The sequence below is a fragment of the Daphnia pulicaria genome, chromosome 6 (genome assembly GCF_021234035.1).
Source record: "Daphnia pulicaria isolate SC F1-1A chromosome 6, SC_F0-13Bv2, whole genome shotgun sequence".
Lineage (NCBI taxonomy): Eukaryota > Metazoa > Arthropoda > Branchiopoda > Diplostraca > Daphniidae > Daphnia > Daphnia pulicaria.
Window position 1 is genome coordinate 11184211 of NC_060918.1, and position 133383 is coordinate 11317593.

Here is a 133383-nt window from a genome sequence, read left to right on the forward strand (position 1 = left end):
TTGCCAAAGATCCTGGTAGACGCTGCGTATAGTTTGAAAAAAAAGAAAAGAATACTTGAGTGCGCGTTCGTCTACATTATTACATATTACATCTTACATTATTATGAAGAAAAACACACACACCTATATGTGTCGACTGTATGCACACATTTCGAGTTAACCATGTTTGATGTTACAAAGACTTCCTGCTCATCGTCTCTTCATGCGTTGAAACGTAATAAAACGTTTTACACGTGTTACCAGCCGTATATACTAGTACACAACACAGCTCTAGAGTAGGGGGCTCTTGTCATGTCATCTTTTAATTACAATCCTTTCCATATGTTACCACTTGCGTTTCACTTCCCACCCCGTTCAAATAGAGAAGAAAGCCAAACACATAAAACGAAAATGCTGAGGGAGGTGAGACGATTCGGGGTAAAAAACAACAACAACAACATCATTACTAATATAATATACTGTCTGTAGATGAAAAGAAAATGTTCATGAATTCTGTCAGAATGATGTATATCCTTTTTGTAACTGAAATGAGTGGCGGTGCTTTAATAAAAAATGGCATTTCCAAAAGCGGACGGGAAAGACTGGATTTTTTTTTTTTTTTTTTGTAATGACATGGATAAAAGACAAATTCAAGGGGGGGGGGGGAGAAAGAGGTAAAAATGAAATTCAAATTCACACGCAGGTCAAAAAGTAAATAAACAGCCGAAAAAGGGAGAAAAAATAAATAAATGAGGGATACATAGAAACAAGAAGAAGATGGTGTATACGGCGTGTATAGGAAGAAAAGACTGATGTGCGTGATCGCAGATTCGGAAGAGGGAGGGAAGGAAAGTGGTCATTGACGCCTAAATGACGTCACGATGTTTTGTATTTGTATTTTTTTGTTGAGGTGGACAACAGTGACCGTTTCGCTCCGGCAAGAAAGAAAAGCGCAGGGCCTTTTGCTGCCCTAGAAAAAAAAATAAGGGGAGATAAAAGAACAAGATTAATGTTGTTTTTGTGGATGAACGTGCGGGTTTCCGTCACACGAGGTTCCGTGTCGCTGTCACTACACTGCGGCTACTGTATGTAGTTATGTTCCATCCAACAGAAATGTCGTGTCGACTCGACCACTCAAAAATCTAAAAAGAAGAAAACGAAAAAGAAGAAAAAAAAACTATTAAGACGGTAATAATAGTTATATTTTCGGGCCTCTTTGAAGCTCACCTTTTCCGTGTTTTTAACTGTTTCTCTCATACCTTTTACTGCGTGTTAATGAGCCACGCGAAGATTGGTCATCTTGGGCTGCCTGAGAGAGCTATATACAAGCGAAAATTCAATTTCCAAGGGAAAAAGAGACTTCAAAAGAAAATCATCTCGGAATAACGAAATAATAAAAAGAGCAGTAAACCGGTCGCTCGTAAAATGAGCAACTACGCAGATGACGGATAAAATTCGAACGGGCGACACTCCCCGACAGTCGTTAATCGACGAGCGTAGGGCCTGAATGGCTCCAAGAAACAAACGGCAATGACTGGCTGGCGCCTTATTTTTCCTCCTTCTCCGCTCGCTCTCTGAAGAAAAAAGAAAAATTAAATAAGAGGCGAAATAAAGAGAGAATATAAGTCTAGAAAGAAACGGAAACGGCTCTCACGGCCAATTCCACGAATAATCAATGAGCATTCATTCAACGCAAACGGGCCTCGAAAGCAATTTTCTTTCAGACGAAATTGGGCTTCGCGTATAATTCCAGCTTGTTGTACGTGCTGTACAATGGTATACTATACTACAGTATGTGTCCGCACACTGGCGCTCGAGCAGGTTGCCCCCTCTAACGTGAATAACATATCCTTGTGGATAGCTAGTGCGCGACCGCAGAGGGAAAAATGTAAGAGAACCCAACAGCAACTATTTTTTCTTTTTTGATAGTGTTCAACATGTCTCAGTACACCGCACGGCTATTGTGTTGAAAAAGAATAAGGCGAGCGTGTTGCGTCATTTCATTTTCACCCTCCTTTTTGACGAGATTAAAAAGTAATACCTCGTCGACCAAAGTCCTGCCAGGATTTTGTCCTTAATAACCCACTACAGTTTCCTGTTTGCCGGCGAAGGGAAAATTGGCTGACATAAGCTCATCGGATCAAATAAATGTAGATATGAGGCAGTGCAAGAGCTACACAGACGGTGAGACAGCCAACAACCCTCCTTGTCCCATGCAGTCGATCTCTATTCAACGCAAACTTGATTGGCTTCTCAATGTCTGGCGTGTATAGCTACCGGCTGGCTCTCCATCGATTCTCTCTGCTCTTTCTCTCTGTATGCTGTATTAGCAGAGCCTTTCATCGATACATTCCTTTGATAAATGCCAACATATAAAGCTTGTTATCGCATTCGCCCAATCTACTCGCTCACTGGTAGGGACTCTGTTGTCGGCCATTGCCAATCTGAAGGGGGGGGGGGCTGGCTTTCTCTTTTTCTTGACTGCTGCCTTTGAATGACCGATTTGATTTCCAGCGGTACCGCAATTTACCACCGCTCGAACGTCGACTGCGCCCTGGTTATTAGTACAGGCTTTGACAAAAGGCTTATAATCCGTGAGCTCCTTATTCGTGGACGGAAGAGTCGCTGGCTTCAAGGTGCAGTACTATATACACAAGACACCTGCCCAAATCTGAGAGAGACATGGAGGAGGAAAGCACCTGGAAAGAGGGAGGAAAAAAAAGGCAAAAGAATATATAATAATAACAAGTCAGTAGACTCTGGGGGGAAAAAAGTCGTGAGTAGCCAATGCGTGAACCATCATTTTTTGTTTTTTTTTCTTGGCATGAGTTCAGGCAAATCACAGCCAATTAGATAGAGACCGCCCTCACTGGTATGGCTGCCCGGTTGGTACTTTGCAGCTGCAGCTGCCTTTTGTTTTTGTTCGCCGCTGCTGCTCATATTTTATTTTACATTTTTCGCTAGATGTGTAGCAAGAGGGGGAAGGCAAAAGATTACCAAAAAATAAAATAAATAACAAATGAAAAGAAAAGAGAAATGACAGGCAAGACAAGGACACCCGTATAAAGATATGGGTTCCCTCCCGTGAATAAACTATTCGTCAGATACGCTGCTGAATTTTATAAATACGTTACAAGCTATATGCGGGGACCCTGCAACGGGAAACCGCACATCACGAAAGGGGCGAAACAAGACACAAAATGGACGTGATTGAAGCGATCGTGTCGTGACGGAAAGCAAGAAAGTTACGTTAAGTTGACAACTTCTCGTTTTCTTTTTCCTCTTTGCCGACAGTTTTTATCTTTCAATCATGTTCCTATTATAAGTTATGTCGGGATATACAATATCTGCATCGATACCGGCTCAGGGTTTTTTTTTACGAAATCAGAAGTTTATAAAAAAAAAATGCAGCTGTCATTATCAGCGGTCTCGTCATATATATACTGTGGGCAGGTCACTCGCCTTGTAGTGATTCACCAGGTCGCGCATCTACATATACATTATAGATCAACAATGAAATATACGAGAGTATATACACAGGTATTAACATACATAATATCCAAAATGAATCGCTTCTCTCCTTTCTACGTGTCTCATGAGTCATGAGAGAAGCATTATATCCTTAGCTCTACACCACCACCAATTGCCGCTTAATTAATTTTCGGTGCCGTTTCTTCTCTCTTTCTTCTCTCTCTCTCTCTCTCTCCCGCTGCCTTTTTCTTGTTATTCCTCCTCAGTTTTTCCCCTTGGCCTGGTTCAGCCAATCCTATTATCATTACTATGACCATTAATATGATTTACTGCCGACTATTATCAGTTGTTTATTCATTTCCACGTCACCGCTTTTTTTTCTCTTTTCTTTTCAAGGGCCTCCTCCCCTTCTTCTTTTTTTTTTCGTTTCGTTTCTCATTCGCTCTTTGGGGCTAATTGTTTCTGGCTGTGCTTGTCTTTTTTTTTTTCCCTTTTCCTGCTCTCTCTCTCTCTCTGGATATCTCTTCTCTGTTTTATTTTTTTTCTCGTTCTTTAGACATCGGTGATTTTCACCGCGGCAAACACAACCACACCAACGCAAGCACTTCAAGCGCGATGCTAATTTACGGTTACGATTATGACCATTGATTGTTAGTAGACAGCGTACGACCGGGAAAAAAGGGGGCGCAAGTTTTTTTTTAAGAAAAGAAAAAAAAAAGATGATGGTGAGGTGACGTAGCAAAGACACCGGAGAAGGCGCGTTCTCAAGCAACACAACTGTTGTTGTTGTGACACACTCAGGCAACTAATTACACCTGGGCCATTACCAACCGAACGCAGCGTGATGTCGCTCGCTCTCGTTGTTTTCTCTTGGTGTTTTCTTGGATTGCATGATTGCATCCCCTCGTTCGTTTTGTTTTTTTGTTCTTTTTTTCCGGTGTTTTTCGCCGGTTTTGTTTTTTCGCCTCCCAGCAACGGCAGCCGAACGCGTTCTGGGAGCTCTTGTTTGGTTAGATTTTCCTTTTGAAAAGGTGCCATCTATCCGTTTTTCCGCCCGTTTTCCCAACCACTTTTATTTAAACACAAAATGTGTTGCCTTTTGTGTGTGTTACTTTGACCAAACGCCGATGACAAACAAAATTGTAGATCAAAAATTTTGTTTAAAAAACAAACAAAAAGAAAACAGACAAATTGGATTTTGTATTTTGACCGACCCATTAATAAGACCGCGACGGAGAGGCAAAGAAGACACACAAAGTGTCCTTGGGAGTTAAGTGCTCTTGAATGTTCGTCATCGGGCGTGGGGAAGAACGAAGGTGAGGCGCATGTTCGCCATTTTTGATTAGATGGAACGAGAGAAGCCGGGCGTCGGGACGAACATAGCGGTGAGATGGATAAGTCCCTTACATGTTAAAACTTTGCAAGAAATGAACCCTTTCCTCATTTGCACCGGCTCTGTTGCAATGGACGCGGTCAAACACCTCCTTTCTCAGTCCCTCAATCATGATTTGCCATTGGCGAAGACATATCCAAACTTACGTCACTTATCCTATCGGTCAAACACGAAAAACCTCTTGAGCCCAGTCGACGTTATCGCACGAGTACTTCCATATCATCTAGACTGTCAACACAAATCCGCTTCTTTGTCATTTATAATTTGTATCAAAGATTTATTCCTTTTACGACCTATTTTTTTCCTGTCTGGGCCGACAATCGTTTCGCTCTCACTCTATAACTGTTGTGCGCATTACCTGTCCGTCTGTCCATTTTTACAATTCTTTCCTTGTTTCCTTCATTTTTCTTTTTGTTTTGTTTTGTTTCGACCCACCTCAAAGAGGAAATCAAATGCAAGGAGTCAAGGACCATGTCGTTTCCTTTCAAATTCGGCTGCAATGCAATTCCCAGCCGTCTGGCCTTGTCTGGCCCGTCTGCCCGTCTGGGCTCGAATCACAGCCCCGTGCTGGCAACGACAAATGCAGTGAACGCATGCTCGCACAGAGACGAGACGTCGTGCATAGAGAACACATTCAAACGTGCAGACAAATAAGACAAGCGCACACGCAAATTCAGACAAGAAGAAAGAAAAGGAAAGAGGAACGCAAGAGAAGAAAAAAAAAGAGACAAAAAGAAGAGAGAGAAAGAGCAAATAATTCACTTGAAATTGTCGTCATGACTGTTGCCATAATCCCGTTGTGTGCCATTCAAATGTGACAATATAATCACGCTCATACGCAAAAGTTGCATGTAATGCTGGATATCGATTATAAAAAAAACCCGCCCTCTTCTCCGCTTACTCAGTATACCGATGTTAGTTACCGCTCGTTCGTGGCAGTTCCTATTTCAACGCGCAAAAGAGCTATTTAGGCGAGAGGATGGGGCGTCATTATGTAATTCCACCTCACTTCCTCTCTCTCTCTCTCTCTCTCTCTCGTTCCATTGTATATTTATTCCTACATGGATACTGCTAATACTTATTCTACGCTACATACTATACATCGAGAAGAAAAAAAAGAGAGGAAGACGAGGCACCGCTCCGGTGGTCCGTCACCTCATCACCAGCTGGGCTATTCATTTCACAATTTTCCCATTTTTTTCTCTCTGTAAAAAAAAGAGGGGGTTACTCTTTAGTCTTTTGTCGAAACCATAAGCTTTGAACATGTGATGGAGCTCCCCCATCTTTCCACCCTTTTCCTTCCTTTTAAAAAATAACCCCAGTGTTTTGTGTGTATGTATACAATGCACACACAGAGCATATAATGTACATATACATAATGACTCAAAACGGGAGCCTCGAGGCCTCTACTTTTACTGCACGATTCTTCAGCGAGCGAACGTACGTACGAAAAAAGTAGGTGCGCCCCTGGTAGCAGCGAACACATTCGCCTGACAAATAGCAATTCAATTCCAGGAAAAATAATGTCGTACACACACGCTGAACGAATAATAAAAAAAAAGGAAAGGGCCGACCGGGAGAGAAGGGTGGGGATGGAAAAAGCTAATATAATGGAATGGATTTTCCATCATCAGGCTATAAGAATAGTAAAACAGAAAAACATAGTGTATGCTGCGGAAGAATAAGTATATGGCGGTTGGTGATGGCGGTGGTATGGTACATATATAGTGCGGCGAGGTACGTCTATAGGTACAGAACCATCTCTGTCTGGTAACCGGATAGCCCGGAGCGCGTGTATTGAATGGCAATATTGATGTGGATGGAAAGGGAATCTAGCGTAAAACCAATTGATCTTTAACAATCCAAATAGTTGGATGTTTGATCCGTTTTCAGCGCCTCAGAGCTTCACAATAACGACGCCGGTTGCTGTCATGACAACAAACAATACAACCGCAACTCCAGAACGCCGGACCAGAACAGAACCAGCGGACCCATGCACGCCCCCCTTCCCCCCCAGATCTGACCAATCCACGGGCTTCATTATTCATTCTTTTGGGTTTGAATGATTTCGTATTGATCGAGTTGGGTTGGCGGACGTGAATCGCGCTATAGATAGATTTTAACCCCCCAAGCCAGAGGGGGCCCGGGAAAATACACGTGGCTGGTCCGCCTCTATGCACGTCTGGAGAGTAGCAGCCTATACAACACGTCGGTAAAAGAGAGACTCTTGTTGGCAGGACGGTCGATACTTGCAGTCAGGCGCTCTCTTATACCCTTTATACCAAATTGCTTCCGTCGACGAAGCTGCCGAGCTACGCAGAATCGTCAAGACAGCAGCAACGGGGAATCAAACGGGATGTGAAAATGTCTGACACAATAGGCCGTTCAAGAGCGTAAGAGCAAACGAGAACTAGACGCCAAAGTTCCCCATCAAAATAACAAGACTCAAACAAAACCATCATCAGTAAATAAATACACACTCCAGTTGCAGTTGCTGCGGCAGCAGCAGCTACTACACGGATAAACCCAATGCAGCAATTTCCGCGCTATAAAGTACCGCGCCGGGTCCCGCCGTTGCAACCTCATTATCTGATAGAAATCAGTTTAGGTTCTCCTCGTTATTATCAGCGTGAAGAGAGAGAGAGGGGGGGGGAGAGAGAATGGAGGGAGGTAGCGTGAGGGAGGAGTTGGAAGGCGGGTTGGAAGGCGCGTCGTGCATGGCCAACTCAACAAAGTTCTGTCCACCTTTATCGATGTAACCTTTCACTATATGGGAGCTATCCACCTCTCCACCCCATTTCTCTACACCGTATTACCCAGGAGCAGCAGCACTGTAATTCCAAGTCAGGCATGCTGCCGGCCCGGACAGGCGGACACCGGCTACGACGTCCATATTTCTTTGCCTTCACTGTGTCGATTCTCGTCGCGTCGCTCCCCTTTCCACTGACGGAAGGAAAAAAGCCCGTACTAACTATAACATCGAGTTTTATCTCTCGCTACAATGCACTGTAATATCACAAGACAATGCTGTTACGACGGCCTTACGGATGCGAGCTGTTTGTTACAGCCTCAGATATATATACTTATATACTCGCAGATACATGTAGACGCGCGTCCTCTGTATATCCCCCCCCCCGTTCACCTCTCCGTTTCAATGTTTGCTTATTACGTGTCCGTTTTATCTCTTCTGTTATGTTTTTCCTGTCGTAAATCCTTTCAATAAAATTCCTCGTATGCACTTATGAAAAAAGAAAAGCCCTCGCCATATTCACTGTAGACACAAAAACTGCCTGGAAATAATCCACGCATAGCCTACAAAGAAATAAGAAAGATATAAGCAAGCAATAAGAAGTATAGCGGAATAAGAAAAAAAAAAAACGAATAAGGTAAATAATAAGCTATACAGTCGCCCCCCCCCCCCTCTTTTTTTCTATAAAGCAGGTTATTGCTATTGCCTCGACTACCGACAAAAACTTGGCGCGCGAGAATATTAGATAAAGTCCCGACGTGTGACAATAATGCGCATTGCGTGCCGCACGATACGCGCACCCTGCTGCCTACACAGAATTGGCCATGAGCGCAACGTGTTGTGCGATTCCATCGGAAACACTGTCACGGCACAGCCCTCCTCACCTCCCAACCCCAGAAACAACAACAACAAGCATCAGAGGGGGGGGGGGGGGACGAGCGAAGCGGACATCAATAAAGATAAAAACAAATCAAACAAACCAAACCCCCCCTCAAAAAAAAAAAACCAGGCGGCAATGAAATGAGTTGGAAATAAGGAGGGAAACCCAAAGGAGAGAGACGAAGAGAGAAGAAAAAGAAATAACTTTTGAAAAGGCGAAACGACGTCTATACGAAAGGAAACGAGAGAAAACGGTGGAAATCGTCAACTGGAACGTTTTGTGTGTACCAACTCGCTGGTTGAACCGCTCATCTATGATGGCACGATACGCCAGGCATTGCCATCTGTCTCGCACGGACAATTTAGAACCGGCATCTTTTTGCCAATGGTGTCCAAAACAGCCATTTATCCTGTGCGTTGTAGGCCTTTTTATGTGTTTTTCTTGCCCCTTCACTAATTTTTCATGTTCCCTTTCTTGCCGTCTCACCCCCGTTGTTGTCCGACTCGGTTCGGTCTTCGCGGCGTGGACGGAAAAGGAAACGAGCGCTTATTCGTCTTCTCCGCCGTTCTCCGTCTATCGTTTTCTCTCACTTTTGCGTCTTGCGTGCCACGTGATGCCCAAGAATATACCCCAGTAGTCCCCGACACGTACGTATCATTCGACATACTGCTCCGGTTAAGAGAAACAGACATAAATCCATTTAAAGCGACAGTATGAAACACGTTGCGCTGGGAGGTTAAAGGACGGTGCCTTTGATCTCGAGTGTCGTGGTCTCCCCCCGCGTCTATCCATCTGTTTCCTTTCGGAATGATGAAATCATCCCTCCTCAAGTTTCCTCGCTTAACTCTCACATCGCTCTCTGATCCTTCTTTTTTTTCTTCCTCCGTCTTATTCTCTCGTGTACGTTTACCTATGAGATTCCGTACGATGTATTTTACAACCCGGCATTTCACGCCACATAGAGTCGGGCAGCTTTCATTCAGGAGATGAAAAGAGACAAGCTAAGCGAAGAAAAATCTGTCCTCCTTTCACATTCCACTTCAAGTTGTCTTCTCTTGGTTGGTTTGTTCTTCTTTGGCTGCTAACTTGATTGTGATGTGTATATACGTAACAGTATACATCTGAGTGGGATGTATTACCGCTCCTGTCGCACGTCTCTCAAGCCAGGCATACAGAAGCATGCCATCTATTATATAGATATATAACAGAGATTCAATTCCAGCTTATTTCAACTAAATTGTGTAATCTATTCCATATCGTGGTCCATGTCACACATGAAAGAGAAAAGGTGGGCGATCTGTTATTGTCTGCCAAAATGTTTCTTCCGCATTAAAATTAACAGATGAATTTCAATTTTTTTTAAAATCAGACTCAGATCGACCATCTTTTCTTTCGACTGTGCAATCCTGTTGATAGTAAAATAGCCATTTGAATTGCTTCGAAGGGGAGAGTTGCTCCCAAAATGAATGCAATTTCACAAGTGCTAATTCCCTGTCGGGACCGAGAAATAACCAGGGCTCTGTCACCAAACTTCAGTCTGGATGAACCCAAGAGTGTTATATAATCAATCTACTTCCCCCGCCCCTTTTAACAGAACCATTCCAGCCATCACCGCCACCTCTGAGCTATGTAAAATGGCAGGGGTCTGATCAATAAAGCCAGCTGAATTGATTTTTCCCCCCTTCTTCTGGATCCTTCAAATTTTGACGAGAGCTTGTCAAACCAGAAGCCCCAATTCTCACAACTGTCCATATAGACTCGGTCCTCTGTATGTCCAGTTCAACCTCGAAACTGACTATTATGGAACGGTTGTTATTTCACATTTTTGAAGGGATAAAAAAAATCTTTGTTCCTTTATTGATTTTGCTCGGCAAGCAAATGAAAACAGAATATGCGGTAGGGTCGAAGATGGGTACTACAGAAAAAAAAGAGAAGGTTGGTGTGAAGTAGATGTTTGCTCAGCAGATTGGTGTGAGAAGAATGCGCCCTACCCAAAGCACACAAAAGGGAGGAGGTTAGAGGAGTCCGTTCACACAACTCACGCGCTACACACACAATCAAAGATGTGGGTCTCGACGGGTGGACAGGTCTCCATTGTCCGCCGTCCTTGTAGCTCAGAAATAGTCATTCTCTGCGCTTTCAAAGTGAAAGAAGAAAAAAAAAGTAGAGAGTCGTCGTACGAGTAAAGGGGTTAAGGGCGACAACGACGGCAGAGTGTAAGATATACGAGACTCACACAGCAAGTTCCTACAATGCGAATGAAACCATCGAATGAAATCCAAAGTGATTGGCTTCTTCTATTCCAATTGAAGTGCGCGGGGCAGGGCGCGGCTTGACAATCGGAGAGCAGGGTTCGTACAAAACCGAAAGGGGCGCTTTCTCATTTGTATCGCTCTACACCCTTGACTACCTTCCAATAAAGAATACACACAAGTATTTGGCTCTTATTTTCCACTAATAGTAACAAGGCGAGGGGGCTGTTATTTTGAAAACAAGGACCACTGAACTGTCAAGAGAGAAAAAGATATAGAACTGCTATAGTAAAAGGAAGAGCATTCATTTGACGAACCCAAAAAATCCCTACACACATACAGGCATACAACCTTTTCCTATGTGTTTGTGTCCTCCAGGTCCGCGAAGACTCTCCGCAACTGACAGGGGAGTGACAAGCAATCCAGGAGGGGTCTCCATGTATACTAGTCCCAACCACACAGTTGCAAGGGTCAACGTTTGGGGGTCAAAAAGTGTCAACGACTGTCACTCGGCTTGACACCCATCGTTGGCCCTTCTCTTCCAATCGCTCTGCTCCATCGTCAAACACGACCCGTGAACCCCAGCAATGGAAGAAGAAGAAAAAGAAAGTGTGCTCGTGAGCAAGATATATAGAGACTGTCTGTATACATATAAATGGCTTTATGTATGAGTCTGCTGGCTGAACGCACGGGGAGAGGGAAGCAGCCAGAAATGAGAAGAGAAGACACTGTCAATATTCTTCTTCGCGTTTCTTCTTAACCCTCCCTATATCTTCTCTACTTTTTTTTTCCTGTGGGGCGTGTCCATCAATGTCGTCTGGGGCCCTTTTTCTTTTGACCTTCCACCTCTGCCACGTTCACGGCCATCCTTTTCCGAAGAAGCAACCAAGCGGGGAAGGAGGTAGCCTACATAAAAGCCGTTTCTCACCAGCATAGGACTGCCGTCAAACAGGAGCACGCACACATTCGCTCCAAACTTGTATGTCTTGCTACCGCGTCCGTCACCACCGACAATCACGGTCTGACAAATAAGGAGACTTGACACTGCCAAGTGCCGACCTGTCACAATTCCTAAACAAAACTTTCGTTTTGTATTATAACTTGTTGTCCCTCGAAGGCCTCATTAACGACTAATCAAACACGGAGGAACGCATGGCAAGTAGTGTTAACATCACTGGCTGCCGATTTCGCGGCTTAAAATACGGCGCAAGGAAGCCGCGAGACGCAACACCGAATCCAGTCGAATCATTGTCCTGACAGTCGCACAAGTGTGTTTGTCATGTAGGGTAGCACGTGCCGCATATAGTACAGTGGCTCTTTTTTAAGGGGGGGGGTGGGGTGGGAGGGAGGGAGAAGAATAGAAATGGCATTGCGTCTTCCGAGCGCACTCATCGGCCCGGTGGCTTAATTATCCTATGAGCGCGCGTGTAATCCTGATACACTGAAACTGTCAAGGACCTGGTAAAGACAAAGAGAAGAGCCTCTCTCATTCTGTTGTCGTCTTGCTGCTGTGCAATTCTCCGGTCAGTTGCATGGGCTAAGCTCAACAATATTGTGAGAGAGAGAGAAGAGCTGCCGCACAGCTAATTAGTATCTGATATTTCAACAGAGGGAAAACCTTCGATTGTGGAAAAGACGAAGAGCAGAGAGAAAGAGAGATAGGAAGAAAGAGCTCTTTGTGTACGCAAGAGATCCAGTCGTGTAACGATGTCCTCGCGGCGACGACTAATCAAGTCCTGTTAAAATCCTCTTTCCCTTCTTTGTTTTCTGATAATTTCACCGAATTTAGAATTCACAACCACCATAGACAGCGTTCGATTTTTCTTCTTCTGCCATCTCCAATTCTTCATCGAACTGCTCACAAATCCCCTCGACCCTTATCTGCGCTTCTTTGAAATGTTGGAAAATGTTCCAGCACGTCAAAGCTCAAAGGGAGCATACTCGACCGTATACCATACAGATCTAGTGGTGATGGTTGCGGTGATGGTGGAGATGGAAAAGAGTGAGGAATCGATAATGCACAGTAAGTCGACAGAGCTCTGAACGGTGCCAAACAAACACAGAAGGCTCTGTTCACAAAAGCGCTTGTGAAGATGACTTGTCTGTTGCTGTGCTGCTGCGCCTTTTCGCTCGCTTCTCTCTCGCACTGGCTCAGTGACTTTATCGACGTCACACGGGCTGCACACTCATTTAAATTTAGACAAGAAGGGCTATGGAAAAAGGGAGGAGACTTCTGCACTTCACCAACAGCAGCAGCAGCAGTATAGCAGTCAGCCGACACAACAAGAGACAAAGATCAGACCGAGCTTTTTTTTCTGTTATTGTTCTATTCTCTTTCTATTTCCTTCATTTCTCTTTCTTCTCCAGTACAATCTTCTTTTGCCTATTCCTTCGTCGTCGTCATTGACGACGCCGTCTCCTTCGCAGCTTATTTTTCACGATGTCTTGCTGGTCTCTATGCGCTTCTTGGTTCTTGCCTTCTGCTTGTTGTTAGTGAATCGTATTTCCATGGGAAATGAGCACATTGATTCCTTTTGTGCGGGTGTGTTCTGAATGGCCTCTTCCCTGCGTCTTTCGTCTTCGCCTCGTCTCTCTCTCTTTCTCTATAACAGCGCTTTTATAGACTCGCTCTATTTCAAAATGTCTAAGCTGCCTCAAATGAGAGGCCGACAACTGACTGGCAGCTGGATGGAATCGGAGACCAATCAATGCCACTACTGATTTACGGTGACTGCTTCTAACCAGAAAAGAAGAAGTAGCAAAAAATTGGGGCAAAAAAAAAAAAAAAAAAAACTCGCCCCACACAAAAATTAACCAGTCAGAAAATAGTCCTCATCCGGAACCAAAATCGGTAAAAAGTGCGAAAGTCAAAACGCATTGACGACAACTAATGCAACTCGAGTCGCTTGAAAGTTGTTTGGAAAAGCCATTTCATTTACGACTTACAGTCGCCAAAATGAGATACGGATATATAGCAACAACTGCTGCAGTAGGAACAGGATTTAACTGAAGGGAAACTCAGCTAATGATGAATGCGTCTACAGTCCTAACTTTGATTCCTTGCTTTGCAGCTAGGCAACTATTCATACGGGACACGAATCGATTATCTGCGCTTCTCTCTTGACAGCTCAGTATAGAGAACGAGGCTGTACTATGGATGCAGTCATTGTCACTTCGTGATTCTCATTTCGATTCAGCCTCAGATTCAGAATTCCTTGCAGCTCTTTCCTATTGCTTCCTTACTGGCCTTTTCTTCTCTCCTCTTCAGTTCTCCCCCTGTCTCTTTCCATCCATACATCTATCTATCTATCGTCTAGAAACTCTCCAGTATAGACCCTCTAGACCACGCTTTAGATTGTGTCGAGTGTCCATCATCTAACTTCATCTGCAATTCCGCATTTCTTCTACGTCGTGGAACGGCAGCAAACTGGAATCCTTCGCCGTAGTCGCCGTCGAGTGGCATTAAGCAAACAGGCATGCCGTATACCAGTCACCATGCCTTTACTGCAAGGGCTTTGTTGTGCGGAAGCGCAAGTTCCAATTGGTCTTATATTCTCCCTTATCCTCAACGTAGGTCTTTCATGTTGAGTAGTAGGGAAGCGATGGCAAGTATACAGCAAGGATTTTCAAGGTAGGCCTATATCTAGTATATAGGAACAACTCACGAAAAAGAAAGACATGGACGATTTAAAACACCCCGCACTTCACCGATGTATAGAAGCTAAGGCAAATTTTGTTTTTTATATTTATGTTGCCGATTATATGTTGCGGAATACGGGATGCTGCAGCGGATCTCCATGTTTTTTTTTCTGGGGAATATTAGCACGTTGGTCTTAACGGGAGTAGTAAGGGAATTATTCTGACTCGATCAGATTCACATCGAGATGTGCACTCAACGATCAACGGTCATCATCTCCGCATCACACCACGAAGACCCGTGTTCGAATCCTTGTGTCTCCCAATTGTATCCCACACTGTGTTATATAACCTGTATGTATTGCTCGTCTGCTTCGTCTGTATATGCTGCTTCCAACCTAACCTCAATATCTAGCTAGTAGATCTCTCGACTGGCAAGGTGCCTTGCTCTGACCGGCAACGTGATATAAGTCACCCTGAACTGTCATGGCAGTCACGGCAATGCATTCACACCGCTTTAGGAGCCTGTATCACCGGGTCGTAGCAAGTTCTCACTCCAAATTCCTTCCCTTTTATTGAAAAATTTACCCAAGTCCTAATACCAAATATACTAATAGTAATGTCTTTGGCAGAAAATTCAAGTCACTCAAATATTAATTTACAAAATCATTCATTTCTCTAAGTTCTTCATTTCTTCGGAGTTTTCTCAAACCTGAATAAATCATCATCAAAATTTCGGTTGAGTCGTTAAATGGGCTTGAATTGTAAAAGGTCGGCTAGATGGTGCAGAATGTTACGGCTCAACCGAACACAGCCCAATGAGATCGTATAACAAAAAACGGCCTAGCTGAATATAGCTAGCGAAAAAAAAACGAGATAAGGAATAAAAAGCAATGGAGAAGAGAACGCTGGGCTTCATTTTGGCAGAAGATCATCAAGGCGAGAGCCTCTTTTCCAATCGCAAAACCCCGATATTTTTCTGGAAGCCATGCTGTCGATGATAAGAAAAGAGTTAAATTAAGATGGCGAACAGCGGAGATGAAGAGTGCATGCGTGGGACGGAGGTTTAGGGGTTCTGCGCGCGTGCATGGAAGACTTAACTGAACTTGTGTGTATAGCATGTAGGCAGAGTAGGCTACTGCCGGTTGACTACGATACTATATAGTATGGGCCAATGAAACTTCCTGGTTGATGGGGCGATCCGACGAAAAGCTCTCCGTTTTCCTTCCGGAGGCTTCCGCGGTATAGATCTGTGCGTTCTCTAGGCAATGATACAGAGACCGTAAACCTGTCTCGAAACGGAATCTTCCTATTTCTTCTTTTTTTTTTTTTTTACTTTCATTCGTTTTTTTTTTTTTTAGTTTGGTTTTTATTCTGTTGATGTGTTGTTTTTATGAACATTGTATGTTCGACAGAGAACTCGCCGGATGTGTCGGGCACGGATGCTGCATATCTCTGTGTGACGCATTTCGACCGTCTATGACCGACACTGCAGTATAGAGGCCAGAGATCCAGCAGGAAAAAAATACAAGGGTCGATAAGAGAGAAGGCGAACAAAAGGAAAGTATAGAATACATAAAGGAAAAGAAGCAGAGGAGAGAAAACAATCGCCTCGACGCCAATCGAGATGATGGTGTTATTTACAATCGAGGCAAGCCCCAAGGCCCTGTCATGCCAATCAATTAGGATCCCCTCTTTTCTCGTTCTGTGCCTTTCTCTTCATTTCAAATCCCTCGCATAAGTTAGTTTGGTCTTCGACACTGTAGTCTGTATAGCGAGCCTGAGGAGGCCTCTTCAGAATCGCCTCGTCTTTCCCCGAGTTCCAGTTTTTATCCTGTCCAAGTCTCTCGCGCTCTCTCTCTCTCTCTGCTCTCTCTTTGCTCCATCTACTTTCCCAGCTCCTCTTTCGTCGTCGACTGTCGTTGCCGCCTATTGTATCTATACCCCTCTTCCGTCCGTCTGTCCGCTCATCCGTCTATATCCATACCACTCGATTGGAGCTAGGTCCTTGTACGACGAGCAACTATATATAAGAGGGGCCTCAAACAAATTGGATTGTGTGGCGATGGCAGAGAGGCAGACGACATAGAGACAGAGAAAGAGACAGCTAGAGAGTGAGCGAAGAAGAAGAAGTCGAGGAGATAAGCTTCAAAGACAACGACGCAGCCTATGGCAACGTGTAGACGAGTGGAAAAAGAAACTTGACTACAAAAAAGACGACTTGGAACTATACAAGGCCAAGATTGATCAAGTTGCTGTAATATGTCAGACGCGCACCAGGATCTTGAAGGATTGCACAGTAGGCAGTAGGGAGCGATCCGTTTTCTTCGATGACATCAAAGACTAGTAGTCCTATCTCAAGATGAGGGGAGAAATCAAATACAAGCGACGACATCACCATCATATCGCCACCACTAACGCCCGCCACTAACGCCACCAGGCCCAGAACTCAATATCGCCCCTCTGTATTGTAACTCAAGTCCAACATATAGATGGTGATAATAAAGAGAGAAAGAAGAATAAGAAGAAAAAGAAACGAATAAAAGGGACTCGCGCGGCTGAAGTGGATGGCGAAAGAGGGAATGAACGTCGTTGGGAAGACCGACCGAGAGCAGAAAAGCCATTCTCTGAAATATTTATTAACTAGAAGTAATCCTTCTTTGCCAAAGTTACAAAGACGCAAAAAAAAAATGCCATCATCGTCTAGCGTTAGGGATCTTAAATCGGCCTGTCTTCGTGTTCGTCCAAAACCCCACGACATCGAGATAACGGCCGAATACTTCGTTGGTTTCTTGTTTTTCCTTTCCTACCACATCACACACACACACACACAAATATATTCGCCGCCATCCCTCGACTCTTAATAATGGGCAACCAAGTCTTGAGCGGCTTTTACCTAAACCCTGTAATTCACTTGCCTCCAATCCTGCATCAAATGGATCTCGATGCCGTCGTTTCCAACTGCATCTCAAGCTTCCGACTCTTCTTTCCCCCATTTATTTATCATTCCGGGCTTCTGGCTCGTCATCGATTCACTGCGATCCCTTCACTTTCCTTTCATTGCCCTTTAGCACTCTGCTTGCGCGTGTTATTGTTGTCTTGACGTGATGTCATCGTCATCAGTGTTGACCGCTCCCCCTTCTAGAGCGGCTCTGGATCCTGTTTACCCTCAGTGATAGCACGTAGCAGCAAGGGCGCACAGTGCTGAGCGAGAAAAACACTTGAACCAGACACACTGAATGACTAAGATAGTGAGGAACAAAGAAGAGGCAAATAAAAACAATTTCCCCCGATGCGTTCCACGAAACAGCAACCTAAGTTTAGGATCCTTGGCCAAACGAATGGAGAACCAATCGACTATAAGTCTCCCCAACTATACACACTATACTTCTTCTCCGATTCCTTGCTCGTCCTGTTTCTTCAGTCCTTTTGCTTTTCGCCTTCGCATTCTCAGACGACTCCTCTTGTAATCAAATCAACGATGCATTGTGAGGCCACGTAATTTTAGGATGCTGTGTGCACGCGCGCGCACGGTAGACATTGACTCACGTAGGACAACAGACGGCGGGATATATAAAAGAAGAGAAAGAAGAGAGGCTAAGCAAAGAGCCAACTGGACATGGCAAGAAGAAGAAGGCTTTGGTACTGTACATAATTAGAGTTGTTTCTTATAATCTCCGCCGCTTAATTTTGACATTCACAAAATCAAACACGAATTCTTATCTCTTTTATTATAAATCCAGTGACATACCCCTAAGACATCACGACATCAAGCAGAGCCAATTTATGGCCTTAAAAAAATTCCCAAGGTTTTTTTTTTCTTAACTTCTTTTTTCTTTTTTTGATTTAGAGGAGAAATGAATAAACTAACAAACACAACCTCATAGCAGCAAGTCAGCAGCAACAACAAACATGACTGGCATCAACGAAACGCAGCCGGCAGAGCACATCGTTAAGCACTAGAGACTTGCTATGAGAGAGAATCATGACGAAGGGAAACTCTTTTGGGAAAACAAGGAAACATAGAGGAGGAGAGTCAGCAGTGTCTATGGAATAAGAATCCAACAAATAAAGACGAAGAGATGGAGAAATGCCATATAGACGGTACAACAGAATCGGCAAAGAGGATCAAGAAGATCGGGAAACAGTAGCAAGATGAACAGAGCACAGAATGGGGAATACAGAATACGGACTAAGAAGACTGAGAAGACTCCCAAAACTTAGCGTCGAGACGTAGAAAAATTGGATCTAAGCTTCTTACGGCGCGGCCTGGGCGCGGCATCCGTTCGTTCGGCCACCGGACGAGTCAACCCCCAACCCGCCTATACCAAAGTCAAACCACCGCAGACAATTCTTTGAGCGCTCACAAAAGTAAAAGTAGTAGAAACAACTTCCCAAAATAAAGCAATGAAAAACGACAAAAAAGAAAAGAATTATGAAGAAAAGAAGCTTTAATGTGATATCAGCACGAAGGCCAGAACAAATAAGCATGCGACCGAGTGCCCGCCGTTTCCCATCGTTCATCACTTCCACCCAATGGAACACATTCAGTTCAGCCCGAAATATTGTCATTATCTGACTAAAATATCCACAGCCCAAAGCACCCCGCCCACTCATTCGAGCAAACTATTCTACAGTTCTCAATTGCTGGTTTCAAGACTCAAGAACAAAAGAATCAAAATCAAGAAGTAGGGAACAAAGAGCGGATAAAGCGTCGTCGTTGTCGTTGGAGCTACTCGCCCATGATCGGCGCACGTTTCTTGGTCCCAACCTTCCTCCCCCAACCGACCGAACGAATGAAAGAACAACCAAGGGAAGAGCATCAAATCAAGTCCCGTTTTTTTTTTTCGTAAGCCCAATCTCGCGTGAGTCCTTATTTCTTTGTCGTGTTGATTCTTACCCAATTTCTCCGACTACACACCAGGCAATGCAAACAGAAAACGGAATAACACCCAAATCGGATTTCTGGCCCACAAACTTGTTTTTTTCATCATCGCTTTCGATGCGTTTCTGAACCATAGACCAAAGTCGATGGCGAGAAATAATTGAACTGTGATAGTATATGGTCGATAGTTATCTCGTGCCATCGTCATAAATCTCGCAGAACATCACGGAACCCCCTCCCCCCGTCCTTTGTATAAAAATCTGTGTCTCCCCCATCCTTGTCGAGAAAGGGATGTGTACATGATAACCATCGCAATGCTCACTGCGGCAGCAGCGGGCGGTAGCGGCCGAGGCGGCGGTAACGGCGGCACTATACCAGAAACTGAAATGAATCAAGATTATCTTAAAAAGCTTTATTTACTGGAAATCAAACCATCTGATTGTATAGATGAACTGGCCGCGTTTGTATAGTTGCACACATGAGCATCTAATTTATGTCTTCCAGGTAGTGCGTGTGTACACAGAAAACTTTATACTGATAGTTGCTGTGCGTCGCCCTCTATTCTCCGTAAACGATTGCCACCTTTATCTCTCGAGTTTCGATCTTACGCAACGACCCGCGACCGCTCACTGTGCCAGGAAAACTAACAGCGTCAATAGACGCTTGATTAACCAGAAGCGAATCCTTAAAAAAGAACATTCGGTTCTACATTCAAAGAGATTTATGTTCTTCACTGCCACCGGGAGATCCGCTGCCGGTGAACCAAAAAGGCTCACAAAGTCCCGAACATCCTCGTTTTCTTCCCCTATTTTCTTCCTCGATATTTCACTCACAGCTCAAACTTCAAAACCGGAATTTTACGATTTTCGTTTTTTATCCTCAATTAAGAAGAAGAGATCAAGAGAACTTTGTATTTGCCTAGATCTTTATCTCTAGGCAATATATCTCTCGCGTGTAATATGCATCAAGTCTGTTAGATTTTTCTTTTGCTTTGCTATGTCTTCAATTTTACGATGTACCCGGCATCTCTTGCCAAATCACAAGATCCAAAAGAAATCTAGAGAAAACTTGGGTCTTCTCTTTCGCATGTTTATATTCATCTGCAGTCTGCACACCTACCACGCGAAAGCTACGATTTATGCATCTTGTTTTTTTCAGAGAAATGACCGAAAGAGAAGAAAAATAAAAAAAGAATCGGTAATGATCAGCAGCAACTCGAAGCGCGCTTGTACAGACTCGCAAAAAGCGGCCGAAAAATAACCCACCAAAAATAAAATATTATACGTTAAAAAAAAACTCCTCCTGCTATACATGCTATACGTATATAAATATATGTAGAGAATCAATCGCAATAAATTTCGAGCTCGTAGCCGAGGATCTAGGCGCTAATAGAAGGGAGCTCGAGTCACAAGGTGCCATTAAACGAATAGGACCATTGAGGCCATAAAAGACATCCTCGCTTTGCAGTAAACGTCCAAAACTACTTTAGCTACTCTACTCACTATACTATACACGCCGCCGGTCTCCCTCTTGTGTAACCTCCTCTCCTACTCTCGCCTTTAGGGGCCTCCCTCCTGCTGCTGCTACTGCTGCCGCTACTGCTGCGTGAGCTTCTGCTTCTGTCGGTCCCGCGGCTGATTTTTACAGCCATCAAGCAGCTTCCTAAAGCGGGAGGTTTTGGTAGTCATCTGAAAAGCTCGGCCCGACTTCCACGAGCTTTTCTCGTAGATTTTCTCGGAACAATATAATTGGCACGTTTTTACTTCTTGTGCGAGCGACACGAGCGGGAAGACAAGGAAAATCTCCGGGCAACCATCACCATCCATCAATTGGGAGGGGGACGCTCGCTCGCTAATTCTTCTTCTTCCAATCAAACGGGCGTCAGCACTTTTCAGTCTACTCGTGTTTTGTTGTTGAATTAGTTGCCCTCATTGTTACGTATTGGGTAGCCGGGGTAATCGCCGTGCCCTGCTCCACGTCTCCGTCTCCGTGCGCGAGAGATTCTTTATTCTCGTCTTCTTCTATCTCCGCAAATTGCCGTTACGGCACTCTTGATGCGTCAGGACAGGAAGTCTCCCCCCCTCTTTTATTACGCCGGGCATTAAAAGGAGAGAAAAGAAGAAGAAGAAGAAGATAAGAACAAGAAGAAGGAAACGTACAAAAGATACGAATGAGCCGACTGTGCCGTCGCGTATCCTGCATTTGAATCCGCTGGCACTCACTGGTCCTCTTTAAGTAAGCCTTTCATTCGCAAAGATGATAAGGAAACGGTCGTAAATGAACCAGTTCGGACGTGTCGGCTGCTCGGGAGCGCGTGAAAAGAGAAGTGGGCAATGGAGAAAAAAAAGGGGGACATGTATGCGGCGCAGTGCTGTATATGGTCCCGTATAATATATAGAAAAGAAAAGAAAAAGAAAATTCAAGCGCCCTCATTGATAATTCCATTTCAGCCCACACTCTCGCCCCAGCACACCACCTAAAGGCCAGTGTTTGATGATAGGCAGCCCCGTGGTTTTTATGATCTTATTTTTTATTTTATTTCCCTGGGAGTTGGGGCGGCGGCGGCCGGATCGGGGGCTGTTCCAAGGAAGGTGTACTCAAAGGAATCGCACCGATGCCTGCTGTTACAAGTCCATAGAAGCGAAGGAAATGAGGGAAGAAAAAAAAGAGATGCGCATTTCACAGCTTGCCGTCATCAAACGAGGCAGGAGGAGCAAAAGGAAGAAAAAAAGGGCAAAAAGAAAAGGGCAAAAAAGAAAATCGTCTTTTACTTTATAGCTTCCATTGCCTACCCCACCGCATACTCGGTTGGTTCTCCATTTCCACCCTACCCCAACGCACACACCACCAGCAGACGGACACTCTCTTTACCGCTCGGCTGAAACATGCATACATATTTATGACTATCCTGTTTACCGCTCCAAATCGCACGGCGAGTTGCGTCACTTGGAATTGGCTGGCTCTTTTGGCTGTTGCTTTTTTATTTTTTTTATTTTTTTCTCCTTTTGTAGCTTTCCTTTCCGCTTCCCTATTTCGGCGACAGCCCCACTTGCCCCGTCAAACAACCCGCATTTCACCTCGTCGCTCTCTCGCTCCCCCTTTTATAATGTGTATGGCACCTCGGTTTCGAGTGCGTCGACTATTGGGTCTTTTCCACGTGTATCGTTCCTGTCTATACACTCGCCATCGCTCCTGCTGACTGTAGCAATTTGCACATCAAAGTAGGTCGATAACTCAATTCCTCGACCGCAATCAATATGGAGGAGCACAAACGAGAACCAAGGCGCCAGTCAATCTACTCAACGTCCCTTTTCTCTCTCTCTCTCTCTCTCTCTCTCTCTCTCACTGATGCCCTGTCAGCCTCTTGTCATCGGAACACGTTATCCCTTTCATCGGTTGAGTATGGCGCATCGACCGTCGGTCTTAATACCTCCTCTTTATGGCGCTATACCTTGTACGTGTATCATATACTTCACAGTATGCCACTATTATATAGCGCGCTGCCGGGGCCCAACTTTGGGCGGCGAAACCTTATATACCAGTTTCGCTCTGGCACTTTCGCCTAGTTACGTATATTTTTTCTTGTGGACTCATTTCGGCCTGTCAGTCGATTGTCATTCGACGACGAGAGCATATAGTGCTGCGGGGAGAGAGCCAGCCAACGCCGAATAAACACAGGCGAAAAAGGAGAGAGGCCTCACGTGGGCACGAAAAAGAGAGAAGTGCAAGAAAATCGGACAGAAAGAGAAGCACAAAGTCAACATACTTGATAGTCATAACTCCCGAGGCCGCAGATAGGCTACCATATCGAATGTGTATCTATTCCCGGCAAACTCGCAAATAGGAAAAGCGCTCCGAGATCAAAGAAACCATTGCAGCGTCCTAGTCGTCGTCGTCAAAGAATCACGTCGTCCTAAATCAGAAGCTAGCATCTATTGAAGTCGCGCCAATAGCGGAAAATCCGGAGGAAAAAAAGAAGGAGAAGAAGAAAAAGAGTAGGAGAGATATATAGAACGACTTCTATGTCGAGAAGAGTTTCTCCCTCCTCTCCCGTGATCAATACTCCGCCTCATAAAGCCCGGATCCTATCAAACTGCGGCGGCCGACGTCAACTGGCCCGTCCATTTCTTATACAACGAGAGAAGAAGAGGGACAAAAAAAAATATAAAAAGAGCTGGGCGGTTTTGCACGTCAAATAAGTCTATAGACATAGTGCGGCCTATAGTGGGTTGGAGAGACTCGTACGAATTATTGCCATCGAAACGGCCCATTTCATCACGTTGGAAAGGGGGGAATGTCCACACACTCCAAGTCATTCTTCATGTTTGTATATCTCTCTTCTTCTTCTTCTTCTCCTATATTTCCAAGGAGACGAAGGGAAAAAAATACACGCCTGTCCGCTCCATAATAGACTTTTTGTTGTTGTTGGAATTGCTTTGAGATAATTGAAGGAGGAGGCGGCGGCAGAGGCGGAAAAGAGGAGGTCAGAAGAAGTGAAAGAAACAAAAAAATTGAAGAAAAACGATGGGGGTAAAATTGTTTGGTTTTTGGTTTTTTGTTTTTTGTTTTTTGTTTTGTTTCTCGGGTCTTTCTAGGCACCTGGTGAAGTAGTTGATGTAAGCGCAACGACCGACGACGTCTAGCCGAACGATTAGGTCTCTCTGTGTTTTTTTTTTTTTTTCTGTGTGGCGGTATAGAAGGCGACGCGGTTTCCCGCTCGTAAATCAGTCTGTCAAGAAAGTCTCGGCACTCGGGCACCAAAATGGTATCATTGCCGAATTGAAAACAGAAAGAAAGTAGGGAAGAAGTTAGGAGTAGAAGAGAGAGACCGAAGGGAAAAAGAAATTATAGAGGCATTTATATTTATATAGAGTCGTCGTCGTCGTCTTCCAAGTCGACGTGTAGAGAGTAGAGTAGGCACTATATTCCCATCTATGATTACAGGGTCTCTGTATCAGCAACTACCGCCTTGGGAACATTTCAGTCAAGCCAGGCCGTCAGAGCCGTCAGATGGTTATATACTGCTTCGCAATAGACTAGACGAGGGGAAATATTTTCCGAGATGTATTTGACACGAGCATTACACGCACACACCCAAAGTCTCTGGAAACTTTTTGGCAAACCAATTGGGGCGAGAGAAAAAAGGATATAGTCAAAGCACAGTCAAGTACAGAGCTAGACACACAGTGCAAGTAAACAAAATCAAAGGAAAACACAACAACAAAGATGATGCGAGGGAGGATCGAATTTTTAAGGACTCCACATGTGAGATACAGTGTTGATGGCATGTACACGTAGTCAAACGGAAAGACCCGGCTAATCGAAAGAAGCCGACCAAGAAAAGGGAGAAAAAAAGGGGGAAAAAAAATAAAACGTAACGTTTCGAAAGTCACTTTCAAGTCCTCCCGATAATCCCGAGCCGTCAAACCAAATCAATGCATGAAGAAGTAAGTCTTTCACACACTTGACTCGGTCCTTTGCGCACATCTAACATTGTGGCCAGGTGAGTCAAACACAAATAAAGTGAGTCAACCTTTTTTTTAAGAAATCCTCTTTATACAGCTCTACTCTGGTTCGTTTGGCTGGCTATTTCATTAAATCTATAGATAACCTGTTCAGTGATCGATTTCTTTCAACGTCAGCGGCTCGTTATGGACCGCAGCAAAGACGGTGGGGGCGAGGAATACAAGAATAAGAGAAAAAAGATGGTGGACACGAGTCCAAAGGTGATTCCTCCTTAGCTCAAGCGACCCATGTCGGCAATCCCATTCGAGAGGAAGAAATCAATACGTACAGGCTCCCCGTTATTGAGCTGAGCAACTCTTTCAACAAAAAGAAAGAAAATAAGGAGGACGAAAATGATGATCTTCAGCTTTATTTCGCTTCGTCGCAGCATGTCTCTAATACACAGCACAGCAGCGCAGGGAAGAAAGAGGGAAACGAGCCGAACCCCCCCCCCCCCCCCCACCAGATAAACACAAGTAATGGAAGAAAATGTCGCATCGAGAGAGAGATAAAGACCTACTTTTCATCCCTTTTTCTATGCAGCAGCTACTCGTCGTTCCTTTTTATTAACTTCCCGCAGTCACCGGGTCCGACGTCATCGATTGAGCTCCACAATGCAGCAGGGGGGGGGGGGATACACTACCGCGGACCAAATTTTCAAAAAGTATATGAGAAATATAACGAAATAAAAAAAAGAGAGAGAGAGAGAGAGAGAGACGACCTTTTTCCAAGGAGACGGCAGCAGACGCAGAAAAGTAAAGGAAAAAAAAATAGTTTGATATTTCTACGGATATTGTAGAATCACTATGGAAACGGGAGAGGCGAATTCGCTTTCAATCAGCAGATAGTTCCGCAGTGACAAACATACACCGCTGTCTAACTCTCTCTTTTCGGATCGTTACATATCGCAATAGACGAATAATATACGGGCTATCCGGTACAAGTGAATGAAGAGCGTCTACAGAAAAAAAGGGGCGAGAGAATAAGAAAGAACAAGCCCGAAAGAATTTCTGACAAAAGGTGAACCATCAAAGGCGAGCGATGATGGATGCTCTTATTCTCCAGACTTTTTTTTTAGTTTTTATTATTTTTCTGCAGCGTCTCAATTGTTGTATATTTGGAGCAGCGATCTTTGATCGAGGAGAGGAGTCTATACTCATCGGAAAACATAAAAGAGAAGGGCCTGGCCCCCAAGTGATTGGGTCGGACGGGAACATTATACATACACAATACACACGCGGGCAAAAACGGCCGTTCCCAGTGTAGACCTTGGGTGACGGCACCGTCGGTAACCAATGGTTGCCAAGGGGTTTCGGAGTCATCAAAGCTGATTCGATCTCGACCGAAAACGCCAACAAGAAATCTTTTGATGAGTGTATTCATTCCAAGCCTTCAAGTTTTCTAAACTTTTCGTGACATTCTCCCGCGACGCTCTACACACACACCAACCCCCCGGCCGCCTCACTCGGCCTCCGTTTCCTTGAACGACTTTGGCAGGCGACATCAAACAACTATTTGAGAGCTATTTACGCTCCAGCTGGTCGTGTGCTGACACACAAGACTTTCACTCACGGTCGACTGATTCTCCATTCCCCCCCCCCTTTTTTTTCTTCTTATATAATCACACAGACGGAGATGGATAAGAGAGAGAGAGAGTGAGAGGGAAAGATACTTACAATCACACACGGCTCCAATATATACAATCAAGAGATTGACCTACTCGAGTGGCAGAGTCGGGGGAAAGGAGGGGGTGCAGTCCAAACGCCTACGAGACTTGCCAAGGCACAGCAGTTGACGAATAGGATCGGGGGGCGCGCGATGGCACCGCTGCTGCTGCTGTGCTGTTTCGTTTTGTGCTTATTGGCATAAGCTAACGGCCGAAGGGATCACACAGGCTGCGTCGACAACAAACGCTGGCGGAAACTAGGGCGTTGCTGCTGTGTATAGGCAGAGAGAGAGAGAGAGAGAGTCAAGAAGGAGGGTAGCAGGAGCGAGAGAGAAGGGTGGAACGACAAGGACAATGAATTAGACGAGAGAGAAGCTAAGTCAATAGTGGATGAGACGGTTGCCCGCTGTGTACTGTTATATAGACGGATATCTTTATAACATCGCACACACTCTCTTTTCTGCAGTCTTTGCCGAGACAGTTTCCTTCAGCCTCGTCTCGCTCTTTCTCTTTCTTTTAAGGATTTTCCTTCTCTGCGCTGATGGGATATGATTACGTCTGAGCGCTGGAGAAGAAGAAAACAGGGCAAACTCGGTTCGGCCAGGGTTGTGAGAACGAGTCAGTCCTCGGCAGGAGAGAATGAAACGGTCGGGACCATACAGGATCATTCACGTTCAGTGCTTCATAACACGAAGCCATCGTCACACAACATAGAGAAAAAAACAAATAGAAAGAGAAGGAAGGATGGATGGATATATCCAAGGTCTACAAAATGAGAGGGGGGTGAAAGAGGGAGAAATAAGTCGAATAAAAGATCGTTAGTACAAAGTAGAGCAGTATACACCACACAGCAGCAGAAGCCAAAAGGGAGGTGAAGGGAAAATAGTCTAAAAGCTGAAAAGTCTTTTTCCGTACAGTTGAATATGTAGCGCATACGTCTCGCGTGTGTAGAGCACGGCCGTTGATGTAACGAGCCGGAAAAGGGGAACTTCTAGACTGGTATACGTTTTTCATTGTCACACACACACACACACACACACACAGAGACATAAGACGGGAAAGAATGAGGGCCTTGCATCACGATCTAGTGACTAACGTCTATTCAAGACTATATATATACTACAGGGATAAGCACTCTCTCGGAGTCACTCGTCAGTATCAAGTTGGTGGGTTAGAGAAACATTTCTCCCCGACGACCCCCGACGACTTCTCTCGTTCCCTTTCACCCCGGACAGAAAGCCCAAACAGACAAAACTACAACCCAGGAGAATGTAAAGTAGAAATGATATGCCAACCCTGTCCGCTTTTACTTGGATTTACAGGGACGGACTATATCTATACGAATTCGAGCATTTGTCTCTTTTGGACGGCGAAAAACGAAGCCAAGTAGCTAAAAACAAATAACAGGAGTTGTTTCGTTCCGCTCAACTTGCTGTGAGATGCTCCGGCGCCACCTTTTAGGGAGAAAATCTCGATGGAGAGTTGCTAGGGGAGGAATGTGTCGGAGGAGAAACAGGAGAGACCACTTTGGTAGCTAGACAAAAGTAATTTTATTACATGAAGCGACGGGAGCGGGCATCAGTGGCCCGTCTCGTGAAAGAGAAAAATGAAGTTGATCAGGAGCAGCAGAAGGAGCCCCCTTTTTCTATCAAGAGTCTCACATGTAAAGTGTTGGATTCAGCAGGGGGTGAAATGAGGCGAGTTCAACACACTTGAGCTCGCACAGGCCACAGCAGAGTCTGTTTTGTTTTTTCGAGTGTGTTTTTTGTTTTCCACTAGACAAAAATGAAGTCACATAGAAACAAGAAGGAGAGACACTCCCGGATAAAAAAGAATAGTGAAAACGAGCAAAGCCCGTGACGCCAACCGGGCGCGCCCAGCGACTCTCAATTCACTCGGGGGATATCACTAAATCGAAAATGGAAGTCTTCCGTCTCTTCTTCTTCTTCCCCCCTCTTTTCCAGGGTAATACTTCCAAGAGAGAGCTCTGCTGCTGCTCTCTTTGGCGAATAAAGAGCTTCCACCCAAAAGTGGAATCCATCCATTGTCAACTTTCGGGACCCCCCTTTTTTTATTATTATTTTTAAGACTCTCGTCCTTCTATTCCGCACTCGAGGCACTTTGGCCATCTCAGAAAAGAATAAGGAAGAAAGATCAGTTTCGTTCCACCAACCGATCTCGAGTCGTCTCTCAGCCGCTCAGCCGGCGTTCATTTCCATGTTGTGCGCCATCTTATAATATGCCAGCCATAGTCTACTATACCGCCATAAAAGCTAAACGCAGTTTTCTCTTGCTGCACTTTACCTTGAAGACGTTTTTCCGGCCGTATAGTGAAAAGCAGCAGCATCCAACAGCCCTTCCAGTTCCGTCGTCCTCGCGCAATGACGTTCAATAGTCAGGGGTGGATGCCATCGATTTCCGCACCGTTTCCTCGCCGCCGTCGCCACTTGCCCTTCGCTCTGCTCCCCCTCGTCTCTTTTCCTTGCTCCAATCCAACCCGAGTAAATGATGTTGACGACGGCAATACAATCTCGCCCGGCCATTTTCATCTCTTATTTTTTGGGGGGTTGGCGGGGGATTTTGTCGGTACTGAGCTGTCGGTGCTGGTTCCAGTGTCACCAGACACCATCGAGAGACACTGAATACACAGGGCCACTGCGTTGCATTTCTCTGAAACTTAATCATTTGTCTTGGTTCCCTCTTTTCTGTTTAGAAAATCTGTGAATTGTTTTGGTTTTCTCACCGAGTCAACGACATTCTCGACTTTTTTCGTTTAGGTTCGTTCGATTATTCACTTCATATGTTTTCTATCTCTCAAAAGGGATAAATTCCTGCTCAAAATGAATTCAAATGTCTTCTGGCGCACGTACGCCGCCACCGCCCCCCACTAATAACTTTAGACGGGAGAGCATTTTGGGTTTCGACCGGGCGAGAAACGACCCGAATGACGGGGCGACACGTGTGGATGGATGATGATGATGGACTCTGTGCCGGGGCGCGTTGCGTCGCTCTCGCCGGAAGTCGCAACCTCCGCCGGTTCAAGCTTTCGTGACAATTAATCACCGATGAATAGACGATCGACTGACAAGGCAAAAGTGAGAAAATAAGTATGAAACACACCAACGGCTCGGCCTTCTACCCCCTCCCCTCCTCTCTCTCTCTCCTAGTGTATAACGGTAGCTCATCAAAAAGATTAATTTTCTTTTGCCCAAATTATTATTATAATGGATGAAAAGAAGATTCCCGAGGATGGAGATGGCGATACGCAACGAATGTAAACGAGGAGAACTATATTTCTGTGAAATTTCGGAATTTGGTTGCTGCTTATCTTCAAAGCGTCGTGGAACTATTTATAAGGACTATCTCTCGGTATAGCTCGGTAGATAGAGCAACTTATGCAAATGTCATAACGCGGCGTGAATATAAGGAAAGAAGAGAGAGAGAGAGAGAGAGAGACGGGGGGAACTCAATCTCTTGACGCATCAACAAGAACCGCAGCGCCACAACCTCATTTCAAGGGAACAAGAGAGAGAGAGAAGAAAATTGAGGCAAACATTGTGAGGTCCTCGTGTTAGTTAACCATTTCAACGAGCGAAAAAAAACAAAACAAAACAAAACAAAAGAGAATCATTCCCTGTGTGTGCTGTGCGCGTTGTGTGTTTATACGTAGAGAGACTTGAGTTGTTTGGGTGCTCTGCGTGTCTGCGATGCACTGAGCGTGTGTTTTGATGGCTTTTCGGCGGGAAAAATAAATAAAAAAACAAGGGGAAGAAGGGGAAGAAGGGGGTTCCGTCGGTGGATGAATTCCGTGTTGGCTCGGGAAAACGACGAGCCTGGGAACGGCGCCTGGCAGTTAAGCTGACGATGCGTTAGCGGTGACGGCGAGAATGAACAAACCGAGTCGTTAGATTTCTCCATCATTGTCGACGGTATAATATACACATAGAGTGTGCAATAGAGAGAGACAGAGTCAGTCAGTTCTTTTCTCTTTGGCGATGATGGGGCCCCCGGTCAACCGCCGGTCCTCGTCAGCGCCATTTCGTGACGTCATTATAATTTCTGAATAAGAAAACACAACAAAAGAGGGAGGGGGGGATGAGAACCCGAAGATGAATCATCATCGCAGGGAACAAGAGAATGAAGACAAATTGTTAGATATTGTTTAAAATTGGGCCTTCCAAAGAAAAAAAGTGGGTCAAATACATTTTGTTTTCCCCGATAAAAAAACAACAACAACACAGAAAGCGAGAGAAAAGAAATGAGTCCGCGCCATTCCAATCCATTTGGACGTGCACGTCATCATTATTATATTACGTACTACTGTTGCTAGCAATAGAGTACCGTACTGATTGCTCATACATCCAGTGCCACTATACTATATACTCATACTACACACACATATAGAGAGCTATAGCATTAGCAGTACCACTTGTAAGTAGTATGATGTTGTTGCAATCACATAGTAACATCACGCGGCTTTCCCCAATGTGTGCGGTTGCAGCCGTGCCAAAAGTGTTGTGAATGTTGTTGAGCCCCGGTGTAAAGTCATTTGCCGCATCCGTCATGTCAATCAAACCACAACTCACGAAAGAGGGGTGGGGGGAGGGAGAGAGGGAAGACAAGGCTAACGGTGGTGGAGGTTCAGACGGGTATAGACTATAGAGCCGCGCCGCGCCGCGCGGTAGCATGCGCAAGCAAAATAGTAGCCGAGCTGTGGAGCATCACGACTGCACACAACAGGACACACACAACACCCCGCTCCAGCGCTCCCCTGCTGGAGGCCCCGGCCGGCGTTCGTCCCTCTCTATAGCACCCAAGATATACTTGGCATCGAAGCTCATCCATCACCTTGGACGCTCGGCGTGGAGATTCAGGCCAATTCGTCACGTCAACCACGGCTCGATTGGCAGCACTCTTCTCCTCGCCCAACCAATTGATAAATCTATTATATAGCCACCGCCACCACAGCGCAACCCCCAACTGTCTGACTGCGTTCTCTCCCGTCCATCATATCTCTTTTTGTGTATATGTATATACGTCGTCGGCTTTCGAGTTGGTTCAATCGGCCGCCATTTCCATTTTGACTCTCACTCGCTCTTTTTTTTTTTTTTTTGATCTCGGAAATGAAGGAGAATCAGAAAGAAGAAAAACACCCGGAGAAAGTGATAAACATAAGTGTTATCGATCCATTTCGATGACATCCCAAAGTTTCTTCCATTTATTCTCCGCTGGCTGCTGGCGCAGATTCTATTGAATCCTTTCAGACGCACAGTCAGCGTATATATATATATGGATTGAAAGCGGAATTGGAAACGGTGCGGCAGCATAAGGCCATATAGATGTGCTGCTGCTGCTCCTATCTATCTATAGGGCTACTGCTACTAGTATAGACTACTACTAGTTTCAATACGTTTTATGGTTAGACTATGACCCGGCCATCTTTCAACTAGCGGAGACTTGTCCGTGTGTGTATGGGCTGGCAGGCGCTGCGCTGCTATCTTATATATAGTGTCTTGCCGATTCGATTCTTCTCTTTCATTTTCTCTCGTCTCTTATTTGGTCCGTTTTTATCGTCTATAGAGTCGTGAAGGTCCATTACGTGAGCACATCGACTTGCAGGTCGTTTCTCTTTTATTCTTGCGCCACATCTATATCAAGTTCACCAGATCATAGACGATAGATCAAATAGATTTATAGTTAGCCATAAAACATCTATCGGCTTCTATAGGCTCGCACCCTTGCACTCCATGCATGGCCCGGTCAGGTCCCTGAGCGATCGTGCAAAACGAGAGACAGAATCACATACAAGAGAAGGAGAAAAAAAAAACACATTCCATATAGTATACAAAAGAATCATGATAATAATACCAAGGAAAAGAAAAAGAAGTTGTGCGTGTGGACTGATGGTGTTGGAGAGAGGGGGCTGATTCCAGCGCCGCGCGAGGAATGATAGCGTCGAATGAAACGAGCAGTCAGCCGGTGACTACATGTACATCTATATATCCTCCATGGCTCCATCCATTCCATTCTTTTCTCTCTCTTCCAATGTTGAATGTTACTATACTGCTATACCACTGTGTTGGCCCCCGCTCCTTAGACTATAAGGTTTTCCCGCACGACAGGCCCGGATATACTGGGCACCATTCCAAACACACTGACAGAACACTGCCACCCACCCCCCGTACCGGGAGCAAAGTATTGGGTTTGCTCTGTGTGAAATGCCGGGCAAAAAAAAAGAAATGTTTTATACTCCCTTTTTTCCCGGGCGAATAGACGGAACGGAAAGCAAAATGGCAATAAATAAAACGAGATAAGTAACAAAAACGAGTCATCGAAACGAGTCGAAACCGATCCAATCAGCAGCTATTCATCGCCAAAGCCATATACAGCGTACACACTCTACTAGATACTAAACTAGACGTGTGTGAAAGCCTATATCTGACTGGCTCCGATTGAATGCGCGGCTAATGGAATGATTTCCAACAGCCGTGCAGTCGTCACCCCCCCCCCCCCCCCCCCCGAAGGAATGAACAGCCAGAAGAGGACGAAAGAGTGTGAATAAAACTACATCATCGACTTTCTAGTTCAATTGCTGTAACGGCTGTTTGAGATTTGAGAGTGCGCCAAAGACATAGCGACCTATTAGTATATTTAGTATATATAAGTTTTATTATTTATTTTTATAATAAAAAGGGAGGAATTTGGAGTGCTTGAGAACTTGCTACGACCCGGTGATACAGGCTCCTAAAGCGGTGTGAATGCATTGCCGTGACTGCCATGACAGTTCAGGGTGACTTATATCACGTTGCCGGTCAGAGCAAGGCACCTTGCCAGTCGAGAGATCTACTAGCTAGATATTGAGGGTAGGTTGGAAGCATTGAGCAGCATATACAGACGAAGCAGACGAGCAATACATACAGGTTATATAACACAGTGTGGGATACAATTGGGAGACACAAGGAATCGAACACGGGTCTTCTTGATGCGATGCGGAGATGATGACCGTTGATCGTTGAGTGCACATCTCGATGTGAATCTGATAGAGTCAGAATAATTCGCTTACTGTTCCCGTTAAAAGAACAGCGCAAGATCCGCTGCAGCATCCCGTCGCGATCATGGTGGTGCGTGTATTTGATCTAGCGATGATGGAATAAAATTAAATCAATCACAATCCCATACAGAAATAGCCGATCCTTTTTTAAAACTAAATTTTCCCCCGACCAGCGTATATTTGTAAGTTAAGCATCGAACATTGTTTGCAAGCACGAGTCGCGTGCATATCGTTGATTTATTTCTATTTCCTTTAAGTTATTGGCTTTTTGGAAGTTTTTTTTTTTTAATGTCGCGATTTCTCTCCCTCACTTGCCTTCAACCCGTCGGCTCTGTCCTGTCGTTGGATTTTGTCACGAGATTGAACGCGACGCTTATATAGCCGAGAAAGAGAGAGAGCGTAAAAAAAAGAAAAGATGAAAGAGAGAAGAAGAAAATAAGCCTTACAAAGTTTTATGGCCGGGCTTGATGTTCGACGACATCAAGTCGATCTTCCGCTTAAAGCCCCTGTCTCTGTTTCTGTCGTTCCGCTCCGCGCCGCGCTTGCTTTTCTCATTTTTCATCGGGAGCCACGAGTGTGTGTGTGAGCCAAGAGCCTCTGCCTCACTCTTGAATTTCTTCGTGTCGTGTGTAGCCCGGCACTCACGCAAAGCTCACGCTCTCACCCGACCAGCGATATAAAAGAAACGGCAGGGGCTGCGTGCACATTGCAATGTCGGCCAACTAGTCTAGTCGGAGAAAGGAGACGGAAAAATCCTACAGCCAGGGTGGCAGACAGCAGCAGAGAAAAGATCTGCCGGCCCCCTTTTCCCCCACACAATCCCTTCATGACTTTTTCAGTCCCGATGGCGGCGCACACGGGAGTCGGTCGCTTACACACGCCGGGCGCATCCTTATCAAAGTTCGTTTTACGGACGCGTGCTGCTGTTGCAAACGTCTACTATTGCTTCTACTCCATTACGGACCGCATTCTTGCACGTCTAAACTGCGACGACAGACTGTGCCGAGCTTATTGACCTCGCCCATCTCCGTCTCTTTAGTTTCTGCTCAACAGCGGGATGGAGTAATAAGTTGTCCCTATACATAATAAGGCAGCGACCACTCTGATAATACAAAAGACTGATGGACTGTGGCCCTTTGATGTCGTACGACTTCTCGTTTGTCTATAGTTATATTCTCATTCGGACTCGCCCACCCATCACAGGCATCACATGTTCTACGCCCCAGCGGCGCACACAGGCCAACAGGAACAACAGAATCAACAACAAAATGTAGAGATTACAGAGCCGTACAAACATAGACCCCCAGAAAGAGGAGGGAGGGGGCCGATGGTAAATGGATCTGATTTAATAATGATTTGAAAAAGGATCAGAGAGGGGGGAGACTATAAAAAGAAAATAAATAACAGGAAAAAGAAGTAATCGTGTCAAATGAACGGCCGTATTCTAGAAGGCGGGGACGTTGATTATTCGTCTAATTCAGCGCTCTTGGTTATGCATTAATCAAGAGAAGTCTCTCCATCCAAGTGCGTTCGACTGAACCAAAAATGGGAAAACGACTTCTTTTTTCCTTTCGTTTAGAAGGACCATAATTTTAAGTGTATTTTTTTAGGAGGCCCAGGGCCCTGCACGGTTGTCGCGAGTTTCATAACATGCGTGAATGCTGCTGCACACAAGTATCGATCAATAGGAAGCGGAATAAAAGAAAAACGACCCCACTGCCGACTCCCATATATATATACTCCAAGGGGTTTGAACGCGTCGTTACCCTCCCATTAGGGTGCGAACCCGACATAATGCACCAGCGTCAAAGAAATTTGCCTCGTGAAAAGCCAACGTTGACAGGCTTTCTCCGGCTACTCCCACTCTCAATCTGCACCGTACGCTCCGTGTCTTTCGACTCTTTGGCTCGGCTCTCATGGCTCATGGCATATAGCCACACCACGCTCTGATTTCTTTTCTCTTCTTCTTCTGATTGTCATTCAACGCCGACTGGAATCTCTGGCGACTCTCAGAGTTGAACGCTCGCCTAGGTCAGCGACGGCCCACGGAGTGTCGCATTACAAATCTGGCATTCAAAATGTCACATTCGAAGCATTTGACAGGAGAGAAACAGGCGGCGGGCGGCAGAATGCAGTCGCATACATTTTGTCGCCATGCGACACGGAGCAGTCGAACTTGTAGTCAAACATTTCACATGATTTCCTACAGGAATAATATAAGAGAGAGAGAGAGAGAGAGAGACGAGGAAAATGTGTTGGGAGGAGTCTTACACGAGAGTGACAAAAGGAAGAAGGGTGGAACAAAAATAAAAATAAAAATGAGAGGCGCAAAAAAAAAGGGAATCAAAATAGAAACAGACACAGCGGTGCGTATAAAAACGACGTTTTACCAAATGAAAATAGACGACCGTGCACAACCGAGTGACGTTCCGTGGGAAATGGTTACGCTTTTCAATACCTTTTTTTTTTTCTCTCCATCCCCCCCCCTTTTTTTATTTCTCCCTCCCCGTAGTAACGGTGTTTAGGGAAAGAGCAGTAGAGCGACACATCCCAAAAGAATTTTTCTTTTTGGATTTTCTAAGGCTTTTTTCCCCCCTCTTATATACTATATACATTATATGGCGAGGGTATTCTCTTTGGGCTCTGTTATTTCAATTCATTTAATTTCAAAAATTTTTTTGTCATCGTGTTGATCTTTTACTTTAAAGTTTTTTGTTTTCCTGTAAAGTCGGAGAAGAGGAGGAGGCGACATTCCCATATTTTTCGGGGACAGAAGCGAAGCTACACATTAAGTGAAGGTTCCAGGTCAGGACCTTATATAACTATGTGTCTTTTGAAGTTGTCGAGAGTGTGTTTCTAAATAAGACGTTGCGCACCCACACAATTTTATTTGGTTTGTTTGTGTGTCTTCCTCATTCGTTTGTTGTCTGAGACAGAAAAAAGGGTCGTTCGGTACAGTTTGTTTCATTTGACGTGTCGTGTATTTCTTTTTTAAGAATGAAAATCGACCAAAATGAGAGTCGACCGTTAAGCTTTTTCTTTTTTCTTTTTTTTTAAAACTTTTGCTCGTATTCAGGCGCTTCACCTTGATCCGTATTAGAAACCCATTATGTTTAATAGAACGCATTCGCATACCATCGATATAGGCTAAGAAGAGTGTGATGGTGGTGGTGGTGGGGGGAGGGTGGCACTTTGAAACCGATAGCGAAGCGGAGATAAGCGGAACGCGCCAGCTCCTGATATCGCGAACGGTCGTACATGCGAACAAGACATGGCCGCCAAAGTTATTGGTTTGATGTAATAATACCAACAAGGGAAAATCCGACCCCCCCCCCTTTATACACCGCCACCGCTTACAATCATAACCGTTCTCGCTATCATCTACCACATACCCATGTTCTTGCGCGCTGCTGCGTGCGTGTTACAAGCCAAATCGGGGGATACATGGATGGCCCGAAGAGTGCGACAACTTGGCTGTGCTCTCCGCCTTGCACTGTATGTGTATAGTTTAGACGTATACTGTGGCAACATGCATATAAAAACGGATACGTAATCCTCTTTCAGTGAAGCATGGCATCGTTTCTGCAGGAGATGCCGAGGAAGCGCGTTATCAACATGCTGTCATAGCCAGAAAATGCCAAAATGGCAATCGCTGGGAATAAATAAGAGAGGGAGAAAAAGGAGCAGAGCCCTGCAACAAGACGTCCACTTTTCAGCCTTTTTTCTTATTGTAAATTGCCAAAGGGCGTGGCCTGCAAAGAGTTGAAAGATACGATCGAGCATATCATCCCAGGCCGAGGAGGCAGAAGAAGAAAAACGCCGGGAAAAACTACACACATGACTTGTCTCTCTCTCATCTCCAATGGAAATTTTTGAATCTGACTGCCAACAGACACACGACATTCTTCATGGCGACTACATCTAACTCGTCATTTCGCCCATTTCATGCCATTTATCTTCTTCTCAACGACCTTCTGCTGTGACGTCTTTCCTTTTCAAAAGGGAAAAGGCAATGAAGAAGAGCTGTTTTACCCAACTTCGTTTAGGGCAAATGGTTCGTTATGATACATTGTAACATCTTTTCCAAGTCTGTATATGCCAGGCCAGCCAGCAAGTTGAAGGATGCGATGACTGGCCGTTGCCGGGCATCATCCGCAAACAAATAAAAATTTGTTATTCTTTTGAAAATGAAAGAGCCCCCCCCCCCCTCCCCCCTCCTCTCTAACTCCATCTTAACGACTAAATAGTTTTTCATCATGCGCGTGGGCGGGAAAGCAATTTCTAGTTTCAAATATAATACCGGAGATCGTGGTTTATTTTTAAGTTACAATGTCCTTCACATCCCTTTTCGTTGTTTCCTTTTTTCGATTTGGTATGATTGCACACACAACGTCCCTCCGTTTCTAAATCCAACAGCCAACTGCTGTTTGCCGCTGAACACAGTGTATTGTGCATAATGCATAAATAAGGGCTCTCTGGTAGTAGTTATACATGTACACATTATTCACTCTGATCACTAGGGTGTATCCATCGATGTGTCGATATATACAGGACCGGAGGTCCGCACTCTGTTGCATTTCTGTTCCGCTCCCAGTCAGAGGCATCAGCAGCAGCAGCAGCCCCAGCAACTTCCGGGGGCTTCCTCTCTTTTCCCTCCCTACGTCCTTTTTTTTCTTTCCTCTTTTTCCTTCTTTTGATGTCAGCATTCATCCGTTCATCGGCTGCGTTAGCCGTCCGCCCCTAACTGTCCGCCCAGTACGCCTGTCAGCCTTCTGCTATAAGCCCTTATATTTTCGCTTCTGTTGCTACTGCCACTCCACGTCGTCGCGCTCTACTCCGGAATTACTGACTCGGAAATAAGGGAAAATTGCGGCATATTTCCAACATGCACACAGCAGTCCTACAGCGCTGGATGTTGTGTACAAGTTCTATAAAGTAGATGTACATGTACGTTGAAATAAAACCAGAGAGAGAGAGAGAGAGACCAGTCAGCTAGCGCAGAAGGGGAACGCACACAAAAAAAAGGACATGACGGACTCCCGTACGTCCGCCGACGGATATCCTTCCGGTATGTGTATACAAGTCCGATATAGACTATCTCAATGTCTTCTTTAGTGACTGTATATGTTAAAGAGGGGGTTGGAAGGCTTGAAACGTCACAGTTGCCCACTTCTCTATTCTCTCGTGAAAAAAGAAATGAAGGAAGTGGGTGGAAAAAGGAAAAAAAGGAGGAAGAAGTTGCCGTCCCAACAACACGGTCTACTTGTCAAGAGCAGCAGCATTTATAATATGGACGTATATCTAAATGAGAACTTTTGGCTTCACTTGGTTGCCTTGGCCTCCGCATATACAGTACCCCCGGTTTGCTCGGATACTGTTGTGTGATGCAACACGCACGCGACATGCTACTTGGCAGCCAAAGCGTTCCCGGGAAACCCCCCCGAGTTGACGTCCGACTCACAGATTTACCCTTTTTTTCTTTAAATATTTATTTTCTAGGTTTGTTGTTGTATAATCTGTGTAGTACGCGCAAGCTCGTTCCCTTCTTGAATGGGAGGCAATACATTTTGGTATTATACGCTCCGGATATAACTAATGAATTTCCGAGTTCATTAGCTGATATATTTCCCGATTGTGTAATATATTGCACAATCGCTCGCTCTGTGTCGAGCTCCATACACTTCCGTTGAGTCCGGCAGCTCCGCGTCCGCTCCTTGTTGACTCATTTACAATGAGCGTATATAGTAGATTGTGAATGAGCTTTTACAAGCCATCAAAGTCAGCTGGCGCTAGATGTTTGCCAGCTTGCGTGTATACACACATTCTGTTGCGCATTGATGAGATGCCGGCCATCCAACAATGCTCTGCTGCTAGCTGCTGCTGCTACATCAAGGATCGAGTGACCGGCGGCAGCAATCAATTTGAAACCAAAAGTCTATTGCCAGTCTATTGCAACCGCTGCAGAGCCGGACGGGTTGTTGCTATGGTCTCGTCAAATATCCACAAGTTTCTCTCTCTCTCTCTCTAGCTCGACTCCATTTTCCAATACTTATATACAAGGAAGTAGCACCTCCAGAGCGTATCGGACCATGTCGATCGTCTATAAGAAACCGGAGCTGAGGGTGGGCAGAGAGAAAAGCGTCACGTGGGTCTTGTGTTTGATGTGCGCTCGTCTACCAAGTAAAAGGCGTTTGCGTTGACGTTATAGACGAAAAAAAACCCCAAAAAAATCGACGAGCGGCAAAGCCCGGCAAATGGACGCGCGGGGGTTGCGCTCCACGACACCGAGTTATTGGCCCCGAGGACGGACTTTGCAAGTCAGATGGACGAGGAAAAGGGGGAAATATAGTAAAGGGTGGATGGACGTCGTTGGACACGACGACGACGACGCTGGCAACAGTCTTGCACGAACGGATGGCCGGCGCAACCGGTCGAATACATACTGTCACGAATTGGATGCCAATGTATTTGAATGTACACTACACACACACACACACAGTGCTGCACACAGCCTATATTTTGTTTTTTTTTCTTTCCCCTTTTATTTTTTTGTTTTATTTTAGAGCCAGCAGCGGAGAGAACCTTTAATGACAGTGAAGCATGAAGCGTTGCGGTTAGTTCCGCTTTGTAGGACTCACGCAAATAGCGAGGGAGGGGGGGGGGGATCTAGCGCCCCGCTATCTACTATATAGACGCGACCGTGTCTCTGTTTAAAGTAACTGGCACACAGCAAAGGCACGCGGGATATATATCGATGGAAAATTGGAGAGAGTGTTGCCCGATGTCCCGTGAGTCTCTCTCACCATCCGGCGGGGTCGCCGTGTACGATAATATATGCACGCGTATATATAGGCTATAGTTGCTGTCCGTTTCCAGTGGTTCTTATTTTTTTTCCCCGGTCTGTCTTTCTTTTTCTCTTTCTCGATTTGATGTCATTTCGTTATTTTCCATCTCCCGATGACGTTGAAATTGATGAATTACTGTGGCCTGGTGGTTGAATGAAAATCGAATGGAATGTTTCTTGCTTCCTCCCTGTCATTGTCTATTCTTTTTTCTGACACAACAAGTTGGGCGGACGGTAATATCGTGCAGACACACACACACACACTATCCGCTATCCACATTTTGCATATACGGTGAATAAACACGTTTACATATACCGCAACACGCTGCATTCGCTCGTTTCCTTGTACATAATTATGGAAACAAGTAAATAGCTTATAATATACATACAGTTCTCTCCGAGTTCTAAGTTGGTTTTGCAAAACTGCGGTTACCCGCTCGCTGGAAATATAAATGCGGTATTAAAGTTAGATTAAAGCGAGTGAGTGTATTAGTCGGCAAGTTTAACGCATCTCGTAGTATGCACTATGAGATGCGGTGAAAAATACAGTACATTTTCGCCGCTGCTGCTGCTGCTGATGCGGAGTTGGAATGAGAACGAGAGAAGTCCGGAAAGGAAGTTGAGCATTCGGGAAGTGCGTGTCTGAAAAAGAACTGTGAGTTTCAGAGACGAGTTAAGAGACTCATGTCAAAGGGAAATGAAGAGAGTTTCATTAATCCATTGATTTCGGCTTTCCTCTCTCTCTCTTTTCTCCGACATGGCGACCGTCGAGAAGGGAGGGGGGGATATGCTGTGCATCCGCGATGAATTCAATCCATTTTGAATGGCGAAAATGGTGTCGAGAGAAAACTGGAAGGCGAGCAGCTCCTGATGATGCCGACGAAATAAAGATGGAACGGGTGGATGGGGGCGGAGTTGGATGCGTCAAGCAATCTAGGGGATTTCCGTTTCGGGGCATCAGGTGGCGTACGTTCCGCTGGCATCCCCCAAATACATTACGCAAGAAAAAGAAGAAGCGGCGCGGTGACTTTGGTATTTTCTTTTTGTTTTTAATTCCCTCGCTTCCTCTCCGCTCAACGTTTTCGAGCTTGAATGACCTAACCTCCTCTCCTGTGCAAGATATTTGATAGCCTTACCTAATCGAGCTCAATCACTTCAAAAGTCTCTTTTTTCTTGAGGGAAGGGAGAGGGGGGGGGGGGTAGCGGAGGGAGTTGCTTTTCATCTGCTTCCGCTTCTTTCATTCTTGGTCGTCACCGTGCTGGTCATCGTCTAAATCATCGTCATATCGTCATCAAACTGAAATGTCGGAAGCTCGAAACCTTTTCGAGGTTGTTGGACCGGGCGAGCAGCACATCACATGTATCGAGAAGAGGAGGTGGAGGAGGGGGGGCCGGAGGGAGCCCTGGAGTGCTGGGCGAGGCCCGCCGCACACGCTGGATCAACAGTATAGACACAGGAAGTCAGCTCGGCTGGATTGTTGTTTTTCTCCCTCTTTTTTCTTTCTTCTTTTTTGTGTGTGTGTGTGTTGTGTTTGTGGGTCTGTTGGTTCCCAGCGGCCCAGCAGTCCGGCTCAAAAAATAAAAACCCCCCGGTAGCATTGTATATAACGATGACATGGGGGTTGGTGTGAAGCGGGCGGTGGCACCGGTATACCAAACAGCACGGCAACCGGAATCAACTTTTTTTTCCCCCTCTTTTTTCATTTTATTTATTTTTTAAAAAAGAGGAGTTTGCTGAGTTTGTTTCCTCCTCCCCTCGACTGCTAAATGATGGAATCTCCCCTTAACTACTGAAAAAAAAACCACCTCCCTGTCGTCTCTCTCCCCCGCCTTTTTTCCCCCAGTGAAAGCAAGTCATTTGATTGTATAACATGTGTAATATGCGATAAAGAATAAAGCATACAAAATAGCGAGGAGGAAAGCGGAGGCGGAGATGGTATATGGAAGTTGACATGAAATAGACGTGGGGGCATATATAGAACACAAACATGTAAACATTTTTTATTGAATATCAAATGAAACATCTTTGATGTTATTTCACTGCGTCAAAAAACACAAAAGCGTCGACGACTTGTAGTTACATTTTGCATGTAGAAAAGAAAATAGAGCCCCCCAAAAAAGAAACAAAAAAGAAACAAAAAACATCAAAAGACGAATATAGACGCCTGCATATGTATATGTGTTGGGCGGGAGGGGTATATATACATGTGTGCGGTCGTTGGACACAGTCGTGGAATTCCCGGGCACTGCTGGCGCAGTGGCGCTGTAGAATATAGCTGGGCGAATTCATCTCGTTTCGCAGCAAAGGCAGGCGGTGATCGACGGGCGGCAGCAGCGGCAGCATTGACGACTTGGGGGATTTTCTTAATGGCCGTAAGGGCAATCCTTCTCCTCTTCCTCTCGTTTACGTCGTCGTTGGCGTCGTTCCACCCGAGAGAGAAAAAAAATCAAAACACACACAAAAAAAGAAGAAAAGTGAGAGCATCAGAGAAAAGAGGCAAAACATTAAACGAGCGACGATTGCGCGCAAGACGTATACGTACACACGGTCCCCGATTTCTTCTCTTATCGGGGCCGTTCTTCTTTTTTTTTCTTCCTTTCCCTCTCTGTCCTTGCTATAGTCTCACCAACACAATAAGCTCTCAATGTATGTTAAGCTCAACATTAGTATGAGCAATATCCAGGCCGGAACACTCACACAATGTGTATAGATGGAAGAGAACCCATATATCTGTCCGTTTTCTTATCCTTTTTTTCTGGGCTGTGCGCAGTTTCTTCTTTCTCTCTCTCTCTCTCTCATACACATTCATTTCTTTTGGCTTTGGCTTCTTTTCTTCTCTTTCTTTCCTCGGCTGCCTTCATTTATACATAGGCCCAAGTAAAAGAGGGAAAGAATATATAAAGAACAAAAAAAAAAAAAAAAAAAAAATAAGAAAAAGAAAACCCTTCATCTGGGATGCAAAGCACATTTCGCAAAGTGCAGGCAGCTCTCTGGCGTCTATATAGTGTAGCGCACACAACAGCACCGCACTCAAGACAAATCCCCCCTTTTCTCTCCTCAACTGCCAGCCAAAGTTCCTTCTCTCTTTTTTCTAGCGATACACTCTTCTTCTTCAGACATTCTTTCTCGTTTCTGCACAGTTCGTGTGGCCCGTATATATGTATACGTGTATCGCATCGGCCCGCGCGCGCTCTCGCTTCTTTTCTTTTCTTTATTATTTGATTTCGATTTACTTGCGTTATTATTATTATGATACCCGCGGAGCAGAGGGAGACAGTGCGGAACCGGGGGGAGCGACAGTCGACGCCACGTACAATGTGTTACGCCCTCGTGACAGCGCAAATATAATAAACAACAACAGTAGTAGTCCTAGTATATTGTAGTGTAGAGTATAAATGCGAATACATATATAGAGTTCTGTGCTAGCGCACTTTTGCATGCGCCTGCTGGTTGATGTGCGCGAGAGCGCAGAACTGGATGATGGAGATGACGGCGTAAAGAATATGAAGAATATGAAGAAGAAGAAGAAGAAGAAGAAGAAGAAGAAGAAGTAGAGAGACTTGATGCTGACAGAACGGCCTGGCCCGGCTCTCCGAGAGATGATACATGCAGGCAGTATACATATGGAGTGTAATAATAACTCGTCTAGGAGCGCCGTCGCGTACATTACGAGAATGGCAAAGGCAAACGAGCAAAAGGATATCAAATGTAACACACCGTCAGACACACATTCGCAACGGGAGAAACGACAAGACACACATTTCTATCTGCCCGTCTTTTCTTGTTCTTGTTCTTTTTTTTTTTTTTTCTTTTTTCACGACTCATTTTCTTCCTTGGCGTTTCTCATTTCTCCGCCAACGGAAACGCCATGAAAGAAGAAACTCAAAAGAGATCTATATAGGCTGAGAGAGGCGGCGCGCGACACAGCCGAGAATATATAGTGCTGGCAGCAATCAGTTTTGTGAATATGATCAAGCCTCTGCTGTGCATCCTATCCTCTGCCTATATAGTCGCTGCTGCTGCTGCTGCTGCTGGGTCAAAAACTTTTTTCTTTCTTTCCGCGTCTCTTGTTCTCCACGTCATTAATAACTGAAAGAAGGCGGCGACTTTTGGGCTAGTGACGGGTCCTTCCTTATTTCCATCTCTTGACTTTTCTCTTTCTCTCTCTTGCATTTCGTATAGATGTTGATCTTTTCTCTCGTCATCTTTTGCCTCTGCCTCATCTCGTATTGATATACAAGAGAGCAATGCACGAATCTGTGTGCTCCCCACCATAACTTTCCATCTTGTATCTATACTTTTATATAGTGCATCGGCGGCGCTCCTGGATCCTTCGTACAACATGTATTTCACGTTATTAGCTTTCATATTCTTCTTCTTCTTCTTCTTTGGGTTTCTTCCTTCGATCGTTCTTCTTTTTGGACAGCCGAACGGATCTCATAAATCTTACACGGATCGCACTCTTGCCCTCCACTTCGATTGCAGCACAGAGTCAGTCTGTCTTGTCTCGCCAGCGCTCTTCATTGATGTCTTCAGATGGAAAAAAGCCCAAGAAGAAAACGCTGGCAAAGATGGGAAAGGTCGTGAAGCATCGACATGTCGACTCTCAAAGATTGTTTTACAGATGAAGCAGCAGCAGCAGCAGCAGCAATGTGTATTGTATACACACCGCGCATGATATATATATTGTATTAGCTATGGACGCATGCAGCTGGTATAGGCAAGAGGATTCCTTTTTTGCTGCGCATTGTATTGTCGAGAGAAGAAAGAAAGAAGAAAAAAAAAACGCAAAAGGACCCGAGAAAATAGTTGCGGCACAGCGGCGCAGGGATCGATAAGGACGGACGTCGACGTCGGTGCTCATTTATCCCAAGTTCGACTCGACAAAAGAGAGGGGGGGACCCTTCGATGTACTTTGATAGCTCATTTATATTGTGCTCTCCCCAGCACACACAACACGAGCCAAATCAGCTCGAGATAATTCCGGGGAACGACCGCACTGGCCTGACTTTGACATGTCATTAATTTCTTCTTCTTCTTCCTTCTACCCTCATTTTTCTCTCTCTCTCTTTCTTCTTTATTTATTCTCTCGATTCGTTTTTTTTTTTCTTCAGGAAGAAATCTGTCGGAAATCTTGTGTATAGTGCTCAACATTTGTTCCCTTTTTTGAACAACTAAGCGAATATTATACGATAAATATTTTCTCCCACTTCACAGGGCGGCTGATGTCACAGCAGAAATGAAAGCATATAAACCGATATTGTATTGACTTATTTTTGGCCGGCTGGGGGCCGGTCCTTTCTAAAATCGCTCCTTCCGCTGGTGCGCATATTTCGCTCGTAATTTGCAGCTTTTTTTTCTTCTTCTTCTTTTGGCTGCTCGTAAAAAGTCATCGAAATGGGACGGGGGAGGGGAGAGGGCTGTCGCGTCCAGTTGGCCGTCTTTCAAGAAGCACAAGAGGAAACTAGCCATATTATTTCCACTTTTTTTCTTCACTCTACTCTTTGTCGGGCAGTTCGTTTCCTTTCGACCGACGAGAGAGAAAAAAAAAGTCTTCAACGAGATGAAACGATTGAAACGAATTACCCCAAACTAGAAGGAGAAGAAGGAAACAAATTGGTAAGGGAAAGAAAAGGAATGTTGGGGTATACACACGTACTAATTGAAGTAGCGGCATCAGTCTAGGGAAAAGGGAGGAACGAGATGAGTGGAAGAACGACGACGCATTTCCACCGAGAGGGGGACGACGGACGGACGGGCGGACGGACAGACGGACAGTCTGAGAGACACAAAGACCAAGCAGAGTGGAGAGAGAGAGAGCCCTGCACCATTTGAAATGCGCATCAATCTGAACGGATCAAAAGCTTTCTATGATCCTCCGCGTCCTTTCCTCTGTTCTCTCTAATATTCTTCATTTGGCGGCCCCTTCCGTTGCAGCAGGGAAAGCTTACGATGAAACATTCCGACAGAAGAAGAAGCCCGTCACGTAAAACTGAGCAAAAAACACGGAGGACAGGAAAGACTTGAAACACACGAGCTGTAATACAGCGGGTGGAGACAGAAATAAAGGAAACGTGTCTTATAGCATATGACAAGTCGAGAATACAGCACACACAATAATATGCAGCACCAGAGGGACGGAAACAAATGAAGTGGACTTGCATACATTACTATATGGTATACCTCATTTCTTATGCATAAGGCGCGTCAATGGACCAAAGGACTTTATGCACATTGCAGCACAAACGCTGGACGACTTAGACTCTTTTGAAGACATGTCATCCTATAATATAGGTGTAAGACCACCTTTCCGGTTGGACCAAAGCTTTCTTATTCAGAAGAGGTAGAAGATTTCGCAAACAGCTTATATCGACATATATATTTATAGTACTAGCTAGGTAAAGGTTTTTTAGAATGGTAATTTTTATAAGCTGATTTCGCAAATCGATGTCCAGTTATTCGATCACACACACAATAACGCGCTTGAACGGAGAAAAAAAAAATTCGCGAAAATAAAATAATCCACCCAACCGAATAATCGTAGAAAGCCAGCCCTAGGTAACAGCAAAGAGCCTCTCACTTCCTAGGATCTAACAGAGAGGAGAAAAAGAAAAAAAAACCGGCCAAGAAAGATGACCTCTTATGTGAGTGCTGTGTGTGTGTGTGTCGGCTCACGGCCACGAACGGACGGAGTCATCCACGTGGAATTACTAGACTAGAACACAATTTTTTTTTCTCTTCTTCTTCTTCTTCGTGTTGCATTTAACAAAACTCAACAATGGATGAGGGGGGAATTCGGGGGTTCCTCTCTCTCTGTTATTTTTTGTGTCTGCACTCTGTGTTATTGTTGGCCTTCTTTTTTTCTCTTCTTCTTCTTCCCTTTCAAAGTGAAGGTTTTCTTCTTGTGTTGTCTCTCTGCTCCTTCAACATTTGGCTGCTAACAGAAAGAAGAAAAAAGATAACATAAAAAAACAAGGGGAAAATATTCCGAGGGAAAACTATGTTAACAACCCTCAAGGGCCGGCGGTGAACTCTCAAGTCACTCGCTCTCGTGATGGTAGCCCATACACGACCTACTACTGCAACTTTTATTCTTTCTCCTCTTTCCTCTCTCTGTCTTCGTATACTATATATACATACACAGACACACAGTGTCGACACACACAACCTAACAAATATAATAACATAAAGAAGCCAGAAGGAAGGAAGGAGGTACGACGGGGAGCAGATGAAAAAGGAGACGAGAGAAACTAGAGGGGTTGTTTTGAGATATTTTGAAGCCTCTGTTGCTGCTGTTCGAGTGTTTCCTTTTCCCCCCTTCGTATATATACAACAGCCCCGGCTTGTCACCATCAGTAGCGCGGCCATCAGAGCGTCAAAAGATAAATAATAATGCGCAACTCGATTGTCTTCCTCTCTCCCAATATAGGAAGAAGGAGAAAGTGGGGAGGGGGGGGGGGCATGTATGGACAAATTCAATTAACACACCCAGACTATATGTCGTCGCTATGTATAGGACTATGTAGGATGGAATAATAAAGATTATTCGAATTCAGTTTTTCAAAGGTTAGAGCTATAAAACACATAGGCATAACGCAATACGGATAATGCTGGACAGGAAACAGCTGCCGAGAATGACATTTAGGTATTTACCGAATAAAAGAAAAGAGGTGAATATATGCGAGCTGATGGATAGACTTATTAGCTTATAGAATGCGACTGAATCCAGTCCATTACACAGGTGGTGAAACTATTTCTTTCTTCTGGTTGTTGATCCTATATTGGCAGTCAACATCGTTGAACGTGTCTTACGTACGACTATTGGCTTCCGCCATATCGAGCGCTACTGTTTCATTTTTCTATAATAATGCAATTTCGATCATGAATCGCGTGTGCGGCATACCATTGTAAATGGCGTGGCTGAATCATTGAGTCCACCACCTGATAGGATTGCTCTTGAGGAATCGATACAAAATGCCTTTCGTGCAATGCAATGAATATGCGCCGAGCAAATCGTCAGCAGTCTATGCTATGTGCAGCACAAGCACAACTACTGTAGATTCACAATAACTCACGGTGAAAACAACTACAAGAACCTACCGGTATATGTACTGCCCACCTGGCGACCACCCGTGAAACAAGTCATTGGGGTTGCACGCGCGGGATTTCCCAAGCTCGCAATAATTCCAAAATGAGATAAGATTACGAGGAACATGGCGCACTAGAAGATTGCTGGGTGGTCAACCTTTGGCCATACTAGCTATATGTATGTACTACGCGGCGCAGCCAAAAGGGTTTTAAAATTCGATGGCTGATGGCTTTTGACTAGACATAGTGAGAACGATGAGAATGCCACCGGGAAAAAAAAAATTGTGTCAAATATTAGAAAAAAGAAAAGAAACGAGACAGCCAAAGCTGGACCCCGTCCCCTGTTGTACACATCCAACCGATTTATTTCGTTTGATAGGTAATCCAATTGTCTTTTCGATGAATGTCGATCTAGAATTATTCCTCTTCACCTACTCTCTACCCCACCCCTCTCCATCCATTCAACACCGACGAGATCCTCCTAATACTACACACGTCGTTGGGTTTATTTATTCCTGCAGAACAGGAAAAGGGAACGAAGAAAAAAAAGGAAAAAAGGAAAAAAACAGAGAAGAACTATCTGTCGTTCTTGTTCGGACTGTCCTCTCAAGTTCAAGTGCAGCACTCCGTGCGTGTGCGTGCCATGCAATATGCGGGTGTATGCGGCGGTGTTATTTAGTGAAAAGTTCGTGTCACCTTTGACGAGTCATCACAAATGCGCTGCAACTTTTTGCGACAAGTGCAATTCAATAAGATGAAAGCCTTCCGCGGTCCAGAATGGGAAACATTCGAACCCTGTCAACTCTCTCACAGAAAGAAAAAAAAATGTAGATCAGAGTCGGATTTGCGTCACTGAAGGACTTTAGTTATTGATCAACTCATCAGAGATTTTTTATTTGTTTTTTTTTCTTTCTCTTTCTCTTAAATTTTCAGATGTCTATTTGCTATGCCTGAGTCGTCTTTTCCGTCCTATGCGGCAGCGACGTGTTTTTACACATTTAATCCTAGATGAGGGATCGACCGAGAAAAATCCGATGGAAAAAAAATAATAATAAGAAGAAGAGCGTGTCGCTCCAAATCGATTTGATCGTCGTTTAATAATCGAGCGGAAATAAGGTCTCGGGCCGGAATGAGTCGCCAAAACAGGGCCAAAGGAGAGACGGAATGGAACGGACACAGAGAGAGAGAGGGGGGGGGGGGAGGAGACGGGAGATTATGGTCCGTCAACACATATTGGCATACAGCACACAACTTCCGTCAACTGCAGTAGTAAAGAAGGAAAAGGAAAAAGCAGCTGACCGGCTATAATAATAGCAGAGAAGAGAGGAAAAAGGAAGTTGCTCATATCATTTTCGTTCATCTCCGCGTGCGAAAAGAGCACTCACTACCGCGGGGCGCCATTCATCAATTGACCAATCAATCAGATTGTCCGGCTTTCATCGAAAAAGTGTTTGTATACACATATAGGATACGATATTCTATTTCTATTCTAGATTGATTTAGTTATTCGACGTTATATTCGCACAGTGTCACACATTGGGTGAACGGTCAGCGGCGCGGGCGAGAGCCGAGACGAAAGGCGAGACGAAACGTCCCTCCGAAAATGATCCACTGCTCGCGTTGTACCTCACCGACAAACAAAAAAAAAAAAAAAAAAAAAGGCGAAGAGATAGAGAGAAAGAGAGAGAGAGAGAGAGATTCTATATGCTATGGCCTTTCGGCAATGGCACATCATGTCTAATCTCTCTCGGCTCGGCTCGTCCGCACGTGTATGCGGACGTTAAAGGCTATATGGGATGGTATATACTATACGTGGTGGTGGTTGGTTTTTATTGAGGGCAGCAGAGAAGGGTCAGCTGCTACTGCGGCTGCTGCTGCTGCCTCGGCCATCGCAATATACTTGATGACGAGGCTAAAAGAGAAGAGATGAACGAAAGGCCGGAGAGAGGGTGGCTCAATCAATGAACAACAAAATCCCCCCAGCAGCAGCGGCGGCGGTGGCGGCTCTGTGTCGTCCATATATTTCCAGTCACCCCCTCCATCGCAACTGCCCAATCTAACGAAAAATACGTCGTCTGTTGTGCCGTATCTATCCAAGGTATAATAGCCGGGATTGAGAATTGAGAATCGGATGGGACAATAAGTCCTTCGTCGTCGCGGCGGTGGTTCGGACATTGTCAGATGGGGAAAAGAGAGAAGGGGGCGGACGGATATAACGACGTCAGGGCATCGGCGGCGGCGGTGGAGGACTCGGTGGTATTGTGGTGGTGGTGGTGGTGGTGGTTGAGTTTCCTCTGTTTGTATTCCCTCGTTATGGGCCGCCTTTGATCCTCCGTGTGCTGACGCCGTTCTATCTCTATGCCGATGGAATAAGAGGGGGGGGGGGGAATAGGGCGCGGCTATGGTTCACATGTGAGGTGCTTCCGAAGCGTATATACACAGCACTGGCATACGACTGGAAGACCCCTGGAACAGAAGCGACAGCATGACTGAGATTCTTTTTATTTTTATTTTCCATCTCCCCTCTCTGTCGTTTTTCAAATGCATTGGTATACACGGGACGAGATCATCATCGGTTGGACCGTTTCCTCCCTTCATAGAACCTTTTTTACAGACCGCGCTCATCTCGTCGTGCAACTCCTCCCTTCAATCTCTCTCTCTCACTGTGGAAAAAAAAAAGACTAGTTGTGTCTATCCGCTGCTGGGCACGCTGCGCAATCCCCCTTCATATGTAACAACACGTGTCTGGATGAAAGCAAAAGCTTGGGCCCCCTTGAAAAAAAAATCCCAGTCCTTATATGTATTTACTATCTCTCTCTCTCTCTCTGTGTGTGTGTGTGTATCTATAGTTTCTTTTTCTTTTGCTGCTGTCCTGATTTTTCTTCGGCCCTGTATTTCTCCTGTAACTTATTTAGACCTGGATGTCGGAGGCCAGTCACGAGTTCCCCATGTATAGGCAAGGGGCAGCCAGTCCATTCGGATGAGATGAAGGAGATATGGGGAGAGGCCCATAGGCCAGAAGAGAAAAAAGAAAAAAAAAAACGTACATGTAAGCCCCTTTGCAACTGTATATGCCATCGGGGGTATCGAGTAACTGTTGTGCGTGCGTAACTTTCGCGAGTCTGCTCGTCTGTGTTCCTCTCTTGGCTGTCGCCATGAAAGGCGGTCGCTCATAAAACCAGATATTATATACAAGGCCTCCCTCTTCATCTTCTTCTTCTCCTCCTCCTTCTTCCTGTTGTGTGTGTGTGTGTGTATCGCATCTTTCTTTTGATTCCCGTTCGCTTTATTTCAATCGTCCATTTGTTCTCGTCTATACAACATAGATGGGGACTATACACACACACACATAGACGTATATATACTCTAGATACTCGTAGATATTTATATCTATCTGTATATAGGCACAAGAGTTGGACGTTCATATATACTGGGCAGGAGAGAGAGAGCCTCTTCAGTATATATCCAGATAGATGTATCTCTCTCTCTCTCTCTCTTGCACTGCCTCGGCCCTGTCTTCTATATCTCCCCGTATATATATTTATAATATGGTATATGGATGTTGTCGTCCTATAGCTTCTCTTATGTAAGTCGAGTGTATATCTCTACGACGAGAAAGAGAGAGAGAGAGATACTTTTGCCAAGGGAAAGAATCACGCTGCTAGTCCCATCTTCGATCTCTTTATGTGGCCACCAATTCTTGCCGATGCGAGATATAGCTGACAAGTCCCAGACTATAAAAGAGAAGAAGCAAGAAGAAGAAGAAGAAGAAGAAAAAATTGTATAATATACTTATGCTATAAAGGATCAGAAGAAAAGAAGCGGACAAACCTTTGCCTCTCTATTTCATCAACCGTAAAGATATTGAAGCAAGGAGGGGGAAAAAAAGATGAAAAGGGAGAAAACTATACGTACATAATAGCTCTCCTCCATCAAACATGACGCTTTTTTCTCTCTCTTATTTTCTCTTTCTTCACGGATATCCTATTTGTTAGTAGATACATCATGATTATAATTGTTATTTCTCCTCATTTTTCAGAGAAGAGAATCAAGATTTGGTTGAACTATACAAGCATTCCGACGAGGGCCCGAACAGCAAGTAGAAGGCTATAATATACACCAACAGTTGAATCATATTTTCTCTATGTTGGCTCTTGCGCTATCGTGCCAGCACAAGATTGGCAGATGCCCTTTTCAAAACAGCCGGCAATTTTATTCCGTCGTTGTTTCTCTCTCTCTCTCCTCTCTCTCCACAGTCTTTCAATATGATAGTCAATAATAAACTCTCGGTCGATCGGTGGACGCAACACGGAGCTGCATCCAGCAGCACCGGGAGCTGGCGTTTATTGTTCACGTATTAATATTTTTATACGCGCGTTACCCCCGCAGAGAAAAAAAGAAATAACGCTTCCAGCCTGCGTATTATGGTTCATCTCCAGTGTGTTAGATACTACGGAAAAAGTGCGAGCTCGGGGGGGTTATACCCGAAAAGCCATCAGAGATAAATCAAACGAGAATTGTATGTAAGATTATGAGCGGAAAGACGAAGAAGAAGAAGAAAAAACGAGGTTTTTGGCGTTGGGTAGCTCGCCGCTCTGCGGCTATTTCCCGGCAGAGATAATAGACACAAGAATATGTGCTGCTGCTGCTGCTTCTGCGTGCACATAGTCTATATAGTATAGCCGCTCCCGCTTCTTCGTCTCTCTACATACACAGCAGCACAGTTGGAATCTGTTCCGCAAGGCGCAAAAAGGAAAAAAAAAAAAAAGACTCGGGAGCAATTGAGATAAAGAGAGACAAGAGGGCCGAGAGACGCGTTATAGATAGAGCGCGTCGTTCTTTGCTGCCTTCGTCTTCTTCGTCTTCTTCTTTTGAGGATTAGATTCTTGTTGCATCAGGGCTTTCAACGTGCCCGCACTCACGCGTTATTCTCCTACTCCTCCTTCTCCCCCCACCCCCCTCCCACTATATGTATACCCCTTTTTTTTCTAGACTCTTTTATCATCATCCTTTTGGATATCCTTGGCTCTCCTCTCGAGATTTCGGGCTTCGTGAGGGATGCGCTGCTTCAACTTGTTTTTCTTCTTCTTCTTGTTCTCTCTTTTTTTTATTTATTTATTTTTTTTCGTATATACTCTTCTTGAGTCGACGTAATTGACCTGTCATTAGATACACACACACATACAGAGAGAGAGAGAGAGACGCGCTGACACATGGCACACTGTTGCAACAGCAGCTGATAGCCCAAAGGAGAGAGAAGAAGAAGAAAAAAAAATTGGAACGTGAAAATGTCATGGCAGATGGAGACCAGATCGTCCCGGTCGTCACGACCGCGTTCACTTTATCCCGTATCTATTCTCTTCTTTTTCCATCTTTCCGCATCTTTCAAACGTATAGACACACACACACTATACAATCATATAATCATCACATGCTGGATATAAGAAGGGAAAATAAAATGTGAAAAAAAAAACCTTCATCTCTTCTTTGCATGTCATCATCTAAACAATTTTTCTACAGTGGAATAAAAGTCGAATATTATTATTGAAATATTTAGTCAACACAGCTGCCGGCCGGGGCCGGTGTGTTTTCATATATACATATTCATCATTCGGGTTGTCGTGACCCGCCTCGACGGATTTATTCCTAATGGCCGGCCGACCTGCACTGTACCTATACTAAGAGTGGTACGTGCCGTACGTACTCCATGCCCATTGTGTTATACTCGGTTGAACTGATACTTTCTCTCTCTCTCTTTTTCTCTCTCGAAAAAAAAAGAGAAACGGAAAAAAAAGTTATTATAACCGTCATCCAATGACATGGGTCGCTGACGCTAAGCCCCCCATGTAACTAGACGTATCTATATCAAGAGAGAATGTCACCGTGTGTATGCTGTGCCCCCAGCTTGTGCTGTGCAGTCCAAATAGCTCACAGGAGAGAAGCTCAGCGACCCGTACGCCATACAGACGCTGTATAGCTGCTATATAGCCCTGGCTCTGAGCCTCGCTGAGCGATCCTCTATTGTATACAACGTCCGCCTTTACGTACTGTGTAGACTGTGTATATACACTACTACACCGAGGATGAGTCACGCTTCCTTGTCACCTTCCATTTTCGTCGTTTGAAAAAAAGGAAAAAAAAAAAAAAAAAACCTCTCGACGCAACTCACGCGATATAAGCGGCCGCACAAGGGGGGCCCAGACGATTTTCCAGCACTTTTCAAAAGTTCCTTCGATCCTTTTTCAATTGTTTTTTTGCTTCTTTACTTCTTTTGTTTGTCCGCCAGCGAATGACGGACGTGTCATTTTACGCAGCTTTAAAACACTTTACGCAAACACAAAAAATCGGAGGAAACCCTATGAAAGCCCAGCAGCGCTTTTTTTCTTTTTCACGCCACGGTTTTCATTTTCTTTTATTTTTGGTATTTTCTATTTATTTATTCCCCAAAAATGGTTTATTCTCTGTTTTTCACCTGGCTGGTCGGTGTTGTTACACGAGTGCGGAGCAACTCCTGAGAGTGCCTGTAGTAAACAATAGCGTGATGAAGACACCCGGTCCGAGTCTTTCTGGAGGGGGGTTGATCGATGCATTACTTTTATTTTTCATTTTGTTGTGTTTTGTTTTTCGTGTGTTCTCTTGGACACCACCACCACCACCACCCAAAAAAGTTTTTCCCTTTTTTGTTTCTCCCTCCCTTCGGAACTTACCCTACCCACTTGTTTTCTTTTTTTTCCACTTTTTTATAAGATTATAAATAAATGTGGGCGTCGATACCGCAGACACGCAGAGCGATGATACACAATGTACACAAAACCGCTGAGCGGATCGAACCGGTCGAATCAAAAAAGATAAAAGAAAAAAAAAAACCTTAAAAAAATGCATCGAATATAAACGACAACAGCACAACGATGATGAAGGAAAAAATCCCAAGACGTCGTGACCGGAGTACTATATTGTATAGTATTTATACTACGTTGTTTTCAAATGGGCGCTGCAGCAGAGCTCATCTCTATGTACGCTAATATGCGCATCGACATCAATCAAACAATCGATGTGATTCCCCTTCTTCTATCTTGTTTGTTTTCTTTGGTTACTATTTGAATACTTCATCCATGGAACGACGGTGGATACACCGTTTCGATTATTCATTCTCTTTCGCCAGGGCCGGCCAGGGCGGCTGTGTGTGTGTGGGTTTGCGGAGAGCGGTTGATTATTTATTTATCAGATCATGCCGACGAAAATGAGGGAAAAGCCTACAATTTCACATCTGCCGGCTCTCGCCTCATCTTGCGCAGCCTATCGGATTTCCTTTTCGCTTTTAGATGTGTGTGCCAGAGGATATTGTGATTATCTCGACTAGACTTCTTTCTTGTATATCTACATAGACAAGCCGGTATCCTCTTCTTTTCTTTTCTGGTATGAAAAGAGATGAGAATGCTGGTCTTCGCTCTTCGATCCTCGTTATCGCTACGTATGCAAAAAGGTCGGCTATAATAGATCACGCTGACTTGGACTTCCAAAGGGACGATCAAACGAGACAGGCAACCGCGAGATGAGGTTCATGTTCTTTTCTCTTTTTCCATCCTTTCTGATTTTCTTGTGTTTAGCCTTTTAAACTCTCTTTCGCCTCTCAGAACGCAGAAAAAAAAAAAAAAAAACAAAAACAAAAAGGGAAAATGAAAATGAAAAAAACAGATTGATCAAAACATGTCTGCCAAACTCACGAACGATCCTCTTTCTCTTCTCGCTGAGACTCTAAGAGAGAAAGCCCCTCCCGCCAACAGCCTCAATACATTTCTATACAGCTAGCTGCTGCTTGCAAGTTAAAAAATAAATGCATCCGCAATTCAAAACGATGCGGACGACGGCCGAGCTGGAGAGGATATAGAGAGAAGAAGCGCGTCAGTCAAAACTATCTATAACCAGCAGTTTCTCTATGCATTGTGGATATACAATATACATATGTAGAGTAGTACCGCGCGCGGCCTTATGAATAACCCACTACGCTGTACAGCAAGTGACTATTTGAATAATGTACACATGCATATCGAAGTTCTATAGGCTGTGGTAGGATATACAGGCAACATTTTCTTCTGCTTTTTCTTCTGTCCCTCGGTGCGCTTATTTCCAGCTAAAGCCGCGCACAGCACGACCGATAAACCGCGTCCAAAGAGATTAGTCCGCAGGACCTGTCTGCATCGGTGATTAGGACAGCTCGTACACACACACACACACAGTCAGAGAGAGAGTCACCGGCGGGCGGCGTGCTGATCTTTATGCCTCGCATGCAACATGTTCCAAATAAAAAAAACAACAACAAATTTGTTTCCTTCTTTTTCTTTCTTTTTTTTTCCCATCGCCCTTTTATTTTTTTTTTCTTCTTCTTCTTCTTTCCTGATTATTTATTTGTTTGTTTGTTTCGTTTTTCACTCGGTATATACGCCATCGTCCTCGAAAGATATGGTGGATATATATGTGTGTGTGTTTGTGCAAGAGCTAGAGAGAGAGAGAGACCCCCCAGAGCGTCTAAAAACATGTCCCCAGCGGTATACAACGGGAAAAAAAAGAAAGAAAACCCGAAGGAGGCAATCGGAAATATTCGTTAGCTGGATATTTGGTGTTTGGTGTGCCCCGGCCTGTCTACTTGACTTGTATACACTGTACGCTTATAGGAGAGAGACTATCTAACGTCCTTGTGTGTGTGTCTGTGTGTTTGTGTGTTTGTAATTTGTGTACCGAGTATTGGAGCCCCCAACAAGCCAAACGTTGGACAGTTATGGCTTTTGGAAGGGAGGCATGAGGAGACACACGGGGGCTGTGGTGGCAGAGCGTGCGGACTCGGTGATGTTTACGACCTCACATTTAAAAAAAGAAAAAGAAGAAAAAAAAAAGAAAAAGGAAAAAAAAAGTTTTTCTTTTCTTTTTCTAGCTGTCAAATGTATATGTGTGTGTGTGGTTGCCTGGCGCTCCGGTAATGAGCTTCGAGTATAGTCGATTTCCTGCGTGGGGGAGACAGCAACAACAACAACAACAACAAGAGAAGAATCGGGGGAAAAAGAACGGCGTGAGAGTGAATAACCGATTGAATGAGAAAAGAACGGCTGGAAAAGAATTAGGCACAATTCCATCAAGAAAAGCTCTTCTAATTGCGTAACGAGTTCAATAGTTGTTGTTGCATAGCAACCGCACCGAAAAGACAGAATAAAAATAAAATATTACGCAACACGCCAAGATGATGAGAAAAATATTTGAAAAGAAAAGAAATAACTTGGGCTGATTGTCTCCCTAAATTGGATCTGCTCAATGCTCATGGCAGCGAATATCCTGTCAGAGAACCCAGGTAAAGATGCCGAGCGTGTGGATAGCAAAAGACCCCAAAAACTCTCGCTTCCGGAACAGCACGACCCCCCTCTTTTTTTTCCCCTCTGTGGTGGTGTAACTCTTAGTGTGTCTTCACTGCATATATAGTATATATCTAATAATAAGTAATAATGCACAGTAGTTTTATCTTATAAGGCCCCCCACTACTCGGGGGTCCCTGCCTTGTTAAATAAAAATAACTACCATACAGAGCTAGAGACAGACGGATTTTTTAAATCATATTCTCTCCCCTTATTCTTCTTACTTTTTTTTTTAACAGAAGGAAATTTAGAATATGAGTTGGACTACACGGGCTTTCACCTCGTTAAAGCCCAGCGAACAGCTGCGTTCGCCTCTGAACCGAACTCTTGGCTTTTAGGAGCCAAATAGGTAGTGGTAGAACCGTTGAAGTAATTGAACGAGGGGTGAAAACGAGTCAAATAAAAGAAGAGAAAAAAAAAGGAGAGCGACGAGAATGGGCGGACGAGATGGGCAAGAGGAAATTGTCGAAGATTCATCAATGTGCCCTCTCTCACCGCGCCCTAGCCGTATAGAGTATAGTCTAATTCCATTCATTCATTCCATTCATTGGCTCATATTCACTGTCCCCCCGGACGGCTGTAGGCCTACAGAATGGAAGGGAAAAAAAAAGAAGATGAGTGGGCCAACATTTTCATAACTGTGAACCACTCAGCGTCGACGAGAGAAGTGCATACCACACGAAAGCGACAACAACAAAGTGGGGCAGAAAAGGGGAGGATCGCAGGAATTAGGACCGAGAAGGAAATGCATCAAGAGTTGTGTTGTATAGTACAGTTGTCTGCGCGGCCCAGGTATATAGTATATACGTCTGGAGTGCACACACACACAAATACATATTCACACAAACGACAGACAAGAAGACACACTTTGGGGATGTGCAGAGTTTTGTTTCTTTTTTTTTCTCTCTCTTTCCTAATGGACGATTTCCGGGAACTGGAACTTGTCGTCACGTCCGGCCCCCGACGGAACACACTCACAAACCACCAAACACTGGCGCTGTGGTTCTGTTCATTTTCTTTTTGTATTCGAAAATGTGCTGGTCCGCGACCGCTATTCTTTTTTGGTGTGTGTCTTATTTATTAGGTACACGAAGCTTCTTTCCGAGAGCAGGGAGCGATGGACGCGGGCCAGTATAGTGTTGCACAATATCAGCCGAGCAGAGGACGAGCAAATTCCCCATCGAGTAACAAACTCACCTTAGTGGCATCGACTGGGCGCCCATGACAACGGCCGTTGCCAGAGGAACCGGAGGAAAAGAAGAAAGAAGAAGAAGAAGAAGAAGGAGAACGGATAAGAGAATGTGGAGAGAGATAAAGAAGAAGAAGAAGATGAAAAAAAAAAAAAAAAAAAAAAAAACGGGCCAGAAGGAAATGAGCCACTAAATTGCCCCGTAGTTGCTCGTCTCCTGGGCTCTTCTAATCAGCTTCACTGGACAGTCTCTCTCTCCCCTCCATTGCATTCTTCCTTATCATGAGCAGTTGGTGTTGTCTGCTGCTCACCTCAACTCTATGGGGCCCACCATCAGCCCGAAGAGAAACTATATGGGTCGCCTTTTATTTCTTTGGCTGGGTGTATATATTCCGCCCGTCCGTCCTTCTCTCTCTCCCATGTAATAGAAATCAAACAGAGCCCGGAGAAACGGGCAACCACGACGACGACGACAGGGGCCCATAACGAACGGTATAAGAGAGGGGGAAAAGAAAAATGGATCACAATTAAACCCCTCGCAGAGAGAACAATAACAAGACCATCGAGAGATAACACAACAGCACGGAGGTGGAACTAACGCCCGACGGGCGTCCAACAACAACAAACGCCAGAGCAGCAAAGAAAAACGGAAAGTAAAATAAATATGAAGTAAACGGACGGCCGCGCTGACGAGCGGAAGAAGTCGGATCGCACCATCAGGATGGTGGGGGGGACAACGACACCCACCCAGCGGCAGCACAGACATTAATATATCTACTATATATATATGTACTCCCGCCGAGAAACCAATCAGCGTTCCTTCTCCTTCCCCCCTTCTGGCAATCATCTCTTTAATCGGATGAGTGGCCAAGAGAATTCAAATCAAATGAAAAGAGGAGCGGAAATGGGGGATCACTTGGCTCTATAGACATTATCAGAGAATGAATCGATAATATGTAACGAATCCAATTACGTCGACAGAGAGAGAGACTCTAGCGGCTGACACAATTCCAATGGGATGAAAAGAGCCCCAAAGCATATGTTTTTTTTTTATTTACAAAACGGATACAGTGTGTGTGTGTGTGTGTGTGTGTGTACTATATTACGTCAAAGTACAGCAAATCTCTTTCTCCCTCTACAGCTTTCATTGTTTTTGCGTCTTCCGAGAGACTTTGAGACTCGACGATTTGATTTCACGGGCGGGGTTTTCACGTTGAACGAACATCCCCCTTTCCTCTTGAAAAATAAAGTCTTGTATTCTTTTCATTCAATGAAATCAGTCGTTTCTTATACAGAGGAGCTTCAGTGAGCTTTCACAAAAAATAAAAAAACGTGGAGCCTTATTTGGTTGAGCCTTCTGAAAATGTGTTGGGGATTTTATTTTATTTTGTTAGAAGGTACGGTGTACTGTAGAGAGACAGACAAAAAAAAAGGCTGAGGCCAACGTCAAAATACAAAAGACATGCGACAGTTGAAAAGAGAAGGAACGTGACCTCAATCCACCGATTCGAATTGTCTCTTTCCATCCCCTCAAAAAGAAGAAAAAAAAAACCTTATTCACGTCGTTTATTATTTATAAATAGACACACACCACCCAGCCGGTATATACGTAGCCTACACTTGCGAGGCTTTCACGAAAGAGAAGAGCGGAAAGAAGACGACAGGAATTTTCCCTTTTTTTTCTCTTTTTTCTCTTGCTAGTTGTCAGACGATAATAAGAGACGCCTAACACCAACAACAACTACCGTACCAGAGGTCCCGTACCGATGTCGAAAGCAAACACCGTCCAACACGTTTTTTTTTCTTCCTACTTCTTCTTATTTCCCTTCAGACTCTAACGCTTCGCCTTTCACGTCTAAATTCTTTATTATATCTATCCGACGAGTATCTTTCCGTGTTGTTTTCTTTTTCTTACCTTCTTATATTATGATTATTTTTTGACGTAACTCTGCTTGTTATATCAAAAGGAGACGCCGAGCGTATGTATGCGTATATGTGTGTGATGTCTGTGCCGTGTGTGGGATATATCTACACGAAATGATTCGATTTCTCTTCGTGAATATTCAAGGCTCTCCCTTTTTCGCCCTGGCAGTTGTGTAACGAGGGGTGCTGCACTGCTGCTGGCACGACGAGGGACCGCTCGTCCGGCTCTCTAACGGCCGCCAGTGGGGCACACAATAAGTCGACGGGATAACAATCAGTCGACATTAGCATCATAAAGACGGGGCTAGCGCCAGCCGCTCACGCCAGCGTACACGGCCAACCGATGTGGGCGCGTCTTGGTCGTCGTCGTCCGAATATAAGAAGGAAAAATGCTGGGTGGGGGGGACGAAAAAGAGGGGCACTGGCAAGACGTGGACACTATTTATGTCCACTATATTACATCACCCTCCCCTTCTTCTTTTTCGTTCCTTTTCTCCAATATTTCCATCAACGCATTTTGGCTCATTGCATAACCATCGGAAACTTTTTCTTTTCCCGCTCTACACCCCCCGCCGTCATCGCTCCTATGTGTGTGTGTGTACATCACCCACACACGCATATTTTGTCCTGCTGGGGAGGAGGAGGACTTGATAAAATACGTATTGAAGCTGCTGGCCTGCTCGGCCGGCCTCGGCTGCCCCTGCGTGCGTAGACATGATATCTGCAATGGTTGGCCGCTTTTCCCGCAACGAGTCGCAGCTCCGACCAACGGCACACAGGGAGACAGTATCCCGGGGGTTGGAGCGAGTGAGAGAGAGAGGCGGGTGTATGTGTGTATACATGTCTCGTATATTAAAGCCTGAAAAGACACGCTCAAATCGTGAAAACCGCAGAAGGGGAAAAGGAGAAGAAAGAAAGAAAGAAAGAAAGAAAGAAAGAAAGAAAGAAAGAAAGAAAGACAGAAAGAAAAAGGAAAGACTGAGACAACGTGAAATACGACGATGGAAACGGGCTGCCCACCACCACCACCAGCACCTATACCACACTAGACACCTATACTATACGTACTATGTGTGTATATATATTTATACCAACGAGCGACTGATTTAAGTTCGATACGGACGACATATTTTCCCGACTATATAGGAGAGATTTGAATAGGCGGGAGAGAAGATGGGAATAACTTATGATTACATCACGTTCATATTTTCCCATTTTTTTTCTTTCTACGCGTGTAGGATCCGTTAAATCCAATTCCGAGGACTCGGCGCATACCTCTAGAGATGCGCACAGTCGCATAATATCCGCAGCGGAATGCAATTGAATAAATAAACACCAGAGCCTTTTTGATTGGAGTATATACTATACCGGGAAAATCGTGGCTGGGGCTTTTCAAGAAAAATAAAAGATAAATAAATATTTCGGGAGTGAAAAAATCAGAGCCTTTGAATGATCTCGTCTTATAACGCTGTCCCGTTTTCATAGCCTGCAGGCAATGTTTTCAAATCGGCGTGAATGTTATGTTAACGTATCTTTTTCTCTTTTTTTTTTTCCTTTTCGTGGAAAACAGAAAAATAAAACAAAAGAAAAAAGAAATTATTCCCGTAAAAATTGTGACTCTCTCCGGTTGAAACACGGGCATGACGTGTAGTCGTGCATAACTCTTGTTCATTCTGTCGTCTGGCAACAAGACGAGACAGAAAGTCTCAGACGTCAATGAGGCCAACGACATGGCCGTCGTTGTCGTCGTATATTTCTCTACAGCAAATTGATGACCGTGGAATCCATCAACAACAATAACGACACAAACGCAGAAATCTAATCGTAAAAATATAATAAGAAACAAGGAGGCGATGAAATGAAAATAACAAGAACAGCAGAGTAGACTCGACTCGGCTCCTACTTATATGGAAAAAGAGTACAGCAACACACACACACACACACGTATGTATAGAGGAGTAGTACAACATAATAAAAGGAAGTCAACTTTCCAGAACTCTGAAACACTTGACGATGGGCTGTTGCAGCTATAGCCGCGTGATGACAGCAAGGCCATTCATCGGATATCCGCTCTCGACTGTGCTGTCCAAAATGTTGTGTTATTTTTTTTTCTTATTATTTGATTTCACAGAAAAATAAAATACAAAAATTGCCTTGACGTCATTTTTATATAATTTTTCCCCGGAGCGGCGCATTTGATTTCATCATCGCATTTTCAGTATCCAAATTTTTGTCATTTTTTTTTATTGTTATTATTATTATCTCATCTGTCCCCGTTTCTTTCCTTTTTCTTGTTGATTATTTTCCTAAGAGATTGAGATAATAAGAGACGACGGGGTTGTGAAGAAATATTCGAAGAATCTAATCTATGCGTGTTTGATTTCTTCCCTTCAATAATCGTACCGTATTTAGTATATTTTCTCTGCAGCTCTTTTCCCATTCGTTCCACTTTATTGTACAACTTGAAAAGTTGAAATACCTCTGGCTTCTAATCAACTGAAATGCGTCAGAGTCAAAAGATCATTCAGCCGAGCGAAACGATTCAAAACGAAAATACAAAATAAATACGGTATATAATAAAATAGATGGATGAATCATCAAGGAGAATGCGCACACACTTGGGCGTCGAACATTGTATAATCAGATTTCCCCTTTTTTTCTTTTCTTCCTTACAAATATTTCTTCTCCCATCACGGGAGAATAAGAAAACTATTTTTCCTCCTGTTAACTCGGGGGTTAACGAAACAAAAATAATAAATAAATATCCAATAACCCTCTTTCTCTCTCTCTCTCTCTCTCTCCCTCTCTCTCTCTAGCTAAGGGTTATTATTTATTTTATTATTTTTTATTTTCGTCGGATGTCGGAGCCCCTCTGCTTCTCTTTATCCAGCACACAGAGAGCAGTCATCCTTCATTTCCATCCTGCTTCAATGCGATAATGATAGTGCTGCGCTCCCTGTGCACCGGACCAGGTGAACTTCACCAACATCAAGAGGTCTTCACCCCCCTCTGCCAACTGCATTGTCTATAAAGCCCTTAGCTCCCTCTCTCTCTCTCTCTCTCTCTCTCTCTCTCTGTATAATCCTATCCACATTTTGGGGTCTCTCTACTTCTTATTCCTCGTTTGGGGGGTATAGTTCCCTCCTTATTCCGAGTTTGTAGCATCTATCTCTCAACTTATAAATATATTTCCGGTAGTTGCGTTCTATAAATAAGAAAAAAAAAATTCTAAACGAGTTGGTGGGCGCTCCCGTTAGCTTCGGCAGCTAATACACACGACAGTACATACACGTCCAACTGAATAGAGGGGGTGGGGGGCAGAATTCCAAGTAGAGAGAACACACCTAAAAGACCCCTACACAGTCATATAGTACCGGTTTATTCTACATAGATTTCCCTATCTGTCTGTCTGTCTGTCTAACTCGACCGGGGCTACCGGAGACGAGCCCAATATGGTTGACGTCGCTGTTATGGTGTCTGCCGTCTTTTCTTTTCTTTTTTTCTTTTTTCTTTCCCCCCTTCATCCTCAATAAATGCCCACTTTCACGACAAGGCGCTCGCATTAAGTAGAGTTCACCGAGTGCATTTTGTTTTTTGGCGGGGGGTATGACGAGTGTGGAAAAACGTGAAAAAAAAAGTTGAAAATAAACTTTCAGCCCCTTTTATATAGACGCAGAGGTGGAAAGTTGGGAGCTCAAGGAGCCGTGGTTATGGCATCGATATTTTCAGTAGTACAGGCCTACAGGGAAGAATCAAGCTCACGGGATATGCGGACATGTGGAGGGGAAAATTTGGAAACATTTTCCAGAGGGTGAACCCTTATAACCACAGTACTCACCTCCACTTCTTCTATATAGTAGTACTTCTTCTACTAGGTTATTATTATAAAATTGTGTACCGTGGCTGTCAATCTCTTTCAGCCCCTCTCTCTCTCGCTCTTATGTATATTCTAATCTTCGTGATGGAGAGGGGAAAAATATAAATGTGCCTACGTGCACGGGTTCACCACCACCACGCATCATATAAATCGGCGCAGTGTGGCTCACGCCGTGCTGGTTCCGGGTACGACGTGGTATCCTTAAAAAATATCAGGCAAAGTCAAAATTCCCGGACGAGTAACGCCCTGCGACAAGGAGCCATGTCGTGCGAAAAAAACGTTTAAACAAAAAAGAAAAAAAAAAATCCCCGTCCGCTCGCCCGTTCGCATATCCACCCACGTCGTCGAGTCTAATAAAGCACAAACTCTCTCAAATGAAATGGAAAACAGCGGTAGATTATGTGTGTTTGTCTACCTTTTTTTCTCTATAGATAATACGCGTACGCGCTACACCACACACGATTCTCGACTCCACCCACCGGAGACGAAAAATAAGAACAAAACAACACGACAGAGACTTTATATATATAACGCGGAGCAAAAGTCAACTAGCCGAGCTCTCTTGGCTCTACTCCGCTCCATTCGCTGTGCAGTTGAAAGTAAGTGATCCTGCGGTAATGACAGACTCACACAAGTCATGACACAAGAGAGAAACACACATCAGAAAATGGAGGCGAGAAAAACCTGCGAAAGAAATTCACGAGAACAAGACACTCGACACGTTGCAGGTCACCGGGGTCAAGCGTTTTCTCCGTTTTATTTGCCAAAATATATATAAGTCGCTCTATTAGCCTCGTGAAACCGCACTTCGTATATAAGCTACAAACAACACACGTAGTACAACAACAATGTCGCTGTCTCATATTCTCCCATATCTATCATCTCTTTATCATTTCGGCTTTTTGTGTAGAAATCAAATATTTGCATATGAAAAAAAGGTAGACTCTTCTTTTTTTCGGTGGTGGAAACGACAAATATAATGACACGATGGAATTGTGGAGTGTAAAAATAGAAAATGACAATCTAATATTGAGCGAAGAATGCAACAATGGACACCGGAGACGCGGACGGATGGAGAATGAGAAAAGATAAGATTAACCATCAGTGCAACGGGTATTTTTGTTGTTGTTGTATTCATATAAATATTAGACGCGATTGAAGAGTCCCTTGCGCCGTGGACTGGATATGGATGAATATGTATATATAGTTGCCGTTGTTGTGCAGTGTAAATGAGTATAGCAGACGGCGAGCGGATGTCCACCTCACGAAAGACAACAACGACAACAACGGACGGAGCGAGGACCATAATACAACAACAACAACAAAAAAGAAGAAGGGAAAATGTGTCTATTCATAAAAGAACATCTGACCACACCACCGGCAAATATCTGCATTCGATATGCTAATACAAGAGCGACGATCCACTCTATACTTTATTATAATAAAAACGAGTTACGGTGGAGAGTCGTTACGCTTCTACGATCGAGAAGAGACAACCCTCTCTCTCTCTCTTTCTTCAAACCAAAAAAGGGGGATAAAAGGAAACAAAATGGCTGTGAAAAGGACGGACTTGTATATGTATATAATCTATATGCCCGTGTCTATATATAGCGAAGAACAAGGGATGTATACTATTATCTTCTTATATCTATTTTCTTTTTCTTTTTTTCTATTTTTGAGTGTCGTCGAACCAAGAATATAAATATACGTCAGCAAAACACTGCAGCAGCGGCGGCGGTAGCCCATATTTTCTGAATAGTGAATGTAAGTGTACGGTTCGATTGTTATTCACACTACATCAACCCCATCTTTTGCGGTCAACGGGTTTTTCTTCTTTCTTTATACTATTATTGTTATTATTATGTGTTACTTAATAATAATGATAGGCTGGAAGGAAGCGGTGAGAGCTGGCAGCAAACGTTTGCAACAATAACGACTTTATTGATGATTGATATCGCCATATAGGTAGTATAAAGAAACGGTCGAGACAATAAGAACACAATTTGAAGTAGAAAAGTGATAAAAAATGACCCAGTCTCTCTGTAAAAATAACAGGGGACGACGAAATAACGAATCCAAAGTGTCAAATACACACAGCACAGTCTCGGAGCGTGAATCAAACAAACAACAGGAGAAATAGTGCAACACACAGCGCCCAGCTTTTTTTTTAATAGCAACTCTAAACAAACCGGTAGCTGATGTATACATAATAATAATGACTCTTTGTATTTCTCTCTCTTTTCCGATCTATCGCGAAGGGCCTCCCTCTTTTCGCCCCATAGTGTTTAATGTCCGTTTTCCATGTAAATAGCAGCGAGAGCCGAGTTATATAGTCGCAGCTCACCATTCACGACACCAACAGCCATCAGCTCGGGCAATATTATTATAACCGGTCTATACGTAGTGTACGTGTGTTGTAGGCGTATCACGGCAGACGCGTTGCAGAAAAATATCATGCCGAGTGACGATGAGATAGGTGGCTATTATCTCTCTCGCATATGCATGGAACGTATCTATCTAAAAAAATCCGACATGTTTTTTTGTTTGTTTGTTATTTCTTCTTTTTCTCTCAAACATTATTTTTTTTTTTCGAAATTTCGGTTTGCAGTTGTGTGTGTACACATTAAGAACACACCCTTTCCGCTTCCTGCACATGCTACAGTCGTGTTACTGTTGTTGTTCGTATTATTTTTGGGTTTTTTTTGTTTCTTCCCTCCTTCCGTCCATCGACAGACCTACAGAGCGGAGCAGATCGCAGTTGCGTGTCTGTATATACAAATACACCAGCATTATATATCTATACTGAATAACGTTTCATTTTCCAGAGCGAAATGAGAGAATGAGAGAGAAATCGGGATCCAGCACGATAGTTTTTACATGACATAATGTCTAAAAACAAAACAAAACAAAAAAACCCTATAGCGGCGGCCCATAGCCACGGATGTGTCAGGAGCTGACGACCATATCCTCGTGTGTTGAGTGTGCACTGGTTGGGAGAGAGCGTGCAGTGTAGATAAAGATTCCTCTACATGTACGTACTACTCTGTACAGCCCCATGCCAGTAGAACAAGTACCGGCATACTCGAGACCGTACCTCTATAATTTGGGAGCTCAAATCACAAACATCATCGGGTTCGACGCCGTTAAGAGGGAGGGAGAGCAGACAGCCCAGGTTCTATACGTTTCTGATTTCGACTCCCGACACCAATCATGTGTGTGTGTGTGTGTAGTACAACAGGCTGTGGTGCTCATCATGGCCTCTCTCTTCTTTTTCGCTCATAAATTACAATGAATTAACGCTTACACACACACACATAGAAGCCGAGCGGACGTCCCAACAGCCAAATACAAAAAGCTTCGAAGAAAAAAAGAGAGAAAAACAACAAAACAAAAAAGAATCAAGCTGAAGAAGTAAAGAAAAACAGTACGCCCCGTGATGCGCTTCCCACTTCTTTTCTCATTCTTTTCTAATCACCGGCTCAGGTTAGAGAAGAAGAGAGAGAGAGAGAGTCGTGAAAAGAAACAACAACTATGTGTTGGAAAAGGAAATCAAGCGAAGTAAAACAACAACGAGAGAAAAAAAAAAATCCGAGAAAAGAAAATCATTATAATAAATTTCAAAATAGAATGACGGCAAAGTTACAGCCATTTCGAAATAACTCGATTTTTCATCTTTTTTTCGATTATTCTCAACTTGTTGTCGTCGCTTATTGCACCATCTCTATTTTCTTCGTTCTTTTCAGATTGTTTTGTTTTGTTCCATCTTGTAAAATTCACGACACCGTCTCATTCATTAAATAAACAGGTTATGGTGCGCATCAAGTGTACTTATGGGACCCACTGCTGTTCAACTACCTGATAGCAATACATATATTGGAAAGTTCTCTTTATTTCTTCTTCTTCTATAGCATCGATCCATCATTGTTTTAGAGTGATGGCCAGCCTCTACGTTGAGAACTACGAACCGTATAGAAATTCCAGCCCACAGTATCAGAATTTAAATGGCACTAACCTATTTCGTTTTCTTATTTCATTTCATCTTGTATCTTTCCCTCTCCCCCTCAATTCACGCAAAAAGAATTTGGCTCGCACAAGTGCCTCTTATGCTTTGCCACTCCATTTTTGATGTTATACTGAATTAGATATCGACATCGGTCCTTCCTCTTCATACAGAGTGGTGTACCGTATAGTAGTTTTCCACACCAGACGACTCGGCGTCTTCATTTATATTTTAGCTGATGACTTTCGGCGGCCTTCTGTTGCTATGTAGTGCATTAAAGACTTAGTATTTCTATGTACTTAGGGTGACATGGCACGGAATATAGTAGTATAGCCGCACCTAACATACATACACACCGCACTCACTGAATGCGTCAATTGTCCAGCTTCTGTTGAGAACTCGAAAGACGGGCGACACAGGAATAATGGGTCACCAAACTCATCGGCCATTCCTCGTCGTCGTCGTCGGCATTATTGACTCGATCGATTAGGGGGTTGAATCAAGCCAATCTCAAGACACACACAGAGGGGAGTAGAGGACCAACTGAAAACAAAACAAAAAAAACTTCTTTTTCCTATACGGAATGGAATGCGAGATTGACTGGATCGGGTCGATACCCATGTCATGTGTACGTATATAAATATTGAGAAAGAGCCGAGCGTCAGAACGGCTCCAACCTATAACAGCAGCCACATCACAGAAATGGAATAGAGTGGTAGAACATGTCTCTTACTCTCTTTTCTTTTTTCCTTCTTATAATATTTATTTATATGTATATATCTTTTTTTTTTTCTCTCTCTCTCTCTCTCCTTCTTTTCTTTGCCCGTGCGGTCGTGCCGGGCCTGCGAGTGTTTGTCAGCTGCTACCACAGGCGAGCGGCACGTCCTCCTTATTCAACGCATTTAGGGCGACCCTAGCGACGGGCCCAAGGCTTATGTAATGTTTCCTCTCTGATAGAGTTTGTAGTAGCAGCCACTATATTCGGGCACACTACACGGTGGATGGAGACGGGATGGATGGACGGCCGGACGGCCACAGCTCTTTCATGTCACCGTATCATTCAAAGTTGGGAATGGGGCGCGCCATGCATCATCCTCTCTCCTACCAACGCCGGACAGAGGAGAACATGCACGCGGGCTACTATACATACCGCTACACAACCTCCCCTTCCACATTCGTGTGTCCGCGCCCGTCCGTCCGTCCGTTTGTGTCCCATTTTTTTTTTTATTTTGTTTTGTTCCTTTTTCTTTCTTTTCTTCTCCTTCTTCTTCTTTCCCCCCTTCTTCTTTTATTGCTCGTTCAGCACTAACGTTTTGCGGTAACAGCAGCGACAGCAAATCCGTGCCGGGCGCCCGGAATGGATTTTCCCTTCTCGCATCCGCTTTATTTCCCTTCTTCTTCCCCTTTCTCGGTGTGGATATGACGGGAAAAGAGAAGGAAAGACGTTAGGGAGAAGATAACAAACAAGAGAGAGAGAGAGAGAGAGAGAGAGAGAGAGAAAAGAAGGCCACGCAACAATCAATATTGATACGTGGCGTGAGTGATGCAAGCGGCGAAACTTTCCGTTTCGGTGGACGTGGATTGCGCGCGTCCAGTGACGCGGGGAGCAACAGCGCGTCCACGGAAGTGGATGTGTAAGAAGAAGAGAAAAACGTCAGCACGTGTAAGCCAATGTGAAAACGACGACGACCAAATTGCTTTTTCACGGCCTTCTTATTTCATTTCGAGTCGCCATCATCAGCGGCAGCAGCGCCCGGCGGTTTTTTGAGTCCCTCAAAACTGGTTCTCTTATAGTCGTGCCTTATTATATACACGGAAAACTTCAAGTGAATAATGTTTGATTCACGGAAGCATTTCTTATTCGCGTCTATAATATCTACCGGCGGGGAATAACCTGCTTGGGCCAGTAGCAGTAGAAGGACGATAATATAAGACACGGACTCGTTGCGCTACTTTGTCCATAACGAAAAAACCTTAATTAATGTGATTCTTTCGTCTTGTCCTCTTGTATACGCTTCGTTTTCTTCGTCTTTCGTTTGATTTGTCTTATACAAGAGCAACGCGGCTGTCTACCGTTTCTTTTCCCCCATCTGCTCTTTCCCGTCTGTCGACATGACGGAATTTTCAGAAGATTATAGACGCAGACGCGCGTTTGGAAAATGCCAAAAGAGACGATGATTTCTTACACAGGTTTGTAATCCCTTGGCATTGACCGGAGAGAGACGCACGGATTGATACGCGCCCTGCAGATGCGGAGGCAGCAGCTATTATAGCGCAGGAGAAATCGTAAACAAGGAGATGAGTCAATGTATTTCGAGCTCTTTGGCCCGCGAGACAAAACGACCCGGAAAGTTTTGGTCTTTTTTGTCTTTTTCCTCGTCCTTGTGTGTGTTGTGATGTATCTTTGGAGGTATGAAACGAGATAAGATAAGATTCCTGAGAGAGAGAGAGAGAGAGAGAGATGGGAGACAGACGACATAGTCTGTCTTCCCTTCACGACAGCCGACACGTTAAAGCGACGGTATAACAAGCGGAAAGAGCCACTGGGTTCGTATCGCTTTTTTGTGCGTCGCCGTTCAGACTCTCCTTTTCTCTCCTTTGCAAGTCTGACGAGTTCACGACGACAGATCAAGGAGAAAGGAGGAAAATAGCCGGAGACCGAGACGAAAAAGCGAGTCGAAAGAAAAAAAAACCAAACAAGAGCGACGACATTGACGGCAGCAGCCAGCCAACAGCCAACTCGGCCGGATCGCCGAGCAATTGTCAAACAAATGGCGGGCGAGAGTCAAGTTTGAAGAAAAAAATCGAAAAAAAAAAACAACCCTGAACCCTCAACCGCAAATTTAAAAAAATGTGGAAAATGGGCGGTTCAATTTTTCAATACTTTTTTCTTTGATTTTCGCAAGAGAAATTGCAACGTCATAGTCGATTTTTGTTTTCTTCTTTCCGATTCAATTTCCAAGTCGATTTGGGCGACTTTCAGCCTGGGCGTCTTTCGCGCGCGCGATCTGCTGGCTGTCGCACGCATCTCAGTCACGCACCTTCACGCACATCACGATCGCTTCAAAACACGACAATCACAACAACAACGAGAACTGAAAAAAAAAACAAGAGAAAGAAAAAAAAATCTTCTTCCCAAAATAAATAGGGAAACAAAATGTTGTATCGGGAATCCATTTTATCCGCGAGGCATCCAGGCGCGTCTTCCATCTTCTATTCGTATAGTAATAGAAGACGGCTAGGAAAAAAAAAGAGTTGTTGTTGTTGTTGGTGGTGTTGTTATTTTCTCTCTCTCTCTAGCGGACAGGAGGGGATCAACGGTTAGAAGAGGAGAAACACGAGTTGCATCTCGAATGTGGCGCAAGCCAATGACATCTCTGTGAGGCTCGTTTTTATTCACTTTCTACGAGAGAGGAAGAACTTTGGTGACGTGATATAGTGAATCAAAATGCCTAGCGACAGCTGATCCTCACGATCCGCCAGAGTGAACAGCGTTGGATGAGTTCAGACGAAGAAGAATAAGAAGAAAAAAGGGAAAAATCTCTTTTGTTAGTTTTCCCTTTTCCTTTTTTTTTTTATCTTTTGGCCGGCGCATCAATGCCTTATTCAAACCCGCCGACTATTTTATTTTTTTTCCCTTCTGGTTTCTTTTCTATTTATTTCATTTTTATTCTTCGAGTGCGAAGGAAAAGAAACGTGGTCAGACGACTTTAAGCTCCTCCACGAGCTCTTTTTTTTCTTCTCTCTCTCTCTCTCATTTCGTTTGCTTGTTTAACGGCGATTTTCTGTGAGCAACGAGTTGTTCCTCCGAGTCTCATAAAACTCAAATGGACGATTTAACGTACACGCTAATCGTAACGACCCTTTCGTGGTTGAAATTCAAGCTGCAGATTAACTCGTGAATATCAATCAAAGCTGATTGATAATCGTCTCGTAAAAAAAATCAACTAAATAAACCCGAAAAACAAGCGAGCAATTTTCACTTTGCGCTGTAACAGTCGCCAAGACCAAACTGGACGGATCCACTCCCATTTTCGTTGTATGTTGCTGTTCTGAGGTTTTTTTTTTACGAGGAGCCCCCCGCTCCAAAAACACAGAAAAGGTGGTTCTCGACAAAAGAAGGAATAAAAGTCAATTAAAGGCAATTAGATTACGCCATGGCTATACGCGGGGCTCGGACCGACAGCGGTTCCTAAATAGGACGGAGCTAAGAGAGCTATATATAGAGAAAATGGGAATAGTCATCATAATAGACGACGTAATAATCTAATCGAATTCGTGTTGTACAAACGAACGAGAAGAAAACTCTGTGACTGAACGATTTTTTATTTTATTTTATTTTATTTTTATTTGGGTTTGTTGGTATTGGCATTACATGTGAAACGACCCGGAGCTTCACGCACGACTTGAGCTCCAAAATGATACACACGACGTGTACAGATAAATCGGGAGGGAGAACGAAAAAAAAGAAATTGACCATCACCCTTAGTTGCCTATACATTATTATTTGTATTTCTTTTTTGTGTGTGTGTTGTTGTTGTTGTTGTCGTAATCGTCAAATTCCTGGCGTCGTTGTAATTCGTACAATACAACAAGCTCACGCGATGTGCTTGCTCTAGCGGCTGTGACATTTGCACGACCGATCGCTCAAGCCCATCGGCTCCTATACCGCTCCTCTCTGTGACTCTCTTATGGAAAGAAAAAAAGAAAAACTAAAAAAATAAATAAGATAAAATAAAATTTAGAAATAACGCGCCGGGGGTGTATAGAACCCGGGCCGTTCGTCACGGACTGCGCCCGCCCCGACTGAATCACTCTCCAGTCATCAATCCCAGCGCGTTTCCATTTATCCTTTCATTTCCTCCTCCTTCTTCTTCTTCTCCTTCTTCTTTTTCTTCTTTTTTTACTTCGACCATTTCTTTTTGTTTGGGAACATTTTTATTTATCTTCGTTTGTTTGTTATTTTCACTGCCGTGTTGGCTGCGTGCGGCGGGAATGGGATTTCTGAAACGCGTCGAGTGTTGTAGCGGGACGGCCAGGCGAAGGCCCATTTTCGAAAACTATCCGACCTCTCTCGCAATGATTTGGTTTCACGTCCGCTCAAATAGTTGAAATTCAAACAACGGACACGGCGCCAACAGATTCGTTTCAATCACAAATCGTTCGGCATCCGGACGTATCCGTAACGGACCAACGCCATAACACTCCGCCCTTTGCCAAAACTGCTTTATCTTTCTTCATTCATTTCAAAGAAAAAGAAAAGCGGGGGGAAATCTTTTTACACGAGTTTTACACACCTCCAAACTGTCTTTTTTTTTTCTTTTATTCCATCCAGCCGGAACGTATACTATACACCCCCCCCCCCCTTCCTTGCAATACCGCACTGACGGGAGAAAAGAAAAAGACGACTAGGCAAACCACTGTGTCATTTCGCCCTCGGTTAACCAAGCGTGTGTTTTTTTTCTTCAAAGAGCTCTGCTGTGTACATACTATACTATACGGGAAATTCCCTCTTCTCCTGTCAATCCCCCGACATTGCTCCGGTCCTCCCCTGATGGCAAAAAGTCTATATGTAAATTCGGTTTTCCTATTTCTCTGGGGCATTTTGCCGACAAGTGCGGCCGAACGCATTACCGGGTCGGACTGCTGCGTTGTTCTGTTAAAACGACCGAAACCTCCTCCTCTCTTCTCTCCTGTTCCTTCTTCGGCTAAATAATAACGGCTCCATTTTTTTTTTTGTTCGGTCCGTGTCTTTGTACACACTCTGCGATTGTTGGATGTATACGCCGCTCCACAAACTCACACGAAAAACTCATCGACGACGATGTGATGATGATGAGTTGCGGACTGCATTTTTTCAGCTTAGATTGTTTTAATGTTTTTTTTTTTTTTTTTTTTTTTTTTTGTATTTTGGTTCGTTTTGGTGTTGTTGTCTTGTGCGGGAGATACGCGGGATGAGCACGACCCCCATTCCACACACTTGCTGTGCTTATAGAGCAGTGAGAAGGGGGCTGATGACACAGATATATGAACACTAACGCTCGAGACACTATATTATGTAAGGAGCTTAGCAGTGGCGAAGAAGCATTCATCGCCGTCGTCCCAAAATGGTAGTAATGGCTCTCTTTCTCTTATGTATACTCCACATCGACTTAGACATTCTTCTTCCTCAATAGCGAAGAAAGAAAAAAAAAAGTCTCCACCGCAAAGAGACAAAAGGAGAGCAATTTTCACTGCTCGGCTCGGCTGTAGTACGCGGAATAATTCATCCCGTTAACACACACACACACACAAAAGGCTGCGAGCTGCTGTGCCTCCCATTTTCTTATTTTTTTCTTATTTTTTTTTTTTTTTTTTACTAAACCGTAAGGGTTCCATCCATCACTCGGCAACTTTTTTTTTCTCCCCTTTCCAACAATTTTCGTTTCTTTAGAAAAGCGTGTTTTTCTGTTACGCAACGCCATACGCGAGCATCATCATCAGAGATTTATAGATTTCCCCTTCGTTATTTCTGATGAACTGCGCTCGCTGCTGCATGGAATTCTGCATTCAGGCATATTTATTATTACACAACTACCCAGGGAACGGAACGGAGCTAATCAGTCCAATCTTTCAAGGAGTCCTCCCCGTCCTGTTCCCGTTTCAGTTATATAGCGGTGAGGGGGGATGGTAAGAAGAAAAAAAATTCTTCTCGTCTTTTGAGTTTGTGTTGAAATCCAAATTTCCCAATCAAAGGACATCTTTCTTTCAACAAGGAGAGCCGAGATCGTAAATTGTATCACAAGTCAAATATTCAGGACTCGGGAGGCGGAAAAGGGCGAGACAGCATCGAACGAAATTCAAAACATCGAGGGACGATAGCGAGCGAGAGATATATCCTACACATATATACACGGCCCCGGTGTGCACACAAGAAGATAATGGAATTAATAAGGATGAAAACCAAATGTAAAAGATAAAAAATTTGTGTAACACAATTAAATGTTAAAAACAAACAAGCGGAGGACGTTATAAAATAGTCCAGCCACATGGGATGGAATACGCCGACAACCATCGACTCTTTTCATTCTCTTTGGTCACGATTGCTTACTCCGTATAAATCACGGCGCTTGTGATGGAATGACGCGGCGGCAGTGAATGGGGGTCGAGTCGAATGGGTTGCAGAGTGCTAGTATTAGATGTATAGATCTCTACGTCTAGCCAGCCCACAGAGAGTGGCACTTCTCATCGGGATTCCGGGCGGTTGGCTATAAATTGATGCTGACTTTGTAAGTTTCCAAGTTCAGTGGGTTAACAGTCGCAGGACAGTCGTCCTTTAACTTGCCTCTCTGATTATTTTCATTTAAGGAAAGTCAAAGAGACGCAGTTCAGCTTGTAGACGACGAGAGAAATAAGGTCGGCAGTCGCCAGCATCTAGTCGAAATGGGGAAGGGAAAAAAAATGAATCGACGGACCAAAGGGAAGACATCACGACAAGAAAAGATGGAAGACTCCCGACTCCCGAGGACGACGAGCTATGGCACGCTCTTTCTATAACGGGGCCATGCAGACCGGCTCTCTCCTATTGAAATCGTGAAGTATAATTCAAAACGCTAATCATTTCAAGCGTGCGCTAAAGAAAAGAAAAAAGAAATAAATAAAAAATACCCAAATAAGAAAGATTTAAAAATAAAGAAGAAACGAGGGGGGTTGTACCGTGCAGCTGGGCCACGGAGTTGAGTGCCAAGAGTTTTTTTTTTTTTTTTTTTCGGGAAGTTGTTGCACAAGATCTTGCGTTATGCATGCATAATCGAGCATGAGCTATGGCAATCCACCGCCAAAGTCGGATCGTAATTGTCTTCAGCTCGAGAAGAATGGCAAGGAGAGAGAGAGAGAAATAACTTTCGAGACGTCCTTTTGAGCATCCGCATGCTGGATAACAACAACAACAATGCCTGGTGGCCGTCACAACAACCGAAAACAGGGTTCGCAATAACAACTCTTCGGCTATTCACTATCAAGGGACTACACAATACCCGAAATGTTGTATACGTATAAGATGTACCTTGGTATAACCAAATTCTTGACTCGGTGTAGTGAATTTTTTTATGCGGATGACGATGCCACTGCAACTTATAGTTTACTCAACTGCACAGAATGATGGGCTTGGCCGCCGCTGCCGTCTCGCGTGGATTTGATTAATAATCACGAAACAACATGACAGTGTTGTACAATTGCTGGTGGTTGGCCCCCAAGTTTCCCGGTATATCTTCTCTGGTAGCTCGCTGTCGTAACTCTTCAAGGATTTCACCATTGAAAGGAGAGCGGCCATCATCCATTCCACATCCGTGCTGCCTATTTCTTGTACAAACACTCTTTCAGGCTTTTAACTATATTCACCATGGGTACACACGGATATACAAAACATTTGCTGACGTCAACCGACGTCAATTTTTTTCCTCTTCCAAATAAACATATTGTCCTTGACAGTTTTGTTTCTCTTCTCGGTATTAAGCGAAGTGATCAAGCACAGCTTTTTGGTTCTTTTATTTATTTTTCCTTAAATTCGTTTGGACAGAGAGCAGGGCCAAGGATTTGCGGTCGTTTTCTCCACAGCACAATTGCTGCATAGGAGCTCCGTTATATCAGCTGGCGATGCAATTAAGATAATAACATATAAATCAAAAAGGGAAGAGAGAGAGAGAGAGAGAGAGAAGCGGAATAGACGAGGTTTTATCAGGAGCCATGATCGCGCCATATATACGAACGCGGTTCTACTAGTAGCAGCTCTATACTACTATACAGCTATATCCTGTTTTTCGGTCGTTCTGTCCTTCATTAGCATCAACTTATAAATGCCAAGGGAATGGGTGGAGGCGAGGAAGATGTATAACGATATGTAACGAAAATACAGGACACGGCCACCTTGCGCGGCACGTCAAGACGACGATGATTGATCTGTATCTCTTCTCTCTCTCTTTACACACAGACAGACGTACACACGCTTGGACGAACGGTGAGCCAGCCTTATATGTGCACACGCAGCTATTGAGAGAGGGGCCCTCTCTTAGCTATATAACCGCTCCGAGTATCGTTGCTGCTGCTGCTGCTGCTGCCCGGCTCGCTTCGTGCCCGCGTGTGTTTCAGACGGGAGGGAGTTGTTGTGTTTGCATAATTCATAGACCGTGAAGCTTTCTAATGCCATACGCATGTGTGAGCAGAGAAACAGTCGGTGCCACCAGCAAAGTAGTCGGTTGGGCCAAGTAGCAAAGGCAGTAGCATCGGGACGGAGCCAAGAAATCGAAAACAAAATTCAAAGAAAAACAACCGAATTTAATGTAAATCAACCCCCCCCCCCCCCCCCCGTCGGTTGTTGTCGGATGTGTATGAAATCGAAACGCCAATTCTCTCAAAACACACAGACACACAAACACAACAGACACAAGGGTATCTGTGCGACTCTCTGGTCTCCCCTTTTTAGGTCCGTGTAAGAGAGATGAGCATCGGGCAACAGAACGGTCGTGAAAGGCAACTTACACGCGGACAAGACGCGGGGATGGCCGGTCAGTCACGTTGACCCGCAGCGAATTTATCACCAATACAGATAGATATTTCCCAGAGATATTCCAAACACTCGTTGGCAGTCTATACGTAGTAGTAGTATAACTTATGATATTTCCCTAAAGAGGAGAGACCCGCATGGCGTCTGACAAGTTCAAAAATGCGCGTTACAGCCATCGCAGTCAAATCTATAGAGACTATATTATTATACAAGAGCGCCAGCAAAGTTTCGGCTCGCCGTCGTACCTCCATCCTTTTTTTTCTTCTTCCTTAGTTAACGACGCAACTTGCCAGAGCCGAAATTGGTCAGATTGGTGCGGTCACGTCGTAAAATAGATGGTAACAAGTTATGCCCCATCTATTGCTTTAGTTATTGTAGTGTAGATACGAACCAACACATTCATATCCATATCTATCTAATACATCATCGCATAGTAGAGCCATTATTCCACTCTGTGATTTCTTGTTTGTTTTGTTGGTTGTTTTTAATTTCTTTCCTTTTTTCGAACATCGACGTTCCCTTATATATACACACATTCGTTATTGGGGTCTAGACTTTATGTATGCTGATGGATGATGGAATATCAAGCCGATGATTATTACAGTTATAAACTGGCGCAAGGCCAAGACCAGCTAGTCGGAACGGATAAAAGTGACGATGAACCTAAAAAGTTTAAATCTATCATCAAGCCGAGAAAAAAAGAAAGAAGGAGAAAGAAGCTCGAGAGGTTTGAAAAAAAAAAAAAAAAAAAAAACGAGCTATGTAGCGATAACATCCCAAACGAAGGTGAAATAAAAAAAAAAAACCTCGAGAAAAGTATAAAGTTGAAAAAGTCTCGGGCGATGTACTACGCGGACTCGAGCCATCGCACACCTTCAAACTGATTTATGCACCAGACTTTTCTCCTTCTTTATTCTCCCTTTTTCTCTTTTTTTACAATGTTGCGGAAAAGAAAAAGTTGTTCCCGCTTTGCCGAGCGCAAAAAAAGCAACAGCCAAAGTTGGAAGTAATGCGCTCATGTTCCGAAAAGACTTTTGAGATCTTTACTATATATATGCGGCCCCAGAGACTTGTTCTTATTTCTATTTCCTGACATTCCTAGCAACGACTCTTGAGTTTGTTGTTGCTGGATGATCGGGGCGACGACCCATATTCCACTTTATTTTTATTTTACCTACGCCGAAAAGAAAAAAAAAGAAGAAGAATCAACTAAGAAGAAAAGAAGAAAAAACGATCAAAGGTCACGTGAGTCGAGAATAACAGACATCGGAGAGAGGGAGGATCACAGCATAGAGGATATTATATATATATATATAGCAGTCTATCTTATGATCTATCTTCTCCCGTTGCGGATGGCGGAGTGTTTATAAGAGGTATAGGAAGTCACGCTCTTTCTCCGCTCCGTGAGTTACCGCTCTCCGCTGTGTCTCGGGTATCGCTCCGACCCCCCGAAAGTCCCAACATGAGACGAAGAAAAACTCTCAACAGGATGATGGAAAAAACATTGCGGGTAAAAGAGAGAGAGAGAGAAAAAAAAATCAAAATCAAAAGAAATAACAGCTGATCGCAGCCGAGGCTATACACACCAACACGTCCTCTTCCTCCTCCTCCTCCTCCTCCTCTGTACAAATATATACAAATGTATTGAAATAAATCGGTCCTTATACGACTTTGGCTCTTCCAACCAACGGCTTGCCGACACGCATTTTCGCTGCTTTATCTTTATTTTATTTTAGTTTATTAGATTTCATTTTTCTCTTGAATTTATGTATGCATGTAAGGAAAGAAAAAATACGATGGGTGGGGCGGATTAGCTAATTAGCCGGCAGGAGCCCGGAGCCATGATGAAAACAGGGTGAGAATATATATAATATAATACAACATACATAGGAGCGGCCAAGAGGAAAGAAAAGAAAAAGTTTCTTCTTCTTCTTCTCTTTTCGTAACTTTCGTGTAGTCCTCTCCTCTCTCTCGTACTACCTAATACCCTATAGCGGGGACGTGTCAAATACTTTGACACGGAAAATGGTGTGAAAGAGGAGAGAAGTGTCTCCAACTTGCCGTAACGCAGCCCAGCGCGCCCGGCCCGTCACGACGCCTATAAATAATACCACACATTTTTATAATATATAATGCAAGCAATTAACCACCATTGTGAGGCTCTTCCACGACGTTCGGTGTTATTTTTTTTCCCCTCTCTCTCTCTCTCTCTCCCTTGGCCTCTACTTCATCTTCCCTTTTGTAAAGGAAAAAAAAATTGTTATCCGCGCTGTCTCTTCTTCTTATTTTTCTTCAAATAGATCATCTCAACGATTATACAGGGGCAGCAGCTAGAGAGAGGAAAAGGGGAGAATAAATTCGAAAAAATGTTGTATAGAAAAATCTCGCAGCTTCGGGCCGTTCAGGTTCAAGAATCGAAACGATGAGAGGAATATCTACATAAGGACGACGAGGGAGAAATTTCTTTGACCCAACTGAGCGCGGACCACATACTACCACTATACCACTGCTATAGTATATCCTTATAGCTATATTTACAATAAATAGCTAACTTTGGAGTTCTTCTTTTCATAGTTTTGGGCTGTTGAAAATCTCTATGTTGTTTTTTCTTCTTCATTTTCCGCTTTTTTATCGCTGAGTTTGAAAATGCACATAAATCTCGAAACCGTCTCGTCTCGTCTTTTTTTCTTCTTCTTCTTCTTCTTTTTTCAACCCCATGGAAGATCCCCAAAAAAAGCTGCGGAATGCGTGGCCGCCCGGCCCGGCGGTATGTCTAATCCAAAACGCGACTGGTATATATCTACCACACCGACCGAATTCTTCTTGATATAATATTTCGTTCCTCTAAAAGTTCACCTATTATTCCCCATTTTCTTGGTACTGACTATTTATTTACAAAGACCATAGCATCAACGATCTCATCCGACAGGCTCGGAGAAATCTTGAAAACTTTGTTAACGTTCGTTAGAAATAAATAATAATAATAATAAAAAAAGAAAGGAAAACAAAAGAGGAGATAATTCGACTAACTTCCGGCTGAATAAAGGCTTTAATGTACTCCACCACTATATTAGACTATAAGAGTAAAGTATAGGTCTCATTTCGGCATCACCATCCCTTTTGCTCACAAGTCTCCCTCATTGTCTCCGCTCTCCTCATATCTTTCGAGATGGGTGGGATGGATGGAGGGAAATACCATTAAACACGAAGTTTAATGTCATTTCAGAAAGGAATAATAACAACAGGGGGAAGGAAGGAGGAGGAGAACGTATATAAAAAAAGAAACGAAAAAAGAAAAGCAATTTTCGAGGTGGAATAAAAAAAGAACTGGAAGAAAGATGAAAAGGTGAGTGCGCGCGGCTCCGTGAATGAGTGAGCATCAGCGAGCATCACGAATTCACGATACAATAAACGACAACACCGGGAGTTGTTTCTCGTTCCAAAGAGAGGGGGGGATCCGACGGAAGACAACAACAACAACAAAAAACAAGAATACGAAACAAAACTAATACAAAAAGTTAACACAAATAAAAAACAAAAAAAAAAGAAGAAAAAGGAGGAGCGCCGTGTGGATGTGAAAATGAAAATTGTCTCCATAAAAAGAACTCGGGACCAGGAGGGAAAAAAAATGTATAAAATATATAAGAGTGTATAGTAGTACCAACACACGGAGCAGTTTTTAACAACCATTTCGTTACTATGCTCATCGCATATAACTCTTTGATTTTGCAAGGCTCATTATCGTCATCTCTTGTCTATATCCTCCAGTTGGACGATAACATTTTACGACCGAGTAGTTTTTCTGGCTGCTGTGTGCAATTCGTTTCAGACGAACGAATTTTTTTTTGTTTTTGTTTGTTCCCTTTAAAAAATTCAAAAAGATGGATCGATGGAGATTCAAACAGAATCCCAAATTGCACTTAATCAAAAGTGTATTTCAAATCGAGAATGTTGTATAAGCAATTTATCATATTTTTTTTCCAAAGGGAGAGAGACGGAAATGGGCAATGAACGACATAACGTTTCAGGACGTTAATCAAAAGAGAAGGCCGCCGCTTGCAACTTTCAAGTTCCCCCCTCTCCTTTTAGTGGTAGCGTAATAGAGAGAGAGGAGAGAGTGTCTATAATGAAGTCATTGCCACTTGAAAAAATAAAATAAAATACAATTTGTTCAATATATTCAACAACATCACAGCTAGGCAGAAAAAATGTTCTCTAAAAAAACTTTCGGCACACTCCATCCCGTCAGGAAGTGAACTAACCCTTCAAACTGAACCAAATGTCGATTCTTCCGGCCTTTGCAACTCCCTAAACAAAGTTGAATTCATTAAAGAACTTTAGATTTATTTAGTTTGAGTTTTTTCCTCCTCTGTTCATTTCCCAGATAATAATATTATGCGCTCCAGCCTTTTCCTCTTCAACAGCGGAACCTCCGGGTAGACGTACATACGTATAATACAACAACTCTTCGTATGATAAACCTCTTGGTCGTCGTTGTCGCGTTCTCTCGAGTTTGAAAGCGCAAATTATACGACATCCTGGTGTATAACAACAAGCCGAAAAGTGGAAGACCTAAAATTAGACAAGAAATTCTTCACCCTATCCCAATAAACATCTGTACACTAGTATACAGCGTCATAACAACAATCCACATCCCACATCCCAAGGATGCGCATAGGGGTCGGGCAACATCAAAAGAATGCTGCTGTAATAGTACTTTCTGTGTATGCTGCAAGTTAGACTTGGTTCCCCACCCCCACCCACTCACCCTTCCATTTCGCCAGAAGACACGTGGAATCTGTGCTTGTGTGAGCGTTCGTTATTATACACCGCTGCCAACAACGATCGTATAGTCCTCGCCATCGCCATGCCGTGAACGAGGAGCATATAGACCGTAAGAGTTCCCCCCCCCCTTTTTCTCTCTTCTTCTTTCTCATTAGCTCGGCACGTAATAACAATAGCCACCATTATTACATTATCAAATTCATTAGGCACGCCTCGGCCCTTCTTATTTATATTTTTTTTTTGTGTTTCTCTCTCGGGTGGGTTTTTTTTTGGGGTATTCAAACACTTTTGGGGGTGTCTACATATACGAGAGAGAGAGAGAGACGCCAGAAAGACGGCGGGATATAAGGAGTGTGTGTGTGTGTCTTGTCTGCCTGCCAAAGACCGGCAGAGTTCCCATCCATTCTTGGGTTCTTCATTTCGGAATTATACACATCCATGCGTGAGCGCTATACTGGCAATGAGGGGCAGCATGCAGCAGCTACAAGGGTCGTCGCGCATATAAACAGAAAGAATACAAAAATATGGGACACATTCTGCGCTTCTCGCTTTCGAGATTGCGGTGGGACCTATTAAAAGGTTGCGCTTGTCAAGAAGATCGAGACCGAAAAGGAAAGAACAAGAAGAAGAACGGCTTTTTTGGGTGTTTTTTGGGGGGTGTTTTAATTTTTGATGTAGTCAGCGTTGGGGTTTCCCTTCTAAAATCTAATCGAAACGAAACAAAAAGCTTCACGCTGTTGTTTGGATCCAACGTTTCTGTGTTGCGCACCTTACCGGTGGGTCTTTGCGTGTTTGTGCGGGCACTGCCGCATGCAAAGTATTATGTACTCCATGTTGCGTATATAAGGTGCTTATCTCCCTCTATAGACACACACACACACGCGTATATACAGCTATGGCTACACAGCTGTTATATGGTTGGAAAGCCGCTTTTCATTCCTGTAAAAGGGGATTTTGCGGTGTGATTTCCTTTTGTTTTCGGGGTCCGTTTTGAAGACAGTTTTTCATTTTTGTCGTCGTGCGTGATGCGAAAAGATTTGGCTTTTACGATTTAAGAAGTCGAGGACAACAACAAAAGAATAAGGTGGGGTGGATGGGTTACGAAATAACAACACCCAGAAATATGAAGGGAAAACAAAAAACACAAGTCTGCACGCTCACTCACGAGAGGGGTTCCCTGTAGCCCGGACTCTGTGTATAGCTATAGGGTTTTTGGTCCATATTATATTTACTGCCCGTCTTATATTACCTATTATATTTTAAACTGCACATACGTACCTACACGCCTTTAATAGTACTTTCCTTCGTTTCTTTTGTTTCGAGTCTTCAATGACCTGACCCTCCTATCAACCCCTGTAAGAAAAACGTTCTCCTATTTTTCTTTTTTCTTAGAAAAAAATATGTAATAACTTGGACGTAACTGTAAAGAATATTCGCTATAAAGCATCAAGCGGAATACCGTCCAACTTAGTTACTCCTGCTGCGTGTATAGACCTCTACATACGCCATATGCGTCTAAATAATATAAATCTCAATTTCTCGCGTCCGGTGTGTTTTTGTTTTTTTTTTTTCCCCCTCGAATCCAGCACACGCACGCATTTCAATGTGCCACCAAGACCGTAGAAAACAGTTGCCGATGCCTAGATACGCTTTTGCGTGATGCGCAATCCTCCCGCGTTCCTCCCAGTTTTAGCACCGCGAGCCCAGCGACCGAGAAAAAAAAAAGCAACGACATAACGAATATCTTTTTGATGTTCGTATTTCCTTTGAAACGAATTGCCATCAGTACATAAATATTTAAGGACTGTACAGTCGAGAGGGTTGATGGGGGAATGATATACATGTGCGCTTCCCATTATAAAATAAGAAACAAGAAAAGAAAGAAAGAAAAAAAGGATCTGAGAAATGTCAAAATCAAAATGGAACGTAATACCTTCCGAGTTTTTATAGATCTTATACAGTACTCTGGAGCGCGCTTCCTTTTCTTGCTCGAGCCTTTTAGCCCCCATATTTTGACTTTTAATGTCTTCCCCTAAAAAAAAAATTTGGAACCGCGTCGTTTTTATTTGTCGCTTCAAATTTCCCCGGAACCGAGTCGCCCTTTATTCTGGTTGTTACGACTCGTTATTATATTATCATTTCATTTTGATTCCATATCCCGCTACTTGTCAAATAGATTTGTGCTACCGCGCGCTGTCCCTTTCGTTTTTATTTTAATGACGGTACGGGGGCCGTAAAGAAGGAAAGAAAGAAAAGAAGAAAACAAAATGATTATTATTTGCTTTGTGAAATTCTTGTATTTTGTCCGCGGTCAGAAAAACGGAAAGGAAAATGGTGGGGCGAATATGTTCCGCCTCGTCACGTCCAATCAAATCGTCGCGGTAATCAAAAGGAGTTGAGAGAAAGTAACGGCGAAAACCCTAGACGTCGTAACGACTTGTGTGTTGTGACAGTTGGAAGAGGAAACGACAAAATAAAGCTCTCAAAAGTTCCTCACAGAAAGACACACACGTGACTGCCTGAACGAAAATAATAAAAGGTCGGGAGAACGAGAGAGAGAGAGTGGGGAAGATCGTGTGGTCACACATCGCCCCGTTCGTCTTGGGAGGTCAAAGATGGTTACCGATTAGATCTATTAAATCGACAAGAATAAGGGGAACAACAAGCTTTCATCTCCGCATATTTTTCGAGTAGTAACCCGCTGCTCTTGTATTTTGCTAACCTCTTCCACCCTATAAATAAATACGACGAGAGACACTCACACCGCAGCACTCCGTCTAACGTACAAAACTTTGATATAGTTGACCTCACGAGCAGAACCCGAAAAGAGAAAATTCCACATTTTTGTTTCTTTTTACCAGAGGCCTTTTTCTTTATTCATAAAAATTCTTTTTTAGAAAAGCTCGTCGGGGTTTGTTTTCTATATACGTCGAAGACAATAGCCCCGCGTGTTGCGCTTCCTCTCTGACTCTCCTCGGTTCTTCTCCTTCTACCTACTCACCAAAACAACCCACCGAAAAGTAGAAGAAGAAGAGCGAACCGACTGAAGCGTAGCGGAGATAGGACGACGACCAACCGACCGACCACCTTCTATCTTCTTGTGGGCGCTCGAGGTGGTGGTGGAGCAGAAGCAAAAGAGCGGCAGCGACTGCTGGCAATGTGATTTTTCATTTTCCCACGAACCGCACGGCTGACCCCGATGTTTGACTCTTTGAATTGCTTTGAGTGTAGTCTGCCTGATGTCGGAGGAGGCTCGCTCCACGATATTGTGTGGGGCGTGCGTGCAGAAAAGACTCTTCTTCTTCTTCTTCTTCCTCCTCTCTCGTCTTATTCAGCCGGGGAAGAATGCCGGGGTCGGCCGGCTGCAGAGATGAGCAGCCTCTAGTGTGGTCGATTGTTTCAGTTGAAGCGCATAGTGTACCCACTACACGCGGTTGTGTGATGCCATCATCATCATCAAAAGAAAAACAAAAAAGGGCTTTGCCCCGTTAATAATATTAGATTTTCGACCTCTCCAATTTTCCCGGCTTTCTACCCTTCGTGCGGTGTCGTCGTCATGGCTGTTAATATCACCCTATACCCAGCAACTGCCCTTTTTTCAAAACCAAAAATCTGTTCCACACAACCCTCGGCCATGTCGTTCATTAAGCGGCGAAAGTCATCATCCGGCTTCGAACCTTATAATTCGATACATTCTTTTCCCCTCCAAAAAATAAAAGACTTAAAAAAAAAACAGCATTTTTCAAATGGGTACATACGGAAAGATAAGAGAGATGAGGCTACCAGTTCCAATATGCAGGAGGGAGAGCAGGAAGGAGGGTTATAGTCGAGGGAAAATGACGCCTCTCACACATAGGGGAACACTTTATTGCATTTATGTCCGATTGCACTTACCCGAGGAGGCAAAAGAAATGTATTAAGTGTTGTTGTATCATTCAAAGGGCACATCTAGTAGTATAACACATAAGTAGTAACATACTGTACGGTAAATTCTCTTCTCCCTTATTTTATAAAAACGAAAATGGTGTTTCATTTTTTTCCCCCGTTGTTTATTATAGCCCGTAGCCGAGAAAGACGAGAGAGGGAAAAAAAAGACACACACGTAGTGGTGGTAGAGACCTGATGGTTATGATTACGGCCACAGCATTTAAAAAAGAAAAAAAAAACGAAATGCCGTGATCGTATGAATAAAAAAAGGCAGAATGATGGGGGACAAGAGGAATAAGAACTCAAAGTGACTGCTGCTGTAGCTCTGTGTGGATGTCACTCATAAAATATACATTAGAAACAACGGTCGCAATTAGCGTGTACGGGGCATTAAATTCTCTACGGTCCCGCACGACGCGCCTCGCCTCGACGTCCCCTATACGCCGCGCACACAAAAAACACGGATGCAAATCAATCCCATATCAATTACTTTCGTTTCAAGAAGAAAAAAAAAATACGTCAAAAGTTTTGAAAACAAAAATCAAGAGAACGTGTCACTTTCTTAGATACACTTTTTTTCTACCCTTTTATTTAGATTTATTTATTTATTTTTTGTTTGTGGTGCGCGGGTGATGTTTAGACAACTCTCGACGCCGGAGCGTCTGTTGCGCCGCGATATATCGCGCACGTCGACTCACGTCCAGTTCCTGCATCGCTCACACACACAAATTCAGTGGATGGAAAAAAACGGAAAAATAAAAATGCCGCCGCCAGAGTTTCGTGTCAAGTGAAAGACAAAAGCAAATAATCATCATAATGAATACGCTACATTATACACACACACATACCACTTTTGCAACCCACATACACACACACACCAGCAGCGGCCGGCTCTTCCCTATTTATATATGTATGCATACATGTAATATTCACGAATGTTATATTCTCTCACTCCTACCGACGCGTGAGTCTCTCTCTCGCGCCGAAGTCATTACGTATGGAAAATAATGTGCATGTGGTAGAGTCGGCTCCATCCGAATTTGAGTTTTTGTTTTTTGTTTTTTCGTTCAGGGGGTTTTTCCTTCAATTTCTATTTTTAATTTCATTTGTTATTTGTTACAAGGTGCCTGCATGGAAACAATCCGGAGCGTTAGAATGACTAAACAGTGCGAGTCTAGCATTCATTACAGTAAACCACCGACACCAGCTCACTCTTGAAAAAAAAAAAAAAAAGAAAGAATAAAAAACACACGCTGTAGATGTCTAATGCGTTAAATGAATGCTGGGCGGATGGGATGTTGTTAGAAGATGGAACCGAGTGAAGAGGAAGGAGAAGAAGAAGCGGTTCTTGGTAAATTTAATATGCCTCTATTCTATATAACAAAGCGCCATCTGGTTGATCCAATTCATTAGTAATGCAATACACTAGACCGCTGTGTGCGGAAGAGAGAAGGGAATTTGAAACTTTTTTTTCTATCTCTCTTGTGCTGCTGCTGCTGCTTTTGGTCCAGAGGAGGATGAAACGAGCGGGGCTAAAGGGTATGGCGCATATGTAATACACAAGAACATATTAGATGCGTTCGAGTGTATATCGAAAAGGGGAGAAAAACAAGACAGACATATAGGCTGGATACGGTAAATATAGAAGGGTATTATGATACTGTGCCGACAGCATTCAGCCGTGGCGACTATATGGGGGCGGATTGTAAAATAAAATGAAAAAAAAAACAAAAAAAAAACAAGGAAGAAGAAAAAATCACCCATCCGACCGTAGTCTCGGCTCACGAATGAAGAAGAGAAAAAAAAAATTTTCGTTAAAGGCATAGACTCAATTCAGCGACAATATAAAAGACACACAAGATCCAGAAGGATTTTTTTTCCCCTTTTCCGGGGACGAAAAAAAGAAGATGGGGGTAAAATTTAAATCGTGTAAATTGTGATGAAGATGCTCAAAGGACCGTGGCAGAATGATGCATGGCACAAGACCCCGTCGACTGTTACGCCGATGAACCCGGCACCGAAATTCTTCCTTTCTTAAGTGTGACGAAACCGGCTCGGTTGGGCTTGACTGGGGCTAAACACGGGCCAGTGCACAACGCGTATGCCGAGAATGTGTTTGGTATATCATTCCCATTTGAAAAAAAATTCTGAATCTTTTTTATTCCCCCCTCAGACGATATTATATTTCGAATTGATTTAGTTTAGTTTCATATCATTTCCGCTTCTTTTCTTCGGCCAGTCGCCTGGACTGTGCAACGTGAACATAACACAAATAACAAAACACACACACATAGCCACCAAGGGCGAAATGGTATAGCGATTCTTCCCAATTGTTGTGTATAGCTTTTCAAAATGCTCTTCTACCAAAACAACACGACATTTCTATACCTTGGAAGTCAAAAATACAAGAAGACGGAGATTTTCTTTGGGGAATAATAAATTTGGAAAAAGGAAAAAAAAAAAAAAGAGAAAGGTCTTAAAGGTTCCAAAGCAATTTCTGTTCCTGCTGCCCCACGTGTTGTTTTTCTTTTGGGGGGGTTGGATTTCTTTTTTTTTTCATCGAAAAGATGCGGCTCTCTCTCACAATCGTTTTGCAAAAAAGGAAAGAAAAAGGTGGAAAAAGTTTGGAGGTGTCAAACAAACGTAACACGGGCCAGCTAAAAAAAAAAAAGTAGAGAGAGGCCGGGCCATAAGGAAAAGAAGAAAAAAAAAAGGTAGAGAAGAGGGCAGGAGCAGAGAGCGCTGGTAAGATAGAAGAAGAATTACTCTTTGGGCTAAGTGACAAGTCTTTGGGCTCCGCCAGCGCCATAAAATCCATCCCCACAGCGGGGATGGACAAAAGTCTCTTTTTTTCTCTGTATATATATACGTCTTGTATTTATATACGCAGCTATAGATCTCTTATTTGATGTATGTGCATACAACTATACATAAACATTTTCCGAGATGGTGTATAGCGCTTTTTTAGATTTCACTTCATGCCAGCGCCGCCTTTTTGTCCAGTTATTTCCATTTGGCTGCTGCTGCTGCTGCTGCTGGATTTTCTTACCTTTTGCAAACGACCCCAGTTGGAAATGTACAAGAAAAGAATAAGGAATAGATCGATTGGGACAGCGCCCAAGTGGGTCTCGAGCTTTTTGGCAGAAAAACTCCACGGGGCCACCACCATCAGTTTGCGTCGTTGTTAGTGTGAAACGCCAAAAGAATCCGAATGTATAATACAAATCAGGGCGGTATAGTATATCTCTTATCCCGTTCAAATAGCGCTCGCAAAAAGTCACAAAGGTGTGCGGCGGCCGATGGGGGGGAATTACAGGCTACTACCCACATTGCATCACCTGCTGCCGTTGTGATATTCCTCTGAATATAATCCGAACGACAGTTTACCTCGACATTTATTTTTGACACGGTAACACGAATTCGGTCTCCATAGAGCTGCTGGGAGAATGGAAGAGATGGACAGGAAAGAAAGACAGCACTGGGGTGGAAACCAAAAAGAAGACGAGTATTTTTTTTTTTTTTTTTTTTCCCTCTCCTGGAGAGGTTTTGATTTTTATGGGGTCTTGTGCACGGCGGAGAATAGGAGAATATGAGAGACCCCAGCCGAGAAGTTATACCGTGCGCATATAAATTGTAAGACTATGGGAAAGGAGAGGAGGTCTTAAAGCACAACAGGACAATGAGAGGGAGGGAATCACAAAAAAGCCGAAGAGATGAGGGTAATTAGGTAATCTTAATAAAAGAATGGGGAGGTAAAAAAAAGGGAAGAAATTGTAAGAAATTGAAGAAGAAGACGATAGAAAAATGGGTGGAGGACTGGAGGTACCGCAGAAGAATCTAAACACAAGGAGGTGCTCGAAACGAGTTTATACCATCAGCGAAACAGACATTTTGTGGCCGGCCTCGCAGCACCGCAAGAAGAGTAAGCACACACACACACACACACACACATGTAAAGGACGCGTATATTCCGGAAAAATAAGAAGTAGGAGGGAATGGGGCCTTGATAAAACAATTTCCCATTAGCCTTGAATAATAATTAACTTTTGATCAAAATTCACAACGACCGAAAGCAGAGATGCAAAATATGAGCCAAACACGTACATGGTCTTGCCCGATAATCAAGTCAAAGCTCATAGAACAGTAGAAGCGTTTACATTGCCAAAATGCCAGTCTCTTCTCATCGGGCGAATAAATAGACCGAAACTGACGTCGGGAAAAGGCTCTCACGTTCCAAAGATCGCGCCGCTCCAGGACATTAAGATATCACATATGGACATGAGGGAATCAAAGAAAAGTTCTGTCTTTTTCTATCCCCAGCGCCGTCAACAAATAAAAAAACAAAAAAAAACAAAACAAGAAATAATAATAATTTTAAAAAAAGAAATCTAACCAATTCGGATGACTGACTGGGCGACCCTGTTGATGCGATAGTGTCACATGCGCATACAGCAAGGGCAAACAAACAACGCACAAAACAAAAACGCGAAATGCATAACCGATGGAATCGACAAAAGGAGCGAAGGAGGTCATCACTCCGTGCATAAATAGACGTGAAGCTTTTTTTCCCCCTCACAATACCGAGAAGCTTCTTGTTAGTAAAGGCAAGAAAAGAAAAGAGATCGATTTTTATAGAGAAGGATATCATACGGAATATTATATACGCTATATATATATATCGTTACACTCGTCGTTCGTGATTTCTTTTTGACCCGCTGCGCGTTCGCTTGTAGCATATTTTTCATCGATCGTGATTTTTGACTCCCTCTATCCTCCACGAGTTTTATTTGCCACGTTTCCGACGACTTTTGTGTTTACTAGAAGGAGAAAAAAAAATCAAACGATCCCGGCATGAAAGAGGATGACGACCGTTCTCAGCAATTTCACAAGATTATTATATTCTTTAGAGAAATTATTTGAAAAAAAAAAAAAAAAAATTATTTCTAAACTTTGTTTAATAGTTTTTTTTTCTTTCCTTTTTTCCTTCAAGGAATCAACAACAAAAAAAGGACCTGGAAACATTTCGCCACGAACGAGCATCACAAAACAAGCCACTAAAAATGCAATACACACACAAAAGAAAAACAAGGAATATAAAGAAATAATAATAACAAAAAAAAAGGGAAGAAAAAAAAAACTCCCACAAAACAACAAGGCATTTTCCTGTTTAATTGACGGTTCTTTTGCCTTGACGGGTTATTGGTCACGGTAGAGTGGCGCCATTATATTTCCTCCCAGAAAAAAAACAAAAAAAAAAAAAAAAAAACGAGAAAAACCCTTCTCGTCCTTCAATTTTCGTTAAAAATCAAACACATGGTTTGTGTAGCGTCGAGAAAAACGAGCGGCCGCCCGCCTCGAATGAATCAGCGTCTTCCAGAAAGAATTCAACAAGAAAAAAACAAAAATAATAAAATAAAAGATGACGAGGAATTGCTTACTTTTTTTTTCTTCCTCTCTTTTTCCTTCCTTTTCAATCCGAAGGTTATTTAGATGAATAATGGGAATTAGATTGTGTTTGTCCGTGTGCAAATGTGGAAAACCCCCAAACAAATGTTGAAATTAACCTTAAACACGTGCCAAATTTTGCGTTTTTAACATGTTTGATCGAATCTCGAACGGGCTGGCAATAACAACCTTCAAGCACGAAAACTCTAGCCCGCATTTCTGCCGTTCCGCTTGCAAAAAAAAGTATCACGATATTCGTAATGCGAATTGATTTCTCGAACGATTGAAATGACCCGAAAAGACAAGTTCCCTCCAAAAAAAACCTGACGACTCTATTTCCACACGTGTACACTCTATTTGATTCGTTCAACACGACTTAAATTGGATAAAAAAAATATTGGATAAAAAAAAATGTACGATAGATAAAATGTTTAAGTGCAGTGCGGACAAAAGACGGGTTTCTCCGGCACAGTCGTTTCCTCGTTTTTTTCTTCTTCTTCTTTTCTTTTCTTTTCCTTCTCCTTTGATGTTGTGAATCCTCTGTGACAAATCAAAGGGTAGCAGGTGTACTACTACGGTACACCGCCACCAACCATTATGCGATTCTATTTCTGTCATGTCGGGAAGTCGTTCAAATGCGGTGAAAGAAAAAAGGTGTCCTTCTCAGCTTATCTTCTATATCCTTATTATGTCCTTGTCTCTCTCTCTCCGTCGGTCTGCGGTTGTCAATTGTTCTCTGTTCTCATTGACCGCCCTCCAATCATTAGCCCATTCCGAAAGCCACTCGAGTCGATAAATAATAATTGGATAAACCAACAAGCAAACGAAACAAAAAACAAGAAAAACAAAAAAACGGAAAATTGATTACAGAGAGAGAGAGAGACAAGTCGGTTTACACGGGAATCTCGCAAGTCTAACCACCTTATTATATATTTATTCGCTCTATACTTTTTAAATATTAAATGATATACAACGCGTACCCGTTGAACTTCTGACGGGAGTAATCCACACGATCTCAGCTTGAGGAAGCCACACCAAAAGTGAAAAAAAAAAAAAAAAAAATTGATATTAAAAAAAGTGAAAAAAAAAAATACAACTCAAATAAAAAAAGGAAAGGAGAGACGTCCATAGGGAACGAATGATGTAGTACGAAGGGGGGTAAAGGCTTTATTGCATTTTGATGTTGGACGGAAATCGGGACGCCTATCTTCACGCATCGTCCCTTCTGTGTGCAACACCTCTCCGCTGGCCGTTTCTCTCCCCATTAACTTGTTTAATGTTCAAAATGTTTTTTTATTCCAAGCAGGGAGTTTCTTTTTTGTCTGTCGGTGCTCTCACTCGTCATCGCCTTATTATTTTTTCTCTCAATACTTTTTTTTTTTTTTAGAAAATAACACTCATCGAAATTCCGACTACAAAAGCTTCCGGTCTTTACGGTTCATTTTTTTGTGCATTAAAAAAAAAGTTACATTTAATTCATAAAAACGGCTGCGCCAGACATATAGGACGGAGAAACGATCTAATAAAAATATTAGAAAATCATCATCATAATGGGAAGGGAAAAAAAAATTCCCTGTTGGGTTGGAATAATGTTGAGAGCAATAGCTTATACGCTATATATTTACTAGCCGAACTGCTCTATAGAGGTAGCAGGGACTCTCGGAACACGCCCTCCTCTTTTCACTCGTCTTTCTCCTCTCATCATCAAATGTCTACGTGCGGCAGATGGTTACTCTAAAAACGAAAGAAAAAAATTGGATCCGGTATGTGTACTCTCTTTTTGTTGTTGTTGTAGTATAATATTTTTCTCCTTTATATTTTTTGCCTCGATCGTATTCACAGCGAACACGCAATCTCTTCTTGTCTGTGTGTGTGTACAGCGCGCGCATGATAGAATATTTAACTGACATCAGATAAACAACCCGAAAAAGTTTTTTTTTTTGCTCACAAACACACCTCATCCAACCTATGGCGCACATTGAAAGCGCGCACGTTATCAATTATGATTAGATGAGAGGGGAATACATTTGATGTCTGTTTCTTTTCATTTCTATATCTACTGCGCAACCTTACTCGGCATAATATAACCTTTTTTTTTTCCCTCCCGTCGACCCGTTGTGTGACGGAGGAATTGCCAACGATGAAAGACTCGCAGCTTTTATAGGAAAAGATGGCCAGCAGAGAGAGTTTCCGATTTCATGGTCAGCCGAAAGAAAGAAAAAGCTAACCGAAAGAAGAACCGATTCAAAGTCAGGACCGCGTGTAATCCGGGGGGTGGAAGAGAAGAGACGAGGGAGGACGACGTACATAATAACGGAATAGAAAAGAGAAGACGAAGCGGAGCAAGACATGTGCATTTGTATCCGTCACGATAGCCAGAAACATGTGCGCCCACCACATTGCGCTCGCTGGACTCTCAAACTGCTTTTTCGGTCCTACACCCAAGTTGCAATGGCAAGAAGATGAAAAAGCCAAGAAAATGGAGGTTACAGAGTACATGTTCAACATAAATTCTCATCTACTTCCCCCCCAACCCTCCAACCCAGGAGATGGTGTACAGAAATTGACTCATCTGCTCGTGGAAATTCATTCCAGATGACCGACTTGAAATTCAAACCGGATAGTATATAGATCTGAACTGTAACTAGCGTGCAGTATACGACATCAGAACTGATTCGCCGTTGCGCAGATGTACATACAACAACACAGCCATATTTAGGAGCAGTTTTCTCAGGTACGAATACATAAAAATATTGTATAATGTAAACGCCGGCTGACAATGTTTTCGGGTGGCCGACATTTATTGGACGGAAATTAGGTGGTAGAGAGCCGCGGTCAGCAGCGCTGTGTTTGATCAATGCGATAGAAACACGCACCTATTTTTTGTTTTTTTATTTATTTTGTCCTATAATTCCACCCCCGCTTTTGTGAGTCCATAAAAATCGGGCGACTTTCCGACTTTCACGCATTCTCATCCGGCAACTTTTAAGTACACAAAACTCAGTTAATCACTCTCTCTCGGAAAAAAAAATGTGTTTTGCTTCTTCTAACTGAAGCTTGGCTTATTACCTGCACACACACATACAAACTTGATGATTGCGCTGTGTGGGTGCCCCTGGAATGGCCATATATCTCGGGCGTGAAGAGAGGGAAGCATGTCCCGAGGCAACTGCTCACAAATAACACGATTACAATTGACCACCTTTCACATCACGCGTGATAAAAGATTGGTGGCCTTCAATTATCGTTCGTGTGTGTGCAACAATGTTGGAAAGAGAAAAGAAAAAGAAAGAAGAAGAAGAGTAAAAACCGCATGTTCATTTACGACAGACCACGGTACGTTTCAAAGTCACGTCGTCGTTCCCTTGCAAAAGAAAAGAAAATAAAGAAAAGAAAATAAAGAAAACAAACAAAAAAACTATAAACTACCGATACAATAATGATCATCACCCGGTTATTTTCCCTTCAACAACTATATTGTACGCCGGGAGTTTTTTTTTCCCGGTTGATCTATGATGGCTGTTGCGCGGCTGTTATCGCATATAAATCGAATCATTCTCCGTCACGAAATGTGGCACTCTGTACAGGAGCTCAAATTTTCAGTCGGAATATTATCCGTAGCGCGGACAATGTTTTTTGTTTTGTTTTTTTTTTTCGTTTGGCGTCGAACTATTTCCCATCGTCAGCCGGGCCGTTTCCGCCATCGTTCGGGAGAAATAACGCTCGGTTGACTCTCGGTTTGAGCTGATCAGCAGCAGTCAATGAGCAATAAACACGCATCAACCATTACCCGATCTGGTATTGCCTCAGCTCTCCGGATTGGCTCAGCACTCAACAAATAAAAATAAAATAAAAAAAAAGAGAAGGGGAAAAACAAAGTCTCGTTATAATCAGAACAATCCGAAAGTCATTCGAGCCGAGACAGAAAAAAAAGAAGAAAAATGTGTAAAGAAAATCGATTCGCCGATGCACTTCAATCACTCTTTGTCGTCGACGGGCCCCCTCCTTTTACGCTCTAGTAGCTCTAGCGCGCCAGTTATAAAGAGTGAAAGAAACTATTGCGTTATAAATACGGCTGACAATGTTTGCTTTCGGGACACATTTCCTCAAAAATAACGGTCGGAAATGTTGGACTGATGAATCAGTCAATGAGCGATAAACACGCATCAGCCATTACCATCGTCGTCACAACTGTATTAGACTATTGCCAGCCAGTAGGAGAGAGAGAGAGAGAGAAAAGTCTATTTAATCGCAATCTAAAACCATTAGAGGGGAACGTATAATAATAAGAGCGGGGCGGAATTGGAAACGAGGACAACTGCTGACACATTTCGTACGTTTTCATAGTATCTAGAATTCAGCGACGATGACGACCATGTCAAAAGGCTTATCAGATAATGGAATCTTCTAACCTAGAAAAAACAACAAAAATGGGAATACTTGAAAAGTTTCGAAGAATTTTCCCATTTAATTGTCAGCCACTATAGAAGACGGGGAAATTCGGAAAGAAAAAAGGGCAATTTTCAGTCGCAGTTGGGTAACTTTCCGCCGACAAGTCTATAGGAGAGCTGTCATTTGGAATAGAAACGGCCATCAAAGTCTTGCAGGATACCAAAGTTTTCCCGAGCGAGATTCCTGTGAAATGAATCAAATGTCCAATCCAGATGGCAGCAGCAATCAGAGGCACTCGCCTCGCTCGCAGCCCTACAAGTGTGTGAGAGGGAGAGCAGAGAGCTCGATCGGTCCGTCCTTCGTTCCAAGGAAAGAAACCGAGAAGGAGCGCTCCTCCTACCACCGTATAGATCACAAGAGCTCCGCTTTCGGAAAAGGCAAAACCCCCCCATCTTTTTTTCTTCTTCCAACCAAACTCCCCTGAAAAAACACAAGAGAGAAAAAGAGACGAACAGAAAAAAAGAAAGAAAAAATTTGAATATAATCTGATATTAGGGTGGTCTTCCTTCTCATCCTGGGCGCTTGTCATCCTTCGCATGAGGGAAACATCAAGTCCCCCACAGACCTGATGGTACACATGCACATATCTATGTATATATATGTGTGTGTGTGTGTGCGCGCATTCGTTCAACCCAACAAAACGTGGGGGCAACGGGATTAGGTTCCGAACATGGACAAATATGCCGTCTGCCCGTCGCCTGCCCTTGATGTTTTGTTGTTCGTTTTTTCCCCCTCAATGGTAAATATGTATTCCAGTTCTTTTTTTTTCTGTTCCTATATCCCTCCTCTCTCTCTCACTATCGTGGCTTTTGCGGTGGCGGATATATATCTCCTCATTACCAGCCAATATACTTTGGTTGCTCCAGTACAGACGATGTATAGCGTTTCGGGTTTTGTGTGTGTGCTTGTGTTCTGTCGATGGTGTGTATAGGATATGAGGTAAGCGATGCCTATGGGGGAAGTAACGTAACAAGGTTCCCTCGTTCCCCGACGCGTCCACCTGACTGCACTTTCTCAACGTTTTCTAATAGGGCGCCCACAATCGCTTATGACGCAACATCTGTGCCACACTCACATTATCGTCGTTTTTTTTTTTTTAATTTTTCTTTTATTTCGTTCGTTCACTCGATTTCGTCGGGCTCTGTCGCCGGAAACTTGTGGCCCGCGTTGATCCTGCATGATGCACGTCCAATGTCGAAGAAGAAAAGAACGACGCTCGACGTCGTTTTCTTATAATCTTTAATCTTCTCAATCACACACAAAAAAGAAATAAAGAAGAAGAAAAAAAAAGAGGAAGCTTCCTTTCTTTACCAATGCCCCCACTTTTTCCCCCCTTTTGGTTTCTATATGTTTCCCCCTGCGCTTTTTCTTCTTCTTCTTCTTCTCTTTTACATTTTCGCCCCCATTTTTTCTGGGAAAAACGCCATTTGTTCAAAGCCCTCGCTGCTGCTGCTCTTCGTGTCCGCCTGCCTTGATATCGTTTCAATCTTTTCGGACCATTCTTTTGCGTCATCTCCGGCGTTCCCTTTTTTTTTTGTCCTCCCCCCCCCCCCCATCGAGTTTGTTCCCTCCTACGTATAGATATAATATACACTGTCTTTCTTATTCCCTATAAATCTTTTATTTATTTTCTACGATTATAATACATTTGGAAAACAAAAATCGGGAAAAGAAGAGAGAGAGAGAGAAAAAAAATGTTCATTTGTCCTTGCACCATCTCTCCTTATACACATAGACACGCCGCCCCGTTTGCCGAGCAGCCCAAACAACGGCACGATTTCTCGTAGCGGCGTGTTCACGCTGGCAGTGACAGCCGGCATTTAATTTCGTTCCTCCCTACTGGATATATATATATAACCGACTGAACTCTGGGACTCTCTCTCTCTCTCTCTCTTTCTCCCATAGAGAGAGCAAATGCATTGCATAGCAATACCCACGTGAATGGGTTCCATCATCCGACCCCTCCAGGTCCCTCACAAGAGTCGAGGGACCAAGAAGAGCTCAGGAAGAGCGAGGCCGAGAGAGAGAGGGGGCTTTATAAACGATCGACTTAGCATCTCATTCAGGGCCCCACAAATCAGTCACGATTTTTCTCGGAGCCTCCAACTTTTTTATGCCATCCATCGTTGTCATTGGCGGGGTGGAATGGAGGATCAAGGCAAAAAAGAAAAGAGGGCGAGTATAGGGAGGAATCAAAAAATATATGAAAAGAATGAAGGAGGGACGGACCGGGACGGACGGACGGACGGACGGACGGCAGGCATATACATATCAATCCGTTATTCTAATTCCCAACAAGGGTATATAGCTGCTCTGGAAATCTTTCACCCCCCCCCCCCCTCCGAAATCACTCCGCCTTCCACTGGTTAGCAGGAATTATTAGATGATAGCAGTAGCGGCACAGTTCCATCATAATTGCTAAACAAACTGGGAATAAAATATAGCTGTTGTTGTTGTTTTTTTTTCTGGATTTTTTGGGGTTTGTTGCTTTTCCCCCTATAGTTTCTTTGCATTTCAGGCTCTCACAGTATGTGCTGCTACCCCCTCCAAAGCTGCTATCTCTTTCATCGTGTATATATGGGTCGGACGAGAGGAACTATGCTGGAGAAATGCTTTTTTTGTGTATCTGTGTGCTGTTGTTCGGTGGTCACCCAAATGGGGAGCTAGAGAGAATATCAAGCAAAGAAAGAGAGGGACGGCCGAGAGTTGTGGGTTATTTCTGTGGTTTGACTATCAACTGCATCATTTCCTTGTCTGCCAGGAGAGAGGTCCCAGCCAGGAGGCCAAACAACCAACAACAAGAACAAAACAAAAAAAAAAAAAAAAGGAACTTCTTCTTCTTGTATATCTCCCTGACCTTGTGATACAAGAGACGGGCAGCCCCCGACCGACCACAGGGATAGGCGCCGCCACCCAAACAGTCCAACAGCGCAACACTCTATAGGCAATATACATGTCCAAAAGCGTACGTATATATATATGTACATGTGTACAAGCCAAAGCAATGCATTCGCTCTTATGATTATTAAATTCTTTGGCGCAGAGAGACCCCGAGTTTCTATACTACCTGTGGTGGTCGACGGTGAGCCAACCACCGCCCAGGTCGAGTGTGTGCATACAGAGAGAGAGAGAGAGGTGACGTGACCACCAACCTGCGGAATAACACTGGCGACATCCAATTAAGGCTCGACTCTGTAAGGGCAAAGTTTCGGCTGGGTATTTAGATTCTCTTAGATTCTATACTATGTATACGTGTGAGTGTGTGTGTGTGTGTAAGGTAATGAACCGCTGGCACATACAACACGGGCCTGTCGGAAATCATTATTCTTCTTCTTCGTCTTCTTTTCTCTTTTGAAAATATAAAAAGAATATAGTTGAGGATTTCGTGGCCAAAAGGTTATGGGAAAAGACCGCCGGCCATTTATTTGGACGTGGAGGGGAGAGAGAGAGAGAGAGAGAGAGAGAGAGAGAAATATATATGTATAGAGAATGAGAATATAACACTTGACGATCGCATAAAAAAGCTCTGAACCTACTGAACGTTGTATATACCTGGGCGCTAAAGAAAGAGAGAGAGAGAGAGACGATAATATAAAATTATAAGCGCTGAAGAAGAAGAAAAAGAAAAAGAAGAGGGAAGAGAGATAATAACAATCGGAATAGTGGGTCTGGATGTAGTTGAGAGAAGGCAACAAAAATGTCGAGGGAATGTAATAATAGTTTCCTGTGCCAATCTCCTTTTGATCTCTCGGCGATGAGTTTCTCATCGCATCTATTTCTGTCCGTCCCTTGAAAATATTTCAAAAAAGGCAAAAGAAAAGAAAAAAAGAAAAAAAAAAAAAAGAATAAAATATAAGAAACTGTAAAATCGAATTGATGTGTGTGTGTCTGTGTGTGTGTCACATTTATAACGAATGGAGAGGAGGCCATAGATTGTTTGCTAACGGAAAATATCCGCTCAAAAAGCGATTGGCTCCTTCTTTCTCCTCGCCTTTTTGATTCCATTCTTTTATCTTATTGAACTGCGACAGTCTGAATGGGACCGGTAATGAGACGATTTAGCTCGCTGACGAGGGAAATCCAGCCGAAAATGATGAGATGCACAAGGTCTCTCCCCTCCCTATAGACTCTTTTCGCTTTGAGCCTCCATTCAACTGTAAATGGTCTTTTTCCTTCATCATCATCATCATCATCATCATCTCGCTTTTCCACTATTATACACTGTCTCTTTCTTGTGTGGTTGTGGTGCGCTCTCGCTGCCGGTTCATCTAGCAATCCCGAAATGATAGCTCCGAGGGACATACACGCGCGTATAGTCTAACTGGCGAGACTCTAAATATTCTGAAGCAGCTCTCTCATCCAGCGCGCGGAATCACTCTCAACTTATTATAGACATCTGCTCGACTGCTGATGCTATCCCCCCTCCCTCCTCACGTGCTGCGGCGGTTGGCTTTGATCGTTAGAGACTGTGATGTCTGTCCGCGAGCAGTTGCCACACACACGCGGAAGTAAAAATTGAGAGCGCGGTGCGAGCAAGATATGCACATACACAAGTTGCGTCTTTATTCGCCCCAGCACAAGGACTCGCTCAACTCGTTCATTCCAATTCAAAACTATCTGTCATCGTCCCGGATTTAATCTCATTTTTGCCACATCGCCGACAATGGATGCCCCGGCCGCTTGCTCTCTCGCATCCCTCACTTGTCTTTTCTCTCTGCCTTTGACGTACAGCACACACAACGTCGTTCTTCTTCCATCATCATATCGTTTGCCCCCGTGTCTTTCTTTTTTTCTTATTCCCCGATCGCTGCCGAGCAAACTTCCCCCGTCGCCTATTCCCTCCTGCGCAATTTTTATATCATTTTTCACACCCCCCTCCTTTTCTTTTGCCGCTTCCGGCGCTTCCATCAGTGTTCTGGCGACGATCGGGCCACCTCCCCCCCTTCAATTTCATGACACACACACACATACATAGGAGGGGGGGGGGATAAAAAAATGAATCAATGTTGCCATAGTACCTCCATTCTCTTCTTCCGCTCGTCCCCACCACCGCCACCATTATTTCCTTTTTGCATGTAATATTCACCACCTCTCCCTTTACAACTCTAACCCCCCTCCTAACTAAATTCCCTTTGATCCCGACTATTAGTTCCGTATAACGGCGGCGGCGGCGGCAGCGGCCCCCCCCCCCCCCCAACTCTCTCACACGCATAAACGCAGCGACAATAGAGCGGGCGCAGACAATGCGATATAGTGTGTGTGTGTGTTTGCTCCCGACAACATTGGCTCCCGACAAATCGAGTGATAAATGCATTTAAGCCGAGCGCAAGGCCCCGTTGCCTCTTATAACATCTCTCAACTTTTTTTTTTTTCCCCGTTCTTTCCGTCCGGCTGGCACTGGCTGCTGCACGACGCAGTCTAGCACACACACACACACAGCTCAGAGATACACGAACGTAACACACACACACACACAATGGCGACAAAAGATCAAGGGAAGGGGAGGAGGAGGAGAAGGAGGTTGCTCGGTTTCGTCGACAAAGATTTACTGCTCGTTCGCGCTCGGGTGAATCCCGCCGGTCGTCAGTCAGAAATCATCACAATCGAATCAATATCTGAGAGCCCCCCCTCCCTTTTTTTTTTTTTTTTACTATCCCTCCCCCTTTTTTCGGACGTCCTTTGCCAGTGAAGAAGAAGAAGAAAAAAAAATGGGAAAAGTCAGTTCCTCATTGATCAAACCTTTTATGTCGTTTCGAACCGATTTATCAATTCCAACGGAGAAGAATTCACGAAGAAGGGGAAAAAAAGAGGAGGAAAACGAATGACTCAGAGATCCATTCAAGTAATAATAATAGGCTACAAAAGAATTTAGGAGAGGAGAAAAAAAATAACAAGCTTTTTAGAAAAACGGATCCAAAGAAGAAATAATAAGAAGGTTTTTTTTTTTTAATTATTTTTTAAAAAAGAACTAAAAGAGATGAGATTAAAAATAGAACTTGAATGGTGGTGGTCTCCCCGGCATTTGCTGCCATATACACAACAAGAAGAGTGTCGTGTCATCCGTCATGTCACATGCCGTTGGACGATGTGGCATCCGGGTTTGACAGGTCAACCAAGATGTAATTGCCCCAGCCGAATGTAAAATAAAACGAGCTCAAAAGAAAATGGGGAAACTTTTGCTTTTTTCTTTGCGAACATATCGATGAAATACAACCGCTGTCGCCATTTCTCTCAGGTATAATATAAAGGCGCTATCATTTCAAATTCCGGATGAATCCGAGAGACACGGAAAATGAAAAAAACAAATAAAATAAATTCCCTAGTTGCGCCATTGCGCCTTTCCTTAAAATATACGAGGCTATTACTATCAAGAAAATTTCGTGGTGAAGAAGAAACATAACACCTAAACACGAAAACAAAATGACGACGACGACGATGGAGCAATCAGAAGGAAAAGTTACAACACAAACGTTCTTCCGTCTCATTTGGTGCAAGCTGATAACAGTCGTGCCCAGTCTCCGGGCAAATAACAATAATAAAATAAGAAGAAGAAGAAGAAAAAAAAAAAAAAAGGAGAAAAACTAGTATTTTTTCCTTTTCTTTTTCGACCGGTAATTACACATTTCAGACGTGGAGGACACACACCAGCAGGAGGAAGGCCAAGTAGTTAACATATACTCTTTTGTGTAGCTATGTATATATTATATATATGTATGTGTAGATACGTTCTTACGCAAGTCCCGCGGCCGTATTTCTTCTCCTCTTTGCATCCGGACTGAGATATATACATAGGGAGAAGTAAAAAAAAAAGGGGGTCGAGTTCAAGGTTATTTTATATTTACACCCTTATTCTCTCTTGCTTGTATGAACCAGAACCGAGTAGAGAAGAGCGTTACGTGTTATTATTTATCCACTACCTTCTCCTCTGTTTTTTTCTTTTTTTCTCTCTCTAATCTATAAAGATATGTAATTTTTGTGGGGATTTCGTTTTTTTTTTCTTTCGTGGCTACTGGCCTCGAGTCCAGTAATTGCCGAGGCAATTGAACAAGCCCCCTGGAAGAGATAAGAGCTAGTTCTCAACAGTCAACAACAACTATCCAAAAGACCAGTTATATGTTACGTGTCGATGTTGCTGGACGTAAAATACGGGAGGCCTGATACTTTCGTAGCTCTTGTTTTTGTCTCGGAATTCGCTTGAAAAAGAAAGAAGAACAAATATGCAAAGTATCGTAGGCACGCCTTTAATTCTAGTGGTCGAGGGAAAAGAAAAAAAAAAACGGTAGGCAACAACAACAATAGTCACAAGCGATACACATTGGTGGTATACCCCAAAATGGGTTACCCAAACCAAACGCGTGTGGTTAATTACGTCAAACCGCCGATCGTGTGTATAGCGTCGCGATAGTCTTCTCTCTCTCTTTCTCTCGCTTGGTGTGTGTTTTCACACAAGTAACCCATGCTCTCTACGGTTCTTCACCGGACGAATTCGGTAGGATAATCGTCGGTCTATCCATCAGGGAGCGCCCATTGTATTTCGGTGGACACTGGTATTACTCTTCGTCCCGGTTGGCGTGCACCGCCGCCATATTTGCCCACCTTCTTCTTTTTTGTTTTTTGTTATTCTTTTTTACAAAAGAGTTTTCACACGAAAAAAGCGTTTCAATGGGACCGGCACATTCTTCTTCTTCTTTTCCAAGCTCTCTTACACAAGTGATATGTGCACACGATTTTACGAGACTATGTACACCAGCAGCAGCTTTGAATCATCGACTATTATTGCCCAATACGTCGCCATGAGCAATGTTCTTTTTTTTCTCTACGGCGTCGTGTACGATAATTGACGAATACATCATATAAGCTGGGGCCTGGGGGTAGTAAATAGACGAAAAAAAAAGAGCCGGAGCTTTCGTGACATCGGCCATCTGGGCCAGCAGCAGCAGCAACGCTATATGCTGGACTTGCGTTTGGACATATACACACTAGCACGCGACCTCGGGTTTTTCCCATTTTGTCCTCGCAGAAAACTGTTAACTCGTCAAAGGTTTTTTTTTCATCCATCCAATTATTCATTTTAATTTATCGGTTTCTTTTTTGCTCCCCTTCTTATCGATCGATAATCCCGTCGTTGCGCTTTTGTGAACAGGTTGAATAAGAGGAGGATATCTCCTTGCGATTGCAGCATGGAGACAAGTCATCGAGATGACATCAGCAGTCTCTAGACATGCACGTTCACTTTTTCTTTCGCCACCAAATAAGTTTATTATATTTTTCTTGTACGGGGAGGGAAGCAACAAGAGACTTTTTTTTGATAGTGTCATCATCAACCGCGATGGAATTCATTTGAAATGTGTCCAGGCACCCCACACTGCGAGCTGTAGACTCGGTTACCTTTTTTTCCCTATTCAATCCGCTCATATCCGCCCTGGCATTTTTCAATAAAGTTTTGAAAACACGTCACGGTTTGATTCATTCCGGGCATACTGTATCTCCTTAACCAACCCCCTTGGAAGACGACCGTGAAAGAATTTTATTTTCTCTCTCCTGTGGAAGAATTGAGCCGCAAGATGCGGGGGTGGTATAGGGAAGAGAGAGAGAGAGATAAAAAAGAGGAACCAGGAAATCGTCTTGTCCGTGATTATTTAGTCGACAGCAAATGTCATCATTCACATAATTGAACCTTTTCATTTCCCTTGGCGCCGCGTACACATTTTTCGTTCAACGGGATGTGACAGTGATTTTATTTCTCGTTCCGATCAAATGAAAAGCGCCTACCTTTTTCGACTATAATTTTAAATCGTTTAGTTGGTTCAAATATTACTTGAATCATTTGAAACGACAAAATAACCCAAAAATAGGAAACATCAACAACAAAAAAGATCAACTTGTTTCCCTTTTTTTTTCCTTTCAATGATGGTTGTTGGTGTGTTAGGCCTACAAGTTAAATCGAATGTTATTGGCGGAAGGTAGGGGAGGAAAAAAACAAACTTGGGCGTTGACATGCCTCATCCTCCTCACCCGACTGCTGAATTGAAAACGGGAGAATTGCGCCCGGCGATGATTGAATTCCTTTTTCCAATTTTTGTGTCGGACGTCTCCAGTGTCGTATAACCAATTCCCTTTTCCATAGGGAGACGGTTGAATGACTCCGTCCAGTCAAGTTAGACGCCAATGAAGTTATTTGCTAGTATAGTGACTGCTGCGCTCCTCGGGCTCAGAATAAGGACAAATTCAATAAACTCACGATGTATCTTTTCCTCTTTTTTTGGGGGGTCCCTTCCTATTCACCCTTATCGGAAATAGTAAGGTCCCCCGGATGGATGTACTAGGGCAAACGTGTACACTGTACACACACACGAGGACAGAAAAAAGGAAAAAAAAAGGATCGAAAAAAACAGCCATGAGCGACCAAAAATGAAAAAAAGAAATAAAAAACTCGGGTTGGCTAAAGTAATAAACGTCAATCGATTTTGGCCTGTACCCGGCGATAGGATAATATACAAGCGAGAGTGGCACAACACATCAGAGCGCATTTGAGGCAAATGTCTAGAGGGATGATGTGTGTGTGTTTTACAACAGAATAGATACACACAGCACACACACACGGCGGCCGACATTTCATCGTCTCTCTCTCTGCCCTTTTGAGCAGATATAATTTGGAGATCTCGTCTTTCAATCGTATCGTCACGTACCCAAATATATATTGACTTTCTGGATCTAGTGGGGTCCTTTCGATTCGGGCTTTATCTATTCGGTGGAGAGGAGGGGAATATAAGAAGGCGGTGTCGTCTATTTATACAGCAGACCACCCCCCGGTTACATTTTCAAGAGTTTGGTTTTCGACCTTCTTCTTCTTTCGTTTCCCGAATGTTATCACGTCAATCCTCGGCTACTAGTCGATGAGATCCAAACTACGGGGAGAAAAGATCTCCCCGCAAAGCGGTCCCATGCACATACAACGGGACCTACAAAGAGGAGCGACTGGTGAGGATCGATCGAGGGGGAGAAAGTGGAAGAGTAATAACAATTCACGAGGTCTTGTATGTACAGCAGTGCTATTACCTTTCTCCTTCTCTCTCTCTCTCTTGATCGAAAACATGTTGGCGAAGGCTAAATATCAAGCGAACGAGAGGAGAGGCCGATCGATCGTGTAGACTACTGAAAGCCGGAGGCAACGGACGCGGACGCGCGAGTTGGAGGAGGAAGAACGCCGACGGAGAGAGGAGCAAAATCACGTTCATCCTAGAGCTAATGCCAGTTAATTCTCGCGCAAGTCGAGCTGCTACGCTGTCGGTGTGAGAAACCTTTCATTAGGGAAACAGTCTAAGAGGCAGACAGAGAGGAAATCATGCTGTATTTACAATGTCTAAAAAAGAAGAATAAGAAAAAACCAAAGAAAATAAAAAGAAGAAAGAATCTCGTCTGGCGGAAGTGCGTTGCGATGTCGTGAGGCCAGCGGGATTAACGAAAGAGAACGTTAAAGAAAGTCGGGAGGGAAGAAGAGAGAAAAAACAAAATAACAACTAAAATATATATAAGCAAAAGAAAAAGAAAACCTTTTCCATCACGTCATCGTGATGGCCCAGCAACGAATGTTAAAAGAGTTTGAGAAAAAGCCTTAACGCTGAAGCAATATGCAATTGGCGTGACTGCGGTTCATCTCTTCTGGAAACTCGTCGTCGTCACTCTGATTCTCACTTCCCAGGATATTAGAAAATAAAAGAACCCAAAACATAATACGAAAAAAAGGGAGAGAAGGCCAAGAGAATATAAAAGAAATATGAATCAAAAAAAAAGAAAATAAAGAAAAAGAAAAAATAAGCTTTTGATAGAGCTCAATGTCAACGGCGTTTGGAGTCGAGCGTAACGTCGAGGTACGATTGTGAGCATCGCCCACGCCTACAGGCAAAAGGAAATTTTTATTTTTTGTGTTTTGTGTTTGTCTTGACTTTGAACAATAACATTTCCGATTCCAGGAATATTATAAGAACAAGCGTTGAAATCGCTTCAACTGATTGTGATTCCCTCCCTATTCAGGGCCACTGGTTGTCGTGTGTCGAGATTAAACTATAGTACAGTAAACAATAGTTCCTCTCCTTTTTTTTCTGTCCAGCGCAAGAAACAAAAAATCGAGATGAGAACCAATTACATGACAGTAACTAACGTAGATTGTATTCAGCTACTGTCAGGGCAACTCGGTCGTAAAGGGGGGTTTGATGGTAGGTGGAGTCTAGCGCAATTACCATGTTTCCTGGAGTTCTCTTTGGACGTTTCACAATAGCTCTTGGGGAAAAGGGGGGGACGGGGACGGGGGTCTGTCATCATCAGCTTTTCCCTTAGACTCTCTCCTTACTGCTTTGCTGCTGCTACTGTGCTACTCTCTCGCCTCCGCGTGACATGACGCATTGGGAGAGAGCAGCAGCCCTGGGAGACGACGACGACGACGACGCTGAATCAGCCCCCCAAAAAGAGAAGAGCGGGGGGCGCGCGCGTGGTCACCGAAGCGAAATCCATCGTGCACAGTTGCTGATGTATAGTGTCGCTCCACTTGGCGATGTCATAGAAACTGGTCACAACGTCAATCAACTTGCACTCTCTCTCTCTCTCTGTCTCCGTGTTTTCCTTAGTCTCTATATGTAGCGAAGCTCATTACTTACTTTGGCCCATGTCTGCCAAGTTGTTTCCTTTCCCCCTGTAAACCCTCTGACGTGTACTCTATATCCCCTGAATGCGTTTAGATATATATTCTTGAGCTTGCGCTACTACATCTAATAGATAAGGTTAATGAATTGGGTAATCCATACAGCCAACGCCATCACACTTATTATTTCTTCGTAGGGGGCTTCCCCCCTCCTCCCAACACGACCAAATCAGCCGATGGCCGATTTGATCCGGCTTCGATTGTATCCGCTATGGATTCTTTTCGGGAACCCCGCAACGAACCCGCTCTGTCACGCAACGCGTCCACCGGACTTCAATTCGTAATATCTCCTTAGATACGGCTCGACAATAATGGCCGGCGACTCTACAGCACAGCAGAAAGTTTTATTAAGGCGAAAAAGAAGTTCCTTTCCAGCGATCTATTTTTTTGGGGGGTTCGGGGGGTGGGGGGGGGGATGGGTAAATTACTTTAGTTCTCTCTCTCTCTCTCTCTCTCTCTTTGAATGAGTGAGGAAGAGAGTTGTGCGGATCATTACGTCGGGCAGACAGGGGCCGAGGGAGAGGAAATGAGTAACGAAGTAATGTTTTTCCTTCTTCTGTTGCTGCTTGGCCCTATTTCTCGGGGAGAAAAGGATTGATGTTCTCTGGTGGCCAATCCAATTTCTGTGGTCACAACGACATTCTAACAAAAACATCCAAAGGAATAAGGACGCGAGGGAGAACGATGACGAACCCTTTCGTGTGATGTAGCGCTAATGACGGGGTTTTCTGGCCAGTTGGAAAATTTAATAAATTGTTATGCCTTCTTCTTCTCTCTCTCTCCCCCATTTTCTCTTCTTTTTTTTTCTGTGCATTGTATAGTCAATATGGTCAGTAGACAAAGTTCCCCTGTCATTTGCTTTTGTTTCTTTCCCTTCGCAGTCCTTCCTCTTCTTAATGATCGCTTTGTACTGGAACGACTGCAGTTATTACAAGCCGAAACTGCCCTGCATAGAAGGGGAGGGCAGTTTGCCTCGTGAGCGTGAAAGCCCCAAGACATTCGATGCATTTAACGACTAGTCATGCTGTATATTATGCGCACACAAACGGACAGGCGAGAGTAGCGGGGTAAAATATATCTAGAAACGCCTCGAACAACTATAAAAATGTGATTGAAGGTAACTCACTTTTCTAGCCCGTCCCTGGATGCGAAATTACGTCAGGGCTAGAGGAAGGGGGATTACATTTATTTATTTCTCTCTCTCTCTCTCTCTCTCTCTCTCTCTCTCTCTCTCTCTCTCTCTCTCTCTCTCTCTCTCTCTCTCTCTCTCTCTCTCTCTCTCTCTCTCTCTCTCTCTCTCTCTCTCTCTCTCTCTCTCTCTCTCTCTCTCTTTTTTTTCTTGGAAAAAACGGGTTACAATTTATTTTACGACACCTTCAATTTTTATTTTTCTCGAAAAAAAAGGAATAAATGTGAAATAAATTAAATCGGGGGGACTCGACGAAGGTTTTTCCCGTTTACCATTACCACCCCCCCCTCCCCTCAACGGGAGAACTGAGAATTAGTAGGGAAAAAATACTTTTGTAATTAATTTATTACAACAAAAAAAAATAATAATAAAAAAAAATAAAAAAACTCAGGCACGGAAAGGCAAAGACGTGGGAAAACGGCAGCGGTTATATGGCACGAGATCGCCAAGTTCGAAAACTCCCCGATCGGTCGCTTCCCCTCACAGACGCCATAGAGCGCAACTTGCTATTAAAGAAGTTTCTCGTTAAGAAAAATAAAATAAAAATCGACAATTTATCCAGCAGCTGAAGGCCCATTTCTCTTAACGTTGGGAAACAATTTTCTGTATCCGAGAAGACGAAAAAAGGTATACAACGAAAACAAGTCGAAATCGAATAGTTGCTTCCACTCTGAACGCATAGAAAAGTCTCATCTCGTACGCGCGTATACGCCACACAGACATATAAAAACCGTGAGTTTATGGATTGGCTGGGGGTAGTACAGGACTGATTATAGAGAAAAATGGGCTTATCATTATCTTCCGGCTTGAAAACAAATTTGATGGGGAGACTGGGAGAAGACAAAAGGAGAAGAGGCTTTGGCTCTTCCACCACCATCACCATCAAGATTGCAGACATTATAATACTCTGACTGCTTTCATTAAGCTTCTTCCTTCTCCTTATAGAGCCGCCCAGGCATTAGACTATACGTGCGGTGCAGCTTCTACTGGAGCGAAATGACGCAACCGACAAGGTTAAAGAGAAAGCGTTTAGAGCTTAAGTCGTAAGAAGAGCCATCAAGAGGATCTTTAGTCCAATTGGAGACCGTAGTATTTCATATTGGCCCACACACGCACACCTTATAACGCTGCCTCATTATGTTTAGTTTTTTTTTACGACCAGAGTGCTGGGTGTATATTCTGTATATAGCTTCGAAGGGAACGTCCACAAACTTTTTGGCCTGGCATACTCCAAAAAATAAAAGAGGGAAAAGAAGAAAAAGGGGAAAAAAGAGTGATGGGACTGGGTCGACTCCCCTCCAAAAAACATTGGAGCAATGACGTGCCAGTTGCATGCGGAGCGCACTGTTTTTCACCGTCCTCTCCCGTCTTCAAGTACTGCTCGTAAATTGGAGCCATCTGGGCTTACATTTTTATGTTCGACACTTTCCTTCCTCCTCTTCCTGCTCCCCCCCCCCCCCTTTCTGCGCTATTACGTCTCCTCGGCCCGTGAAATCAAGTGACCTACGCACGCACCTCCCCGCATTGCAAATAGAGAATAATGCAGGGCAATACTACATCCCCGAGTAGAGTGAACTTCTTTATTACATTTCGTTTGATCCGCATCACTTTATACGAGAGCGCAGCGATTTCAGGGCAAGACTCGCAGAAATCAAACGCCCAAGATCCGCCCAACTGTTTGTGCGGTTCGCGCTATGCTACTCTGGACGACTTCCGGGGACAGTAGAGAGCGATTTGATAAGAAGAAGAAGAAGAAGAAAAAAAAATATAAATGAATAATACCTCAGTCAGAACATCGTCTATCTCTTTCTCTCTCAGTCCTTCTTTGAAATCCGGAGAGGATGATGTCTCCGTTCCCAGTCAACTGCTGGGAGAAAACGGTAATTACGCCCATTCGATCAAGAAGCTTCATCTTTCTCGATCTCAAGTTGAATTTAATACTTTTCAACATGCCTTAAGAGAAGAAAAAATAAAATAAAACGGGATAAAATACAGCAAACAAAACAAAGTAAAAACAGATTGAATGAAGGTACGGATTCAAATGCAATCTAAAAGTAAATTCAAGCAGTTTGAATAAATTTCTCTCTCGACCAGTTCTTTCTTGTCTGAATAACTTGTGAAAGATGAAATGCACGCAAATGAAATACGTCATTCAAAATAGACTGGAATCGATCCGCTGGCGCATTAGTCGTGGGAGATCTATACTACACGTATGTAAGTTTTAGAAAGAAAACACGTTCGAAAATGCTGTCGAGTAGCAAATAGATTATTCCCGTCACGCTGTGTGTGTGTGTCTTGTTCTTTTTGCTTCGACTACGCCCATCACGCTCGCACACGTCGACGCACGCTTGCCTATGAACCTGAAGGATATAACACATACACAAACGGAGACTACACAAGTGTGTTTTGACTATTCAAATTAATTTGTGTGACGTGGGATGTTTCGGTGCATACACCTACAAAGAAATTTAAGAAAAGAAAAACAACTTGCAACTATAATACCGTACACTCATCGTCTCGTGTTTGCTTTGGATGAATAACAAGACACAGAGAGCGAAGCCAGGGAGACATCGACACTACAAAAGTTTTTTTTAGTAAAAAGTGAAGGGTAGAGAAAAGGAGACGGTAAAATGTTTGAAAAATGCAAAGCTTCACTTGACAGTGCCCATTCTTTGGTCGTGCACTCATCATTCTTCAAACTCGGGGAGAGAAAAAAAAAAACTCTTGTCAAAGTGTGATGGTAAACAAACGTCATCGAAGGTTCCTAGAAGTACGCTATTCCAGGCTGTCGAGGGAGAAAAAAAAAAAATAATCGAATCAATAATTCAACGGTGAAGCAACAACAGCACAGTTATTCTCTTTGCATCATGCTTGGCACCTATTCACGATTGACGTTGTTTTCCGTTTGCCGGCTGCCAATGCTGACCAAATGGAATGGAACATTTGGCAAAACACAAAAGTTGAGCCCAAAGTGTTAAATACAACCTTTATGCGTCGAGACGAGGACGTCGGTTTGCTCAACTTACTATAAATATTTTCTTACCGAAAGAGCAGAACGTGTCACATCCATCTCTTCCTCTCCTACAAGGAAACAACACAATGCAATGCGCTTTAATCATCGCCTGAAAACATATGTATTGATTCTTTGTCTTTTGTTTTCCTTTTATAGGTGGCAGTCGAGAGCTGAACCAACCCTAAAAAAAGGTGGGATATTTTTACTGTGGTACTGTGAGAAAATTGATCATTAAATCAATACAAAGTTACAAATCACTAAATCATACTATATTTCAGCTCTACGTCCTTTCTGTGTTTCTTCGAATAAATTTGTTTTCTTATATGTACGTTTGCTATATAAAAATTTGTTTATAAAAAAAAAAGAAAAATGTGTTCGCAAAAGAAATGTTAGACAAAATAATAATAATGCGCAAAAATAAAAATAAGAACGTCAAGATACGTTGGTCTTGCTCGCATGAGGTAAAGAGTTGGAAGAGTGGATCCCGGAGAATTTAAAATTCAGCAGAAGACGCTAAAAGACTACAAAAAGTATAATAAATGGTTGTTGTCGAGATCAAGAAATCCTGAGCGCAACAGATTTTCGGTTCCACTCCCTTTCTCCGTCTAAAGTATCTATGCTACGACGAACAGATGCGCACGAATCCGATTTTCAATTTTTGGCCAAAATATGCCACACCAGAAAACATAAGGGTCAACCCCTGTTTCATTTGGGACACATAAACATGATCAACCTGTTGATAGAGAAAAATGAAAAGATAGACTCGACGTAACCAAATCGGAGCGAGCCTCAAGATCATCAAGCCCCATTTTTATCGCATTATATACGAACCGGCAGTTGATTGCTTTGCCCGAAAGAACCTTGTTGCATTCAGCTGAATCTGTAAGTGGGAAGGCCACCAACGGGCTTTCACAATTCGATTCGGAAAACTCGAAATGATAGATTTTGGGTTGAACTTGCATTTCCCCAAATGGTCCACGTAGCATGAGAAAGTAAAGTGTGATGGGACTGGTGGCTTTTGATTTCAATATTAACTGTAAAAAGCATAACAAATATAAGCGTTATTAAGGAACCCAAGTGTCACGGTATACGGAGATGGATCGATGCGCCTCGACAGCTTGGAAAAAAGAAATAGAACCATCGACCGTCGTCAGTGCCGCCACCTCTGCACATTTTGGCCTATTTTTAACTAAGTCAAATCACGCCACCCAGCAATTGTCAGTTGTGCAACCGTAGAATTCGCCGAAATTGTGATGACGATATAATCCTTCAAATGTCTTTCATAAACTTGTTTTCTTTCCTTTTTGGACACACTCTTGACTGAAACTCTCCATCGTTCTCTCTCTTGGCTTCAAAATTGAAACGATTGCCCGCATTAAAATTGCGTTATCCAATCCTCGACACGCGTGGAGATAGGATATAGGGCTGTGTGTTTCAGGCCAGAGTACAATGCACTCGCAACGATTTCTTGGAGTCTCAATTTTTTTTATCCTCAAGTGAAGCACAATGCTCTTTACTCAACTGTTGGTTCAACGACTGTTGATCACGATTGCAATTCTCCAAGTCGTTTGATTACTTCAATACATATGGTCCTGTAGCGTGACACATGCTTCATCCAAAACTTCAGTAAGTCTCTCTCGAAAACAACTCAGTACTAGGATTGATCATCATAGAGCCCAACCAAGCAAATTGGCTCCTCCGTTTCAATTATAGTCTTAACTATTCACGATTAATAGTACTTAATATACGATAAACCGGTACCTGATAACTTATTCCACGTTCCGATGATTGAGTAGGATCCTTTTGGTCTGCGTTGATGCGTGCTTTGATTACCCACTGGTGGCTGAAGGCATAAAACCGGCTGGTTTCATAGTACAATTTATGAATGAACTCGTCAGTTCGATACGGTTTTAACTGAACGTCTAAAAATTACAAATTTTAAATAGTTAGAAAACATAAATCATGCTAAATTAGCTTAAAAATAATTGGGAAATTGGAAACTACAATCTGAATGAAGGTTTTCTTGGGACCACTATTTAATACAGGATCAACTTAGAACAACCACCGACAACCTTTCTATTGTGGCTTTAAAGAACCGAATACTTGACATTGGACGAGATTCTGCTGTAATGGCAATGAAACTTTCATGAGAACGTTACGCTCTTCTCGCTTGCATCTATTTTGCACTTTCTATCGCCTCGATTCTACTTTTCCTTTTTACGAACCGGTTCAAGTAACCATTTCTTTTGTTCATTTTTAAGTCAGCATTGCGTACTAGGTAACTGAAAATGTACAAGTTAAGCTCTTTTTCGCCATTTTAACGTAAGACTTTATCGAAAGAAGAAAATAATGCCTTTAAAAAAGAAAATGGCTAGGGCTGAAGAGTTATTAAACGAAATTTAGCTATAAGTCCGACTATAAAAAAATTTAATTTAGACGGATCACTTATTTTAACTATGAATTACCACTGAATGCAATTTTTTCGAATGATAGCAAATCAAACAAAGTTCCATAGAGTTTTTTCTCTTCCTGGTGATTTCCATCCATATTGAGAAGATATTCCATTAGCTCACCACCACTTCTGTGTGGGTGAACACAGACAGATTCATGAACCTGTTTGAACAAAAATGCATTATTAACTCAAAATATTTTGCTGTAAATAACGACTTTACCACGACTTCGTGGAATGGACCACGCCACTGACAACCAATCCGACTAAATTTGCACATAGTTGTCCTGAATTGTATGTTTAGTGTAAATACATTTTAAATTCCTTTCAATTTCAATGCTGTAACTTTAATACCTTTCCTCACACAGTTCCTTTTCGTGTTTCTCAACAGTGTTTCTGTCAACAGAAAGGAATTATTAATACATAATATATACACACATTAAATAGTGTAAACTTACCTAGAGTATTCATTTGAACAATAGCGGCATTGTGCTGGAAGCTCAGAAACAGCTTTTTCAACAGCCAAATTTCTGGAGGACAAAGTTTTACTGATTTCTGTGCGGCAGTTGGGGCATGTTGCAGTCTCATCTCTCTAGAATTGGAAACAATAATGCAATTCCTCAATTACATTTCTTTTAACTTGTAACAAACTCAACATACCATACGAGCATCTGCTAGCAGATGGTTAAAGCAACCAACACATGACAAATGTCCATTAGAGCACTGAAAATAAAGAAATATAATAAAAATTTTGTTTACTAATAAGTAATTTGTAAGGGGTTAGTTTCATCTTTAAACCTATGAATAAGTGAGTTAAACCAAAATTATTAAAACTATTATCAAGCCTTACTAAAACCTGGCTTTAATAAACAGCAAGGTTATTTAAACGAAACCATGTAAATGGGGCTCAAGACAAAGTTACAAAATAGCTATGCCCCTGTGGTAAGACAAAAAGGACGAAGAAGTAGGGTTTGGAACACCATGACAGACAATAAGACAAATAAGTTGTTCCCGGTATGCAGATAATATTTCCCCCATTGAATAACAGATCAGAGGATATTTAACATCAGGAAGGTGCAGCCATTTTGAGTAAAAGTCGAAATGATGACCTTATGGAGAAAATAACTCACTTGATATACTGCGCTCGAAGGCAGATCCAGGCACACGGAACAACACAAAATGCCCCCTAGTCGAGTTTCTAATCTTTCATCTGCGTTTTTAGTTTTCTCAACGTTATTTTCTTCTTTACGCTGCTTTTTTGAAGCTGGTTCGAAAGCTTCGTTTCCTGTTTCGATAGAATCTCTTGATTCGATGACGACATCACTTGAGCTAGCTAAATTTACGTCGGCCATCGCCCTATTTGTGTTCTTTTGTTGTGAACCGTTGTTTAGTTTTCCGAAGGGATTCTGGGCCGCGGTATATTGTGTACGTTTGTCGTGTGGCCGGTAGATCGCGTATTTTAACCAAAAATCGTGAATTTTGAAATCTCCGCCCCGTAATGGGGAGGGGCTTACAGCCGTGTAGGTCCTTCAGTCAGTTCGGTCATGGTGTATTAGTATGGTGGGGGAACTTTTGTTGGAATCGGCTATCTCGAATGAAGCCAGTTTCCGGACAAGAGGCGGAGCTTAGTGAAAAGTAAAAATTCTTAACAGCCAATTGCAGGGCTGGTCGGCTATTGTCAGTGCCCTCTATGAACCAAAATACTAATCTTTTGTAAAATAATTCGTCTGTAAAATAGTATACATATTTAACATTTTCGAGTGCAGACATCAACCGATTGTCGCAGTGGTTAGCGTCTCAAGCTACGACTCATAGGAAGAAAGGTTCAAATCCCAATTACATTATTTCTTTTTTTTTCATATTTGTTGTCTATTAATTTTGAAATAATTTAAGCTGGAAAATAATACTTAATTACTGTTATTGACTCATTTTTTACGATTTTATAGCTTTATAAGTACATAAGCAAAGTGGAATCGGACTTAGAAAATTTTCAAACCGTTTATAGCTCATAGTTCACCCAATTGTCCACCAGGCAGCGCTGATCATAGGTGACCAATGGCTTCAGCCGAGATAGCCGATTCCAACCATAAGTTCCCCCACCATACTAATACACCATGGTTCGGTGCCCGTACGGCCGTACGCGACAGATAGCTTAAAAGTACTTTTTTATTTTTTTCCCCGTTTCCCAAGCTTAGGTTAGCTTACATTAGCTTATATTGTACATAGTAGCCCAAGAGTTAGGTTAGTTTTGCTTGACGTAGCTAGATTTTTTTTATTCCGTCGATAATGTTTTATGTCAAGCTTTATTCAGCTGAAAATTACTTTTATTTTACCAGGCAGACTTAAACTCAGATCATACCTTTTGTTAGTAAGCTTGAACTTACTTTTACTTTTTCTTCCTAGGTTTTGATTCACCTTAAAAATACTTGAAATCGCTTGAAATAATAATAGTAATGAAAATAAAAGCTTGGGCAAGCTTTCGTTTTAAAATCTAAGGAAAAAATAAGCTGAAAACAGCTAACATTTTCTTTCTGATTTTATGCTATGTAATTCTTATGTTAATTTAAGCTTTATTCTATGATATGATTAGAAAAGTAATGATTATATAAGCTGAAAACAGCCGAAAACAGCTAACTTTTCTCTTTATTAATAATCAGGCAATCAGCATGCTGCAGTCAATGTGTACATCATCTGCTCTCTTAATCTAGATTCTATAATGTTAAATTTATTTTTACCGATAAATTGACTATTTTATAGTCTAATTTCTTACGGATATACCCTGCGCTTTTTTTCTATGAATAAAAACAAAATATGTATATAAATTGCAAGTATTTTTCATAAACACATGCAAGCCATATCAACTAATGGCTAAATATACATCGAGTAATATATTCAATAAAAACAATGTTAGCTAAAGGTAATTTTAATAAGTGATAACGATGCATTAAAAGGATTAAGGGAAAGAGAAAAAGAAGAGAAGAGAAAAATATATTCGGTGTAATTTCGATAGTATTCATTATTGGAATTTAAATCGTATCAGATGATGCCACAACAGTACCAACGGAGACCATCAACAAGGAATGCAGCAACCCCTCATCACATCACCAATTGGATAGGTGACCCAGAATTTACGAAAAAGCATAGAAATATAAAAGTTAGCTAAGTTAAGCTTAGAGAAAGGTGCGCGCGCGCCATTTCTTTATTTTCCCCTTTTTTTCTAGGATAGATGAGAGTAAGCTGAATAAAGCTTCAGAAAAAATAGCAATCCTTAGCTCACCACGGGAAAGCTATGTTTAGCTTATATTTTTCACGGTTCTGTGTGTTGCAAAGTTAAGCTTACTAAGTTTTTAGTAAACAAGGGATTTTTTCCATTTTTCTAAGCTGAAACAAGTACTTTTAAGCTATCTGTCGCGTACGGGTGGATTACAAAAGTTAAATCATGTTCGAAAATCTACTTTAATTATTTTTTGTTGACATTTTCGTGTTACGATTTCAAGATTTTCATAGTTCGCCACGGTCGAAATCCCAAACGAAAATTCAACTTTAAAACCTTTAGGGGAGTGTCCATAACACGTAGAGGGGCAAATATTCCATTACCCCATAGGATTTCAAAAGTAATTCATGTTTGAAAATCTACTTCAATTATTTTTTGTTGACATTTTCGTGTTACGATTTCAAGATTTTCATAGTTCGCCACGGTCGAAATCCCAAACGAAAATTCAACTTTAAAACCTTTAGGGGAGTGTCCATAACACGTAGAGGGGCAAATATTCCATTACCCCATAGGATTTCAAAAGTAATTCATGTTTGAAAATCTACTTTAATTATTTTTTGTTGACATTTTCGTGTTACGATTTCAAGATTTTCATAGTGTGCCACGGTCGAAATCCATTTTACCCAAACGAAAATTCAACTTTAAAACCTTCAGGGGAGTGTCCATAATACGAAGAGGGGAAAATATTCCATTACTCAATAGGATTACAAAAGTTATTTATGTTTGAAAATCTACTTTAATCATTTTTGTTTTAAATTTTCGTGTTACAATTACAAGATTTTCATAGTGTGCAACGGTTGAAATCCTCGTTTCCAAAACCAAAATTCAACTTTAAAACCTTCAAGGGAGTGCTTATAATACGTAGAGGGGAAAATATTCCATTACCCCATAGGATTTCAAAAGTTATTCATGTTTGAAAATCTACTTTAATTATTTTTTGTTGACATTTTCGTGTTACGATTTCAAGATTTTCATTAAGTGTCACGGTCAAAATCCGCGTTACCCAAACGAAAATTCAACGTTAAAAACTTCAGGGGAGTATCTATAATACGTAGAGGGGCAAATATTCCATTACCCCATAGGATTTCAAAAGTTATTCATGTTTAAAAATTTACTTTAATTAATTTTTGTGTTAGGATTTTAAGATTTTCATAGTGTGCCACAGTCGAAATCCGCGTTACCCAATAAAAATTCAACTTTAAAACCTTCAAGGGAGTGCCTATAATACGTAGAGCGAAATATATTCCATTACCCTATAGGATTTCAAAAGTTATTCATGTTTGAAAATCTACTTTAATCATTTTTTGTTGACCTTCGTGTTAGGATTTTAAGATTTTCATAGTGTGCCATGGTCGAAATCCACGTTACCCAATAAAAATTCAACTTTAAAACCTTCAAGGGAGTGCCTGTAATACGTAGAGGGGAAAATATTCCGTTACCCCATAGGATTTCAAAAGTTATTCCTGTTTGAAAATCTACTTTAATTATTTTTTGTTGACATTTTCGTGTTACGATTTAAAGATTTTCATAGTGTGCCACGGTCGAAATCCGCGTTACCCAAACGAAAATTCAACGTTAAAACCTTCAGGGGAGTATCTATAATACGCAGAGGGGAAATTATTTCATTACCCAATAGGATTACAAAAGTTATTTATGTTTGAAAATCTACTTTCATCATTTTTGTTTTAATTTTTCGTGTTACAATTACAAGATTTTCATAGTGTGCAACGGTTGAAATCCGCGTTACACAAAAGAAAATTCAACTTTAAAACCTTCAAGGGAGTGTCCATAATACGTAGAGGGGCAAATATTCCATTACCCCATAGGATTTCAAAAGTTATTCCTGTTTGAAAATCTACTTTAATTATTTTTTGTTGACATTTTCGTGTTACGATTTCAAGATTTTCATAGTTCGCCACGGTCGAAATCCCAAACGAAAATTCAACTTTAAAACCTTTAGGGGAGTGTCCATAACACGTAGAGGGGCAAATATTCCATTACCCCATAGGATTTCAAAAGTAATTCATGTTTGAAAATCTACTTCAATTATTTTTTGTTGACATTTTCGTGTTACGATTTCAAGATTTTCATAGTGTGCCACGGTCGAAATCTGCGTTACCCAAACAAAAATACAACTTTAAAACCTTCAAAGGGGTGTCTTTAATACATAGAGGGGAAAATATTCCATTACCAAATGGGATATCAAAAGTTATTCGTGTTTTAAAATCTACTTTCATTATTTTTTGTCGACATTTTCGTGTTTGGACTTCAGGATTTTCATAGTGTGCCACGGTCGAAATCCGCGTTACTTAAACGAAAATTCAACTTTTAAACCTTCAAGGGAGTGTCCATAATACGTAGAGGGGCAAATATTCCATTACCCCATAGGATTTCAAAAGTTATTCATGTTTGAAAATCTACTTTAATCATTTTTTGTTGACAATTTCGTGTTAAGATTTTAAGATCTTCATAGTGTGCATATAATATTTATTTCACTTGTTAAAACCATTTATTTATTACAAGATGTGTTAATCGATGTCCAATAGACCATTTCAGAAGAATTGAATCAATAAATTCATAAAGCAAATCATGAAGAAATAGTTTTAGAAAAATGGTTCAACGAAAATCTTCCAGGAACTGCGAAAAAACACTTTTATGAGATTGAAGTTGCTATAATATTTATTTCACTTGTTAAAACCATTTCTTTATTACAGGATGTGTTAATCGATGTTCAATACACAATTTAAAGTGTATTGAATCAATAAATTCATAAAGCAATTCATGAAGAAAAAGTTTTAGAAAAATGGTTAATAGAAAATCTTTAAGGAACTGTGAAAAACACTTTTATGAGATAAAAGTTTCTATAATATTTATAGAAACGCCAAGCTTCGCCAAGCTTCGCCAAGCTTCGCCAAGCTTCGCCAAGCTTCGCCAAGCTTCGCCAAGCTATATCTTGCATTGGCGTTGAAGAAAATCAAAAATACTGCTTTGGCGAGCTGGGAAGCACCAATTCAATGAATTTGAATTTGATATATTTATTGTTTCGCTAATTCAAAGCAATTTATTCTTACAGGATGTCTAAATCACTGTCCAATACATCATTTAAAGTTAATTTAATCAATGAATTCATAAAAACATCCATGATGTTTATGAAATAGAACCAAGAAGAAATTCATCCAGGCACAGCACAGCACACCACTTGAAGTTGCTATAATATTTATATCATTTGTTAAAACCATTTGTTTTTTATTAAAGGATGTGTGTCTAATACACCATTTCAAGTCTATTGAATCAATAAATTCATAGAGCAATTCAAGAAGAAAAAGTTTTAGAAAAATGCACAGCAGCGTCACAGCATGCTTTTCTATCATTTATAAAGGTAATTATCATTCTGAATAAGTGTGGAATATGCTATTCTACAATAAAACCACAAGATAACTCCTGATAAGTTAAATCTTGCATTGGCGTTGAAGAAAAATCAAAAATACTGCTTTGGCGAGCTGGGAAACACCACTGGCCAGCACAGCACAGCACAGCACAAAACAGCACAGCACGCCAAGCTTCACCAAGCTTCGCCAAGCTTCGCCAAGCTTCGCCAAGCTTCGCCAAGCTTCGCCAAGCTTCGCCAAGCTTCGCCAAGCATCGCCAAGCTATATCTTGCATTGGCGTTGAAGAAAATCAAAAATACTGCTTTGGCGAGCTGGGAAACACCACTTCAATGAATTTGAATTTGATATATTTATTTTTTCCCTTATTCAAAGCGATTTATTCTTACAGGATGTGTAAATCACTGTCCAATACATCATTTAAAGTTAATTGAATCATTCGTGATTGGAGACCTTTCCTATCACATGTAATGGTATTTTTCATGTTGAATCAGTGTAGAATATTTATATTTTACAATAATTATAAGAGAAAACTCATTACATGTAACAGGTTGCATTGGTGTTGAAGAAATACCAAAAATTGACCCAAACTTCTAGCCTGAAAGATTTCCAAATCGTGGTGGAGACCTTTCCTATCACATGTAATGGTATTTTTCATGTTGAATCAGTGTAGAATACTCTGTTTTACAATAATTATAAGAAAAAATTCACTACATGTGACAAGTTGCTTTGGTGTTGAAGAAATACCAAAAAAACGACCCAAACTTCTAGCCTGAAAGATTTCCAATTCGTGATGGAGACCTTTCCTATCACATGTAATGGTATTTTTCATGTTAAATCAGTGTAGAATACTCTATTTTACTATAATTATAAGAGAAAACTCATTACATGTGACAGGTTGCATTGGTGTTGAAGAAATACCAAAAAACGTCCCAAACATCTAGCATGAAATATTTCCAAATCGTGGTGGAGACCTTTCCTATAACATGTAATGGTATTTTTCATGTGGAATCAGTGAAGAATACATTGTTTTACCATAATTATAAGAGAAAACTCACTACATGTGACAAGTTGCTTTGGTGTTGAAGAAATACCAAAAAAACTACCCAAACATCTAGCCTGAAATATTTCCAATTCGTGGTGGAGACCTTTTCTATCACATGTAATGGTATTTTTCATGTTGAATAAGTGTAGAATATTCTGTTTAAAAATTATTAAAAGAGAAAATTCATTGCATGTGACAGGTTGCATTGGTGTTGAAGAAATACAAAAAAACGACCCTAACATCTAGCCTGAAATATTTCCAAATCGTGGTGGAGACCTTTCCTATCACATAATATAGTATTTTCGTGTTTAATTAGTGTAGAATACTCTATTTTACAATAATAGTAAGAGAAGACTCATTACATGTGACAGGTTGCATTGGTGTTGAAGAAATACCAAAAAACGTCCCAAACATCTAGCATGAAATATTTCCAGATCGTGGTGGAGACCTTTCCTTTAACATGTAATGGTATTTTTCATGTTGAATTAGTGTAGAATATTCTGTTTTACAATAATTATAAGAGAAAACTCATTAAATGTGACAGGTTGCATTGCTGTTGAAGAAATACCAAAAAACGTCCCTAACATCTAGCATGAAATATTTCCAAATCGTGGTGGAGACCTTTCCTTTAACATGTAATGGTATTTTTCATGTTGAATCAGTGTAGAATATTCTATTTTACAATAATTATAAGAGAAAACTCATAACATGTAACAGGTTGCATTGGTGTTGTAGAATTTTCAAAAAACGTCCCTAACATCTAGCATGAAATATTTCCAAATCGTGGTGGAGACCTTTCCTATCACATGTAATGGTATTTTTCATGTTGAATCAGTGAAGAATACTCTGTTTTACAATAATTGTAAGAGAAAATTCACTACATGTGACAAGTTGCTTTGGTGTTGAAGAAATACCAAAAAACGACCCAAACATCTTGCCTGAAATATTTCCAAATCGTGGTGGAGACCTTTCCTATAACATGTAATGGTATTTTTTATGTTGAATCAGTGAAGGATACTCTGTTTTACAATAATTATAAGAGAAAACTCACTACATGTGACAAGTAGCTTTGGTGTTGAAGAAATACCAAAAAAAAGACCCAAACATCTAGCCTGAAATATTTCCAATTCGTGGTGGAGACCTTTTCTATCACATGTAATGGTATTTTCTCCTGTGCTCTCCTGTGCTCTCCTGTGCTCTCCTGTGTTTTCCTGTGCTCTCCTGTGCTCTCCTGTAATCTCCTGTGTTCTCCTGTGCTCTCCTGTGCTCTCCTGTGCTCTCCTGTGGTCTCCTGTGGTCTCCTGTGGTCTCCTGTGCCCTCCTGTGCTCTCCTGAGCTCTCCTGAGCTCTCCTGTGCTCTCCTGTGCTCTCCTGAGCTCTCCTGAGCTCTCCTATGCTCTCTTGTGCTCTCCTGTGCTCTCCTTTGCTCTCCACAGGCTACCCGACAATAGAACTCAAATAACTTGAATAATTTTTAAAAATTCAAATGCTGTAATGTGAATTTTTCTAAAACTTTTTATTCATGAATTGTTCTATAAATTTATTGATTTAATAGACTTGAAATGGTGTATTGGACATTGATTTACACATCCTATAATAAAAAAATGGTTTTAACAAGTGAAATAAATATTATAGCAACTTCAAGTATTGAGCTGTGACCTTCTGTGCTCTCCTGTGCTCAACTTTACTCTCCTGTGCTCTCCTGTGCTATCCTGTGTTCTCCTGTGCTCTCTTGTGCTCTCCTGTGTTCTATTGTGCTCTCCTGTGCTCTCCTGTGCTCTCCTGTGCTCTCCTGTGCTCTCCTGTGCTCTCGTGTGCTCTCCTGTGTTCTATTGTGCTCTCATGTGCTCTCCTGTGCTCTCCTGTGCTCTCCTGTGCTCTCCTGTGCTCTCCTGTGCTCTCCTGTGTTCTCCTGTGTTCTCCTGTGTTCTATTGTGCTCTCCTGTGCTCTCCTGTGCTCTCCTGTGTTCTCCTGTGCTCTCCTATGCTCTCCTGTGCTCTTCTGTGCTCTCCTGTGCTCTCCTGTGTTCTCCTGCGCTCTCCTGTGCTCTCCTGTGCTCTCCTGTGCTCTCCTGTGCTCTCCTGTTCTCTCCTGTGCTCTCCTGTGCTCTCTTGTGCTCTCCTGTGCTCTCCACAGGCTACCCGACAATAGAACTCAAATAACTTGAATAATTTTTAAAAATGCAAGTGCTGTAATGTGCATTTTTCTAAAACTTTTTATTCATGAATTGTTCTACAAATTTATTGATTTAATAGACTTGAAATGGTGTATTGGACATTGATTTACACATCCTATAATACAAAAATGGTTTTAACAAGTGAAATAAATATTATAGTAACTTCAAGTATTGAGCTGTGACCTTCTGTGCTCTCCTTTGCTCTCCTGTGCTCTCCTGTGCTCTCCTGTGCTCTCCTGTGCTCTCCTGTGTTCTCCTGTGCTCTTCTGTGCTCTCCTGTGCTCTCCTGTGTTCTCTTGTGCTTTCATGTGCTCTCCTGTGCACTCCTGTGCTCTCCTGTGTTCTCCTGTGCTCTCCTGTGCTCTCCTGTGCTCTTCTGTGTTCTCCTGTGCTCTCCTGTGCTCTCCTTTGCTCTCCTGTGCTCTCCTGTGCTCTCCTGAGCTCTTCTGCGCTCTCTTGTGCTCTCCTGTGCTCTCCTGTGCTCTCCTGTGCTCTCTTGTGCTCTCCTGTGCTCCCCTGTGCTCTCCTGCGCTCTCCTGCGCTCTCCTGTGCTCTCTTGTGATAGAAGTAAAGGTTGATACAAAATCTTCCAGGAAGTAAAAAAACAACTTCAATGAATTTGAAATGACGATATAAATTGTTTTACAAGTTTAAACAAATTTCTTGTTACACGATATGTTACTTCGAAGTCCAATACACTATTTAAAGTCTTTAAAATCAATGAATCTATTAAGATACTCTTGAAGGAAAAGAAATAGAAATAAGAGTTGATAGAAAATCTTCCAGGAAGTGAAAACACAACTTCAATGAATTTGAAATGACGATATAAATTGGTTAACAAGTTTAAACAAATTTCTTGTTACACGATATGTTAATTCGATGTCCAATACACTATTTCAAATCTTTGAAATAAATAAATCTATTAAGACACTCATGAAGGAAAACAATAGAAATAATGGTTGAAAGAAAATCTTCCAGGAACTGAAAATCACCACTTCAATGAATTTGAAATGACGATTCTGATTGTTTTACAAATTTCAAGGGTTTCCCTGTTACAGGATATGTTAATCGATGTCCAATACACTATTTCAAGTCTTTAAAATCAATGAATCTATTAAGACATGCATGAAGGAAAAGAAATAGAAGTAAAGGTTGATAAAAAATCTTCCAAGAAGTGAAAACACAACTTCAATGAATTTGAAATGACGATATAAATTGTTTTACAAGTTTAAACAAATTTCTTGTTACACGATATGTTACTTCGAAGTCCAATACACTATTTAAAGTCTTTAAAATCAATGAATCTATTAAGATACTCTTGAAGGAAAAGAAATAGAAATAAGAGTTGATAGAAAATCTTCCAGGAAGTGAAAACACAACTTCAATGAATTTGAAATGACGATATAAATTGGTTAACAAGTTTAAACAAATGTCTTGTTACACGATATGTTAATTCGATGTCCAATACACTATTTCAAATCTTTGAAATCAATAAATCTATTAAGACACTCATGAAGGAAAACAATAGAAATAAGGGTTGAAAGAAAATCTTCCAGGAACTGAAAATCACCACTTCAATGAATTTGAAATGACGATTCTGATTGTTCTACAAATTTCAAGAGTTGTCCTGTTACAGGATATGTTAATCGATGTCCAATACACTATTTCAAGTCTTTAAAATCAATGAATCTATTAAGACATGCATGAAGGAAAAGAAATAGAAGTAAAGGTTGATAAAAAATCTTCCAAGAAGTGAAAACACAACTTCAATGAATTTGAAATGACGATATAAATTGTTTTACAAGTTTAAACAAATGTCTTGTTACACGATATGTTAATTCGATGTCCAATACACTATTTCAAATCTTTGAAATCAATAAATCTATTAAGACACTCATGAAGGAAAACAATAGAAATAAGGGTTGAAAGAAAATCTTCCAGGAACTGAAAATCACCACTTCAATGAATTTAAAATGACGATTCTGATTGTTCTACAAATTTCAAGGGTTGTCCTGTTACAGGATATGTTAATCGATGTCCAATACACTATTTCAAGTCTTTAAAATCAATGAATCTATTAAGACATGCATGAAGGAAAAGAAATAGAAGTAAAGGTTGATAAAAAATCTTCCAAGAAGTGAAAACACAACTTCAATGAATTTGAAATGACGATATAAATTGTTTTACAAGTTTAAACAAATTTCTTGTTACACGATATGTTACTTCGAAGTCCAATACACTATTTAAAGTCTTTAAAATCAATGAATCTATTAAGATACTCTTGAAGGAAAAGAAATAGAAATAAGAGTTGATAGAAAATCTTCCAGGAAGTGAAAAAACAACTTCAATGAATTTGAAATGACGATATAAATTGTTTTACAAGTTTAAACAAATTTCTTGTTACACGATATGTTACTTCGAAGTCCAATACACTATTTAAAGTCTTTAAAATCAATGAATCTATTAAGATACTCTTGAAGGAAAAGAAATAGAAATAAGAGTTGATAGAAAATCTTCCAGGAAGTGAAAACACAACTTCAATGAATTTGAAATGACGATATAAATTGTTTTACAAGTTTAAACAAATGTCTTGTTACACGATATGTTAATTCGATGTCCAATACACTATTTCAAATCTTTGAAATCAATAAATCTATTAAGACACTCATGAAGGAAAACAATAGAAATAAGGGTTGAAAGAAAATCTTCCAGGAACTGAAAATCACCACTTCAATGAATTTGAAATGACGATTCTGATTGTTCTACAAATTTCAAGGGTTGTCCTGTTACAGGATATGTTAATCGATGTCCAATACACTATTTCAAGTCTTTAAAATCAATGAATCTATTAAGACATGCATGAAGGAAAAGAAATAGAAGTAAAGGTTGATAAAAAATCTTCCAAGAAGTGAAAACACAACTTCAATGAATTTGAAATGACGATATAAATTGTTTTACAAGTTTAAACAAATTTCTTGTTACACGATATGTTACTTCGAAGTCCAATACACTATTTAAAGTCTTTAAAATCAATGAATCTATTAAGATACTCTTGAAGGAAAAGAAATAGAAATAAGAGTTGATAGAAAATCTTCCAGGAAGTGAAAAAACAACTTCAATGAATTTGAAATGACGATATAAATTGTTTTACAAGTTTAAACAAATTTCTTGTTACACGATATGTTACTTCGAAGTCCAATACACTATTTAAAGTCTTTAAAATCAATGAATCTATTAAGATACTCTTGAAGGAAAAGAAATAGAAATAAGAGTTGATAGAAAATCTTCCAGGAAGTGAAAACACAACTTCAATGAATTTGAAATGACGATATAAATTGGTTAACAAGTTTAAACAAATTTCTTGTTACACGATATGTTAATTCGATGTCCAATACACTATTTCAAATCTTTGAAATCAATAAATCTATTAAGACACTCATGAAGGAAAACAATAGAAATAAGGGTTGAAAGAAAATCTTCCAGGAACTGAAAATCACCACTTCAATGAATTTGAAATGACGATTCTGATTGTTCTACAAATTTCAAGGGTTGTCCTGTTACAGGATATGTTAATCGATGTCCAATACACTATTTAAATTCTTTAAAATCAATGAATCTATTAAGACATGCATGAAGGAAAAGAAATAGAAGTAAAGGTTGATAAAAAATCTTCCAAGAAGTGAAAACACAACTTCAATGAATTTGAAATGACGATATAAATTGTTTAACAAGTTTAAACAAATGTCTTGTTACACGATATGTTAATTCGATGTCCAATACACTATTTCAAATCTTTGAAATCAATAAATCTATTAAGACACTCATGAAGGAAAACAATAGAAATAAGGGTTGAAAGAAAATCTTCCAGGAACTGAAAATCACCACTTCAATGAATTTGGAATGACGATTCTGATTGTTCTACAAATTTCAAGGGTTGTCCTGTTACAGGATATGTTAATCGATGTCCAATACACTATTTCAAGTCTTTAAAATCAATGAATCTATTAAGACATGCATGAAGGAAAAGAAATAGAAGTAAAGGTTGATAAAAAATCTTCCAAGAAGTGAAAACACAACTTCAATGAATTTGAAATGACGATATAAATTGTTTAACAAGTTTAAACAAATGTCTTGTTACACGATATGTTAATTCGATGTCCAATACACTATTTCAAATCTTTGAAATCAATAAATCTATTAAGACACTCATGAAGGAAAACAATAGAAATAAGGGTTGAAAGAAAATCTTCCAGGAACTGAAAATCACCACTTCAATGAATTTGAAATGACGATTCTGATTGTTCTACAAATTTCAAGAGTTGTCCTGTTACAGGATATGTTAATCGATGTCCAATACACTATTTCAAGTCTTTAAAATCAATGAATCTATTAAGACATGCATGAAGGAAAAGAAATAGAAGTAAAGGTTGATAAAAAATCTTCCAAGAAGTGAAAACACAACTTCAATGAATTTGAAATGACGATATAAATTGTTTTACAAGTTTAAACAAATGTCTTGTTACACGATATGTTAATTCGATGTCCAATACACTATTTCAAATCTTTGAAATCAATAAATCTATTAAGACACTCATGAAGGAAAACAATAGAAATAAGGGTTGAAAGAAAATCTTCCAGGAACTGAAAATCACCACTTCAATGAATTTGAAATGACGATTCTGATTGTTCTACAAATTTCAAGGGTTGTCCTGTTACAGGATATGTTAATCGATGTCCAATACACTATTTCAAGTCTTTAAAATCAATGAATCTATTAAGACATGCATGAAGGAAAAGAAATAGAAGTAAAGGTTGATAAAAAATCTTCCAAGAAGTGAAAACACAACTTCAATGAATTTGAAATGACGATATAAATTGTTTTACAAGTTTAAACAAATTTCTTGTTACACGATATGTTACTTCAAAGTCCAATACACTATTTAAAGTCTTTAAAATCAATGAATCTATTAAGATACTCTTGAAGGAAAAGAAATAGAAATAAGAGTTGATAGAAAATCTTCCAGGAAGTGAAAAAACAACTTCAATGAATTTGAAATGACGATATAAATTGTTTTACAAGTTTAAACAAATTTCTTGTTACACGATATGTTAATGATGTCAAATACACTATTTAAAGTCTTTAAAATAAAAAAATCTATTAAGACACTCATGAAGGAAAAAATAGAAATAAGGGTTGAAAGAAAATCTTCCAGGAACTGAAAATCACCACTTCAATGAATTTGAAATGACGATTCTGATTGTTCTACAAATTTCAAGGGTTGTCCTGTTACAGGATATGTTAATCGATGTCCAATACACTATTTCAAGTCTTTAAAATCAATAAATCTATTAAGACACTCATAAAGGAAAAAAATAGAAATAAGGGTTGAAAGAAAATCTTCCAGGAACTGAAAATCACCACTTCAATGAATTTGAAATGACGATTCTGATTGTTCTACAAATTTCAAGGGTTGTCCTGTTACAGGATATGTTAATCAATGTCCAATACACTATTTAAAGTCTTTAAAATCAATGAATCTATTAAGATACTCATGAAGGAAAAGAAATAGAAATAAGAGTTGATAGAAAATCTTCCAAGAAGTGAAAAAACAACTTCAATGAATTTGAAATGACGATATAAATTGTTTTACAAGTTTAAACAAATTTCTTGTTACACGATATGTTACTTCGAAGTCCAATACACTATTTAAATTCTTTAAAATCAATGAATCTATTAAGATACTCTTGAAGGAAAAGAAATAGAAATAAGAGTTGATAGAAAATCTTCCAGGAAGTGAAAAAACAACTTCAATGAATTTGAAATGACGATATAAATTGTTTTACAAGTTTAAACAAATTTCTTGTTACACGATATGTTACTTCGAAGTCCAATACACTATTTAAAGTCTTTAAAATCAATGAATCTATTAAGATACTCATGAAGGAAAAGAAATAGAAATAAGAGTTGATAGAAAATCTTCCATGAAGTGAAAAAACAACTTCAATGAATTTGAAATGACGATATAAATTGTTTTACAAGTTTAAACAAATTTCTTGTTACACGATATGTTAATTCGATGTCCAATACACTATTTAAAGTCTTTAAAATCAATAAATCTATTAAGACACTCATGAAGGAAAAAAATAGAAATAAGGGTTGAAAGAAAATCTTCCAGGAACTGAAAATCACCACTTCAATGAATTTGAAATGACGATTCTGATTGTTCTACAAATTTCAAGGGTTGTCCTGTTACAGGATATGTTAATCGATGTCCAATACACTATTACAAGTCATTAAAATCAATAAATCTATTAAGACACTCATAAAGGAAAACAATAGAAATAAGGGTTGAAAGAAAATCTTCCAGGAACTGAAAATCACCACTTCAATGAATTTGAAATGACGATTCTGATTGTTCTACAAATTTCAAGGGTTGTCCTGTTACAGGATATGTTAATCGATGTCCAATGCACTATTTCAGGTCTTTAAAATCAATAAATTTATTAAGACACTCATGAAGGAAAAGAAATAGAAATAAGAGTTGATAGAAAATCTTCCATGAAGTGAAAAAACAACTTCAATGAATTTGAAATGACGATATAAATTGTTTTACAAGTTTAAACAAATTTCTTGTTACACGATATGTTAATTCGATGTCCAATACACTATTTAAAGTCTTTAAAATCAATAAATCTATTAAGACACTCATGAAGGAAAAAAATAGAAATAAGGGTTGAAAGAAAATCTTCCAGGAACTGAAAATCACCACTTCAATGAATTTGAAATGACGATTCTGATTGTTCTACAAATTTCAAGGGTTGTCCTGTTACAGGATATGTTAATCGATGTCCAATACACTATTACAAGTCATTAAAATCAATAAATCTATTAAGACACTCATAAAGGAAAACAATAGAAATAAGGGTTGAAAGAAAATCTTCCAGGAACTGAAAATCACCACTTCAATGAATTTGAAATGACGATTCTGATTGTTCTACAAATTTCAAGGGTTGTCCTGTTACAGGATATGTTAATCGATGTCCAATGCACTATTTCAGGTCTTTAAAATCAATAAATTTATTAAGACACTCATGAAGGAAAAGAAATAGAAATAAGAGTTGATAGAAAATCTTCCATGAAGTGAAAAAACAACTTCAATGAATTTGAAATGACGATATAAATTGTTTTACAAGTTTAAACAAATTTCTTGTTACACGATATGTTAATTCGATGTCCAATACACTATTTAAAGTCTTTAAAATCAATAAATCTATTAAGACACTCATGAAGGAAAAAAATAGAAATAAGGGTTGAAAGAAAATCTTCCAGGAACTGAAAATCACCACTTCAATGAATTTGAAATGACGATTCTGATTGTTCTACAAATTTCAAGGGTTGTCCTGTTACAGGATATGTTAATCGATGTCCAATACACTATTACAAGTCATTAAAATCAATAAATCTATTAAGACACTCATAAAGGAAAACAATAGAAATAAGGGTTGAAAGAAAATCTTCCAGGAACTGAAAATCACCACTTCAATGAATTTGAAATGACGATTCTGATTGTTCTACAAATTTCAAGGGTTGTCCTGTTACAGGATATGTTAATCGATGTCCAATGCACTATTTCAGGTCTTTAAAATCAATAAATTTATTAAGACACTCATGAAGGAAAAAAATAGAAATAATGGTTGAAAGAAAATCTTCCAGGAACTGAAAATCACCACTTCAATGAATTTGAAATGACGATTCTGATTGTTCTACAAATTTCAAGGGTTGTCCTGTTACAGGATATGTTAATCGATGTCCAATGCACTATTTCAGGTCTTTAAAATCAATAAATTTATTAAGACACTCATGAAGGAAAAAAATAGAAATAATGGTTGAAAGAAAATCTTCAAGGAACTGAAAATCACCACTTCAATGAATTTGAAATGACGATTCTGATTGTTCTACAAATTTCAAGGGTTGTCCTGTTACAGGATATGTTAATCAATGTCCAATACACTATTTCAAGTCTTTAAAATCAATGAATCTATTAAGACACTCATAAAGGAAAAAAATAGAAATAAGGGTTGAAAGAAAATCTTCCAGGAACTGAAAATCACCACTTCAATGAATTTGAAATGACGATTCTGATTGTTCTACAAATTTCAAGGGTTGTCCTGTTACAGGATATGTTAATCAATGTCCAATACACTATTTAAA

General features: G+C 42.0%; 1 protein-coding gene and 1 long non-coding RNA gene across 4 annotated transcripts; both read right to left on the bottom strand.

Moving 5' to 3' along the window:
• Positions 1-1229: 1229 nt before the first annotated feature.
• LOC124344416 (cysteine and histidine-rich protein 1-like) lies at positions 1230-116711 on the bottom strand. 3 transcript variants are annotated; one of them, XM_046797952.1, is made up of 9 exons: positions 116420-116708; positions 115950-116012; positions 115748-115881; positions 115644-115685; positions 115513-115576; positions 115306-115453; positions 114602-114762; positions 113672-113874; positions 112946-113573 (listed from the first exon to the last, which is right to left on the bottom strand). In XM_046797952.1, exons 1-9 carry the CDS (start codon positions 116639-116641, stop codon positions 113546-113548), a joined length of 1065 nt encoding a protein of 354 aa, XP_046653908.1. In that variant the 5' UTR covers positions 116642-116708; the 3' UTR covers positions 112946-113545. The 3 variants fall into 3 exon arrangements, with proteins under 3 accessions (XP_046653909.1, XP_046653910.1, XP_046653908.1); XM_046797953.1 differs by lacking the exons at positions 112946-113573; positions 113672-113874 and adding an exon at positions 1230-1553 and having other exon boundaries at positions 116420-116711; XM_046797954.1 differs by lacking the exons at positions 112946-113573; positions 113672-113874 and adding an exon at positions 45422-47249 and having other exon boundaries at positions 116420-116711.
• LOC124344417 lies at positions 103541-109088 on the bottom strand. Its single transcript, XR_006919736.1, has 2 exons — positions 107000-109088; positions 103541-106918 (listed from the first exon to the last, which is right to left on the bottom strand). It is a non-coding gene; the product is annotated as an uncharacterized LOC124344417 (long non-coding RNA).
• Positions 116712-133383: the final 16672 nt, after the last annotated feature.

Bases quoted from the DNA above. Each gene is read 5' to 3' on its own strand.
- LOC124344416 (XM_046797952.1), bottom strand. From the start codon at position 116,641: ATGGCCGACGTAAATTTAGCTAGCTCAAGTGATGTCGTCATCGAATCA. The intron at 116,013-116,419 runs GTGAGTTATTTT...CTTTATTTTCAG, and splicing joins CTTCGAGCGCAGTATATCAA to TGCTCTAATGGACATTTGTC. The intron at 113,875-114,601 runs GTACCGGTTTAT...TGCTTTTTACAG, and splicing joins AACGTGGAATAAGTTATCAG to TTAATATTGAAATCAAAAGC.